Genomic DNA, 144,179 nt, shown 5'->3' on the forward strand with positions numbered 1-144,179 from the left:
CCAATGTTTTCTACTATGTCTTGTGTTTTAGCTGTTTTATGTACCATGGCAGAAATCAATTGGTCTGTGCAACGTCCAACCTGCACCGTATGGACTACTGTTGATATGAGTTAGAAAGTCTACATTGATCCAAACTTCAACGTCCAATACCACTAACGTATCTCGTTTCATTATTTGACGGAGATGGCAGCTGTTCCTACACCAAAATTCAGACACATTATTATAAGTGTCCTCATCAGAGTTCAGGTCGTCATAAAGGTATTTCATGTACACAACGATGACATGATCATTGTAATACGACTGAAAACCGGAAATTTCTTGTGGAATATTTTCAAACATTCCCGCTTCGTCTCGTATAGTTTCGTTGACTTCCGACAGGTGGCAGCGCTGTACGGAGCTGTTAAAATGGCGTCTGTAACGGATGTGCGTTGCAAACAACGGGCAGTGATCGAGTTTCTTTTGGCGTAAAACCAGGGCATCTCAGATATTCATAGGCGCTTGCAGAATGTCTAAGGTGATCTGGCAGTGGACAAAAGCACGGTGAGTCGTTGGGCAAAGCGTGTGTCATCATCGCCGCAAGGTCAAGCAAGACTGTCTGATCTCCCGCGTGCGGGCCGGCCGTGCACAGCTGTGACTCCTGCAATGGCGGAGCGTGCGAACACACTCGTTCGAGATGATCGACGGATCACCATCAAACAACTCAGTGCTGAACTTGACATCTCTGTTGGTAGTGCTGTCACAATTGTTCACCAGTTGGGATATTCAAAGGTTTGTTCCCGCTGGGTCCTCGTTGCCTAACTGAACACCATAAAGAGCAAAGGAGAACAATCTGTGTGGAATTGCTTGCTCGTCATGTGGCTGAGGGTGACAATTTCTTGTCAAAGATTGTTACAGGCGATGAAACATGGGTTCATCACTTCGAACCTGAAATAAAACGGCAATCAATGGAGTGGCGCCACACCCACTCCCCTACCAAGAAAAAGTTTAAAGCCATACCCTCAGCCGGCAAAGTCATGGTTACAGACTTCTGGGACGCTGAAGGGGTTATTCTGTTCGATGTCCTTCCCCATGGTCAAACGATCAACTCAGAAGTGTATTGTGGTACTCTTCAGAAATTGAAGAAACGACTTCAGCGTGTTCGTAGGCACAAAAATCTGAACGAACTTCTCCTTCTTCATGACAACGCAAGACCTCACACAAGTCTTCGTACCCGAGAGGAGCTCACAAAACATCAGTGGACTGTTCTTCCTCATGCACCCAACAGCCCCGATCTCGCACCGTCGGATTTCCATATGTTTGGCCCAATGAAGGACGCAATCCGTGGGAGGCACTACGCGGATGATGAAGAAGTTATTGATGCAGTACGACGTTGGCTCCGACATCGACCAGTGGAATGGTACCGTGCAGGCATACAGGCCCTCATTTCAAGGTGGCGTAAGGCCGTAGCATTGAATGGAGATTACGTTGAAAGATAGTGTTGTGTAGCTAAAAGATTGGGGAAAAACCTGGTGTATTTCAATGCTGAATAAAACAACCCCTGTTTCAGAAAAAAAAAAATGTGTTGCATTACTTATTGAACTGCCCTCGTATAAGAATTCCGCTTCTCTCTCGTTCTTAACATCTAATTCACAGTCTAAGACACGAAAACGACTCAAATTGGTCACAAATGGTTATTCACAGAGGTATCGACGGTAAATGAAGAACTGCAAGCTTCGGCGACCGATGAATGAATGTGTGACTGCTGGAGCACAGTGTCACCGTACACCTGGCAAGAATAGTAAACAGGGGTCATGACGATACCAGCGCATAAAGTATTTGAGGATTTCATTCCATGTACTCAGTTTGACAGTAACTATGCCTTGCAAACAGGCTCGTGGACAATGTCAGCAGATGACAGTATTTGAAAGAAGAAAAGTAGTTGAGTTCAAAGAAGCTGGTTGGAGTAATTGGCCAATCGATCTACATATGAATAGGAAACCACGCAACTATTCAACGATACTGGGAAAAATTAGCGGACCATCGCCAAACACAGAGTTTACAAGTACGGATGACCTAGAGAGACGAAAGTCTGACTTCATGGCGCCCCTTAAGCCGACTACCATCGACCTATGTACAACCAGAAGATGGTTCGTAGTGTGCTGGGTACATTCGGCCTGGGAGAGCGTTGGCTGGAGCAGAATTGTCTTCAGTGATGATTCTGGCTTCTAGCTGAACCCCGATGACCAGCCACGATGTATCTCAAGACGCCCCAGATAAAAGTGGGCTACCAATGTCACTGTCGGCCACCTTAGAGTCCAACAACCAGATATGATATCTGAGGGTGGGATTTCATTTCATAGCAAGGCCACTTCCGTTGTAATCCGCTGCACCCTTACAGCAGAGCAGTACGTTGACGATATCTTTTGCCCTTCATGGCAAGGCATCTTGGACTTGCATTTCAGCAAGATAATGTCCACCCGCACACTGGAAGGTTATCTACTAACTGTCTTCGTGATTGCCATACTCTACCTTGGTCAGAAAGGTCTTCAGATCTCTCTGCTATTGAGAACATTTGGTGCTCTATGGGCGGGAGAAAGAAAACTGGCGTTCTGCGGATCGGAGCGTGGAATGTCAGATCCCTTAGTCGGTCAGGTAGGTTATAAAATTTATAGAGTGAAATGGATAGGTTAAAGTTAGATATAGTGGGAATTAGTGAAGTTCGATTGCAGGAGGAACAAGACTTTTGGTCATGTGAATACAGGGTTATAAATACAAAATCAAATAGGGGTAATGCAGGAGTAGGTTCAATAATGAATAAAAAATAGGAGTGTGGGTAAGCTACTAGAAACAACATAGTGGACGCATTATTGTGGCGAAGATAGACACGGAGCTCTCGCCTACTACAGTAGTACAAGTTTATATGCCAACTACCTCTGCAGATGATGAAGAAAGTGATGAAATATATGATGAGGTAAAAGAAATTATTGAATTAGTGAAGGGAGACGAAAATTTAATAGTCATGGGCGACTGGAATTCGAGAGCAGGAAAAGGAAGAGAAGGAAACGTAATAGATGAATAGGGATTAGGGCTAAGAAATGAAAGAGGAAGCCGTCTGGTAGAATTTTGCACAGAGCATAACTTAATCATAGCTAACACTTGGTTCAAGAATCATGAAAGAAGGCTGTATACATGGAAGAACCCTGAAGATACTGGAAGGTTTCAGATAGATTATATAATGGTAAGAGAGAGATTTAGGAACCAGGTTTTAAATTGGATGACATTTCCAGGGGCAGATGTGGACTCTGACCACAATCTATTGGTTATGAACTGTAGATTAAAACTGAAGAAACTGCAAAAGGGTGGGAATTTAAGGAGATGGGATCTGGATAAACTGAAAGAACCAGAGGTTGTACAGAGTTTCAGGGAGAGCATAAGGGAACAGTTGACAGGAATGGGGTAAAGAAATACAGTAGGGGAAGACTGGGTAGCTTTGAGCGATGAAATAGTGAAGGCACCAGACTATCTAGTAGGTAAAAAGACGAAGGCTAGTAGAAATCCTTGGGTAACAGAAGAGATACTGAATTTCATCGATGAAAGGAGAAAATATAAAAATACAGTACAAAAGCAGGCAAAAAGGAACAGAAACCTCTCAAAAATGAGATCGACAGGAAGTGCGAAATGGCTAAGCAGGGATGGCTTACCCTAGGGGTAAGGTAGATACTGCCTACAGGAAAATTAGAGAAACTTTTGAAGAAAAGGGAACCACTTGCATGAATATCAAGAGCTCAGATGGATACCCAGTTATAAGCAAAGACGGGAAAGCGGAAAGGTGGACGGAGAATATACAGGGTCTATACAGGGCCGATGTTCTTGAGGATAATATTATGGAAATGGAAGAGGATCGAGGTGAAGATGAAATGGGAGATACGATACTGCGTGAAGAGTTTGACAGAGCATTGAAAGACCTAAGTCGAAACAAGGCCACTGGAGTAGACAACATTCCATTAGAACTACAGATAGCCTTGGAAGAGCCACTCCTGACAAAACTCTACCATCTGGTGAGGAAGATGTATGAGACAGGCGAAATTCCCTCAGACTTCAAGAAGATAAAATAATTCCAATCCCACAGAGAGCAGGTGTTGACAGATGTGAAAATTACCGAACTATCAGTTTAATCAGTCACAGCTGCAAAATACTAACGCGAATTCTTCACAGACGAATGGAAAACTGGTAGAAGCCACCGTCGGGGAAGATCTGTTTGGATTCCTGGAACACGTGAGGCAATACTGACCTTACAACTTATCTTAGAAGAAAGATGAAGGAAAGGCAAACCTATGTTTCTAGCGTTTGTATGTTTAGAGAAAGCTTTTGACAATGTTGATTGGAATACTCTCTTTCAAATTCTGAGGGTGGCAGAGGTAAAATACAGGGAGCGAAAGGCTATTTACAATTTGTACAGAAACCAGATGGCAGTTATAAGAGTCGAGGGACATGAAAGGGAAGCAGTGGTTGGGAAGGCAGTGAGACAGAGTTTTAGCCTCTCTCCGATGCTATTCAATCTGTATATTGAACAAGCAGTATAGGAAACAAAAGAAAAATGCGGAGTAGAATTTAAAATCCATTGAGAAGAAATAAATACTTCTATGTTCGCCGATGACATTGTAATTCTGTCAGAGGCAGCAAAGGACTTGGAAGAGCAGTTGAACGGAATGGATAGTGTCTTGCAAGGAGGATGTAAGACGAACATCAACAAAGGCAAAACGAGGATAATGGAATGTAGTCGAATTAAGTCGGGTGATGCTGAGGAAATTAGATTAGGAAATGAGACACCTAAAGGAGTAAAGGAGTTTTGCTATTTGGGGAGCAAAATAACTGATGATGGTCGAAGTAGAGAGGATATAAAATGTAGACTGACAATGGCATGGAAAGCGTTACTGAAGAGGAGAAATTTGTTAACATCGAGTATAGATTTAAGTGTCAGGAAGTCGTTTCTAAAAGTATTTGTATGGAGTGTAGCCATGTATGGAAGTGAAACATATTTTAGACAAGAAGAGAATAGAAGATTCCGAAATGTGGTGCTACAGAAGAATGCTGAAGATTAGATGGGTAGATCATATAACTAATGAGGAGGTATTGGATAGAATTGGGGAGAAGAGGAGTTTGTGGCACAACTTGACTAGAACAAGGGATCGGTTGGTAGGACATGTTCTGAGGCTTGAAGGGATCACCAATTTAGTACTGGAGGACAGCGTGGAGGGTAAAAATCGTAGAGGGAGACAAAGAGATGAATACACTATGCAGATTCAGAAGGATGTAGGCTGCAGTTGGTACTGGCAGACGAAGAAGCTTGCACACGATAGAGTAGCATGGAGAGCTGCATCAAACCAGTCTCAGGACTGAAGACCATAACAACAACAACATGGGCAGGGCCCTACAAATAACTCTGAATTTTGCTCATCTATAGCACCAATTGGACCGAATTTGGCACTACATCCCTCTGGACGACATGCAACAAGTCTGTCAATCAATGTCAGCCGAACAGCTACTTGCATAAGCGCCAGACATAGATAATTTTCTTGCAGACTTGCTCAATTTGTGTAGCTCTTTCTCGTGAATAAACCCTTCAGTTTTTGAAATGGGACTCCTTCAACTGTCTGTACATGAACATCACATCTACTGATATCCGCGCCATTGGTATAATTCCTTCTTGTTGCGTCGTATTTTCTTTAATTTTTTAAAAAGTGTACTTGATATGTCTAACTGTTAAGTGGACATGGACTAGAAATGTCTGAAATTTTCGAAAACAATTCTTGTCACCATCTGAAAGACAATTTTATCGCGTTTCACAAATTTTTTTTTATCTACTTTTCAGTTGTTGATTTGGTCTTAAACGCTCTTTGAACAAATGTCTGCAAACCAGCCACGCTCGTGCGACAGGCAAGGAATTGCACCAGATACTTGCCTTGCCTGCCACAGTCATGGAAACGATAAAGCCAATATGCAGGGACCTTTCAGATACAAAATTACTCAGCAAATGTCTACATGGCCGTACGCAAAACCCTAATGAGGGTTTCAATATCTGCGTGTAGCAACGAGTGCCAAAAACAGTGTTTGTTGGATGGACGGTACTCAAAATGGGTGCGATGGATGCTGTCATGTGTTTCAATGATGGTGTAACCATCAGCATAAAAGTAATGGACATATTAGTCATCCAGCCAGGATATAATAGGATAGCTGCTCTGACTGCCATAGATTGTCAGCGAGTAGTTGAAGCTGTGGAAGCCAGTGTAAGGAAAAGGCCCCTGCAGAAGTCTACAGATGATAAAGAAGCAGCTGGCCAGGAAGATTATGCTGCTGGAATGTTCTGAAAGAGGCATACGGTGCGTCAAAAACACTGTGAATATTCTTTTCTCATTTTCTCGAAACTACGTTTTCAGAACATCAGGTACATATAACTTCGCAATGGTTTCATCCATGTTCACCAAGTTTCCCTCAAGTGAAGAATGGGATAGCATCTTTGTATTGTGCGTAATACATCGCAGAAAGGATCTATGTTTGTCATTCCGTATATAATTTTAGTGGTATATTTTAGACAAAATAATAATGTGGTGTAATAAGGGTTTTCCTATTTCCTCAGATATACTCCAAACTACAAAACGAGAGGCATAATGTGTTCCTGTGAAAGTTGACGGCAGTCTGTCACAGTCTGAAAGCTATTAGACTGCTGATGGACCGAAAATGGTACCTGAATGGGAAGTGTATTATAAATACACCTATTAGGCAAAATACTGTATTTCTTAAACTGTAGGAGATATTTTAATAAATATCCTTATACAGAGTGAGTTAATGTTACTCATTGTTGATGAAGAGTAATGTGCACTGAGAGCGAGCTATGAAAATGCAGCCCGAGCACACCCAGGTCCCCTTAAAGAGAAACTGATGCATTTATTGCGTCGTCAGACACTGCCGCCTTTTCGCAGCTATGACATGAAGTTTCGGACATCGACATCTGAGAAAATAAAATAGTGTCCCTTTAGGCGACAGATAATGTATTTTGTTTCCATATGTTTTATACCAGGATATATCTGGGATTGGTTGATAGGACCCTACCTGAGACAACAACCGGTTTTTCTGGATGCAATTTACAGTAGTTTTGCAGCTATGTGAGAGTAGGGGGGGGAGAGCAGCATCAAATTAATCTTCGGACTGAAAACCATTACAACAACAACAGTATGTCTTGTACGACAGATTTAATGTTTTTAGGAAAAAGACGATAAGGAATAAAATTTTTTTTATGCTTTCCAGAGTATTATCTAACACAAAATCCCATTGTGTTATTTAATCTCAAAAGAAGGAAAATCGATGTAATGTATAAATGTAATAGTAAAACTCGAATCATCAATACGAAAGCTAGTTCGAACACCGTAGTAGTTTGGAAGTGTTGCTTCCTCCATTCTTTTAATTGATTTAGCGAGTCTGTTACAGCTGGCTCTGCAGTTTAACATGGAATACAAGCCATAGACTAACCTCGCATTTATCACATTAACAGAAATCATTGTCGAACTTGAAAGAAGCGGTAAATGTAAAAAAAAAAAAAAAAAAAAAAATGCATCTGCCAAACCTCGGATAGAACCCTGTGGCCTAGACTGATACTTACTTTCTGAACGTTAAAAATTACTTGTTGCATTCCAACGTGAAATATGCATGCATTGTGATAAAGAGTGAAGCTCTCCACTGCACGGTACTGTATTGTAGCACGTCCGCTTTGAAAGGATAACTGAGTGATATGACGGTAGGCGTATGGTGGCAATGGAGAGTGAGCAGGAGATTTTCTGCTTAACAGACTGTAACATAATGCTACAAACCAATGTTGTTGGAATGTAAACTTTTCTAATCTTATCTAACGACAGGTACCTATAGTTACGATTTGCATCAGCTCCGTGGGTAATTTAGTATGACGCCAGCTTCTGCGAAAAGCTCCTGCTGTGATCTGATCAAGCTTGACCTGAAGTTGGTAGCCTAGGACGTCGAAACAGCAGGCAGGACTCGGTGACAAGGAGACTTCCTCCCTCCACTGCCTCCACACCTGCCTCGACAACGCATTGGTGACCTTACAGAGAATCTATGCAGCATCTTACCTTCCGGCTAGTATCCTTCCGCCTGGGAATTCAAGGAAAAGTTCCAGACCGGAAGAGTACCTTTCAAGGCAGCATGTTGGGCCTCTGTTCTCAAACCCAGCCTAGCTTATTTTGAAGTTCGCCTTTTAAAATGATTCTTTTTAGATGAACTTCAATTAAAATATACTGATCGTCACCGGGCCAAATATCTCAAAAAATAAGCGTCAAACGAGAAAACTACAAAGAACGAAACTAGTCTAGCTTGAAGGAGGAAACCAGATGGCCCTATGGTTGGCCTGCTAAATGGCGCTGCCATAGGTCAAACGTATATCAACTGCGTTTTTTAAAATAGGAACCACCAGTTTTATTGCATATTCGTACAGTTCGTAATGAAATATGAATTATTTTGTTGGACCACTGTTTTGGCTTTGTGAGAGATGGCGCAATAGTGCATATAATGCCAGTTTACGTTACCGCTGTTGGTGAATGACGCTTCGTCGCTAAATAGAACGAGTGCAAAAAATCTGTCATCGTCCCGTAATATCTCTTGTGCCAAGTGGCAGAACTGTACACGACGTTCAAAGTCGTCGCTATGCCATTCCTGGTGCATAGAAATATGGTACGGGTGCAATCAATGTTGATGTAGCATTCTCAACACCGACGTTTTTAAGAGTCCCGATTCTCGCGCAATTTGTCTGCTACTGATGTGCGGTTTAGCGGCGACAGCAGCTAAAACACCTACTTGGGCTTCATAATTTGTTGCAGGTCGTAGTTGACGTTACACATGTGGCTGAACACTTCCTGTTACCTTAAATAACGCAACTATCCGGCGAATGGTCCGGACACTTAGATGATATCGTCCAGGATACCGAGCAGCATACATAGCACACGCTCATTGGACATTTTGATCACAATAGCCATACATCGACGCTATATCGACGTTTTCCACAGTTGGTAAACGGTCCATTTTAACACGGGTAATGTATCACGAAGCAAATACCGTCCCCACTGGCGGAATGTTACGTGATACCACGTACTTATTCGTTTGTGACTATTACAGCGCCATGTATCACAAAGCGAAAAAGTGGTCCAACCAAAACATTCATATTTCCTTACGTACTCCACGAATATGTAATAAAAATGGGGGTTCCTATTTAAAAAACGCAGTTGATATCCGTTTGACCTATGGCAGCGCCATCTAGCGGGCCAACCATAGCGCCCTCTGGTTTCCCCCATCAAGCTAAACGAGTTTGGTTCTTTGTAGTTTTTTTTCGTTTGATGCTTATTTTTTGAGATATTTGGCCCAGTCACTATCAATGGACCACCCTGTGTAAAAAGGACACTCGTTCAATTTATAATTTGATTGTATTAACAAAGATGTAAAAAACATGGACGAGGCCAATAAAAATATGTATGAGGCATGTGATGCGTCGCATTGGCAAGTCTTCCATTTTCGCGATGAGGAGATTAATCGAAGGGTACATGAGCCGTGCTGCTGCTCGCGTTGGTGCTGTTTGTAGGTTTCCACCCTCCGTTGCAGGCCAGACTGTATCAGTGTAAGGGTTGTGTTACAAGATTACCATCATATTATTTCACCTGTTTCGTGGTCAAATGCTTGTTTCTTTTAATTAACCTTTGCTTTTATTTGCTAATTTACAGTACGTTTCTAAATTTTTTATATAATTGCCGTTCCTGGCGTGTAAGGCCTTCAGTCATGATTGTGGTCATTTGCTCTGAAAAATTAATTCGATATTACTGTTTCAGCAGTAAGCCTTAAAACCTTATTTTCTGCCATTCGTGGCGTCTGATACCTTCTACTGTGTTTGTGGGCTCTTACTTTTAATGTTTCAATACCTGTAAGATGTAATTGCAGCGAGTTCTTAAACATCTTAATTTGCTGTCTTTCTTGGAGTGTAAGGCCTTCAGTCATCATCACAGTGCCTTGTTTTTTTCTTTTTTAACGTTATCAGTATCAGGATTTTATGGTGATTTGCTAAATTTTAACGCACTGAAAACACTATTATTTACACTGTCGTTTATGCCTTCATTAATAAGGCGTGGTATTTTTTAATTTAAAGTTGAGTCTGGAGCTACTTCTTTAATAATAAAAGTGTGTAACTGTTAAAGGCAACCAATAGTAAATGATTACGGCCTCCCCTTGACAACCAGGTTTCAATATAGAAAATCACTACACTGGGAAACAATTAGTGGAATCACACAAACGGACGTCGAATCTGCTGGAAGTCACATGCGCTGAAGGAATCAATGTTTGCGCGTGACATAACATTTCAATACATGACTAAAAGCGGGATCGAGGGCATCAGCATTCGACGTCGTTATGCTTCGATGCTATTTTATGAAAAGTTGAAATGTACAATTGACTTATATAATATTTTGTTTCAGTGGTTGTCTAACATTTATATCCACGTTGCTAAACGCTATTGCTTTACTGGGATTTCGGTTTACTGATAAAATGGAAATGCCGTGTGACTAGGGCCTCCCATTCGACTGGTGCAAGTCTCTTGAGTTGACGCCACTTCGGCGACTTGCGTGTAAATGGGAATGAAATAACGATAATAAGGGGAACGCAACACCCAGTCCCTGAGCGGAGAAAAATCTCCCGACACATTCGTGAATCGAACTCGGGTCTTTAGGTATGACTTTCGTCGCGCTGACCACTCAGCTACCAGGGGAGGATATTGGGTATGTAAACAACAATGCCATCTCACGTAAACCGTTGTGGACCGTTGTGTAGTAATTACTTCCGTATTCTTTGGAGTACTCGAAGTATCCATACGAATTCGTTCTGCGAGTTATTGAGTGTAAGGAGCTTCAGTTGTGAATTAATTATTGCAGTCTTGCATTTTGTGTTTCGAGCACATCTAGCGAAACATTTTAAAGTTCTTGAGGAGCTTTAGAAGCTCTCAGCAAAGCGAACGCCCAGCTTCGGAGGCCAGCTGCATCGGACCCGCAGTAGGTATGAGCTATTGATTTAACTTTGTATATTTATTGAGTATACACAATCATCTCGAGTGAGAATATCTTAAAAGCTAATAAATGAATGTGTATTAGTGGAGAAGTTCTGGAAAATTGAAGCATGTGGAGGAGTGTGGTGTGATTACGGAATATGAAGTTCTTAACAGTAATAACGTGAAATAGCATTTCGTTTTAATTTTTTATGGGGTTTCAAACGTCAGGTGGTTACTTGTAGAGTTAGACCTCTACACTTAATTTTTTTAAGTTCATATGCTTTCATCATGTATTTTCAAATTAACAGCTTAGTTCAACAGTGACAAGTCTGACAAGTGCTCTTTCAAATTATATGCGTGTGGTTTCACCGATGACGTCCTCTTGACGTCATGACTTTATGTTGCAGAGCGTGTAAGCGGTCTGTTATTAAATGCTATCTGAGTTTGTGTTAGTTACTATTCTAATTTACAAAGTTTGTAAAATATGCTGTTTATTCCAAATATGTCGTGATATACGATGGTGTTGTTTATTGGGGGGAGGGGGTAACTTGAGGCCACAGGTTATAATATCAATGGAGAAACTATTATCGATTATTGTTTCTTTTTTTTCTGACATATATTTAACTGTTTCTTTCTGTATTTTGAAGGATATACGATGGTGAGGTTAGGCAGTACGTTAAGAGCAGAAGATAAATTTATGTGAGTGAAGTGATTGATGATAATTTTTATCATGTTGATTGATGGAATTCTTTAGCTATTTTTGTGATATGGGAGAACTGTGTACGGTGGTGTTAGCCGTGAACCTAAGTACATTGTAGAAGTTGTCCTGAGAGGAACGAGTAGTAATGTTAATCATAATTTTTTAACTTATGGAATCAAATTTTGTGTTTTCGTTATATTTCCGTTGAGTTTATTCTAGAGGATTTTGTGTAAGATATTATTCGACTTTTTCGTTATAATGATCTTAGCTTTATAAACTTTTACTTTTTTTTCTGCCCAGTCAGATTCTGCAGCAGTCACGTTACTTCCATTTTATATGCTCTTCGAAAGAACTGCATTATGCAATCACAGCTATAACGGTACATTTTATGAGAGAATGTATGTTTCGGTCGAGGATCAGACCGTCATCAAGCCTAAAAACGATCTCAGCTGTGAACTTGCGTAATAGGAATAGCAATTCCGGATGTACAGTGTTCCGTCATTGACATTAACTTGTATTGTCCATTATGTCCATTTAACTTCATAGACATTTTTACCAATGTAATGTCTATACAGATATTACCAATGGTCGAGCTATCTACGATTGATAACTGCCAGTGCAATATACGCGAAAGCATAGCTGAGACGGCTTTCGGGACCGATGATGGTCTGATTTTAGACCAAATTCGATGGTCCCTAATGAAACGTACCGTCATATCTGTCTACTACACAATACAGTTGTTAACAATCATTAAGGCTGCACAACGCCTCCGCTACAAAATATTTTTTATTTTTGTTTTCGACCATAATAGTCTATCTTGTTATCGCCTTCTCCAATAATATAATCGGACTGTTAGTAAAAGTTATCTGTGGTTGTTGTGGTAGAGTCGGAGCGGTCTCTATTTACATTAATTTTTACTTTCACAATGAAAACCGTGTAACCGATATTCCTGTTTCGTCGATTACACTTACATATTGCCTATGATCGTTGCAGGGATGTACTGCTAGAATTATCTTCCGTCTGCGAAGAGGAAAACACGTAGGAATCTGGTTACAACTGTGTAGAGTTATACAGGGTTGATTTGGGACCATAATATGAGATTCTTACTTCCCTGTTGCCTGAGGAAATTAAAGCACTATCTCTAATTATTGTTAACTGTTAGATCACTTGGGAGTTTATTAACTGTACGGACGTTTTCAACATTCAAGACTCCGCTACATATTTGTCGGTGCTAAAATATGATTATTTCGTCTTACATAGATTCAAATTACTCAAAATTTTCATTGCAGTTCTTGTTTAACCATTGATATCGACGTTCCAGTACAACGTTGTTCTCTGCAGTTATTGAGGTTGCTGCCTAATGTTGATCGCAGAGTTTGCTAACAAAAATTAGCTTAACTGTGGTGGACCATTGCATAATAATGATTTCCGTATTCTCTGGAGTAGTTGAAGTATCGAAACGAATTAGTTTCTTGAGTTCTTGAGCAAAAGATTCTATAATTTTGATTCAGGCGTTATAGTGTTGGGTTTTGTGTTTCGAGAACAAGTTCTTGCGAAGCTTCAGAAGCTTTGAATGAAGCGAACGCTCTGTTTCAGAAGCGAGGTATATAGACTATCCTCACCAAGAGGCCAGAGCCATTGATTTGTCACGTATTTATTTTCAGTATACATCTGCAATTAGAACATCGAATTAGCTTTTAGATGACTATGTATGTAGTGGAGAAGTATCGGAATACTGTAGCATTACGAAATAGTGTGATGTGACTTCGCAAAATGTTACTAGTAATGGGACTGAATTGGAAAAGGAAAACAGTTCTCGATTTACATTCCAGTACATTTTTTTAATATGTAATGCAACTTCAGAAAGTTGCGAGAATGCTTGCCTTGTAGAGAGAGATATCCTCACTGAGTTTTTGCCAATGTTCAACTGCTGAAATCATGTATACTCAAATTAATAGCTTAGTTTCACAAATAGAATGGTGTCACCTATCACTCTCCTTTTCGATTACACATACATACGGTATGTCCTATCGTTGGTTCATGCTTTTATCTTCTGCCATCGGTGAAAAAGAAAAGTCGTAAACAGGTTCCGGCTGTGTAGTGTCTTACTGAGTCGACATGGATTTGTAGCAAAAATATTATCTTTTCCTGTCACTTCAGGAAGTACAGTTAATATCTTGGAGCACTGTCAAATGTTAAACCTAGTAGCTGTTTATAAGCTATTTTTAAGTTTTCTTCATGTAGAAACCGGTGGGTAAATTTCAACCACAGATATAGTTATTACGTCGTACACGTTACTGTTCAGCTCACATGGCAATGAAGTGTAATTTAGATGTAGGGTTCTCGATGACCGACACAAAGAAGGGACAGTGCTGCCCTGAGAGAATATACTGACTCGGTAATAAGGATAGCCGTAAAAATCGTATTCTCATCATATACCGCAGAAGGTATTGCCATCAGATTGTAGCGTAGTTTATTAATTAGTAACTTAATCCCACCACCAACACACATAAAAAACAAATTCTTGTTCCTGCCCCAGGGGAAGATATTCCGCATATCATGCTGTAATAGATGACAAAATCTGAAGTTGTAATATCTGAAGTAGCTGTATAAAAAATGGTTCAAATGGCTCTGAGCACTATGGGACTTAACTTAGAACTACGTAAACCTAACTAACCTAAGGACATCACACACATCCATGTCCGAGGCAGGATTCGAACCTGTAATCGTAGCGGTCACGCGGTTACAGACTGAAGCGCCTAGAATCGCACGGCCACACCGGCCGGCGAAGCATTACATTTAGTCTAATAGATAAGCCTTCAGCTAGTTGCTATCAAAACAAATTTATTCTCTTCAGAGTAAAAGTACCACTTAATGAACATGCAATTGCTAAACTTCGAATAACTGTTATTGTTTTGATTCATGCTCTACGAATTACTGGCACAAAATTAAATAATTAATTCTCGACTAGTAAAAAATGTATAAGCTCAATCAATTATATAGACTGTACATGTCGTTTTTGATGCAAGCAGCTGCTTTTTTACAAAAGCTAAGGTTACAGACATGTCGTCACGGTTCACGTTTTTCTTGCGATCGAGTTGTGAGACATTGATGCAAAACTTACTCGTTGACACGGTCTGGTCATGTCTAATGTACTGTTTGTTATCGTTACAGCAATGTTCCGCCGCATGAAGAAGTTTTTCTCCCGGTGTTTGGGAGGGGAAAAAGACGAGGGTCTGCGACTGGAGAACAACTTGGTCGCTGTTCGGGGTAATGTAAAGGTGTGCCACGTTATATTGCAGTGACATAGCACGCAAAGCAGTAATGTCTGGGACAAACTGATTGTACATAACGCGGTCAGACTGTCACGATTTACGGTAAATGAATATTTTTTTTACTATAATCATCCCATGTGACACGTCATTGTAAATAACACGTCTTAGATAGGCATCTCTGCACGAGTGATGATTGTGACGATTATATAAAATACCACCTAACTACCTAACTCCGTCCAATCATTCCTCTGAAGTTCCAAAGGTACCGATCGATCGCCTCGTCATCGTCAGACGATCGACGTCACTGTATGGGGGAGCATGTGGTTAGCATACTGCTCTTCTGGATCGTGATCAGATACAAAATACCGGCGGCAATGAATGTCACTGATGGATGGATGGATTTGTTGATCACTGGAGCGAAGTGGGATGTGCTAGTCACTTTACAGTTCACAATCGTCGTCATTCTAAAACTTGAGTATGATGCCCTTAGAAAAAGCCTTTAGCATGTCAGAGTCGTATATTCTCAGACCTGCAGGGAAGCCTCACACTGTGGCTCTCGCTGTGTTCCCTGAAGGGCTCCTTTGCTGCATTATTCTGGCTCTTTCCCCTGGATCTCACTGGCCCTAGATCCTCTCCTCCGTGTTATTACCACAATATATCCGGACTTGTCGCATTAGGTAAGCTAATGATGATAATTGAACCTGAATGCTGTTTAAACAATTCTGACAATTGTATTGAAGCCCATTAAACTTAACACTGACCCCAGACATGGACAGTTTGTTTCTAACCATTTATCATTCCGGTAAATTGGGTCTGATCTTTGTTAACACTGAGCAAATAACTATGTGAGATGCTTGAGAAAGGTAACATCCCTCTCCATTTGAAAAGAATTATGCTGAAAAATATTCTAGGGGCAGAGGCGCACTAAATATGCTGCCAACGCGATCGAATGGTTGAAGACGACATTGCAGACCATCTGGTTGCCCAACCATTTACCTGCTGACCGTGTTTAATATGAGACTGACCAAAGGAAATGTACAGTGTAGTCAGAGAACAGAGAAACAGGAACTGTTAGCAAAACTTGTTACAGTCCCATTTAATTTTCTTTACAGACAAAGAACGAGGAGGAGCTCGTAATAAAAAGACCGTGGCTCAAGAAGTTGCATTGTAGGCCTCTGTCATTCCAGTTCAACTCATAATACGTAGGATAATGGTAGTGAATGTCGGAAGAACAGATTTCTAGCTGATACTACCGATAGTCAGTGAATACTCACTATCACTGCCTATAGGCCAAAAATTCGAAATAAATGTAAGAATTTGAACACATGTATATGTAAAGAACTAGCGCTATCTCTGAATTACCAAGCATGCTCTACGACTAATCAAACTAATAAGTTCTTTTCCTTACAGGAGTCTCAGTTCACCCTGGACTCGTTTTTTGAGGAGATTCTGCAGAAGCGGCTGCAGGAAGAGAAAGAAGTCCGTCCTGCTCCGTTTAGTATAAATGCGAACAGTATCAGGAATAGTAGCATTTGGTTTCAAAGTGAATTTTTCGTTATCTCATTACATGATATCTTACTCTCGAAGATGGTACTAGTTACTGGTCTGCTTCCGGGTGTTAGGTCGAATTGTTGTGTTCATTTTGTGCACAATACTTCAAAGGACGTCCCAGCCATCAACTTCATGTGCTGCGAACTTTGCGGTAATGTACTCTCTGCTTGACTCATATCAGTCAGGAAACGTCTCACGATCTGAAGAAAGTGGCTCGGTCACTTGTTGAAATGTTGACCATAAAGCAGGAACAACAACACGGCATAACCTCAGAAGCACATCATTAACCAATCGTAAACAGAAAGTGTTAAAGATAATGGGATATTAGTTACTTGTTAGTATTAATAGTATCTGAGATGTCAAACGAATTGTGTTAGTTGGATACTAAATTGGATTACTATATTCTTAATTTTGGGTACCTGAACCGTGCTAATTTGTGATAAATGTTACAATTCATTATACTTTTATATGACAGGAACTAGCACAAATTGTGAATCACTTCACACGTTAGATAACATGAAAGTAATAAGATCTATTCCAACAGGAGCGTCAGTTCACACTGGACGCCATTTTCGTGAAGTTGCTGCAGAGACGGCTGCAGGAGGAGGATTAAGGCGGTGCTGTTACGGTGAGTGGTACTTCGATCTGTGTAAAGGACAACAGATATTGGTTTCTAAGTGTATTTCTCATTTCATGATCACATGGTAGCTCCCTTCAGAAGGGGAATCTTCAAGATATTATTCGAGTGTGGAGTTTTACGATTTTTAATATAAGTGAAATGGTGTCAGTTTAGATATATCACCATGGCTACAAAATTCTTTGGTCGACCCATAAACTTTCTCGATACCCATAGTCTGCTGTTCTTTTATACCAATTGTGAACTCTGATCAGATACAAAATCCTTTCGCGGCACACGTATCTTTTAGCTCTAGTATTGGTAGGATATACTAAATCTCAAGAATCAATGGTACATACAATACCGTTGCCTACACTTTCAGATGAGGGAGAGCCTTTCAGAAAACGTTCTCCTATGTCCCTTCCCACCCATAAGAGTTATCAAGTTCTCAGCGCAGTTTCACCTTCAGCCTCCCACGATTATAATTGGTATTTTAATCCCAATTCTTATGCTGCGTGATCGTTTATATTTCTGTCCCGTATTTATCCCTGAAGCTCTCCGAATTTGAACTGAACATTTACACAACTTGTTTTAAGAAACTCTACTATTTTGGTATGGATTGATTTAGCAACAGTCACAATTCTCTCCGTTCCTTAATGAATATAGTTCAGGTGATAATAATACATACGTCTGCGTGAGATATCGACTAACTCACATATATTCTGATCTTTGTAACAACTATCTACCATCATGATGCAATACTTTAGTAGATCATTTCACCACAATCGATAACACTCTGGGAGGAGTAAATAGGCAAACATTGACTGTCGGTAATTTTCATATTTGCGATAATTAGTATTGTAGGGTTCATGAGTTGGCGCGATAGAACCATCCCTTCAATGGATACAGAATATGACCATTTATTAACATGTGGTCCTATGATAATGTAGCACTTTCCTTTGCAGTTGTTATATCAACTCACCATAATAGGGCGACGTTTATAATTTAGAAATTTATATTTGTCTGCAGATCACTCCGGTGTCCTCCGCGCCCACCTAGGAGGTCTGTACATCACATCGCGCAGCTCTTGAGAGCCGCCATGCCGGACGCTGAATGTGTTGACGCGTGGCCACCAACGCGACGTCTGGAGAAGACGGTCTGGCTGCTAAAATGTGCGACCGCGATACCGCGGCCAATACCACCTGAAACCACAGTTACCAATCGATTAAACCTTTGGATTGATGATATAACAAGTCTCGTTATTTGCTTTATTTGCAACAGGCAGCGTTGTGGATATGTAGACGACTCGCATTGGGGTTGACTGTGGTTCATATTCTCTTCCGACCAACAAGATCTACATTTCGGTGGTTCCTCTTAGTAGATTAATGGAAACAAATGGAAGGTTCTTCGGAATAAAAATGCGTTCGAGTCTGTCCCCGATGCGAGCTGCATCTGTCATTACCTCTCCTTCGATGGAAATGGAAGAAACTGTTTCGTGCAACATTAACATTTGCCAACTACGTTTAACAGAAATATCATTGACACTAAGTATAATTCTAAAAAGAGTAGGAAAATCAATGACATTACTGATAACACTCAAAAGACTAGAGTGACTACAAATCACTGCTCCTAATGACAAGTAGTCTCCATAATCCCGACATCTACTATTCAACACAGTGAGCCACAAGTAATATAGCCCTACCCACGCAGGAACTAAAAGGTAATCAACATTAGAAGCTATCAGCATACATTTTTCACTCATTAACGACTGTCTATACTTTAACGTAAAAACTACACTGATCAGCTACAACATTATGACCTTCTACCTAACAGCCGGTATGTCCACTTCTGGCGTGGGTATCAACGTGGACGTGTCGTGGCAGGGTTGCAGTGAAGCCTTGGTGGGTCAGTGGATGGAGCTGGCATCACATCTGCACACAAAAGTTACCTAAATCCTTAAATTCCAGGGAGGGGTGCCATGAGCACTGACGCCACATGCCCAGATGTCTTCGATCGGGTTTAGATGTGTCGAGATAGGAGAGCCAACACATCAACTGGAAATCGGGACTGTGTTCATCGAACCGCTCAACACACTCCATTCCATCACGCTCTTGCCCTTGTGATGTACAACATGCACCGTGCGTTTGTCTGACTAGCAGTCATTCCTCGCCATGTGTCGCCGCTATCGCCTGAACGGATTTGTATCGACAGTAGATCGGCGGCCATAACATTCTGGTTTATCTGTGTATCTGTTTATGAAGTAGTAGGTATGCAAACAAACTCAGATGCTGCTTATAACAGAAGCATGGCGAGTGTCTTTGCGTGGGACACATAAATCAAAGCACGCTTAGTGTAATCAAACTGATGTTGCAATTCACTGAACTGCATTGGCAAACAACAATTGATTAGCATGTGGATGTAACCTCAAACGAGTAAACAAAGAAATTAATGGTGCCTTAAGATCGACTGAGATTTCAGAGAGAGTTCATCACCGCTGCTATTTATACTTTGGCCCTTATGCACTATGATTTGTTACGACGTTAAAATTTACTTTCGGGGCTAATGTTGCAGAGGCAAATGCTGTTGCAGAAGGCACGTTTTTATTTCATTTTTTATTTATTTCACCAAAACTAAAGAAGAGTCGTTTGGGAGATTTATGGGGGTACGACATTTGCCAGATGCGCAGCACATAAGTCTGGATCACCTTGACGCTAGGATTTTGTCACAGTCTAAAACATTACCCAATATTCATTGCTGTACAGTTAACTCGAACCCGAAGAAAATGACACAGTAATGCTGTCTCAAAAATAATGAAATAGTTCAGTAATATTTGGAGAATTTTAACGTACTTCATTAGATAACAATGATAAGTTACTTACTTTAGTTGTTTCTAAGGACTTTTGTGTGAAATTATAACGCAGTCACAAAAGAAGCAAAAGTGATACAAAGAATGTTTGTTGCATAGTAAATATGACGAAATTAGGATTTGTGACTTAAACCGAGTAATGATTTCATTATAACATTGTTAATATGTAGACCATTTTTAGTCAGTTGCAGTTTACATTATGCGTAGACAAAAACTGATTAGAAATATATTGTAAATTATAGACTTCTGAAATGCCTAGTACCTTAAGGCGAAAAAGTTTGGTACACACATGTAAATTCAGTAGTAAAAGAAGGAGTATTTTCTAGTCTCTATGATAAAGCACAATGTAGTTCATAGTAGCTGCTAACAGTAGAAGGAATACATAAAAAATGGAAATGGCGTGTAACAACTCACGACCTACAGCACAAAAGACTAGGATAAGGTGACATAAAATAAAATTAATAGGTAGTTCGGTACTGCACTTGATTGTTTTCAGATATGGCAGCAAAATATGGTGAAACAAATATTTTTCTTTTGAAGATGTCTCGGTGTTATGCAGTACGATAATGGAATAGTAATGAGAATTTTATTCGTCACAGTTTTCGAAATAACTTTCAGAATGTACTTGGTTACACTGTGCTAAAGGTCTGCCAGACCGGAATATCTTTTTTTCCAGAATAATGTGATAGCAAAACCGTCCACTGCTAAATACAAGCATACAAGTTGTGCCACAAACTTCTCTTCTCCCCAATCCTATTCAATACTTCCCCATTAGTTATGTGATCTACCCATCTAATCTTCAGCATTCTTCTGTAGCACCACATTTCGAAAGCTTCTATTCTCTTCTTGTCCAAACTATTTATCGTCCATGTTTCACTTCCATACATGGCTACACTCCATACGAATACTTTCAGAAATGACTTCCTGACACTTAAATCTATACTGGATGTTAACAAATTTCTCTTCTTCAGAAACGCTTTCCTTGCCATTGCCAGCCTACATTTTATATCCTCTCTACTTCTACCATCATCAGTTATTTTGCTCCCCAAATAGCAAAACTCCGTTACTACTTTAAGTGTCTCATTTCCTAATCTAATACCCTCAACATCACCCGACTTAATTCGACTACATTCCATTATCTTCGTTTTGCTTTCGTTGATGTTCATCTTATATCCTCCCTTCAAGACACCATCCATTCCGTTCAACTGCTCTTCCAAGTCCTTTGCTGTCTCTGACAGAATTACAATGTCATCGGCGAACCTCAAAGTTTTTATTTCTTCTCCATGGACTTTAATACCTACTCCGAATTTTTCTTTTGTTTCCTTTACTGCTTGCTCAATATACAGATTGAATAACATCGGGGAGAGGCTACAACCCTGTCTTACTCCCTTCCCAACCACTGCTTCCCTTTCATGTCCCTCGACTCTTATAACTGCCATCTGGTTTCTGTACAAATTGTAAATAGTCTTTCGCTCCCTGTGTTTTACCCCTGCCACCTTTAGAATTTGAAAGAGAGTATTCCAGTCAACATTGTCAAAAGCTTTCTCTAAGTCTACAAATGCTAGAAACGTAGGTTTGCCTTTCCTTAATCTTTCTTCTAAGATAAGTCGTAAGGTCAGTATTGCCTCACGTGTTCCAGTGTTTCTACGGAATCCAAACTGATCTTCCCCGAGGTTGGCTTCTACTAGTTTTTCCATTCGTCTGTAAAGAATTCGTGTTAGTATTTTGCAGCTGTGACTTATTAAGCTGATAGTTCGGTAATTTTCACATCTGTCAACACCTGCTTTCTTTGGGATTGGAATTATTATATTCTTCTTGAAGTCTGAGGGTATTTCGCCTGTTTCATACATCTTGCTCACCAGATGGTAGAGTTTTGTCAGGACTGGCTCTCCCACGGCCGTCAGTAGTTCCAATGGAATATTGTCTACTCCGGGGGCCTTGTTTCGACTCAGGTCTTTCAGTGCTCTGTCAAACTCTTCACGCAGTATCATATCTCCCATTTCATCTTCATCTACATCCTCTTCCATTTCCATAATATTGTCCTCAAGTACATCGCCCTTGTATAGACCCTCTATATACTCCTTCCACCTTTCTGCTTTCCCTTCTTTGCTTAGAACTGGGTTTCCATCTGAGCTCTTGATATTCATACAAGTCGTTCTCTTATCTCCAAAGGACTCTTTAATTTTCCTGTAGGCGGTATCTATCTTACCCCTAGTGAGACAGGCCTCTACATCCTTACATTTGTCCTCTAGCCATCCCTGCTTAGCCATTTTGCACTTCCTGTCGATCTCATTTTTGAGATGTTTGTATTCCTTTTTGCCTGTTTCACTTACTGAATTTTTATATTTTCTCCTTTCATCAATTAATTTCAATATTTCTTCTGTTACCCAAGGATTTCTACTAGCCCTCGTCTTTTTACCTACTTGATCCTCTGCTGCCTTCACTACTTTGTCCCTCAAAGCTACCCATTCTTCTTCTACTGTATTTATTTCCCCCATTCCTGTCAATTGCTCCCTTATGCTCTCCCTGAATCTCTGTCCAACCTCTGGTTCTTTTAGTTTATCCAGGTCCCATCTCCTTAAATTCCCACCTTTTTGCAGTTTCTTCAGTTTTAATCTACAGGTCATAACCAATAGATTGTGGTCAGAGTCCACATCTGCCCCTGGAAATGTCTTACAATTTAAAACCTGGTTCCTAAATCTCTGTCTTACCATTATATAATCTATCTGATACCTTTTAGTATCTCCAGGGTTCTTCCATGTATACAACCTTCTTTCATGATTCTTAAACCAAGTGTTAGTTACGATTATGTTGTGCTCTGTGCAAAATTCGACCAGGCGGCTTCCTCTTTCATTTCTGTCCCCCAGTCCATATTCACCTACTATGTTTCCTTCTCTCCCTTTTCCTACACTCGAATTCCAGTCACCCATGACTATTAAATTTTTGTCTCCCTTCACAATCTGAATAATTTCTTTTATTTCATCATACATTTCTTCAATTTCTTCGTCATCTGCAGAGCTAGTTGGCATATAAACTTGTACTACTGTAGTAGGCGTGGGCTTCGTATCTATCTTGGCCACAATAATGCGTTCACTATGCTGTTTGTAGTAGCTTACCCGCATTCCTATTTTCCTATTCATTATTAAACCTACTCCTGCATTACCCCTATTTGATTTTGTGTTTATAACCCTGTAGTCACCTGACCAGAAGTCTTGTTCCTCCTGCCACCGAACTTCACTAATTCCCACTATATCTAACTTCAACCTATCCATTTCCCTTTTTAAATTTTCTAACCTACCTGCCCAATTAAGGGATCTGACATTCCACGCTCCGATCCGTAGAACGCCAGTTTTCTTTCTCCTGATAACGACATCCTCTTGAGTAGTCCCCGCCCGGAGATCCGAATGGGGGACTATTTTACCTCCGGAATATTTTACCCAAGAGGACGCCATCATCATGTAATCATACAGTAAAGCTGCATGCCCTCGGGAAAAATTACGGCTGTAGTTTCCCCTTGCTTTCAGCCGTTCGCAGTACCAGCACAGCAAGGCCGTTTTGGTTATTGTTACAAGGCCAGATCAGTCAATCATCCAGACTGTTGCCCTTGCAACTACTGAAAAGGCTGCTGCCCCTCTTCAGGAACCACACGTTTGTCTGGCCTCTCAACAGATACCCCTCCGTTGTGGTTGCACCTACGGTACGGCTATCTGTATCGCTGAGGCACGCAAGCCTCCCCACCAATGGCAAGGTCCATGGTTCATGGGGGGGGGGGGATACGTTTACTGTACGCAAATTTCTAGTACCTTTAGAACAGGAATCACACACAGGAATATACGCAGCCGAAGAATGGAGTACTGGTCATAGCTCCTCTTTGAACAGCAACTTCTCGTAGTTAGTTGGCCAACGAAAGGCCCTAAGTGGCTGGAAAAAAGGGCAGGTCAACCGTGTTTTCAACAAACACACATAGTTATTGGCCTATATCACTGACTCCGTTCGGTTCTGGAAATGTGGAACATGTTTTATGATCACGCATTACGACCTTCTTCGAGATCGAGGAAGATTTTCTACAAAAATCATTACGGATTGCACAAACAGACATCCAGAGACATTCAGTTCAATATCATCGTCAATAAGAGATAGAGCAGAAGAGAACGAGACCCAGGTTAATGCTGTTTTCCTTCACTTCGCCCTGTCGCACTCTCGTTTAGTGAACAAAGTACGAGCAAACGTCGGTTCGTCTTGTCGCAAGCGGAGCAGTGGATCCCACAGAAATATTCATCTGACAGAATACTACAGTACATAAAAATTTTAAATTTTAAATCATCCATTCTTCTGCCTCTATGACAGAAAAGTACTTAGTTATGAGGCGTTGATGATTTCATACATTTGTCACAGAAGACAAAAAGAAAAAAAGACGGATTTGTCCAGATCACAATATTTTAGGGAAAGTGGTTTTACACAACAACTAGATAGAGCTTGTAGGCAGCCAATGGGAAGACACTGCGGCGGCGCGGCTCCTTCCGTCCTTTATCTGCAGCTACCAGTGAACTCGCTGCAGCAAATCGGCGGTATGAAAGCCGAGCAAAATCCTACGGTATTTCAATTCGCACCGGGCATCATACTACTTAACTATTCCAAGAATCGGGAAAATGTCTTAATTTTCTAGTGAAAGGTGGAAGTACTGGCAAAACTTTGCAATTTTCTTAACATTGATATTCTATACGTACACTTCTAAGACCGTGCTAATCTTAACACAGTATGCGTAAAACACTTTGATTCACGTTAGCAAGTTTATCTTAACGTATTTCATGAAATCTACTAAGCACTAAGCACGGATTATTCTTAAATGAAAATGCTCGCCATGCTATTAAGTTCTCGGTGTCTAATGCACGCAAGTTTTTAGTCACCAATCTGCTCAATATGCCACGAGGAATTACTGTCTTTTCTCATACAGTAAATTGCTTAAAAATTCGTACATTCTAAAAAGCACATTGCCTTCACCTTAAACCACTTTTGAGGAGCTCTTACTACACACGACCGTACCATTGAAAGGTTGTGCTGCGAGTACTCTAGACTGCTGAAAGCTTTCTGTATCTCCAAGAGAAATGAGGAACGAAGAATACTCTGTTCTGATTGGTCAGTTTTCTTTAAGGCCAATAGAAAAACATTATTCTCTCTTGTTAGTCCGCGCTTTTCATGACCAACCAATCAAAAGATAACATGCTTTCGAACTGTACTTTTTCCTGAAATAAATATTTAGCATTCTGATATTTTGTTTATACTTTAAGTTATTAACTATTTTCATTTGCACTCGAATTAGCTTTCCTTTTACCATGAACTTACATGACATATTATGTTAAAAAATTCCCCATCGTACAACGTCCTTCAGTAGAGCAGTGATCTACATGTTTACTTTAGAACACATTCGCGCATCACTGACACTACTAAAAGCATATACAAAACTGTACAGAGATAAATAAACAAAAGGGCTTCAGGAAATAAACAGAATAATTCGCAAAAACGTGCTCTTGACCTGTTTCTTGAATGTGTCTGTGCACTACTGTTCTCTGGTGGATGAAAATTGGAACTACGTACCCGAATGAACCCGCTTCCAGACCATCTGTCACTGTGCATGCATCAGTCATTCTGCCGATACACAGGTTCTAGGCACAATGATCAGATTCACCAATATCGTTACACACTCTGTGATCTGTTGTAGTTTATTGTGTTTCTGAGCTTGCACTTCTTGGAAATTATGGATGCAGCAACTCATCAAATCCAGGAATTTCCCAACGTCTTCTAGATTTCATTTAGGTTTCACTGCTGGACCCGATACTGTAAGTAACGATCATCTTTAGAAGGCTGCTGTTTTCAAAGGCACATGTAAACATATACAAAATTTTATTCTTTCTTGTATGATAGATGTTTACTGTGTCAGAGCAAAAAAGAAAATTGCTGTCACTGATTCTGTACCGGTTAGCGCAGGTATGACAATGAGATTTCAAGAATTTCACTTTTTATCATAATAGTCAGATATGTTTCCTCTAACATGATATCTGTAGCAAGGTATTTGACATTCAAGACACCTCGCGAACAGAGTTAAAAAACTTTAGGATAATCGCTTAGAGAAATGAGAGTATAGTTATTTCTCAGAGCTACAAATTCACAGGTGTCATGAGTGGTCGTCTTTCAGGTGCACAGACTCTTCTGAATAAATATTTTGAACATGCCTATGTAGTTCACTTTTATGCCGAAACGCAGGATCTGATTTTAACCTACGCAGAGAGGCAAATAGGGACGTTAGAAGATATATCGTTGACTTTAGTGAGATTCTCAGTTTTTCCTACATTCTTCACAGTGTGAGGTTGACGTACTGAGTAAGAAAGTCTGCCATGTTTCCTACTCAATGTTTAATTTTAAATCAACGACTGTGCAAGTTGTGTATGAAAATAGTCACTTGTAGAATGCCTGGAGAAAACTGAGATTCCATCTCGACAAACCACTATAATTATTTCAGCAACAGTGCAACGTCTGAAATGAAGGCACCAGCATTTCAATTTTGGTTGTCTGTATTTACAATCATGCAGCATTGTACAGCCAATTACAAAAATGAATAGTTGAGCCACTGTGTGTATAACAAGGGGTAGAAGACTGCTAAAATTTAATCGAGCCGGCGTATCTGACATGATTTCCACATGCAGGGAGCTGCTGCAGCTTGCACAGAGATATGGACAGGAAAATGAATTACATAACGGCTTTTTCGAAAGATGTGTGAGATAACATTGTCGCTCAAGTTGCTGAAAGCTTTTAATTTACCAGATATGTCGTAGCTGCAAATTTATTTAATTGCGAAAAGTGTGTGTAGTATGCAGGTCACTTTCTGCAAACATTGCTACAGGCGTCTTGCAAAATAAATCCCATCCTTGAAGGCAATAAATTGAGAACAAAAGTTTTGATATCAAACACAAGGAATGAGTTTAGAAATTTCTGGAATCCCTATTCTTAAATGATTTGCAGAAATATTGCAGTCAGACAACGAAACTCCTGAAAGTGACTGTTACCATAACGGCGACATCGTCTGACGCGGACCTGAAGGTTTTCTGCTTCGTGCTGTGAGTCAGCAGCTGCTAAGAGCAGTAGCAGCGCTCTCAATCAAGAAGGACATTCTCAGCAGCATTGTAGAATTCAATGAATTGAAAGAATGCTTCACTGACAGACTCTCTGATTATAATGAGCGGGGAATGGATTATTCGAGACAAAGTCAATCGTAAAGTAAATGTATTTCCGTAGAGTAGTTCTTTTTTACTATTATTAAACCATGGGTGTTACTCATTTGAAACTTTCTAGACAACCTTCCAGTGAACGCCTAGAAAAAACTGCGCGAAACGCCATTGATAAAAGCTTAACGAGTAGCAGATCAAATGGCTGGTTTCAGGACGTTCTAGCAAACTGTAGTAAGAGTTGTAACGTAAAGGGAAAAAATCGATAGATGTAGCCCAGGGGAGCTCTACAGGGCTATTAATGTTTTGCAATACTCTGTATATAAATGACGTAGAGGATAACGTCGTAAGCTGTCCGGGACGGTTGTCAGACGAAGCTGTTGTCTACAGGAAGGTTGCAACAACAGACAACCGTATCGAACTGCGGGAAGACATGCAAACAGTTCACGATTGGTCTACTTCACACTGCAAGTAAATAAATGTAATGTCCTGCACGTGCATAGGTTACGAGTTTGGCAATAAAACATTGGATACAATAACAACCGAAAATACCTCAGAATAGCTGTCATATATGGACTAAAGAGGCAAGACCAATTAAAAAATTGTCATAGAGAAGCAGAAGAGTATCTAAGATATCCTGGAACAATCTGAAGGGAATTACCTCTTCCTCAAGAGAAGTGGTTTTCAAAAGACTCGTTCGGCATTTCTTGAGTATTGTTCATCAGTCGGACCATTATCAGGCAGGATTATTAAAAAGTTATGTATATACCATAACTATCCTCTGCCACACAATATAATGTAGCTGAAGTGCAGATGTAGAGGTTAAAGTTTCCCTCAAATTCCGCTGACAATTTCGTGGTTTGTAAAGTTCTGTCAAACGATGGGATCACGTGGGCTCAGTGCTATGCAAGTATATATCTTCTGTCTATCGTGCCATGGATCTACTTTGATTATTTATATTACAGCTAGGTATGTAGCCGAATCAGGAGCTTATTACCAGCAGTCCGTTACGTTCTTCCTATATTAGGTCGTAATGCTGTTCCGATTAAGGGATCATGGTTACATGGTTGTAATACATTGTAATGCTTCAATAAGGGTACCAGTATTTGATGTGAGTGCATCTTGACTTCCAGACCGCCATTGAACCTATTTGTTGCCGAGACAATACTGCAAACGTATTTCGTGTATTTTATAACGGCTGTAGTAGCCGCAGTTCGAGTATCTTCGGACATGGATGCGTGCTAGTCCGAAGGAACTTTACATCGTAATTGGGGATTACACAAGCACTGCAGTATCGCATTTATCCGCCGGCACTGAGCAGCTGACTTTCAAGGAAAATGCCTCCTCTGAATGGGAATATTCTAGGGTCATTCAATGACAAAAGAGACAAATTGGTCTGGAGAAAAATAAAAAAAACGTTTATTTTTACAAAACAATACCTTTCCTACATTTCAACATAATACCCTAGAACATTTGTGCACTTATTCCAACGGGCTACAAGGTTTTTTATTCCGGCTGCAAAGAACTCTTTTTCTTGATGTTTGAACCAATTTCCGACAAAATTTTTCACGTCCTCGTTGTCCTGCAACCTCTTCCCCCGTAATGCCTCCTTCAGTGCACTAAACAAATGGGAATCACTAGGTGCTAAATGAGGATTGTAAGGCAGTACTTCCCAGCCCATTTTGTCGATGGTTTCACGGGCTAGATGAGCAATATGAGGACTTGCGTTGTCTTGCTGGAGAATCACAATTCTCCTCTCAGATCCACGACGTCTCTCTCTCATGGCTGGCTTCATCTTGTTTAAAAACAAATAGGAGTAATATTGGCTTTACATTCTGCGCTGCTCTTCGAGATAATCACAAGAAACTTGACCTTCAGTATTCCAAAACAATGTCAACATGACTTTTCCTGCAGATGCTTGGCTTTGAATTTTTCTTAACTCGTGAGTTTTTGTGCTTCCACTCGATGCATTGTCTTTTTGATTCTGGCTCATAATCGCGAACTCAAGTTTCATCAAAAGTTAAAAGTTTGCTGAAGAAGTGCTCACCTTTTCTTTCATAACGTTCCATTAGCTCTGTGCACACTCTCAACCTAGTTTCCTAGTGTAGCCGCGTCTACTCCTTTGGGACCCATTTTGCACATGTTTTGCGGTACTTCGGCTTGTTACAGATAATGTTATGAACTGTGTCAGCACTTACGTGAACCTTATCAACTATCATTTCCCGGTCACGAGGGCGGTCGGCACGAATACGGTTATCAATTCGACTTTCAAGTGAGGGAGTGGAAACTGCAACAGGTCGGCCAGACCGGTGTTGGTCTGTCACTGAGTCGAGAAAATTTTTGAACTGCTCTACTCACTTGTAAAAATTTTATCGATTTATACAACGCTCATCATAAACTTAAGACAGTCTACAGTATATATTCTCTTGTTTCTCGCCTTCAGCAAGAAAGAAAACAAATAACAGAACGTTGTTCAACTTATGTGGACGTTTGAAGCGGACTCGCCGTCTTGAGATGTATTTTTGGCGTTATAAACAAAACAATGATTATACATCAGCTGATCAGGACTCATCCTAGTGATACCAACTCATTGCCACGAAAGTATCAAACTTGCCCTACTAACAGTTTTTCCCCAGACCATTTTGTCTCTTTAATTATTGACTGACCCTCGTACATAGTGGACGTACGGGTACAGGATTTAGACGTGTGGCTCACGATCTGTCGTAGTTCGGGCCTGGCCATAAGTTCTGCTCGGATAGTCAAACGATAAGGTGACCGCTCCCGATAAGCCGGAAATCCGGTTTTGAGTTCCGGTCAGGCAGAGGCTTTCACTGTCGTCTTTCTATTATACAGCTGATGGTTGTCTATATTCGCAACTGTGAATAAATATCTTGCGTTTCATAACGGCTGTAGTCTTCGAAGTGCCTGTTCCTTAGGACATGCATGCATGTCCGAGGGAATTTTTCACTGTTATTCGGAATAACATAGCCACTGTAGTATCGTGTTTATCCGCCGACACCGGGCAAGCGAGTTTAAAGTAAAATATGTCCAACGAACGCCATTGTACATAATGGATGTCCGTGGACCGTATGTAGACACATGGCTAACGACATGCGGAATATTGTTTTTGTATGTCCATGCTATTGGCAGGAGGTCTCTGGGAAGACGGCCGTTTACTATTGCGACAAAATAAAACACCTACAGCCGTTCTTATGATTTTATTTTATTTTGTTACAATCAGTTTCAGCGCTTCAATGCGCCATCTTCAGGCTGTTGTTGATGTGGTATAGGTTGATATGATCCTTATATATATCGCATCAGTTGCCAGCATAACTGGATACACAGATAATGAGTCAGCACTCCAACCATCAACTGCCGACTGACTGAGTGACGAAAACTCAGGAACTGTGTCTAATAAATTAGACTAAAAGTAGAGATTAAAAAAATTAAAGTAATTTGTAAGCCTTGCATTTTCGAGTAGCAGTTTATAACTTTCCTTCATGGGAAATGTTTCCGCCAAATCTTCCACTTATCGCTTTTGTTTTTCATATGTCGATCTATTCCATTTTCAGTTTTCTCGTTAACTAGACTTGAAGAATTAGTTTCTTTAATAGGGAAAGGGTTAAGTCTATTTGCTGCCTTTCTTCTTTTTGTTAAGACCTGCAAAATAAAATTATTTTTGGAAACAATAGCAGTTTATGGTACTTTTGTCTTAATACTTGTGGAATAATAAAATGCACAATCTGCAGTCCACAGCATGTTGATGCAATATAACGAACCTTCCTTTAAGCTGATTCATCGGGGAAGGAAAGTTTAGAAACAAATCTCTCGTATATCCACTAACGTAGAGACACCCTCGATACTATCATTAGCTGCATGTACACCAGTGTTTGGCCACTTTCCATCAGAATTTACAGTTAATGCAGACATCCCATATTGCCCTTTCGTGTTCAGTTATTTTCACATTTCTTATGTATGTCTACGCAATAATTGATAAAGATTTTGTACAAGAATATTTCTTTTCTTGTCCAACCACACGACTTGGTTTCTTTGGTGTCCAACGATGATTTAGTTTCACTCTCACTGCCAAAAGTATCTACAAAGTATTTGCAGGATCACTTCTTCCTCATCTTCCAAATATATCCAGAGAGACTTATGTCAGTAAAATACTATCAGTCAAGGTCACCTCTTATATGCACTGAAACACATGGATTATGGTAGACGTGGGGTGTGTTACAATTACAGTACAGTAAATCACAGGAGAGGGTATTGACTTCAGCTATCTTAAATACCGCTTTATGCTTACTGATTATTGCAAAATTTGGCTTCATAACCACAGAGCAAAGGCGATATGCATTTTTACCAGTCAGATGTGTTGATAACATAGAATACTGATAAACTGCGGCTGTCACTACTTCTTATATACATAAAAGATTCAAGATGTATGTCCCATATAGGAATAATGTTTGAGGAACTGTTTTATCCCATTGCAAACCCCTAGCCCAATTACACTGTTGTGAGTGTGTGTGCATGTTGCAGGTACCCCAGACCCTATCCTGAACCTAATACAAGATAAGTGGAAAACAACCCCGCACTTAACGTCTGTGATGGTCTGATAACTTTTTTCAGGCTGCTCCTTGCCCCTTGATAGTTTTGCAACTGTGATCTACTTCTAGCCACGCGTCTCATATATTTATCACAAATGCAAAAAAAATTTGCGTTTACTTCATGCAGTGCATGGACACGAAACGTGCTGCCCATCACGACATCTCTTTTGCGGTTCTGTTTTACTGATATCTGCTAGCAGACGTACGCTGTTATATAGTTACCCTCCTTCAATTTTTCATATTCAGTAACGTAAAGGAACTCGTTTTTGTTTTCCTACATTGTGTCGTAAACACCGCTTGCTTTCTCGTCTGTTGGTCACCGGAATCTGAACTAATATACCAGGTGTAGAGGTAAATTCAATAATTCTTTCCATGAAAATCGTTAGCGAACTCCAAAACAACTCGAAAAGCAGTTTTTTCTTCAGGAGCTGCCATAATTTGTGTCCATGGCAGTAAAAACATTGAAAATCGTTAAAACTTTGAGAATGCATTATTTTAACTGATGTAGGATGAAACTTTAGTAATAACGTCATAGTACGTCTCGGCTTGGAATTCATCATCCCCATTAGCTACAAGCGACAGGTTGCTGTGGTCCGATATATTCGTTGAACTGAGAGCGAACGTGCCAAGGGCCGGATATATCCGTCATGCCCACTTAAAAGACTAAACCTTTTACATCGTACTTATTTCAGTAATTTAATTTATGCAGCAGTTTTTACTGAAACTGAAAATACTCGTGGAGTCCTAAGCTCGTACCAGTTATCATCTTTTTCCATTTTGCATCATTCTACTGACTGGTTTGTGGCGGCTCACCGCGATTTCTTCTCTTGTACCAATCTCTTCCTCTCCGAGAAACATATTCGGCACATATTCTCAATTATTTGTTGTATTAGCACCATGGAATTTGTTTCCTTATGTCTCGAAACGTGTCCTACCATTCTGTACCCTCTTTTTGTCAGCGTTTTCCTTATGTTCCTTTCTTCCTCTATTTTGCGGAGAAAAAGAAACGCACAGTATATCTGTTTAAAAAAGCTGATAAAAATGCACTAACACCCTTTGAAGAGACAGTATTCACCCCTTCCGATCTGATCATGTAAGTATAGAAAATGTGAGGAATGTTTTCAAAGAGATAGTATCGACACCAATTGAGAGATATATACCACATAAAATAAAAAGTGATGGTATTGATCCCCCATGGTACACAAAATGGGTCCGATCGTTGTTGCAGAAGCAACGAAAGAAGCATGCCAAATTTAAAAGAACGCAAAATCCCCAAGATTGGCAAAGTTTTACAGAAGTTCGAAATATGGCGCCTACTTCAATGCGAGATGTTTTAATAATTTCCACAACAAAATTATGTCTCGAAATCTGGCAGAAAACGCAAAGAGATTCAGGTCATACATAAAGAACACCAGTGGCAAGACGCAATTAATACCTTCACTGCACGATAATAACTGTGAAGTCACTGATGATAGTGCCACTAAAGCAGAGTTAATAAATACGGTTTTCCGAAACTCCTTCACCAAAGAAGAAAAAGTGAATATTCCTGACTTACAATCAAGAGCAACTGACAAGATGAGAAACACAAAAGTAGATATCCTCGGTGAAACAAACCAGCTTAAATCACTTAATAAAGGCAAGCTCTTCGGTCCAAATTGTATTCCTCTCAGAGTATGCTGATAAAATAGCACCATATGTAGCAATTACATACAACCACTCGCTCACAGGAAGATCCGTACCTAAAGACTGGAAAATTCCTCAAGTCACACCAATACCCAAAAAGGGAAGTAGGAGTAATCCACTGAATTACAGGCATATATCACTAACGTCGATTTGGAGTAGGATTTTGGAACATACTCTGTATTCGAACATTATGAAGTACCTCGAAGAAAACGATTTATTGACACATAGTCAGCACGGATTCAGAAAATATCGTTCTTGTGAAACACTACTAGCTCTTTCCACTGATGAAGTAATAACAGCTATCGATAGGGGATGTCAATTGGTTCCATACTTTTAGATTTCCAGAAGCCTTTCGACACCGTTCCTCACAAGCGTCTTCTAACCAAACTGCTTGCCTACGGAGTATCGCCTCAGTTGTGCGCCTGAATTCGTGATTTCCAGTCAGAAAGGTCACTGTTCGTAGTAATAGACGGAAAGTCATCGAGTAAAACAGAAGTAATATCCGGCGATCCACAAGGAAGTGCTATAGGCCCTCTATTGTTGCCGATCTATATTAACCGCATAGGAGACAGTTTGAGTAGCCTACTTAGACTGTTTGCTGTTGATGCTGTCATTTACCTCTTGTAAAGTTATCAGATGATCAAAGCGACTTGCAAAATGATTTAGATAAGATATCTGTATGGTGCGAAAAGTGACCCTGAATAAAGGAAAGTGTGAAGTTATTCACATGAGTACTGAAAGGGATCAGCTAAATTTCGATTACGCTGTAAGTCACACGAATCTGAAGGTTGTAAATTCAACTAAATACTTAGGGCCTGCAATTACAAATTACCTAAATTGGATCGATCACCTAGATAATATTGTGGGTAGAGCAAACCAAAGACTGCGATTCATTGGCAGAACACGTGGAAGGTGCAAATGCTTACATCACGCTTGTACGCCATATTCTGGAGTATTGCTGTGCGGTGTGGCATCCGCATCAAGTGGGACTGACGGATGACATCGGAAAAGTACAAAGAAGGGCAGCTCGTTTTGTACTATCGCGAAATAGGGGAGATAGTGACTCAGACATGATACGTGAATTGAGATGAAAATCATTAAAACAAAGGCGTTGATCGTTGCGACGGGATCTCCTCATGAAATTTCAATCACCAGTTTTCTGCACCGATTGCGAAAACATTCTGTGGGCACTAACTTACATAGGGACAAATGATCATGACGATAAAACAAGAGAAATCAGGGCTCGCACAGAAAAATTTAAGTGCTCGTTTTTCCCGAGTGCCGCTCGGGAATGGAATGGTGTAGAGACAGCCTGAAGGTGGTTCACTGAACCCTCTGCCGAGCACTTTATTGTGAGTAGCAGAGTAATCCCGTAGATGTGGATGTAGATGTGAATTTCCTCATTCCTTTTCAGTCCACCTACTTTCCAACATTCTTCTATCGCACACGTCGCGAACACTTGGATTCTCTTCGTTTTCGGTTTCCTCACAGGAAATAATTCAATTCTGTACCATGCGGTGCTACAAACGTACATCCCCATTAGTTTCGTACTCAACCTACGACATACGTTTGTTACCAGTTGATTTCTTTTGTCCAGGAACGCCTCCTTTTCCTGTGCTACTATGCTTTATATGTCCTTCGTGCCTCGTCCAAGATGGGTTGATGGGTCGTTTTGCTTCCAAGATAACAAAGTTCCTTAACTTCGTGTACTTCTTGATCCCAAGTTGTGATGTTTTCTCGCTGTTCTGTTTCTCTTCTGCCTCTAATTATTTTCGTCTCTCTTCGGTTTACTCTCAGTACCTATTCTTTGCTCATAACACTATTCATTTCATACAATAGATCCTGTAATTCATTTCAACCAACGATAGGAATGGCACCAGCAAATCGTATCAGTGGTAACATCTTACTGTGAATTTTGAGCACACTTTGGAAACTTTCTTCCATTTCCGTCATGGGTTCTACGATGTAGGCAGTGAGTAGTATGGGCGAAAGGCAGCATCACCTCCCTTACACCACTTTTAATTGAAGCATTTCGTTATGTCTCCTCCATTCTTATCATAGAACAACTTAAACCTAACTAACCTAAGGACATAACATACACCCATGTTCGAGGCAGGATTCGAGCATGCGACATAAGCGGTCGCGGGGTTCCAGACTGAAGTGCCTAGAACCGCGAGGCCACATAGGCTGGCCATCGCTGTTACACGTCATTGGATTCGTCTCGATAGCCACTATTAGACAGTAAGTACCAAACTATGGCATCCCATGTAAAGAAACAAAGTTGACCTTCTTATCTCTGACGCGACCCCATCTAGCATCAAAAAATCAACGTCATATTATGGCCCCCGTTGTACTATACATCTTTTGTCCCACAATCATCTCAGCTACCATCATACTTTCGGAGTTATTCTACGTGGCAATAATTAGTGACTCATCCTGTATATCGCCAAAAATGAAGACTGGGGATGTGGTGTCACGGAATTGGGGTGTTTTCCTTGGTTATGGTGTGCTTCAAATGTTGCTATTATTAAGCTTTAAACGCTGAAGAATAACACATTTTACAGCATAATGTACTGTCTACAGTAGGGAAAGATATGGAGACCAAGATTGTTTATGTAAGGATGACAAAAAACCATGTCATAAAGCAGCGTCTGTGAGGCAATGATTTGTGGACAACAACGGATAGGCCGGGGAGAAGTCTGCTAAGGCTTGAGGTGATCTTTTAGTATAAGACGTAAGAGGACTGTATCGACGTTTTGTGACTGCACATGGGTATACGATGGCTTAGAATTTCCTTTTAGTGTCATGTAGGGTAACTTGCTCTAAATGTAAAGAGATATATCTTAATGCAGATGAAAGGGAAAAGAAAACAATACTGTAATTTTCGTATACACAGTCAAGGGGATTAATATCTAGGCGTAAAGTTTTAAAGCGATATGAAGTGAAACGAGCACATGAGAACAGTAGTAGGAGTGGCTTCGGTTTACTGGGAGAGTCTTAGGAAAGGGTAGTTCATCTACAAAGAGGGCTGTATATAGAACAGTAGTGCGACAAATTCCTGAATACTGCCCAAGTGTTTGGGATCCCCACTATGGCGGAGTAAAGAAAAGTAGAGGTTTGCAGACAGTATGTGTTTCCTGTTTGCTGCTTCGTCTGCTGCATTTTCACATTTCCTTCTTTATTCAAATGAGTCTAGTATCTACTGTCTTTCTACAATGACTTGTCTTTTTAGGCATTTTATATAATGTCCTAGAAATTGATTGGCCAGCGCCATGTTCCACTTATAACCAATAACTCATTGGAATGCGACTGAAAGTCGACTTAAATCCAGACCTCAAAGTAAATCCAGACCTCAAAGTGCACTATCGCTATCGTTTCTGGTTCCGGTTCCTGCTGAAGAATGGGCAGTTAGTCATGCACAGAAGTTCATGCACCTCTGGCATGTCACGGCGTTCCACCTGTATGGGTCACACCGTATCCGGCACAAATGGTCCTGGTCTGCCCACAACCCACGCTACCGCTCTGCACCAGAAAACAAGAAAACAGTTCTGCAGTTGTTCCGCTAGGCGTCTCTAGCAGTAACACTAACGAGTACAACAATCGCAAAACAGTAAAGTGCAGTGAAAATCAGGTACTCCTATGAAATACAAAAAACTATTTCTAGTATTTCGAGTCCTACTAAAATGATTTTCAAATACACACATTCAAATCTGATAATAATTTAGAAGTGAATGTCTTATTAAGTAGTTTGGAGGCTCCCATTGTGTTACAGGTTGCTCAAAGACATATTTTCAGAGGTGGGAATCAGAAAGGAAAATCTATTACGTATCCTGCACCAGATGCACTACACAGAATTCTTTTGAGAGTAAATAACATATTCATTGAGTTTAAATAACTATGTGGCCTCCTTCGACAGGCGTTTAAGAGAGTAAAAGTACCATTCGACACTGAGCATTAATACGTGGATTTTATAAAATGGTTTGGACGATTTATCTTTGAACCAGGCCTTCCTTCTCCGAAGGGCTTTGTTGGCAATCGAAACACGTAAAAGGATAAACATAGTACAGATAAATGCTGCTCGATGTAGATTGACAATGACTGAAATACGAAAACTAACTGAAAAGCTGAGTGTTAATTTGTTTTGTTTGCAAGAACCATACTGTAGAAAGAATGAGCTCCCACATTTTCGTGCGGATATAGTAACAGGTACTGGCCACGATGAGGGAATGACTGCCACGGTCGTTACAAATGGAAATACAGTGTGACCCAAGGTGGCAACGCTGTTGGACAAGCACAGGGTCACAATAGAAGTGAAGGACTGCAGACTAAGTGGGTTGTAGTAAGCATGCATTACTCTCACCCTATCGTACCTCATATAGGTAAGGTCAGAGCGGTTTCTTTATATAGACAAGTTGCGTGTCTCCTTGTGACAACAGATGCATAATCATTTCTGTGGCACAGTAGGCAACCTGACGAACGAGGGGATGTACTAAAGGAAGCAATACTAGAACTACAGCTCATTGTTTTAAATCTGGAAGACCAGCCGAGTACATTCGAACAATAAGCTGGTGTAGTTACTAACATAGATGTCACTTTAGCAAACCGCATGTCAGCAGCTAAAATTAATAGTTGACAAGTGCTGCAGTACCTAACGTACAGTGGCCATAATACAATTATCGTCGAAGAGGGAATTGATAATAATACAGAAGACAAGCTGAGGAAAGTAGAATTGAGTTAGGCATCACTAAATCTGATTGAGATGGCTTAGTAGTCTACCTCGGAGTATTTAGAATAGAATCTCTTCCGGTTCATGTAGATTTGGGTGCACAGTTACTAACTGAACTCTTGCAAAGAGCACAGGACATTTATATTCCTAGGAAAATGGTAAACAATCAGAGTACGATCCCTTAGAGCCTTGAACTTTCCACTCTGTGGTGAAGGGTACGATCGAGAAGAAGAACGAACATACTCTAGGGCAATCGGAGTGCAGTAGTAGGCTCCATGAATACAGGGCTATTAAGACGCGCTTCAAAACTTTGCTTCAGGAAACTGAAGGAATACACCTGCAATTTGACATCTGCCAAAGACTGAATAAATTGTTGACTGAAAAGGTTAAGGGAACTACCATCATGTCCGCAATTCGTAAGGTGGATAGCTCAATGACGACTGGGCGGAGAGAGTCACCAGAATATCTGCTAACTGCCCCGCCTCCTGACGATAACACAGACGCTGAGATACACGCACAACTTATAAATGCAGTAAATAACGAATATGACAATCAAATGTTGGTGATACAGTCTGATCAAGAAGAAATTGCTGTCGCAATTAAGAAGCTCAAAACTGCAAACGCACCTGGTCTGGATGGCGTATACTCTGAAGCCGAGCCGATGGTAGGTCCACAGATAGTGCTAGATTTAACAGCATTCCTATACGAGGCTTTACGAATAGGTAGGATCCGGGAAATATGGAAACCACTTAAACTAGTAATGAACGAAAAAGGAACGATAAAAAAGCGGCATCACCGAAAAGCTATGGACCTGTTTGCTTATTAAACGTCTCGGCCAAAGTTCAACAACGTCTGCTCTGTGAACGGTTGCAGGCGCGCAGAGAGCTCTTGCGTCTCAACCAGTGTCAATATGGCTTCAGAAAAGTCTATAGATGAAGCGATTAATATATTTCTTCAGAGTGTAGAAAATTCGACAGCGAAGTTTGCAGTCACGCCAATGACTGACACTGCAGGAGAATTCGACAGTCTTTGGTGGCCTGCGACGTTCGTATGCCTTATAGCTCTCAGGGTCCGAAAATATGTGTACAAGGGCTTTTTAATTGCTGTAGCGTCCATGGCTTGCGGAGCAGAGAAAGGTAATCAAAATGGTTACCAAGGCTGTCCTCAAGGCTCCATAAGTGGTCCACTGTTCTGAGATCTTGGTACTGAACCCATATTACATCTACTATACAGGTTATATGTTATTGTAGCTGTTGTTGCATAACCAGATGACATTCTAGTAGTTGTTTCTATACTCCAGGGGGAGACTGGAGGAAAAGATGAAACATGTGCTTATTCGGATGCAGCATTGTTGTAAGAGGAACAAACTAAGTGTAGGTGTTTATAAAACCACATACATGTTTGAGAAAGGATGGCTTTCTTTTGCCAGAAATCGTTCCCTGACGTTTGAAGGAATATTTGTTTAAGGCAGCTCTGTTTATAAATATTTAGGCACTCTTCTAAACGAGAAAAGAAACATTGTAGAACACGTAAAATCTGTTACTCAGAAAGTGGCCATAATTATACACAAGATTGTCCGTGCCGGTTGTGCTGACGATAAATTACCGTTGCGTGTGGTGCGATGATACTACAAAGCTATCTTCAACGCCATAGTCAACTTCGCTGCCAGCGGCTGGGCACCTCGTCTTAGATTAGGCAGCTACAAAACAATATGAGACGCATTCAGCGGAGCGTATTCTGAGGATCACAGGGGCTTTTGTACCGGTCGAAGGTTTACTGGTAATCCTCGGGATATGCCGGATGGATATCGTACTACGTTACAGTCAGCAATCTTTTGGACGGACCGTGAGCAATACGATAATGTGTATGAAATCACAGGAACACATAGTGGCCGAGCGGTTCTAGGCGCTTCAGTCTGGAACCACGCGACCGTTACGGTCGCAGGTTCGAATGCCGCATTGGGCATGGATGTGTGTGATGTCCTTAGGTTAGTTAGTTTTAAGCAGTTTCTAAGTTCAACGGGACTGATGACTTGAGATGTTAGGTCCCATAGTGCACAGAGCCATTTGAACCATTTGGAACCGGAACACAGGTTATTAATAAACGACATTTAAGAGCCCAGAATTTAGATGATTGGTCGTCTGACTGGGACACTAGCAGTACGGCAAGGCGTGTTTATAGCGTATTACCAAGCACTAGGAACAGGCCCAAACTGTGCGACGCTGCGCCTACTCGAGGTATGATGCAGCTGTTAACAGATCGCGATCCATACCTAAACCATGTGCTTCGACTGCGACGTAGCAACACATCAGTCTGTGAATGTGGAGAGGAAGGTTCGGCTGGTCATGTCGTTCTGAGAGTCTCTTCTTTTTCCGAAAGAGAGAGAATGCAGACAGTTAGACTGCGATATGCAAACAATAACAGAAAAGTAAAAAGGAAGGAAGAGAAAGAATGCAAAGGCCACCCACACGGGTATGTGTAGAATCGAGGACTGCCGAGACGCACACATACCACTGTTAGCGATATAGATTAGTGTAGCAAGAATAGGTTTAGAAGTAAGTAAAGTTGGAGTTAATGGAAAAACCTCAAGCTCTTCCGAGGCTGCTAGTAACGTATCTTGTAATATAAGACGGAAGTCATTCACTTGGATCCTCAGTTAACACCCTTTATTTAATGTTGATTATTTAAACTTTATATTATCTTTCAAATACCCGGCTTTATTTCTACATTAGTATCACCGAAGATTGCTGTCAACATGATTTGCTACTACCTACGTAACTTAAAACGTTGTATGTCACCATGATTAACGAATATGTACGACCTGTTAGAGTTTCCAGATAACAGGTTCCGGTTGTGTAGTATCATACTGAGTCGACATGGATTTGTAGCAAAAATATTATCTTTTCCTGTCACTTAAGGAAGTACAGTTAATATCTTGGAGCACTGTCGAATGTTAAACCTATTAGCTGTTTATAAGCTATTTTTAAGTTTTCTTCATGTAGAAACCGGTGGGTAAATTTCAACCACAGATATAGTTATTACGTCGTACACGTTACTGTTTAGCTCATGTGGCAATGAAGTGTAATTTAGATGTAGGGTTCTCGATGACTGACACAAAGAAGGGACAGTGCAGCCCTGAGAGAATATACTGACTCGGTAATATGGATAGCCGTAAAAATCGTATTCTCGTCATATACCGCGGAAGCTATAGCCATCAGATTGTAGCGTAGTTTATTAATTAGGAACTTCATCCTACCAACGACACACATAAAAAACAAATTCTTGTTCCTGCCCCAAGGGAAGATATTCCGCATATCATGCTGTAATAGATGACAAAATCTGAAGTTGCAAAGTCTGAAGTAGCTGTATAAAAAGTGGTTCAAATGGCTCCGAGCACTTTGGGACTTAACATCGGTGGTCATCAGTCCCCTAGAACTTAGAACTACTTAAACCTAACTAACCTAAGGACATCATCCGAGGCAGGTTTCGAACCTGCGATCGTTGCGGTCACGCAGTTACAGACTGAAGCCCCTAGAACCGCACGGCCACAACGGCCGGCGAAGCAGCTGTATATCTGAAACTATTGTAGTTTTGTAATGACTTGCTAATTAAATTTAGTCTAATAGATAAGCCTTTAGCTAGTTGCTATCAAAACAACTTTATTCTCTTCAGAGTAAAGGTACCACGTTTGTTATGATTCATGCTCTACGAATTACTAACACAAAATTAAAGTAACTAACTCTCGACTAGTAACAAATGTATAAGCTCAATCAATTATATAGACTGTGCATGTCGTTTTTGATACAAGCAGCTGCTTTTCTGCAAAAGACATGTCGTCACAGTTCCAGGTTTTTCTTGCGATCAAGTTGTGAGACATTGCTGCAAAACTTACTCGTAGACACGGTCTGGTCATGTCTAATGTACTGTTTGTTATCGTTACAGCAATGTTCCGCCGCATGAAGAAGTTTTCTCCCGGTGTTTGGGAGGGGAGAATGACGAGGGTCTGGTACTGGAGAACAACTTGGTCGCTGTTCAGGGTACTGTAAAGGTGAGCCACGTTATATTGCAGTGACATAGCACGCAAAGCAGTAAAGTCTGAGAGCTAACTGATTGTACGTAACGTGGTCAGTTGATATTACAGACTGTCACGATTTACTGTAAATGAAAATTTTTTTGCTATAAACATCCCATGTGACACGTCATTGTAAATAACACGTCTTAGGTAGGCATCTCTGTACGAGTGATGATTGTGACGATTATATAAAATACCACCTAACTACCTAACTCCGTCCAATCATTCCTCTGAAGTTCCAAAGGTACCGATCGACCGCCTCGTCATCGTCAGACGATAGACGTCACTGTATGGAGGAGCCTGTGGTTAGCATACTGCTCTTCTGGATCGTGATCAGATACAAAATACCGGCGGCAATGAATGTCACAGATGGATGGATGGATTTGTTGATCGCTGGAGCGAAGTGGGATGTGCTAGTCACTCAACAGTTCACAATAGTCGTCATTCTAAAACTTGAGTATGAAGCCCTTAGAAAAAGGCTTTAGCATGTCAGAGTCGTATATTCTCTGACCTGCAGGGTAGCCTCACACTGTGTCTCTCGCTGTGTTCCCTGCAGGGCTCCTTTGCTGCATTATGCTGGCTCTTTCCCCTGGATCCCACTGGCCCTAGATCCTCTCCTCCGTGTTATTACCACAATATATCCGGACTTGTCGCATTAGGTAAGCTAATGTTGATAATCGAACCTGAATGCTGTTTAAACAATTCTGACTATTGTATTGAAGCCCATTAAGCTTAACACTGACCCCAGACATGTACAGTTGATTCTAACCATTTATCATTCCGAGAAATTGGGTGTGGTATTTGTTAACACTGAGCAAATAACTATGTGAGATGCTTGAGAAAGGTAACATCCCTCTCCAGTTGTAAAGAATTATGGTGAAAAATATTCTGGGGCAGAGGCGCACTTAATATGCTGCCAACGCAATCGACTGGTTGAAGACGACATTGCAGGATTTGTAACACATGTACATGTAAAGAACTAGCGCTATCTCTGAATTACCAAGCATGCTCTACGAATAATCAAACTAATAAGTTCTTTTCCTTACAGGAGCGTCAGTTCACCCTGGACTCGTTTTTTGAGGAGATAATGCAGAAGCGGCTGCATTAAGAGAAAGAAGTCGTTTCTGTTTCGGTGAGTGTAAATTACAAAGTAGTAGGAATAGTAGCATTTGGTTTCAAAGTGAATTTCTCGTTTTATCACTACATGAAAACTTAATCTTGAATATGATACTAGAAACTGGTCTGCTTCAGGGTATTAGGCCGAATTGTTGTGTTCATATTGTGCACGTTACTTCGACGGACGTCCCAGCCATCAACTTCATTTGCTGCGAACTTTGCACTAATGTGTTTACGCTGCTTGGACTCAACCCGTCAGGGAACGTCACATGACCTGATGAATATGGGTCGGTCAGTTACTGAAATGTTGACCATAATGCAGGAACAACAACACGGCATAACCTCAGAAGCACATCATTAACCAGTCGTGCCCAGAAAAATGTTAAGGATAATGGGATATTAGATATTTGTTAGTATTAATTGTTGCTGAGACATCACACGACTAGTGTTTCTTGGATACTAAATTGAGTTACTAGATATTAAATACCGATACCTGTACACTACTAAATTAATGACAAATGTAACACTTGGAAAAACTTTTATATGATAGAAACTAGTATTAATTTTGGATTACTGCACATGTTGGGTGACATAAAACTAATAAGTTCTTTTCCAACAGGAGCGTTAGTTCACTCTCGACGCCCTTTTTGAGGAGATTCTGCAGAAGCGGCTGCAGGAAGAGAAAGAAGTCCGTCCTGCTCCGGTTAGTATAAATGCGAACAGTATCAGGAATAGTAGCATTTGGTTTCAAAGTGTATTTTTTGTTTTCTCATTACATGATAACTTACTCTCGAAGATGGTACTAGTTGCTGGTCTGCTTCCGGGTGTTAGGCCGAATTGTTGTGTTCCATTTGTGCACAATACTTCAACGGACGTCCCAGCCATCAACTTCATTTGCTGCGAACTTTGCGGTAATGTACTCTCTGCTTGACTCATATCAGTCAGGAAAGTTCTCACGATCTGAAGAAATTGGCTCGGTCACTTGTTGAAAAGTTGACCACAAAGCAGGAACAACAACACGGCATAACCTCAGAAGCACATCATTAACCATTCGTGCCCAGAAAAATGTTAAAGATAATGGGATATTAGTTACTTGTTAGTATTAATAGTATCTGAGATGTGAAACGAATTGTGTTAGTTGGATACTAAATTGAATTACTATATTCTTAATTTCGATACCTGAACCGTGCTAAATTGTGATAAATGTTACAATTCGTTCTACTTTTATATGACAGGAACTAGCACAAATTGTGAATCACTTCACGTGTTAGATAACATGAAAGTAATAAGATCTTTTCCAACATGAGCGTCAGTTCACACTGGACGCCTTTTTCGTGGAGTTGCTGCAGAGACGGCTGCAGGAGGAGGATTAAGGCGGTGCTGTTACGGTGAGTGGTACTTCGATCTGTGTAATGGACAACAGATTTTGGTTTCTAAGTGTATTTCTCATTTCATGATCACATGGTAGCTCCCTTCAGAAGGGGAATCTTGAAGATATTATTCGAGTATAGAGTTTTACGATTTTTAATATAACTGAAATGGTGTCAGTTTAGATATATCACCATGGCTACAAAATTCTATGGTCGACCCATAAACTTTCTCGGTACTATAGTCTGCTGTTCTTTTATACCAATTGTGAACTCTGATCAGATACAAAATACTTTCGCGGCATACGTATCTTTCAGCTCTAGTATTGGTAGGATATACTTAAACTCATGAATCAATGGTACATACAATACCGTTGCCTACACTTTCAGATGAGGGAGAGCCTTTCAGAAAACGTTCTCCTATGTCCCCTCGCGCCCATAACAGTTATCAAGTTCTCAGCGAAGATTCACCTTCAGCCTCCCAAGATTATACTTGGTATTTTAATCCCATTTCTTGTGCTGCATGATCGTTTATTTTTCTGTCCCGTATTTATCCTTGAAGCCCTCTGAACTTGAACTGAACATTTACACAACTTGTTTTAAGAAACTCTACTATTTTGGTATGGATGGATTTAGCAACAGTCACAATTCTCTCCGTTCCATAATGAATATAGTTCAGGTGAGGATAATACATGCTTCTGCGTGAGATATCGACTAGCTCACAAATATTCTGATCCATGTAACAACTATCTACAATCTGATGCAATAGTTTAGTAGATCATTTCACCACAATAGATAACACTCCAGGAGGAGTAAATAGGCAAACATTCAATGTCGGTAATTTTCATATTTGCGATAATTAGTATTCTAGGGTTCATGAGTTGGCGCGATAGAAACATCCCTTCTATGGATACAGAAATTGACCATTTATTAGCATGTGGTCCTAATTTAGCACTTTCCTTTACAGATGCCATATCAACTCACCATAATAGGGTGACATTTATAATTTTGAAATTTATATTTGTCGCAGATCACTCCGGTGACCTCCTCGCCCAACTTGGAGGTCTGTACATCACACCGCGCAGCTCTTGAGAGCCGTCATGCCAGACGCTGAATGTGTTGACGCGTGGCCACCAACGCGACGTCTGGAGGAGACCGTCTGGCTGCTAAAATGTGCGACCGCGATACCGCGGCCAATACCACCTGAAACCACAGTTACCAATCGAATAAATCTTTGTATTGATGATATAACAAGTCTCGTTATTTGTTTTATTTGCAACAGGCGGCGTTGTGGTAATGTAGATGGCTCGCATTGGGGTTGACTGTGGTTCATATTCTCTTCCGACCAACAAGATCTACATTTCGGTGGTTCCTCTTAGTAGATTAATGGAAACAAATGGAAGGTTCTTCGGAATAAAACTCGTTCGAGTTTGTCCCAGATGCGAGCTGCATCTGTCATTACCTCTCCGTCGATGGAAATGGAAGAAACTGTTTTGTGCAACATTAACATTTGAAATCGATGACATTAATGATAACACTCAAAAGACTAGAGTGACTACAAAATCACTGCTCCTAAGGACAACAAAGTAGTCTCCATAATCCCGACATCTACCATTCAACACAGTGAGCCACAAGTAATATGGCACTACACACGCAGGAACTAAAAGGTAATAAACATTTGAAGCCCTCAGACGGAGCTGGCATCACATCTACACACACAAGTCACCTAAATCCGTAAATTCCGGGGAGGGGTGCCATGAGCTCTGACGCCACATGCGCAGATGTCTTCGATCGGGTTTAGATGTGTCGAGACGGGAGAGCCAACACATCAACTGGAAATCGGGACTGTGTTCATCGAACCACTCAACACACTCCATTCCATCACGCTCTTGCCCTTGTGATATACAACATGCACCGTGCGTTTGTCTGACTAGGAGTCATTCCTCGCCATGTGTCGCTGCTATCACCTGAACGGATTTATATCGACAGGAGTTCGGCGGCCATAACATTCTGGCTTATCTGTGTATCTGTTTATGAAGTAGTAGGTATGTACACAAACTCAGATGCTGCTTATAACAGAAGCATGGCGAGTGCCTTTGCGTGGGACACATAAATCAAAGCACGCTTAGTGTAATCAAACTGATATTGCAATGCACTGGACTGCATTGGCAAACAGCAATTGATTAGCATGTGGATGTAACCTCAAACGAGTAAACAAAGAAATTAATGGTGCCTTATGTTCGACTGAAAATTCAGAGAGAGTTCATCATCACTGCTATTTATACTTTGGCCTTTATGCACTATGATTTGTTATGACGTTGAAATTTACTTTCGGGGCTAATGTTGCAGAGGAAAATGCTGTTGCAGATGGCACGTTTTTATTTCATTTTTTATTTATTGCACCAAAACTAAAGAAGAGTAGTTTGGAAGATTTATAGGGGTACGACATGAGCCAGATGCGCAGCACATAAGTCTGTATCACTTTGACGCTAGGATGTTGTCACAGTCTACAGTATTACGCAATATTCATGGCTGTACAGTTAACTTCAACCCCAAGAAAATGACACAGTAATGCTGTCTACAAAATAATGAAATAATTTAATAATATTTGGGGAATTTTAACGTACTTCGTTAGATAACAATGATGTTTCTAAGGACTTGTGTTAAATAATAACGTAGTCACAAAAGAAGCAAAAGTGATACAGAGAATGTTTGTTGCATAGTAAATTTAACGAAATCAGGATGTGTGACTTAAACCCAGCAATGATTTCATCATAACATTGTTAATATTTGGACTATTTTTAGTCAGTTGCAGCTTACATTATACGTAGATAAAAACTGATTAGAAATATATTGTATATTATAGACTTCTGAAATGCCAAGTACCTTTAGGCGACAAGGTTTGGTACACACATGAAAACTCAGTAATAAAACAAGGAGTATTTTCTAATCTCTATGATAAAGCACAATGTAGTTCATAGTAGCTGCTAACAGTAGATGGAATACATAAAAAATGGAAATGGCAGGTAACAACTCACGGCCTACAGCACAAAAGACTAAGATAAGGTGACATAAAATAAAATTAATAGGTAGTTCGGTACTGCACTTGATAGTTTACAGATATAGAAACAAAATAAGGTGAAACAAATAATTTTTCTTTTTAAGATGTCTCGGTATTATGCAGTACGATAATGGAATAGTAAAGTGAATTGTATTCGTCACAGTTCTCTAAATAACTTTCAGAATGTTCTAGGTTACACTGTGCTTAAGGTCTGCCAGACCGGAATATCTTTTTTTCCAGAATAATGTGATAGCAAAACCGTCTACTGCTGAATACAAGCATACATCGTCTCCAACTCCACACACTTTTATTCTGCCTTGAACAGCACTGTGACTTGTACATTTCAATAACTCTCTTCCTAATAGTTACGAAACGTTAGGTACACACCTCTTGAATTTGTTTATTCTTGTGAATTCGTTCAGTAGATTGCTGGTATGTACCATTTTAACGTATTGTCTAGATATATTGCCACCACAACAAATAAGCTGATGCATTTTAGCTTATTCTTCATTCGATACAATTTAAATTTAATAAGCCCCACTGGATACATGTGTGGGCTAGATGAAATTCAGGTCCGGTAAGAATAAAACTTCACCGATCCCCCCTGTTTGCTAACATAACACGGGAGTAGACGATCCTATCGGGAGGACTCTGATCTGTTACATCAAAAGTGGAAACTGGTGACGTTAATATAACACAGCGCACGAACCCATAGAATTTAGAGGTACTGGACGACCCATTTGTTAAATGGATGGACGAAAATAGGTATCTCATGTTCCGATGATGTAAAAGTTAGATAAATTTGTGAACGGTTGATTTACATTAACTGAAGAATAACGAAACGAAATATAAATGAAATCTGAAGAAAACTCAAGCGAAAGTTTAAATACTATGAGAGTGATACTACGGCCATTTGAAAGTGCAGTGAAGTATCTGAAATAAAACCAAAGTTATGGTTCACTCATAAGTGGGGATTAACACAAGGCAAATCGATAAATCTCCTGAATGTAATTACTAATTAGTGAAAGTTTTTGAACATCTGTGTTGCTGGTGTAATTATTCATATAACGATACTTTACCCTTTTTGCGGTGTTTCAGGTGAATTCGACCCAAAGTTGTTAGATGGCAGCTGTCAGAACTCGTTATATGAGAATGCTCCATTGCTGCTTAAGAACCTTTCTTCGTTGGATTTATGATCTCATATACGGTCTTACTTTCAGAATTGCTACACTTATTTGTATTATTTTACTAGAATCTGAAAAGGTCACATGTAACGAATACTGTTGCACTTTTACTTAACAACACTATGTACGCGTAGTAAGTTATTATTCGTTAACTAGGTCATATATAACTACTTTTCCTGCTAATACTTCCTGTTTCCATCACAATAAATGGAATGTTGAGACGTCTTGATGTCGAAAAAAATGGTTCAAATGGCTCTGAGCATTATGGGACTTAACTGCTAAGGTCATCAGTCCCCTAGAACTTAGAAGTACTTAAACCTATCTAACCTAAGGACATCACACACATCCATGCCCGAGGCAGGATTTGAACCTGCGACCGTAGCGGTCGCGTGGTTCCGACTGTAGCGCCTAGAACCGCTCGGCCACCCCGGCTGGCCTTCTCTCAGAGAAACTGTGAGCATCTCACAAGGAAACTTTTGGCCTCCTAAACCAAACTGTGAAAACAAAGCTACTGCATTTTGTAAAATTCACAACAATCACACAACACATAACACTGCAAAAATCAAAGTAATCGCCAACAATAACTGTACTTAATTAACTTTCTGTAACAGTGACTAGTAGCGTGTGTTCTTTAACCCAGGAAGGGACCAAAATAATACCCTGCAGTATCGTCAGTTGGCATCTAACGAACTACGTGCTTTTCCTGATTGTACTAGTTTCGTACATTTCGTAGAATAGTCCTATAATTAAAACGGGAAATCGACGTTAGCCGTTTTTAAACGAGTTCCACACACGTCTCCCGGTGACAATCCACAAAATTTCCATAAGAAGTCTAAATGACTCTCCACAGTATACACTCTCGTAAGTAACTCAGCCCATGTAAGAGTAGTCCAAGTTGACACTGCTCTGGCTTCATTCTGCTCATGTATAGAACACCTACGACAGGATTCACTACCACAAGATATTCTGTTATCTTAACTCTAAACAGAATCAAACTAATCAACATGGGTGCCTTGGCAGCAGCGCACTCGATAATATCGCCTGCAGGAAATTACAGAATGTAGAGAACATATGCTTGCCTACTACTGTATAACGGGAATGCTTACATCTGGGGTGAATACTTGTGTTGTTATGTCGCTACAGTACCACATCACATCCCTCGAGCGTTTAACCGATGCCATTACTTCACCCGTCCAATAACTGTCAGCCTGCGACGTAAAAACGCATTACGTCTTTATTAAACTGAATAACAGGGTCGGCTGTCACCTCCACATGAAATCATGCCGGCCCTGTGTGCGCCCCTCCCCTCCTAAGACCAAACAGGGGCGAACTCTCGCGGCCGGGGTACGGCACTGTGTCTCAAGAATGGTGAATTATTGGGGAAGACGAGAGCCTTCGTTAACACCCATCCACATTGATAAATAACATCATCGCTAGCCTCAAGATGCAACACAACATTGATTTAAAAATGGCGATTAGGACGTCATATTCAACAGCTCCTAAAAAACCAAAAAATATAAATCATTTCAGAAACTTAAAAATTCAAAATAATAAATATTGGGCCTGAAGGGGAATCTGGGGAGTTATATTCTCAAGTAAAAGCCACAGAGCTCGAAAAATACTGGCGTATACAACACAAAACAACCGGAAGAATACGATGAAGAATAGCATGCAGAGGTCTGCATCGAAAATGCAAAAGTAAAGCATCAAATTTGATAAATTCAACTGGTGTCGAATATATCACTCTATAAATATAAACTAACTTAAAAGCCAGACACCAATACAGAAAACAAAAACAAATATCAGTATAGAAAGCGAAAAAGTAATACCAGTACAGGTAGCAAATATCGCGAAAGTTAACGAGATATGGTAACAACAACGAATACTCCAATACCGATACAGAAAGGTTTAAATTGTTAGATGGACAAAATGCAGTAACATGTGCTCACCAATACAGCTCAACAGAAAATTGCAAAATCCCTGAAAGTACTCGTTTTTCTTTACTGTCGATCTATCAGCGTTCCTTATTTCAGTAATATTACTATTAGTATTCGTTAAGTTATTAATTTCATTACGTTACAGGTTGGCTCACGATTGAAAAAAAATATGTGCCGAAGTTCACATAAGTTGTAACCACTGTGTACTCACGTTACCTAGACAACCAAAGATAACTTTTAAACTTTAGTTGATTAGGAGCGTAAGCGGAGAAGACCGTAAACTCATCTTTCTCTTAAGTAACTAAACTGGTTGATCCAGTAACATGCTCATTCCATCACAATCTGCACCACTATGTATATATCCAATATAGACTACAAACACAGCATAACGTGACAATACAATCGTCCCTAACGAAAACAAACCAACGCTCTGCACACGTGTGACGTCACCCGCCACAACACCAATACGTCACAGTTCAAGCCCGACAGGTGATATCGTAGTTTCAGGTCGAGACAATTACTGTTTTGTCACATCACTTGCATTCTGTCATTCCCAAGTCAGTTTATTTTACTCGTTAAATTAACGCCATAGTACTGCAGTTCTGCACTGCAGTGACTGACAATGATTGTATCGTGCCAACAGAATGTTGTCTACTGAAACAACCATCATCCTCTGCATTTGATACACTTTTCCGTTTCATCCTGTTGGCGGTAGACATCTCCATGCTTGTAATACGGGAGGCATCTGATGAGGAATATATGTCCCTCCGAGACGCTTGCAGTTTTGCCGTTCCCATAGTTTTCGCTTTGGGTGTATGTTGTCGGAAGGCTCTATACCAATAAACTCGTTCCTCTATTCACCGCACAGCGCTAAGCTCTGAGTTTTGTAGCTTTTGTGCAAAATTCTGCCGGCTGGGGTGGCCGAGCGGTTCTATTAGCTACAGTCTGGAACCGCGCTACCGCTATGGTCGCAAGTTCGAATCCTGCCTCGGGCATGGATGTGTGCTCTACGGGACTGATGACCTCAGAAGTTAAGTCCCATAGAGCTCAGAGCCTCTTTTTTTTGCCAAATGCTGCTGTTTTTGAAACGATCCCTGGTGTTGCCAACTTACTAACAAGTGAATAATCCAAGAAGCAATAGCTCAAATTAACTTTTCCAGTCTAACATTAATGCCCACTTTCAATCGCACCAGTTCCTTACTACCACGCAGAGCTTTGAGAGCTTACATGTGGTGAGCCATGGGATACGTTTACTGTGCACAAATTTCTAGTACCTTTAGAACAGAAATCACACACAGGAATATACGCAGCCGAAGAATGGAGTACTGGTCATAGCTCCTCTTTGAACAGCAACTTCTCGTAGTTAGTTGGCCAACGAAAGGCCCTAAGCGGCTGGAAGAAAGGGCAGGTCAACCGCGTTCTCAACAAACACACATAGTTATTGGCCTATATCACTGACTCCCTTCGGTTCTGGAAATGTGGAACATGTTTAATGATCACGCATTACGACCTTCTTCGAGATCGAGGAAGATTTTCTACAAAAATCATTACGGATTGCACAAACAGACATCCAGAGACATTCAGTTCAATATCATCGTCAATAAGAGATAGAGCAGAAGAGAACGAGACCCAGGTTAATGCTGTTTTCCTTCACTTCGCCCTGTCGCACTCTCGTTTAGTGAACAAAGTACGAGCAAGCGTCGGCTCGTCCTGTGGCAAGCGGAGCAGTGGATCCCACAGAAATATTCATCTGACAGAATACTACAGTACATAAAAATTTTAAATTTAAAATCATCCATTCTTCTGCCTCTATGACAGAAAAGTACTTAGTTATGAGGCGTTGATGATTTCATACATTTGTCACAGAAGACAAAAAGAGAAAAAGACGGATTTGTCCAGATCACAATATTTTAGGGAAAGTGGTTTTACACAACAACTAGATAGAGCTTGTAGGCAGCCAGTGGGAAGACACTGCGGCGGCGCGGCTCCTTCAGTCCTTTATCTGCAGCTACCAGTGAACTCACTGCAGCAGATCGGCGGTATTAAAGCCGAGCAGAATCCTACGGTATTTCAATTCGCACCGGGCATCATACTACTTAACTATTCCAAGAATCTGGAAAATGTCTTAATTTTCTAGTGAAAGGTGGAAGTACTGGCAAAACTTTGCTATATTGTTAACATTGGTATTCTATACGTACACTTCTAAGACCGTGCTAATCTTAACACAGTATTCTGATATTTTGTTTATACTTTAAGTTATTAACTATTTTCATTTTCACTCGAATTAGCTTTCCTTTTACCATAAACTGACTTGACATATTATGTTAAATAATTCCCCATCCTACAACGTCCTTCAGTAGAGCAGTGATCTACATGTTTAATTTTGACCACATTCGCGCATCACTGACACTACTAAAAGCATATACAAAACTGTACAGAGATAAATAAACAAAAGGGCTTCAGGAAATAAACAGAATAATTCGCAAAAACGTGCTCTTGACCTGTTTCTTGAATGTGTCTGTGCACTACTGTTCTCTGGTGGATGAAAATTGGAACTACATACCCGAATGAACCCGCTTCCAGACCATCTGTCACTGTGCATGCATCAGTCATTCTGCCGATACACAGGTTCTAGGCACAATGATCAGATTCGCCAATATCGTTACACACTCTGTGATCTGTTGTAGTTTATTGTGTTTCTGAGCTTGCACTTCTTGGAAATTATGGATGCAGCAACTCATCAAATCCAGGAATTTCCCAACAACTTCTAGATTTCATTTAGGTTTCACTGCTGGACCTGATACTGTAAGTAACGATCATCTTTAGAAGGCTGCTGTTTTCAAAGGCACATGAAAACTTATTCAAAATTTAATTATTTCTGGTATGATGGATGTTTACTATGTCAGACCAAAAAAGAAAATTGCTGTCACTGATTCTGTTTCAGTTAGCGCAGGTACGACAGTGAGATTTCCACAGTTTCACTTTTTATCATAATAGTCTGATATTTTTCCTCTAACGTGATATCTATAGCACTGTCTTTGACATTCAAGACACCTCGCGAACAGACTTCAAAAACTTTCGGATAATCGCTTAGAGACATTAGAGTATAGTTACTTCTCAGAGCTACAATTGCAAAGGTGTCATGAGTGGTCGTCTTTCAGGTGCACAGACTCTTCTGATTAAACATTTTGAACATGCCTATGTAGTTCACTTTTATTCCGAAACGCAGGATCTGATTTTAACCTATGCAGAGAGGCAAATAGGGACGTTAGAAGATATTTCGTTGACTTTAGTGAGATTCTTAGTTTTTTCTACATCCTTCACAGTGTGTGATTGACATACTGAGTAAGAAAGTCTGCCATGTTTCCTACTCAACGTGGAATTTTAAATCAAGAACTGTGCAAGTTGTGCATGAAAATAGTGACTTGTAGAATGCCTGGAGAAAACTGAAATTCCATCTCGACAAACCACTATAATTATTTCAGCAACAGTGCAACGTCTAAAATGAAGGCACCAACATTTCAATTTTGGTTGTCAGTATTTACAATCATGCAGCATTGTACAGCCAATTACAAAAATGAATAGTTGAGCCACTGTGTGTACAACAAGAGGGTAGAAGACTGCAAAAATATAATCGAGCTAACGTATCTGACATGATTTCCACATGCAGAGAGATGCTGCAGCTTGCACAGAGATATGGACAGGAAAATAAATTAAATAACGGCTTTTCGAAAGATGTGTGAGATAACACTGTCGCTCAAGTTGCTGAAAGCTTTTAATTTACCAGATATGTCGTAGCTGCAAATTTATTTATTTCCGAAAAGTGTGTGTTGTATGCAGGTCACTTTCTGCAAACATTGCTACAGGCGTCTTGCAAAATAAATCCCATCCTTGTAGGCAATAAACTGAGAACAAAATTTCTGATATCAAACACGAGGAATGAGTTAAGAAATTTCTGGAATCCCTATTCTTAAATGATTTGCAGAAATATTGTAGTCAGACAACGAAACTCCTGAAAGTGACTGTTACCATACCGGCGACATCGTCTGACGCGGACCTGAAGGTTTTCTGCTTCGTGCTATGAGTCAGCAGCTGCTAAGAGCAGTAGCAGCGCTCTCAATCGAGAAGGTCATTGTCAACAGCATTGTAGAATTAAATGAATTGAATGAATGCTTCACTGACAGAATCTCTGATCTTAATGAGCGGAGAATGGATTATTCGAGACAAAGTCAATCGTAAAGTAAATGTATTTCCGTAGAGTAGTTCTTTTTTACTATTATTAAACCATGTGTTTTAGTCATTTGAAACTTTGTAGACAAAATTCCAGTGAACCCGTAGAAAAATCTGCGCGAAACGCCATTGATAAAAGCTTATCGAGTAGCAGATCAAATGGCTGGTTTCAGGACGTTCTAGCAAACAGTAATAGAAGTTGTAACTTAAAGGGAAAAAATCGATAGATGTAGCCCAGGGGAGCCCTACAGGGCTATTAATGTTTGCAATACTCTGTATGTAAATGACGTAGTGGATAACGTCGTAAGCTGTCCGGGGCGGTTGACAGACGAAGCTGTTGTCTACAGGAAGGTTGCAACAACAGACAACCGTATCGAACTGCGGGAAGACATGCAAACAGTTCACGACTGGTCTAGTTGACACTGCAAGTAAATAAATGTAATGTCCTGCACGTGCATAGGTTACGAGTTTGGCAATAAAACATTGGATACAATAACAACCGGAAAATACCTCAGAATAGCTGTCATATATGGACTAAAGAGGCAAGACCAATTAAAAAATTGTCATAGAGAAACAGAGGACTATCTAAGATATCCTGGAACAATCTGAAGGGAATTACCTCATACACAAGGGAAGTGGTTTTCAAAAGACTCGTTCGGCATTTCTTGAGTATTGTTCATTAGTCGGACCATTATCAGGTAGGATTATTAGAAAGTTATGTATATACCATAACTACCCTCTGCCACACAATATAATGTAGCTTAAGTGCAGATGTAGACGTTAAAGTTTCCCTCAAATTCCGCTGACAATTTCGTGGTTTGTAAAGTTCTGTCAAACGATGGGATCACCTGGGCTCAGAGCTATGCAAGTATATATCTTCTGTCTATCGTGCCATGGATCTACTTAGATTATTTCTATTACAGCTAGGTATGTAGCCGAATCAGGAGCTTATTACCAGCAGTCCGTTACGTTCTTCCTATATTAGGTCGTAATGCTGTTCCGATTAAGGGATCACGGTTACATGGTTGTAATACATTGTAACGCTTCAATAAGGAAACGAGTATTTGATGTGAGTACATCTTGACGTCCAGACACCCATTGAACCTATTTGTTGCCGAGAATATACTGCAAATGTATTTCGTGTATTGTATAACGGCTGTAGTCGCCGCAGTTCGAGTATCTTCGGACATGGATGCGTGCTTGTCCAGAGGAACTTTGTATCGCAATTGGGGATTACACAAGCACTGCAGTATCGCATTTTTCCGCCGGCACGGAGCAGCTGACTTTCAAGGAAAATGCCTCCTCTGTATGGGAATATTCGTGGGTCATTCAATGATAAAAGAGACAAATTGGTCTGGAGAAAAAAAAACGTTTATTTTTACAAAACAATACTTTTCCTATATTTAAACATAATACCCTTGAACATTTATGCACTTATTCCAACGGGCTACAAGGTTTTTTATTCCCGCTGCAAAGAACTCTTTATCTTGATGTTTGAACAAATTTCCAACAAAATTTTTCACGTCCTCGTTGTCCTGCAACCTCTTCCCACGTAATGTCTCCTTCAGTGCACTAAACAAATGGGAATCACTAGGTGCTAAATGAGGACTGTAAGGCAGTACTTTCCAGCCCATTTTGTCGATGGTTTCACGGGCTAGATGGGCGATATGAGGACTTGCGTTGTCTTGCTGGAGAATCACACCTCTCCTCTCAGATCCACGACGTCTCTCTCTCATGGCTGGCTTCATCTTGTTTAAAAACAAATAGGAGTAATATTGGCTTTACATTCTACGCTGCTCTTCGAGATAATCACAAGAAACTTGACCTTCAGTATTCCAAAACAATGTCAACATGACTTTTCCTGCAGATGCTTGGCTCTGAATTTTTTCGTAACTCGTGAGTTGGTGTGCTTCCACTCGATGCATTGTCTTTTTGATTCTGGCTCATAATCGCGAACTCAAGTGTCATCAAAAGTTAAAAGTTTGCTGAAGAAGTGCTCACCTTTTCTTTCATAACGTTCCATTAGCTCTGTGCACACTCTCAAACTAGTTTCCTAGTGTAGCCGTGTCTACTCCTTTGGGACCAATTCTGCACATGTTTTGCGGTACTTCGGCTTGTTACAGATAATGTTATGAACTGTGTCAGCACTAACTTGAACCTTATCAACTATCATTTCCCAGTCACAAGGGCGGTCGGCACGAATAATGTCTCAATTCGACTTGCAAGTGAGGGAGTGGAAACTGCAACAGGTCGGCCACACCGGTGTTGGTCTGTCACTGAGTCGAGAAAATTTTTAACTGCTCTACACACTTGTAAAAATTTTATCGATTTATACAACGCTCACCATAAACTTAAGACAGTCTACAATCTATATTCTCTTGTTTCTCGCCTTCAGTAAGAGAGAAAACAAATAATCCTGAGTTAATAACGAGCATCAAAACCGATTCAGAGATTACTGAACACAGGGTTGTCGTAGCGAAACTGAATATTGCAATCCCCAAATTCTCGAAAAATAAGCGAAAAATGTACCTATTCAAGAAAGCAGATAAAAATTCGCTTGACGCCTTCCTGAGAGACAATCTTCACTCATTCCAAATTAATATAAGTGTAGACCACATCTGGCTTAAATTCAAAAAGTAGCATCGGCAGCAATTGAGAGGTTTATACCAAATAAATTAACAAACGATGGAGCTGATCCTCCTTGGTGCCCAAAACGGGTTAGAACACTATTGCACAAACAACGAAAGAAACATGGCAAATTGAAAAAGGCGCAAAATCTCCAAGATTGGTGATCTTTTACAGAAGGTCGAAATTGAGCGTGGACTTCAATGCGAGATGCCAATAACAGTATCCACAACGAAACTTTGTCTCGAAACCTGGCAGAAAATCCAAAGAGATTCTGGTCAGATATGAAGTATGTTAGCGGCAAGAAACAATCAATGCCTTCTCTGCGCGATAGCAAATGGAGATACTGTCGAAGACAGTGCTGCCAAACAGAGTTACTAAACATAGCCTTCCGAAATACCTTCACAAAAGAATACGAAGTAAATATTCCAGAATTCGAATCGAGAACAGCTGCCAACATGAGTAACGTAGATGTAAATATCCTCGGAGTAGTGGATCAACTTAAATCCCTTAATAAAAGCAAGTCTTCTGGCCCAGTCTGTATACCAGTTTTGTTTCTTTCAGAGTAAGCTGATCTATTAGCTCCATTCTTAACAATCATATACAACCATTAGCTCGACGAAAGATCCGTACCCAGAGACTGAAAAGTTGCACAGGTCACATCAATATTCAACAAAGGTAGTAGGTGTAATCCACTAAATTACAGGCCCATTAGGTTAACGTCGATATGCAGCAGGATTTTAGAACATATATTGTGTTCGAACATTATAAATTACTTCGAACTAAACGATTTTGTAACACACAGTCAACATGTGCTTAGGAAACATCGTTCCTGTGATACACTACTAGCTCTTTATTCACATGAAGTGCTGAGTGCTATTAACAAGGGATTTCAGATCGATTCCGTATTTCTGGATTTCCTTAAGGCTTTTGACTCTGTACTACACAAGCGACTTGTAGCGAAATTGCGTGCTTAAGGAATATCGTGTCAGTTCTGTGACTGGATTTGTGATTTCCTGTCAGAGAGGTCACAGTTCGTATTAACTGACGGAACGTCATCGAATAAAACAGAAGTGATTTCTGGCGTTCCCTATGGCAGTATTATAGGCCCTTTGCTGTTCCTTATCTATATAAACGATTTGGGAGACCATCTGAGAAGATGTCTTCGGTTGTTTGCAGATGACGCTGTCGTTTATCGACTAATAAAGTCATCAGAAGACAAAAGCAAACTGAAAAACGATTTAGAAGAAAAAATATCTCAATGGTACGAAAAGTGGCAGTTGGCCCTAAATAACGAAAAGTGTGAGGTCATCCACATGAGTGCTAAATGGAACTCGTTAAACTTCGGTTACACTATAAATCAGTATAATCTAAAAGCCCAGGAATTGCAATTACGAACATCTTAAATTGGAAAGAACACATAGAAAATGTGGGGAAGGCTAACCAAAGACTGTGTTTCATTGGAAAGACACAGCCCTACTAAGGAGACTGCCTACACTACACTTGTCCGTCCTCTCTCAGAATACTGCTCCACAGTGTGGGATCCTTACCAGATACGACTGACGGAGTACATCGAAAATGTTCAAAGGAAGGCAGCACGTTTTGTATTATCGCAAAATGTGGGAGAGAGTGTCACAGAAATGATACAGGGTTTAGGATGGAAATCATTAAACGAAAAGCGTTTTTCGTTCCGACGGAACCTTCTCACGAAATTCCAATCACCAACTTTCTCCTCCGAATGAAAAGTTATTTTGTTGACACATACCTACATCGGGAGGAACGATCACCACAATAAAATAAGGGAAGTCAGAGCTCGTACGGAAAGATATAGGCGTTCATTCTTTCCGCACGCTATACGAGATTGGAATAATTGAGAATTGTGAATGTGGTTTGTTGAACCCTCTGCCAGGCACTTAAATGTGATTGGCAGAGTATCCATGTACATGTAGATGTCAATATAATCCTTCCACCTTACAGGTTTCCCTTCCTTGCCCTCCCATCTGAGCTCTCGATTTCATGCAGCGGGTTTTCTTATATTCAGAGCTCTCTTTGATATTCTTATAGGCGGTATCTACCTTTCCCCTAGTTACACATGTTTCTATGGGCTTGCAATTGTTCTCTGGTCATTCCAACCTATCCATTTTACACTTTCTGTCCGTTTCATACCTTAGACGTCTTTATTCTCTTTTGCTTACTTCATTTTCTGCATTTTTATATTTTTTTGTTTAATCAAATATGTCCAATATCTCCTTTGATATCCAATGTTTTCTACTATGTCTTGTGTTTTTAGCTGTTTTATGTACCATGGCAGAAATCGATTGGCCTGCCCAACGTCCAACCTGCACCCAATGGACTACTGTTGATATGAGTTAGACAGTCTACTTTGATCCAAACTTGAACGTCCAATATCACTAACGTATCTGGTTTCATTATTTGAAGGAGAACGGCAGCTGTTCCTACACCTAAATTCAGACACATTATTATAAGTGTCCTCATCAGAGTTCAGGTCGTCATAAAGGTATTTCATGTACACAACGATGACATGATCATTGTAATACGACTGAAAACCGGCCTAACTGAATGCTTTAAAATAACCATTTTCAGTGAGTCGTAGACGGTAACTAGCACACATTTCTGATTCTAAACGTTTATTATAAGAATTCCGCTTCTCTTTCGTTCTTAACATCTAATATACAGTCTAAGACACGAAAACGACTCAAATTGGTCACAAATTGTTATTCACAGAGGTATCGACGTAAAATGAAGAGCTGCAAACTTCGGCGACCGATGAATGAATGTGTGACTGCTGGAGCACAACGTCACCGCACACCTGGCAAGAATAGTTAACAGGGGTCATGATGATACCAGCGCACAAAGTACTTGAGGATTTCATTCCGTGTACTCAGTTGGACAGTAACTATGCCTTGCAAGCAGGCTCGTGGACAATGTCAGCAGATGACAGTATTTGAAAGAATAAATGTAGTTCAGTTCAAAGAAGCTGTTTGGAGTAATTGGCCAATCGATCGACATATGAATAGGAAACCACGCAACTATTCAACGATGCTGGCAAAAATGAGCGGACCATCGCCGAACACAGAGTTTATAAGTACGGGTGACCTAGAGAGACGAAAGTCTGACTTCATGGCGCCCCTTAAGCCGACTACCATCGACGTATGTACAACCAGAAGATGGTTCGCAGTGTGCTGGGTACATTCAGCCTGGGAGAGCGTTGGCTGGAGCAGAATTGTCTTCAGTGATGATTCTGGCTTCTAGCTGAGCCCCGATGACCAGCCACGATGTATCTCAAGACGCCCCAGATAAAAGTGGGCTACCAATGTCACTGTTGGCCACCATACACTCCGACAACCAGATATGATATCTTGGGGTGGGATTTCATTTCATAGCAAGGCCACTTCCGATGTAATCCGCTGCACCCTTACAGCAGAGCGGTACGTTGACGATATTTTTTGCCCTTCATGGCAAGGCATCTTGGACTTGCATTTCAGCAAGATAATGTCCACCCGCACACTGGAATTTTATCTACTAACTGTCTTCGTGATTGCCATACTCTACCATGGTCAGAAAGGTCTTCAGATCTCTCCGCTATTGAGAACATTTGGTGCTCTATGGGCGGGTGAAAGAAAACTGGCGTTCTACGGATCGGAGCGTGGTATGTCAGATCCCTTAATCGGTCAAGTAGGTTATAAAATTTAGAAAGTGAAATGGATAGGTTAAAGTTAGATATAGTGGGAATTAGTGAAGTTCGGTGGCAGGAGGAACAAGACTTTTGGTCATGTGAATACAGGGTTATAAATACAAAATCAAATAGGGGTAATGCAGGAGTAGGTTCAATAATGAATAAAAAATAGGAGTGCGGGTAAGCTACTACAAACAGCATAGTGAACGCATTATTGTGGCCAATATAGACACGAAGCTCACGTCTACTACAGTAGTACAAGTTTACATGCCAACTAGCTCTGCAGATGATGATGAAAGTGATAAAATATATGATGAGGTAAAAGAAATTATTGAATTAGTGAAGGGAGACGAAAATTTAATAGTCATGGGCGACTGGAATTCGAGAGCAGGAAACGGAAGAGTAGGAAACGTAGTAGGTGAATAGGGATTAGGGCTAAGAAATGAAAGAGGAAGCCGTCTGGTAGAATTTTGCACAAAGCATAACTTAATCATAGCTAACACTTGGTTCAAGAATCATGAAAGAAGGCTGTATACATGGAAGAACCCTGAAGATACTGCAAGGTTTCAGATAGATTATATAATGGTAAGAGAGAGATTTAGGAACCAGGTTTTAAATTGTATGACATTTCCAGGGGCAGATGTGGACTCTGACCACAATCTATTGGTTATGAACTGTAGATTAAAACTGAAGAAACTGCAAAAAGGTGGGAATTTAAGGAGATGGGATGTGGATAAACTGAAAGAACCAGAGGTTGTACAGAGTTTCAGGGAGAGCATAACGGAACAATTGACAGGAATGGGGGAAAGAAATACAGTAGAAGAAGAATGGGGAGCTTTGAGGGATGAAATAGTGAAGGCAGCAGACTATCAAGGAAGTAAAAAGACGAGGGCTAGTGGAAATCCTTGGGTAACAGAAGAGATACTGAATTTAATCGATGAAAGGAGAAGATAAGAAGATGCAGTAAACGAAGCAGGCGAAAAAGAATAGAAACGTCTCAAAAAAGAGATCGACAGGATGTTCGAAATGGCTAAGCAGGGATGGCTAGAGGACAAATGTAAGGATGTAGAGGCTTATCTCCCAAGGGGTAAGATAGATGCTGCCTACAGGAAAATTAGAGAAACTTTTGAAGAAAATGGAACCACTTGCATGAATACCAAGAACTCAGTTGGAAACCCAGTTCTAAGCAAAGAAGGGAAAGCGGAAAGGAGGACGGAGTATATAAAGGGTCTATGCAGGGGTGAAGTTCTTGAGTACAATATTATGGAAATGGAAGAGGATGCAGGTGAAGATGAAATGGGAGATATGATACTGCGTGAAGAGTTTGCAGAGCAATGAAAGACCAAAGTCCAAACAAGGCCCTTGGAGTATACAACATTCCATTAGAACTACTGAAAGCCTTGGAAGCGAGTCCTGACAAAACTCTACCATCTGGTGAGCAATATGTATGAGACAGGCGAAATTCCCTCAGACTTCAAGAAGAATTAATAATTCCAATCCCAAAGAAAGCAGGTGTTGACAGATGTGAAAGTTACCGAACTATCAGTTTAATAAGTCAAAGCTGCAAAATACATGCTCTAATTCTTTACAGACGAATGGAAAAACTAGTAGAAGCCGACCTCAGGGAAGATCAGTTTGGATTCCGTGGAAATACTGGAACACGTGAGGCAATACTGACCTTACGACTTATCTTAGAAGAAAGATTAAGGAAAGGCAAACCTACGTTTCTAGCGTTTGTATATTTAGAGAAAGCTTTTTTCACTGTGGATTGTAATACTCTCTTTCAAATTCTGAAGGTGGCAGCGGTAAAATACAGGGAGCGAAAGGCTATTTACAATTTGTACAGAAACCAGATGGCTGTTATAAGAGTCGAGGGACATGAAAGGGAAGCAGTGGTTCGGAAGGGAGTGAGACAGAGTTGTAGCCTTTCCCCGATGCTATTCAATCTGTATATTGAACAAGCAGTAAAGGAAACAAAGGAAAAATTCGGAGTAGGAGTTAAAATCCATTGAAAAGAAATAAATACTTCGAGGTTCGCCGATGATATTGTAATTCTGTCAGAGGCAGCAAAGGACTTGGAAGAGCAGTTGAACAGAATTGATAGTGTCTTGAAAGGAGGGTGTAAGACGAATATCAACAAAAGCAAAACGAGGATAATGGAATGTGGCCGAATTAAGTCGGGTGATGCTGAGGAAATTAGATTAGGAAATGAGACACTTAAAGTAGTAAAGGAGTCTTGGTAGTTGGAGAGCCAAATAACTGATGATGGTCGAAGTAGAGAGGATATAAAATATAGACTGGCAATGGCATGGAAAGCGTATCTGAATAAGAGAAATTTGTTAACATCGAGTATAGACTTAAGTGTCAGGAAGTCGTTTCTAAAAGTATTTGTATGGAGTGTAGCCATGTATGGAAGTGAAACATATTTTAGACAAGAAGAGAATAGAAGCTTCCGAAATGTGGTGCTACAGAAGAATGCTGAAGATTAAATGGGTAGATCACATAACTAATGAGGAGGTATTGAATAGAATTGGGGATAAGAGGAGTTCGTGGCACAACTTGACAAGAAGAAGGGATCGGTTGGTAGGACATGTTCTGAGGCATGAAGGGATCACCAATTTAGCACTGGAGGGCAGCGTGGAGGGTAAAAATCGTAGAGGGAGACCAAGAGATGAATACACTAAGCAGTTTCAGAAGTATGTAGGCTGCAGTAGGTACTGGGAGACGAAGAAGCTTGCACACGATGGAGTAGCATGGAGAGCTGCATCAGACCAGTCTCAGGACTGAAGACCACAACAATAACAACATAGGCAGGGCCCTATACAACTCTGAATTTTGCTGATCTATTGCACCAACTGGACCGGAGTTGGCACTATATGACCTTGGACGACATTCAACAAGTCTATCAATCAATGCCAGCCGAACAGCTACTTGCATAAGCGCCAGACATAGATAATTTTCTTACAGACTTGCTCAATTTGTGTAGCTCTCTCTCGTGAATAAACCATTCAGTTTTTGAAATGGGACTCCTTCATTTCTCTGTACATGAACACCACATGTACTGATTTCCTCGCCATTGGTATAATTCCTTCTTGTTACGTCGTATTTTCTTTAATTTTTTAAAAAGTGTACTTGATATCTCTAATTGTTAAGTGGTCCTGGACTTGAAATGTCTGAAATTTTCGAAAACACTTCTTGTCACCATCTGAAAGACAATTTTAACCCGTTTAAAAAAATGTATTTTTTTATCTACTTTTCAGTTGTTGATTTCGTCTTAAACGCTCTTTGAACAAATGTCTGCAAACCAGCCACGCTCATGCGACAGGCAAGGAATAGCACCATAAACATTTCTTGCCTGCCACAGTCATGGAAACAATAAAGCCAATATCCAGGGACCTTTCAGATACAAAAATACTCAGCAAATGTCTACATGGCCGTACGCAAAACCCTAATGAGAGTTTCAACATCTGCGTGTGGCAACGAGTGCCAACAACAGTGTTTGTTGGATGGACAGTACTCAAAATGGGTGCGATGGATGCTGTCATGTGTTTCAATGATGGTGTAACCATCAGGCTAAAAGTAATGGACAAATTAGGCATCCAGCCAGCAAATAATAGGATAGCTGCTCTGACTGCCATAGATTGTCAGCGAGTAGTTGAAGCTGTGGAAGCCAGTGTAAGGAAAAGGCCCCTGAAGAAGTCTACAGATGATAAAGAAGCAGCTGGCCAGGATGATTATGCTGCTGGAATGTTCTGAAAGAGGCATACGGTGAGTCAAAATCACTGTGAATATTCTTTTCTCATTTTCTCGAAACTACATTTTTAGAACATGAGGTACATATAACATCTCAATGGTTTCATCCATGTTCACCAAATTTCTCTCAAGTGAAGAATGGGATAGCATCTTTGTATTGTGCCTGTATATAATTTTAGCGGAATTTTTTAGACAAAGTAATAATGTGGTATAATAAGGGTTTTCCTATTTCCTCGGATATACTCCAAACTACAAAACGAGAGGCATAATGTGTTCCTATGAATGTTGATAGCAGTCTGTCACAGTCTGAATGCTATTAGACCGATGATGGACCGAAAATGGTACCTGAATGGATAGTGTATTATAAAAACACCTATTAGGCAAAATACTGTAATTCTTAAACTGTAGGAGATATTTTAATAAATATCCTTATACAGCTTGAGTTAATGTTATTCATTGTAGATGAAGAGTAATGTGCACTGAGAGCGAGCTATGAAAATGCAGCCCGAGCACACCCAGGTCCCCTTAAAGAGAAACTGATGCATTTATTGCGTCGTCAGACACTGCCGCCTTTTGTCAGCTATGACATGAAGTTTCGGACATCGACATCTGAGAAAAAAAAAATAGTGTCCCTTTAGGCGACAGATAATGTATTTTGTTTCCACATGTTTTATACCAGGATATATCTGGGATTGGTTGATTGGACCCTTCCTGAGACAACAACCGGTTTTTCTGGATGCAATTTACAGTAGTTTTGCAGCTATATGAGAGTAGTGGGGGAGAGCAGCATCAAATTAATTTTCAGACTGAAATCAATATCAACAACAACAGTATGTCTTGTACGACAGATTTAATGTTTTTAGGAAAAAGAAGATACGGAATAAAATTTTTATTTAGGCTTTCCAGAGTATTATCTAACACATAATCCTATTGTGTTATTTAACCTAAAAAGAAGGAAATTTTGTTTAGCGTAATTCTTTTCCTTCGCTCTAAGGGGAAAGGAGTGTATACTTAGCTAATCACGCAAATGTATTTAAAAATATTACTGAAGTATACAAGGATAATCGATGTAATGTATAAATGCAATAGTAAAACTCGAATCATCAATACGAAAGCTGGTTCGAACACCGTAGTAATTTGGTCGTGTTGCTTCCTCCATTCTTGTAATTGATTTAGCGAGTCTGTTACAGGTGGCTCTGCAGTTTAACTTGGAATACAAGCCATAGACTAACCTCGCATTTCTCACATTAACAAATCATTGTCGAACTTGAAAGAAGCGGTACGTGTAAAAAAAAAAAGCTTTGGACAAACCTCGGATGGAACCCTGTGGCCTAGATTGATACTTACCCTCTGTACCACCGAACAAATTTGAAATGATAAAATTATTTGTACTTTCATTAGTTACTGAAACAGATCGTCTAACATTGATAACGTTAAAAATTACTTGTTGCTTTCCAACGTGAAATATGCATGCATTGTGATAAGAGTGAAACCCTCCACTGGACGGTACTGTATTGTAGAACGTCCGCTTTGAAAGGATAACTGAGTGATATGACGGTAGGCGTATGGCGGCAATGGAGAGTGAGCAGGAGATTTTCTGCTTAACAGACTGTAACATAATGCTACAAACCAATGTTGTTGAAATGTAGACTTTTCTAATCTTATCTAACGTCAGGTACCTATAGTTACGATTTGCATCAGCTGCGTGGGTAATTTAGTATGACGGCAGCTGCTGCGAAAAGCTCCAGCTGTGATCTGATCTCGCTTGACCTGAAGTTGGTGGCCTAGGACGTCGAAACAGCAGGCAGGACTCGGTGAGAAGGAGACTTCCTCCCTCCACTGCCTCCAAACCTGCCTCGACATCGCATTGGTGACATTACGGAGAGTCTACGGAGCATCTTACCTTCCGGCTAGTATCCTTCCGCCTGGGAATTCAAGGAAAAGTTCCAGAACGCAAGAGTACCTTTCAAAGTAGCATGTTGGGTCTCTGTTCTCAAACCCAGCCTAGCTTATTTTGAAGTTCGCCTTTTAAAATGATTCTTTCCAGGAAAACATCAATTGAAATATGCACGGTGGTTCATTGATCGTGACCGGGCCAAATATCTTACGAAATAAGCGTCAAACGAAAAAACTCCAAAGAACCAAACTTGTCTAGCTTGAAGGGGGAGACCAGATGGCGCTCTGGATGACCCGCTAGATGTCGATGCCATAGGTCAAACGGATATCAACTGCGTTTTTTTATATAGGAACCCCCATTTTTATTACATATTCGTGTAGTACGTAATGAAATATGAATGTTTCAGTTGGACCACTGGGGGTTAGTGCATGTAACAACAGTGTAAGTTGCCTCGCCCTGCCGCTGCTGTCCGGTAAGGTGTGTAGTTTTGACAGCTTTCTTGATTGTAGGCCGTTTGTGTTTCTACTCTGGTGGCAGTGTTTCCTTTCTCGTTCTGGGCGCTCTGAGCACAGTATTCTGGGGACATAGTGCAGTCCGCTGGTTCCGGCTTTGGCGTGTTGTTCCATTCTTGCATTTGGTTACTTGGATGTCAGGTAGATTCAGCAAGATTACCATTAGTCATCCGTTAGACTGCCACTAGTCTGAGTTACCATCTTGTGAAGTGAATGCAACTCTCGGCTGCCTACCTCATCGCACGCGAAAGTGTTTGTTGCCGGACCTTCTCAGAGATCATTTCCTGGAGTATCGTCTGTCACTGGTCCTTGTGTTTTGTTACTGTATTATTTATTACCATACCTTGTAATGCCTACATTAAAACGTTACGTATGTCTAGTTAATAATTCTGGCCGCCTCTGGAATAAATCTAGCAGTGTAAGGGTTGTGTTACAAGATTACCATCATATTACTTCACCTGTTTCGTGGTCAATTGCTTGTTTCTTTAAATTAGCCTTTGCTGTTATTTGCTGTTTTACAGTATGTTTCTAAATTTTTTATATTAATTGCCGTTCAAGGCGTGTAAGGCTTTCAGTCATGATTGTGGTCATTTGCTCTGAAAAATTAATTCGATATTTCTGTTTTAGCAGTAAGCCTTAAAACCTTATTTTCTGCCATTCCTGGCGTCTGATACTTTCTACTGTGTTTGTGGGCTCTTACTTTTAATATTTCAATACATGTAAGTTGTAATTGCAGTGAGTTCTTAAACATTCTTAATTTACTGTCATTCTTGGCGTGTAAGGCCTTCAGTCGTGATCACAGTGGCTTGTTTTTTTTTTTTTTCTTCTTAAACATTATCAGTAACTGCACTTTATGAGGATTTGCTAAATTGCAACGCACTGAAAACACTATTATTTACACTGTCGTTTATTCCTTCATTAATAAAGCGTGGTATTTTTCAATTTATTGTTGAGTCTGGAACTACTTCTTTAATAATAAATGTAACTGTTAAAGGCAACCAATAGTAAATGATTACGGCCTTTCCTTGAAAACCAGGTTTCAATATAGGAAATCACTACACTGGGAAACACGTTAGTGGAATCACACAAACGGGCGTCGAAGTCAGGTGGAAGTCACATGCGCTGAAGGAATCAATTTTTACGCTTGACAGAAACATTTCAACACACGACTACAAGCGGGATCGAGGGCATCAGCATTCGACGTCGTTATGCTTCGATGTTATTCTACGAAATGCTGAAATGTAAAAATGGGTCTGAGCGCTATGCGACTTAACTTATGAGGTCATCAGTCGCCTAGAAATTAGAACTAATTAAACATAACTAACCTAAGGACATCACACACATCCATGCACGAGGCAGGATTCGAACCTGCGAACGTAGCGGCCGTGCGGTTCCAGACTGTAGCGCCTAGAACCACTCGGCCAATCCGGCCGGCTCCACCGAATCGTTTAAAGTTAAAACATGTCTTTCCTAGCTGCTGGTGAAAAATAATTCGGTAGCTGAAATGTACAACTGACTTATATAATATTTTATTTCAGTGGTATTTATATCCACGTTGCTAAACGATATTGCTTTACTGGGATTCCTGTTTACTGATAAAATGGAAATGCCGTGTGGCTAGGGCCTCCCATTCGGCTGGCGCAAGTCTTTTGAATTGACGCCAGTTCGGCGACTTGCGTGTCCATGGGGATGAAATAACGATGATAAGGGCAACGCAACACCCAGTCCTTGAGCGGAGAAAAATCTCCCGACACATTCGTGAATCGAACTCGGGTCTTTAGGTATGACTTTCGTCGCGCTGACCACTCAGCTACCAGGGGAGGATATTGGGTATGTAAACAACAATGCCATCTCACGTAAACCGTTGTGGACCGTTGCGTAGCAATTACATCCGTATTCTTTGGAGTACTCGAAGTATCCATACGAATTCGTTCTGAGAGTTATTGAGCGTAAGGAGCTTCAGTTGTGAATTAAGTATTGCTGTGTTGCATTTTGTGTTTCGAGCACATCTAGCGAAACATTTTAAAGTTCTTGTGGAGCTTTAGAAACTATCAGCAAAGCGAACGCAAAGCTTCAGAGGCGAGGTGCGTTGTGCTGCAAGAGGTATTATACACCATCATTTGCAGTTAGAATATCGTATAAGCTTGTAAATGGCCTAGTATATAGCGGAGAATTACTGGAAAATTGATGCGGGTGCTGGAGTGTGGTATCATCTCAGAACAAGCCGTTATTAACGGTATGCAGTGTGAAATAGGACATTGTTTTACTTTTTTATGCAGTTTCAAAGGTTGGATGTTTACTTGTAGAGGCAGATTTCTGTACTTTGTTTTTGGCGAAGTTCGTGCCCATGCATCATGTATTATCAAATTAATTGCTTAGTTCCACAATGATGACGGTGTAAGCAATCTTTCTCTCTTGTGGATTACTCACACATACTCCCTGCGATGTTGGAGATTAGTGTTGCTGGAATTTTTTTCCGTGTGTGAAGGAAAATTTTTTTTGGAACTCGTGTCAAGTGCACTGCGTCGTAGCGAGCAAAGCTGGTAGCATAACAAAAGAGTTTTTCTCCTCTGTTACTCAAGATATGTGAATCAATATCTTGGAGTAGGAGTCGTGTGAGAAAAGCAATGAGACTGATTTCCAATATACCAACGTTTTATTTCCTTCAAACAACAATAATGTGCCCTGCGAAGTAGTCCCCTTCGGCAGCTATAGGCCGGCGAAGTCGTTGTTCCTCGGTATCGGTTGAGGCGTAGAAAGCCTTCAACTGGTAGGGCCTTTGCCATGTCGGTCACATGCTCTTAAATGTTCTCCAGAGTCCCAGAATGACATCCTTTTTAGACATTCTCCAATTTTGGAAAGAGAAACAAGTCACAATTACCAAGGTTCTTTGAATAGGGGAGGCGGGGACTGTGGAACAACAGGAATGCCTTTTGAAGTCAAAAAATCCGTGGCATGGTGCGTTATCATGATGCAGCATCCAATCTGCAGTGTCTGATCTCACTCGATTCACCTCTTTCCTGAGCTTTTCCAGGACATCGTTGTAACACAGCTGTTTGATGGTTTGTCCTGGATGAACAAATCTATATCGAAAAAAGCAAATCTGTAATAACAGCAAATCAGTTTTGCTTCGGCCTTTGACTTGATGATTCGAGCTCATTTCAGTCGAGGAGATTCCACAGTGTTCCACTCCTCACTCTGCCACTTGGTCTCAGGATCGTACTTTGAAATTCAGGATTCATAACCTGTGATTATACAACTGAACCATTCGTGACCATGGGCAGTCGTCTCAAGAGGACAACGCACACGTTTCTTCCATTCTCCTCCTGCTCAGTTGTGAGTTTTTTTGGCACCGTTTGGCATAAATCTATCGCACGTGCAAAACTCCGATGCAAATTTGATGTCTGCTGAAAATGTTTAACCATGTCATCCATCATCTTTATTTTTACACACCGGTCTGATGTCACAAGAGAACGCATACGTTCGACGTTTTCGTCGATTTTATAAGGTGAAGGTCTACCCTGAACGAGGTTCATCTTCAACGTGTTCTCGGCCTTCCAGAAATGATTTGTGCCACACAGAAACTTGGACTACAGATAAGGAATGTTCCCCATAGGCTTGTTTCAATTCTGAAAAGATCACTCTCGCTGGTGCCCCAAGTTTAACACTTGATGGCGTAACATTGCTCTAAATAAAAAACCGCTCTACACAAGTAGAACAACACAGCGCAGCCAGATCCCTCGGAGTGTTGTCAGTCTCATTACTTTTCTCACGCACCTCCAACTGCTAACTAAGAATTCCATTGGGAATCAATAGGCTATTCGGGCGGTTTCACTATTTAGATACTTCTGGATATCTTTCGATCCCAAATCTTGGTTATTTCATTTTACATAGATTTAAATCGTTTAAAATTTAATTGCTGTTCTTATTTAACTATCGATATCGACGTCCCTATATAATGATGTGCTTTGTAGTTACCGGGGTTGCTACTTAATGTTGATCATAGTGTATGCTAACAACAATGCCATGTCACTTAAACCGCTGTGGACCGTTGGCTGGCAATTACTTCCGTATTCTCTGGAGTACTCTAAGTATTCATACGAATTCGTTCCGCGAGTTATTGAGTGTACGAAGCTTCTGTTGTGAATTAAGTGTTGCAGTGTTGTATTTTGTGTTTCAAGCACATCTAGCGAAACATTTTTAATTTCTTGAGGAGCTTTAGAAGCTCTCAGCGAAGCGAACGCCGGTTTCAGAGGCCAGCTGCATCGTACCCGCAGTAGGTATGAGCTATTGATTTACCTTTGTATATTTATTGAGTATACACAGTCACTCGAGTAAGAATATCTTAAAAGCTAATAAATGAATGTGTATTTAATGGAGAAGTACTGGAATATTGAAGCATTTGGTGGAGTGCAGTGTGATTACAGAATATGAAGTTCTTAACAGTATATAACGTGAAATAGCACTTCGTTTTAATTTTTTAAGGCGTTTCAAACGTCAGGTGGTTACTCGCAGAGTTAGACCTCCATACTTAATTTTTTTTAAGTTCATGTGCTTTCGTTATGTATTCTCAAATTAACAGCTTAGTTTAACAATGACAACCATGTCAAGTGCTCTTTCAGATTCTATCCGTTCTGGTTTCACCCATCACGTCCTCTTGACGTCATTACTTTACGTTGCAGAGCGTGTTATTGGTCTGTTATTAAATACCATCTATGTTTGTGTTAGTTACTGCTGTAATTTACAAAGTTTGTAAAATATGCTGTTTATTCAAAATATCTCGTGATATACGACGGTGTTGTATGTTGGGGGGATGGGGGTAACTTGACGCCACAGGTTATATTATCGATGGAGAAACTTGTAGCGATTTTTGTTTCTTTTTTTCTCACAAATATTTAACCGTTTCTTTCCGTATTTCACATGATTCCCGAGGGTGAGGATAGGTAGTACCTTAAGAGCAAAAGATACATTTTTGTGAGTGAAGTGATTAATGATAATTATTATCATGTTGATTGTTGCAATTCTTTAGCTCTTTTTGTAATATGGGAGAATTGTCTACGGTGACGTTAGCCGTGAAACTAAGTACATTGCTGAAATGGTCGTGAGAGGAACGAATAGTAATGTTAGTTATACTTTCTGACTTATTAATAGTTGGCTGCTTTTTTTCGAATGTAACATCGCTGCGGTGTAGCGTATATGAAATTGATTGTTTTGTAAGGTTCATATTGTTGTTACCAGTGATTCGCGCTTTTGGTGTATAATTCTTTTTGTGCTATGGTACTTTTTGACCTGTTAATGTTCGTTTGAATTGTGATACCAAATTTTTGAATTTATTTTCGTTCTGTTTATTCTGGAGGAATTTTTTTTTGTTATTTTTCGATTAAGTCGTTGTTATGCGGAGTTTTCGTGTGCGTTTTTTTCTTTTTTTGGGGTTTATAATTTTTCGGTTTATTATGGAATAGTTCCAGTGCGTTATTTATCTACTATGTCGTTATGTGGGGATGGGTCTGGTTTTGCTGTCTTTGTTAGGGCTATATAGGTTTAGCGTATATTTTCTTTTTGTTCATTCTGGAAGTATTTGTGTGTGTTATTTTTCTATTATGTTGTTAATATGTGGATGTCTGACTGGTATCCCTGTCTTCATTCCATATGTGTAGATGAAGTGAATTATTGGATTTCAATTTTGTGTTTTCGTTATATTTTCGTTGAGTTCATTCTAGAGAAATTTGTGAAAGATATTATTCGATTTTTTTATTACATTGATTTAGCTTTATTAACCTTTCCTTTTTTGTTTGTTTCTGCCCAGTACTCTCTCATTCCTGCAGCAGTCCCGTTACTTTCATTTTATATGTTCTTCTAAAGAACTGCATTATGCAATCACAGCTACAACGGTTTATTTTATTAGAGAAAATCGATTTCGGTCGAGGATCAGACCGCCACAAAGTCCAAAAACGATCTCAGCTGTTAACTTGCGTAATAGGAATAGCAGTTTCGGATGTACAGTGTTCCGTCATTGATATTAACTTGTCATGTCCATTATGTCCATTTAACTACATAGACTTTCTTCCCAATGTAATGTATCTACAGATAATACCAATGGTAGAGGTATCTACGGTTGATAACTGCTATTGCATTTACGCGAAAGCATAGCTGAGCCGGTTTTCGGAAGCGATTATGGTTTGATTCTGGACCAGATTCGATCAACATCTACATCTACATTTATACTCCGCAAGCCACCCAACGGTGTGTGGCGGAGGGCACTTTACGTGCCAGTGTCATTACCTCCCTTTCCTGTTCTAGTCGCGTATGGTTCGCGGGAAGAACGACTGTCTGAAAGCCTCCGTGCGCGCTCTATTCTCTCTAATTTTACATTCGTGATCTCCGCGGGAGGTATAAGTAGGGGGAAGCAACATATTCGATACCTCATCCAGAAACGCACCCTCTCGAAACCTGTCGAGCAATCTACACCGCGATGCAGAGCGTCTCTCTTGCAGAGTCTGCCACTTGAGTTTATTAAACATCTCCGTAACGCTATCACGGTTACCAAATAACCCTGTGACGAAACGCGCCGCTCTTCTTTGGATCTTCTCTATCCCACACTGATGAGCAATACTCAAGTATAGGTCGAACGAGTGTTTTGTAAGCCACCTCCTTTGTTGATGGACCACATTTTCCAAGCACTCTCCCAATGAACCTCAACCTGGTACCCGCCTTACCAACAATTAATTTTATATGATCATTCCACTTCAAATCGCTCCGCACGCGTACTCCCAGATATTTTACAGAAGTAACTGCTACCAGTGTTTGTTCCGCTATCATATAATCATACAATAAAGGATCCTTCTTTCTATGTATTCGCAATACATTACATTTGTCTATGTTAAGGGACAGTTGCCACTCCCTGCACCAAGTGCCTATCCGCTGCAGATCTTCCTGCATTTCGCTACAATTTTCTAATGCTGCAACTTCTCTATATACTACAGCATCATTCGCGAAAAGCCGTATGGAACTTCCGACACTATCTACTAGGTCATTTATATATATTGTGAAAAGCAATGGTCCCATAACACTCCCCTGTGGCACGCCAGAGGTTACTTTAACGTCTGTAGACGTCTCTCCATTGGTAACAACATGCTGTGTTCTGTTTGCTAAAAACTCTTCAATCCAGCCACACAGCTGGTCTGATATTCCGTAGGCTCTTACTTTGTTTATCAGGCGACAGTGCGGAACTGTATCGAACGCCTTCCGGAAGTCAAGAAAAATAGCATCTACCTGGGAGCCTGTATCTAATATTTTCTGGGTCTCATGAACAAATAAAGCGAGTTGGGTCTCACACGATCGCTGTTTCCGGAATCCATGTTGATTCCTACATAGTAGATTCTGGGTTTCCAAAAACGACATGATACTCGAGCAAAAAACATGTTCTAAAATTCTACAACAGATCGACGTCAGAGGTATAGGTCTATAGTTTTGCGGATCTGCTCGACGACCCTTCTTGAAGACTGGGACTACCTGTGCTCTTTTCCAATCATTTGGAACCCTCCGTTCCTCTAGAGACTTGCGGTACACGGCTGTTAGAAGGGGGGCAAGTTCTTTCGCGTACTCTGTTTAGAATCGAATTGGTATCCCGTCAGGTCCAGTGGACTTTCCTCTATTGAGTGATTCCAGTTGCTTTTCTATTCCTTGGACACTTATTTCGATGTCAGCCATTTTTTCGTTTGTGCGAGGATTTAGTGAAGGAACTGCAGTGCGGTCTTCCTCTGTGAAACAGCTTTGGAAAAAGGTGGTTAATATTTCAGCTTTAAGCGTGTCATCCTCTGTTTCAATGCCATCATTCTCCCAGAGTGTCTGGATTCGGGCCACGTAAGACCAGAACTTCCTAGGATTTTCTGTCAAGTCGGTACATAGAATTTTACTTTCGAATTCACTGAATCCTTCACACATAGCCCTCCTTACGCTAACTTTGACATCGTTCAGCTTCTGTTTGTCTGAGAGGTTTTGGCTGCGTTTAAACTTGCAGTGAAGCTCTCTTTGCTTTCGCAGTGGTTTCCTTCCTATCTTTGTTTAACCACGGTGGGTTTTTCCCGTCCCTCACAGTTTTACTCGGCATGTACCTGTCTTAAACGCATTTTACGATTGCCTTGAACTTTTTCCATAAACACTCAACATTGTCAGTGTCGGAACAGAAATTTTCGTTTTGATCTGTTAGGTAGTCTGAAATCTGCCTTCTATTACTCTTGCTAAACAGATAAACCTTCCTCCCTTTCTTATATTCCTATTTACTTCCATATTCAGGGATGCTGTAACGGCCCTATGATCACTGATTCCCTGTTCTGCGCTTACAGAGTCGAAAAGTTCGGGTCTTTTTGTTATCAATAGGTCGAAGATGTTATCTCCAACAGTCGGTTCTCTGTTTAATTGCTCGAAGTAATTTTCGGATAGTGCACTCAGTATAATGTTACTCGATGCTCTGTCCCTACCACCCATCCTAAACATCTGAGTGTTCCAGTCTACATCTGATCAATTGAAATCTCCACCTAAGACTATAACATGCTTAGAAAATTTATGTGAAATGTATTCCAGATTTTCTCTCAGTTGTTCTGCCACTAATGCTGCTGAGTCGGGAGGTCGGTAAAAGGAGCCAATTATTAACTTATCTCGGTTGTTAAGTGTAACCTCCACCAATAATAATTCACAGGAACTATCCACTTCCACTTCACTACAGGATAAACTACTACTAACAGCGACAAACAAGCCACCACCGGTTGCATGCAATCTATCCTTTCTAAACACCGTCTGTGCCTTTGTAAAAATTTCGGCAGAATTTATTTCTGGCTTCAGCCAGCTTTCCGTACCTATAACGATTCCATCTTCGGTGCTTTCTATCAGCGCTTGAAGTTCCGGTAATTTACCACCGCAACTTCGACAATTTAGACGGTTTACAATTGCAATACTGATTGCTGCTTGATCCCCGCATGTCCTGACTTTGTCCCGCACCCTTTGAGGCTGTTGCCCTTTCTGTACTTGCCCGGGGCCATCTAACCTAAAAAACTGCCCACTCCACGCCACACAACCCCTGTTACACGCGTAGCCGCCTGCTGTGTGTAGTGGACTCCTGACCTATCCAGCGGAACCCGAAAGCCCACCACCCTATGGTCTCCAATGAACCGTACCGTTGTAGCTGTCCATTGCACAATACAGTTGTTAACATTCATTAAAGCTGCACAACGCCTCCGCTACAAAATATTTTTTTTTTTTTGTTTTCGACCGTAATAGTCTGATCATTGTGGGGTTATACTGCTAGAAGTATCTTCCGTCTGCGAAGAAGAACACACGTTGGAAAATGGTTATAACTGTGTAGATTTATACTGAGTTGACTTGGCACCTTAACATGAGAGTATTACTTTCCTGTTGCTTATGGACATTAAAGCACTATCTCGAAGTATTGTTAACTGTTAGATCACTTGGGAGTTTATTAACTGTACGGATGTTTTCAACATTTAGACTCCGCTGTATATTTTTCAATCGTAAAAAATGATTATTTCGTCTTACATAGATTCAAATTACTGAAAATTTTCATTGCAGTGCTTGTTTAATCATTGATATCGACGTTCCAGTACAACGTTGTGCTCTGCAGTTATCGAGGTTCCTGCCTAATGTTGACCACAGGGCTTGCTAACAGAAATCAGCTTAACTGTGGTGGAGCATTGCATAGTAATTACTTCAGCATTCACTGGAGTAGCTGAAGTATCGAAACGACTTCGTTCCTTGAGTTCTTGAGTAAAAGAACTTTTAATTTTGTTTCAGTCGCTATTGTGTTGGATTTTGTATTTCGAGAACAAGTTCTTGGGGAGCTTTAGATGCTTTGAATGAAGCGAACGCCCTGCTTCAGAAGCGAGGTATATAGATTGTAGTCGCCGAGAGGCAAGAGCCATTACTTTAGCTGTCACCTACTTATTTTCAGTATACATCTAGAATTAGAACATCGAATAAGCTTTTAGATGACTATGTATGTAGTGGAGAAGTATCAGAATACTGTAGCATTACGAAATAGTGTGATGTGACTTCGCAAAAATGTTACTAGCAATGGGACTGCTTGTGAAAACACTCTTCGATTTACATTCCAGTACATTGTTTCAATATGTAAGGCAACTTCAGAAACTTCCGAGGATGCTTGACTTATAGAGACAGATATCCTCACTGAGTTTTTGTCAACGTTCAAGTGCTGGAATGATATATTCTCAAATTTTTAGCTTAGTTTCACAATGAGAATGGTGTCATCGATCTCTCTCCTTTTCGATTACACATACAGGCGGTATGGCTTATCGTTGGTTCGTGGTTTTATTTTCTGCCGTCGGTGAAAAAGAAAACTCGTAAACAGGCTCCAGGTGTGTAGGGTCATACTGAGTTGACATGGCAGTGTAGGAAAAACATTATGTTTTCCTGTCACTTAAGGAAGTACAATTAATATCTTGGAGCACTGTCGAATGTTAAAACTATTAGCTGTTTATGAGCTGTTTTTGTGTTTTCTTCATGTAGAAACCACTGGGTAAATTTCAATCACAAACACAGCTATTACGTCGTGCATGTTACTGTTTAGCTCATATGACGATGAGGTGTAGTTTAGATTTAGGGTTTTTCATGTCTGAGACAAAGAAGGAACAGTGCATCCTTGAGAGAATACATTGACTCGGCAATATGGATAGCCGTAAAAATCGTATTCTCGTCATATACCACGGAAGGATGTTTGATTTAAGCCATTAGATTGTAGCGTAGTTTATTAATTAGTAACTTCAACCCACCACCAACATACACACAAAACAAATTTTTGTTCCTGCCCCAGGGGATGATATTTCGCATATCATGCTGTAATAGCTGACAAAATCACAAGTTGTAATAACCGAACAAGGTGTATATCTGAAACTAATGTAGTATAGTAATGACTTGTGAATTAAGTTCAGTCTAGTAGTGAAGCCTTCAGATAGTTGCTATCAAAACAAATTTATTGTCTTCAGAGTAAATGTATCACTTATGACACGCTATTGCTCGCCTTTTGAATAACTTATTATTTTGATTCATCTACTACGAATTACTAACACAGAATTAAAATAACTAATTCTCGACTAGCAACAAATGTATAACCTCAATCAATTATATAGACTGTACATGTCGTTTCTGATACAAGCAGCTGCTTTTTTACGAAAGCTAAGGTTACAGACATGTCGTCACGGCCCCAGGTTTTTCTTGCGATCGAGTTGTGAGACATTGCTGCAAAACTTACTCGTAGACACGGTCTGGTCATGTCTAATGTGCTGCTTGTTATCGTTACAGCAATGTTCCGCCGCATGAAGAAGTTTTTCTCCCGGTGTTTGGGAGGGGAGAAAGACGAGGGTCTGCGACTGGAGAACAACTTGGTCGCTGTTCGGGGTACTGTAAAGGTGAGCCACGTTATATTGCAGTGTCATAGCACGCAAAGCAGTAAAGTCTGAGAGCAAACTGATTGTACATAACATGAACAGCAGATATTGCAAACTGTCACGATTTACTGTAAATGAATATTTGGTTCGCTATAAACATCCCATGTGAGAAGTAATTGTAAATAACACGTCTTAGATAGGCATCTCTGCCCGAGTGATGATTGTGACGATTATATAAAATACCAGCTAACTAACTAACTCCGTCCAATCATTCCTCTGAAGTTCCAAAGGTGACGATCTACCGCCTCGTCATCGTCAGCCGATAGACGTCACTGTATGGAGGAGCATGTGGTTAGCATACTGCTCTTCTGGATCGTGATCAGATACAAAATACCGGCGGCAATGAATGTCACTGATGGATGGATGGATTTGTTGATCACTGGAGCGAAGTGGGATGTGCTAGTCACTTAACAGTTCACAATAGTTGACATTCTAAAACTTGAGTATGATGCCCTTAGAAAAAGCCTTTAGCATGTCAGAGTCGTATATTCTCTGACCTGCAGGGTAGCCTCACACTGTGTCTCGCTGTGTTCTCTGCAGGCCTCCTTTGCTGAATTATGCTGGCTCTTTCCCCTGGATCCCACTGGTCCTAGATCCTCTCCTGCGTGTTATTACCACAATATATCCGGACATGACGCATTAGGTAAGCTAATGATGATAATCGAACCTGAATGCTGTTTAAACAAATCTGACAATTGTATTGAAGCCCATTAAACTTAACACTGATCCCAGACATGGACAGTTGATTCTAACCATTTATCATTCCGGGAAATTGGGTGTGGTCTTTGTTAACACTGAGCAAATAACTATGTGAGAGGTAACATCCCTCTCCAGTTGTAAAGAATTATGATGAAAAATATTCTGGGGCAGAGGCGCACTTAATATGCTGCCAACGCGATCGACTGGTTGAAGACGACCAGTTACCTGCTGACCGTGTTTAATATGAGACTGACCGAAGGAAATGTACAGTGTAGTTAGAGAACAGAGAAACAGGAACTGTTAGCAAAACTTGTTACAGTCCCATTTACTTTCCTTTACAGACAAAGAACAAGGAGGAGCTCGTAATAAAAAGACCGTGGCTCAGGAAGTTACACTGTAGGCCTCTGTCATTCCAGTTCAGCTCATAATACGTAGGATAATGGTAGTGAATGTCGGAAGAACAGATTTCTAGCTGATACTACCGATAGTCAGTGAATACTCACTATCACAGTCTCTAGGCCAAAAATTCGAAATAAATGTAAGAATTTGTAACACACGTATATGTAAAGAACTAGCGCTATCTCTGAATTACCAAGCATGCTCTACGACTAATCAAACTAATAAGTTCTTTTCCTTACAGGAACGTCAGTTCACCCTGGACTCGTTTTTTGAGGAGATACTGCAGAAGCGGCTGCAGGAAGAGAAAGAAGTCCTTTCTGTTTCGGTGAGTGTAAATTACAACAGTAGAAGGAATAGTAGCATTTGATTTCAAATTGAATTTTTCGTTTTCTCACTACATGAAAACTATCGAATATGATACTAGTTACTGGTCTGCTTCCGGGTGTTAGGCCGAATTGTTGTGTTCATTTTGTGGACATTATTTCGACGAATGTCCCACCGATCAACTTCATGTGCTGCGAACTTTGCAGTAATGTGTACTCGATGCTTGAACTCAAACCAGTTATTGAATGTCACACGACCTGAAGAAGACGGGTCGGTCAGTTGCTGAAATTTTGACCATAAAGCAGGAACAACAACACGGAATAACCTCAGAAGCACACCATTAACCAATCGAACACAGACGTGTTAAAGATAATGGGATATTAGTTATTTGTTAGTATTAATAGTATCTGAGATGTGAAACGAATTGTGTTAGTTGGATACTAAATTGAATTACTATATTCTTAATTTCGATACCTGAACCGTGCTAATTTGTGGTAAATGTTACAATTCGTTATACTTTTATATGACAGGAACTAGCACAAATTGTGAATGACTTCACATGTTAGATAACATGAAAGTAATAAGATCTATTCCAACAGGAGCGTCTGTTCACACTGGACGCCTTTTTCGCGGAGTTGCTGCAGAGACGGCTGCAGGAGGAGGAGTAAGGTGGTGCTCTTACAGTGAGTGGTACGGTCTTTGGTCGACCCATAAACTTTCTCGGTATCCATAGTCTGCTGTTCTTTTATACCAATTGTGAACTCTGACCAGGATCAAAATCCTTTCGCGGCATACGTATCTTTTAGCTCTAGTATTGGTAGGATATACTTAAACTCAAGAATCAATGGTACATACAATACCGCTGCCTACACTTCCAGATGAGGGAGAGCCTTTCAGAAAACATTCTCTTATGTCCCCTCCCGCCCATAACAGTTATCAAGTTCTCAGCACAGTTTCACCTTCAGCGTCCCCCGATTATTCTTGGTATTTTAATCCCAGTTCTTATGCTGCATGATCGTTTATTTTTCTGTCACATAGTTATCCATGAAGCTCTCCGAATTTGCACTGAACATTTACACAACTTGTTTTAAGAAGCTCTACTATTTTGGTATGGATGGATTTAGCAACAGTCACAATTCTCTCCGTTCCTTAATGAATATAGTTCAGGTGAGGATAATACATGCGTCTGCGTGAGATATCGACTAACTCACAAATATTCTGTTCCTTGTAACAACTATCTACCATCTGATGCAATAATTTAGTAGATCATTTCACCACAATAGATCACACTCCGGGAGGAGTAAATAGGCAAACAGTCACTGTCGGTAATTTTCATATTTGCGATAATTAGTATTCTAGGGTTCACGAGTTGGCGCGATAGAAACATCCCTTCTATGGATACAGAAATTGACCATTTATTAGCATGTGGTCCTACGATAATTTAGCACTTTCCTTTACAGATGTCATATCAACTCACCATAATAGGCCGACGTTTATAATTTTGAAATTTATATTTGTCGGCAGATCACTCCGGTGTCCTCCGCGCCCACCTAGGAGGTCTGTACATCACACCGCGCAGCTCTTGAGAGCCGACATGCCAGACGCTGAATGTGTTGATGCGTGGCCACCAACGCGACGTGTGGAGAAGACCGTCTGGCTGCTAAAATGTGCGTTTGCGATATCGCGGCCAATACCACCTGAAACCACAGTTACAAATCCAATAAATCTTTGGATTAATGATATAACACGTCTCGTTATTTCTTTTGTTTGCAACAGGCGACGTTGTGATAATGCAGGGGACTCGCATGAGGGTGGTTGCAGTTCTCTTTCGACCATCAAGGTCTAGAGGTCGATGGCTTCTCTTAGTAGATTAAGGCAAACGCAATAATGGTTCCTTAGGAACAAAACTCATTCGATTTTCTCTCCAATGCGAGTCCTGTCTGCCGTTACCTCTCCGTCGATGAAAGTGGAAGTTATACGTGCATAATTCCTACTTCTTATTTTTATTAGAGTTACAAAATGAATATAAGCAATAATAGTAATAAAAACTGTTGTGACAATGGCACTGGAATGGAAAAGTTTGCAATCCAAAGGACGTCTCCTTCAAAATTTGAGTATGAAGCTTAACAGGTAAATCATTGACACTAATTATAACACTCGAAAGACTAGAGTGACTATAAAATGTCTGCTCCTAAGGATAACAAAGTAGTTCCTATAATCCCGATATTTGCTATTCAACTCAATGAGCCACATGTAATATGGCCCTACACACGCAGGAACTAAAACGTAATCAACATTTGACGCCCTCAGCATACATTGTTCAGTCATTAACTACTGTTTCTTCTTGTACATAGAAAACTAGACTGATCAGCCAGAACATTACGACCATCTACCTAATAGCCGGTATGTCCACCTCTGACACTGGTATCAAGGGCGACGTGTCGTGGCACGAATGCAATGAGGCGTTGGTAGGTCTCTGTAGGCACTTGGTACCACATCTGCACTCACAAGTCGCTTAATTCCCGTAAATTCCTGTAAATTGCACTCTGTCCAGCATTAAACTCTAATGTTAGTTCTGCCATACTTGGTCGCCCGTCCTGTTTTACCAGTCTGCCCAGCTTACGACCTCCAACATCTGTAATGAGGGGTGGCCCCGACAAGTCATACAGTTTCCGAAATGGACGTGCGAAGCATCCGGGCCTACACAATCAGCCCTCGGTCAAATTGAGACATATCGCTCGCGGGTCTCCCCCATTCTACACGCGGACGGCACGCTCACCGATACTAGATGCACCGTGAGTTTGTCTGACTAGCAGTCATTCCTCGACATGTGACGCTGCTATCGCCTGGACGGGTTTATATCGATAGTCGGTCGGTGGCCATAACATTCTGGCTGATCAGTGTCTGTGGGTATGAAGTAGTAGGTATGTAAACACACTCAGCAGCTGGTCATAACAGAAGCGTGATGAGTGTCTTTGCAAGTGGGACCCATAAATCAAAGCACACTTAGTGCAATCAAACTGATGCTGCAATTCACTGAACTGCACTGGCAAAATAACAATTGTCTAGCATGTGGATGTAACCTCAAACGAGTAAACAAAAGAATGAGTAGTGCGACGATAATGCTCAGCCTTAAGGGCGACTGAGAATTCAGAGTTCATGAACGCTGCTACTTATACTGTGGCACCTATCCCCTTGATTTGCTATGACGTTAAATTTTTCTTTCAGAAATAATGTCACAGAGGAATATGCTGTTGCAGAAGGCAAGTTTTTGTATAATTTTTTATTTACTTCACCAAAAGCAAAGAAGAGTCGTTTGGAACATTTATGGGGGTACGACATGAGCTATATGTGCAGCTTATACATCTGGATCACCTAGACGTAAGGATTTTGTCACAGACTGGAGCATTCTGCAATGTTCATGGCTGTACAGGCAACTTCAACCTGAAGAAAATGACTCAGCTGTTATGTCCCAAAAATAAAGTAATGAAAATGTTTAAGAATATTTGGGTAATTTAAAGATATTTCGTTAGATAACAATGATAAGTAACTACTTTTACACCTCTCTAAGGACTTTTGTGTGAAATAATAACGCAAACGCAAAATGTTAATATTTGCACCATTTTTCGTCAGTTGCAGCTTAGATTTTCCTTTATTATATAGATAAAATCTGATTACAAATATACTGTATATTATAGACCTCTGTAGGTGCTAGCACGATTAGGCGAAAAAGTTTGGTAAACACACGTAAATTCAGTAGTAAAGGACGGAATATCCTCTTATCTCTATGATAAGACACACTTCGAATTTTGACAGGTGATAACGTCATTTACCGACTTGTAATATCAGCAGATGACCAAAATGATTTAGATAAGATATCTCTCTGGTGCGAAAAGTTGCAACTGACCATGAATAAAGAAAAGAGTGAAGTTATTCACATGAGTATTAAAAGAAATCCGCTTAATTTCGATTACACGATAAGTCACAAAATCTGAAGGCTGTAAATTCAACTAAATACTTAGGGATTACAATTACAAATAATCTAAACTGAAACGATCACATAGATAATGCTGTGGGTAGAGCAAACCAAAAACTGTGATTCACTGGCAGAACACTTAGTAGGAGCAACAGGTTTACTAAAGACACTGCTTACACCACGCTTGTCCGCCGTATTCTGGAGTATTGCTGTGCGGTGTGGGATCCGCATCAGGTGGGACTGACGGATGGCATCGAAAAATTTCAAAGAATGGCGGCTCGTTTTGTACTATCTCGAAATAGGGGAGATAGTGCCACAGACATGATACGTGAATTGGAGTGTCAATAATTAAAACAAAAGCGTTTTTCTTTGCGACGAGATCTTCTCATGAAATTTCAATCAGTAGTTCTCTCCCTCGATTGCGAAAACATTGTGTTGCCACCCATCTACATAGGGAGATATGATCATCATGATAAAATAAGAGAAATCAGGGCTCGCACAGAAAAATTTAAGTATCGTTTTTCCCGCGTGCCGTTCGAGTGTGGAACGGTAGAGAGCTTGAAGGCGATTCGTTGAACCCTCTGCCAGGCTCTATACTGTGAATAACAGAGTAATCACGTAGACGTAGACAATTTAGTTCATGGTAGCTGTTAACAATAGAAGGGATACACAAAAAATCGAAATGGCAGGTAATAACTCCCGACTTACGACACAAAAAACTGGGATAAGGCGATATAATGTAAAATTATGAGGTACTTCAGTACTGCATTTGATAGTTTATGAGTAGATGTGACCGGTATTATACAGTACGATAATGAAATAGCAAAGTGAATTGTATTCGTCACAGTTGTCTAAATAACTTTCAGAATGTTGTTAGTTACACTGTTCTTAGGGTCGGCCACGCCAGAATATCGTTTTTCAGAATAATGCGATAGGAAAACCTTCTACTGCTGAATACAAACAAAATTCGCCACCTACTCCACACACTTTTATTTTACCTTGAACAGCAGAGTGACTTGTACATTTCAATAAGTTTCTCCCACATAGTTACGAAAAAGTTAGGTACACAGCTCCTAATCTTATTTATTCTATGAATTCGTTCAGTAGATTGCTAGGTATGTACCATTTTAACGTATTTCCTTAATATATTACCGCCACAACAAATAAGCTGATGCATTTTAGCTTATTCTTCATTCGATACTCTTGAAATTTAATAAGCCCCACAAGAAACATACCTGGCCCACATGATATTCAGGTCTGGTAGTAATAAAATTTCACCGATACCCCCTGTTTGCTAACATTACATGGGAGTATACTAAACTATCGGGAGAACTCTGATCTGTTACATCAAAAGTGGGAAGTGGTGACGTTAATATAACACAGCACACGAAGACGTCGAATTTAAAGGTACTGGACGCCCCATTTGTTCAATGGATGGACAAACATAGGTATCTCATATTCCGAAGATTTAAAAGTTCTTTAAAATTGTGAACGGTTGATTTACTTTAACTGAAGGATAATGAAACAAAATAAAAATGAAGTCTGAAGATAACTTAAGCGAAAGTTTAAATTCTATGAGAGTGTTACTATGGACATTTGAATGTGCAGTGAAGTATCTGAAATCAAACCAAAGTCATGGTTCACACATAAGTTGGGAACACGGCAACGGGAAAATCGATAAACCTTCTGAATGTAATTACTAATTCGTGAAAGTTTTTTGAACATCTCTGTTCCTGGTGTAGTTATTCATATAACGATTCTTTACCCTTTTTGCGGTGTTTCAGGTGAATTCGACACAAGGCTGTTAGAGGGCAGCTGACAGAACTTGTTATATGACTTATGACAACACTCCAGTGCTGCTTCAGAACCTTTCTTCGTTGGATTTATGAGCTCAGATCCAGTCTTAGTTTCAGGATGGCTACATTTATTTGTATACTTTTACTAGAATCTGAAAAGGTCCCCTGCAAACAGCAGTATTGCACTGTTACTTAACAACACATTGCACGCATAGTAAGTTGTACTTTGTTAACTCTGTCATATATAACTCCTCTTCCAGCAAAAAGTTCCTTTTTCCTTCACAATAAATGGACTGTTGAGAGGTCTTGCTGTCGAGAGTCAAAGTACTTCGAACTATACAATAATTTCCAAATCAGTTGCGGCTTTGAGCACTCCTCTGCGACAGTCGGATACCCTGTCGGTACCTCTCAAAAAACTGCGAGCATCTCACAAGGAAAATTTTGCCCTCCTAAGCCAAACGGCGAATATACAGCTACTGCATTTTGTAAAATTCATAACAATCCCATAACGGGTCTCACGGCAAAAATCAGAATAATCGCCAACAGTAACCATACTTAAATAACTTTCTGTAGCAGTGGCTACTAACGTATATTCTTTAATCCAGCAAGGGAACAAAATAATACTCTGTTGTATCGTCAGCTGACATCTAACGAACTACGTGTATTTCCTGATCGTACTGGTTTCGTACATTTCGTACAGTATAATTAAAACGGGAAATAAACGTTGGTCGTTTTTAAAAGAGTTCCACACAAGTCAACCGATGACAATCCACAAAATTCCCATAAGAAGTCTAAATGACTTTCCACAGTATACACTCTCGTAAGTAACTCAGCCCAGGTAAGAGAAGTCCAAGTCGACAATGCTCTGGCTTCATCCTGCTCATCTGTAGAACACCTACGACAGGATTCACTACTACAAGATATTCTTTTATCTTCGCTCTAAACAGAATCAAACTAATCAACATGGGTGCCTTGGCGGTAGCGCACTCGATAATATCGCCTGCACGAAATTACAGCATGTAGAGAACTTATGCTTGCCTACTACTGTATAACGGGAATGCATACATCTGGGGTGAAAACTTGTGTTGTTATGTCGTTACAGCACCACATCACATCGCTCGAGCGTTTAACCGATGCAATTACTTCACCCGTCCAATAACTGTCAGCCTGCGACGTAAAAACGCATTACGTGATTTCATGTGGAGGTGACAGCCGGTACTGTGTGCGCCCCTCCCCTCCTAAGACCAAACAGGGGCGAACTCTCGCGGCCGGGGGTACGGCACTGTGTCTCAAGTATGGTGAATTATTGGGGAAGACGAGAGCCTTCCATAACACCCGTCCACTTTGATAAATAACATCATCACTAGCCTCAAGATGCAACACAACATTGACTATCAAAACGTCATAATCACCAGATACCATAAAACCAAAGTATAAAAATCAAATTCAGAAACATTAAAATTCTGAATAATAAACATTGACCATTACGAGGATACTGAAGTATACAAAACAAAACAACCGGAAGAATACGATGAAGAATAGCATGCAGAGGTCTGCATCGAAAATGCGAAAGTAAAGCATCAAATTAGATAAATTCAACTGGTATCGAAGGTATTACTCTATAAATATTAACTAACTTAAAAGCCAGACACCAATACAGAAAACAAAAAGAAATATCAGTATAGAAAGCGAAAAAGTAATACCAGTACAGGTAGCAAATATCGCGAAAGCTAACGAAATATGGTAACAACAACGAATACTCCAATACCGATACAGAAAGGTTTAAACTGCGAGATGGACAAAATGCAGTAACATGTGTTCACCATTACAGCTCAATAGAAAATTGCAAAATCCCTAAAATTGCTCGTAAATACTTTTTGTGTGAGTTGTTACGCGCTAAACTGGATCTGGCGACTTCACTCTGTAGGCAACCCAACTCAACTAACTCTGCTACATCTTTGTACATTGCTTTCAATTACTAACATCACGTTCTTCACACTTTACGTTAGAATAACCAGTCTTCATTTACCATAATCTTCTGAAGACATTCGTTTTTCTTTATTGTCGATCTATCAGCGTTCACATAAGTTGTAATCACTGTGTACTCATGTTACCAAGACACCTAAAGATAACGTTTAAACACTTGTTGATTAGGAGCATAAGCGGACAACACCGTAAACTCATCTTTCTCTTAAGTAACGAAACTGGTTGATCCAGTAACATGCTCATTCCATCAAAATTTGCACCACTATGTATATATCCAATATAGACTACAAACACAGCATAAGCTGGTAATACCAACGTCCCTAACGAAAACAAACCAACGCTCCGCACACGTGTGACGTCACCCGCCACAACCTCTATACGTCACAGCCGAGCGGTTCTATTAGCGACAGTCTGGAACCGCGCTACCGCTATGGTCGCAAGTTCGAATCCTGCCTCGGGCTTGGATTTGTGTTCTAGGGGCTGATGACCTCAGAAGTTAACTCCCATAGTGCTCAGAGCCTCTTTTTTTTGCGAAATGCTGCTGTTTTTGAAACGATCCCTGGTGTTGCCAACTTACTACTAAGTGAATAATCCAAGAAGCAATAGCTCAAATTAACTTTTCCAGTCTAACATTAATGCCCACTTTCAATCGCACCAGTTCCTTACTACCACGCAGAGCTTTGAGAGCTTACATGTGGTGAGCCATGGGATACGTTTACTGTGCACAAATTTCTAGTACCTTTAGAACAGAAATCACACACAGGAATATACGCAGCCGAAGAATGGAGTACTGGTCATAGCTCCTCTTTGAACAGCAACTTCTCGTAGTTAGTTGGCCAACGAAAGGCCCTAAGCGGCTAGAAAAAAGGGCAGGTCAACCGCGTTTTCAACAAACACACGTAGTTATTGGCCTATATCACTGACTCCGTTCGGCTCTGGAAATGTGGAACATGTTTTACGATCACGCATTACGACCTTCTTCGAGATCGGGGAAGATTTTCTACAATAATCATTACGGATTGCACAAACAGACATTCAGTTCAATATCATCGTCAGTAAGAGATAGAGCAGAAGGGAACGAGACCCAGGTTAATGCTGTTTTCCTTCACTTCGCCCTGTCGCACTCTCGTTTAGTGAACAAAGTACGAGCAAGCGTCGGTTCGTCTTGTGGCAAGCGGAGCAGTGGATCCCACAGAAACATTCATCTGACAGAATACCACAGTACATAAAAATTTTAAAATTAAAATCATCCATTGTTCTGCCTCTATGAAAGAAATGTACTTAGTTATGAGGCGTTGATGATTTCACACATTTGTCACAGAAGACAAAAAGAAAAAAAAGACGGATTTGTCCAGATCACAATATTTTAGGGAAAGCGGTTTTACACAACAACTAGATAGAGCTTGTAGGCAGCCAGTGGGAAGACACTGCGGCGGCGCGGCTCCTTCCGTCCTTTATCTGCAGCTACCAGTGAACTCACTGCAGCAGATATGTTTCCTCTAACGTGATATCTGTAGCAAGGTCTTTGACATTCAAGACACCTCGCGAACAGAGTTCAAAAACTTTAGGATAATCGCTCAGAGAAATCAGAGTATAGTTATTTCTCAGAGCTACAATTGCACAGGTGTCAGGAGTGGTCGTCATTCAGGTGCGCAGACTCTTCTGAATAAACATTTTGAACATGCCTATGTAGTTCATTTTTATGCCGAAACGCAGGATCTGATTTTAACCTATGCAGAGAGCCAAATAGGGACGTTAGAAGATATTTCGTTGACTTTAGTGAGATTTTTAGTTTTTCCTACATTCTTCACAGTGTGTAATTGACATACTGAGTAAGAAAGTCTGCCATGTTTCCTACTCAAGGTGGAATTTTAAATCAAGAACTATACAAGTTATGTATGAGAATAGTGACTTGTACAATGCCTGGAGAAAACTGAGATTCCATCTCGACAAACCACTATAATTATTTCAGCAACAGTGCAACGTCTGAAAAGAAGGCACCAGCATTTCAATTTTGGTTGTCTGTATTTACAATCACACTGTGCCAACATTGCAGCTTTGTACAGCCAATTACAAAAATGAATAGTTGAGCCACTGTGTGTACAACAAGGGGTAGAAGACTGCAAAAATATTATCGAGGTAACGTATCTGACATGATTTCCACATGCAGAGAGCTGCTGCAGCTTGCACAGAGATGTGGACAGGAAAATGAATTAAATACCGGCTTTTCGAAAGATGTGTGAGATAACATTGACGCTCATGTTGCTGAAAGCTTTTCATTTACCAGATATGTCGTAGCTGCAAATTTATTTAATTCCGAAACGTGTGTGTTGTATGCAGGTCACTTTCTGCAAACATTGCTACAGGCGTCTTGCAAAATAAATCCCATCCTTGAAGGCAATAAACTGAGAACAAAAGTTCTGATATCAAACACGAGGAATGAGTTTAGTAATTTCTGCAATCCCTATTCTTAAATTATTTGCAGAAATATTGTAGTCAGACAACGAAACTCCTGAAAGTGACTGTTACCATACCGGCGACACCGTCTGACGCGGACCTGAAGGTTTTCTGCTTCGTGCTGTGAGTCAGCAGCTGCTAAGAGCAGTAGCAGCGCTCTCAATCGAGAAGGACATTGTCAACAGCATTGTAGAATTCAATGAATTGAATGAATGCTTCACTGACAGAATCTCTGATCTTAATGAGTGGAGAATGGATTATTCGAGACAAAGTCAATCGTAAAGTAAATGTATTTCCGTAGTGTAGTTCTTTTTTACTGTTATTAAATCATGTGTGTTAGTCATTTGAAACTTTGTAGACAACCTTCCAGTGAACCCCTAGAAAAATCTGCGCGAAACGCCATTGATAAAAGCTTAACGAGTAGCAGATCAAATGGCTGGTTTCAGGACGTTCTAGCAAACAGTAATAAGAGTTGTAACTTAAAGGGAAAAAATCGATAGATGTAGTCCAGGGGAGCTCTACAGGGCTATTAATGTTTGCAATACTCTGTATGTAAATGACGTAGAGGGTAACGTCGTAAGCTGTCCGGGGCGGTTGTCAGACGAAGCTGTTGTCTACAGGAAGGTTGCAACAACAGACAACCGTATCTAAACGCGGGAAGACATGCCAACGGTTCACGATTGAAACTTCCTGGCAGATTAAAACTGTGTGCCCGACCGAGACTCGAACCTTTGCCTTTCGCGGGCAACTGCTCTACCATCTGAGCTACCGAAGCACGACTCACGCCCGGTACTCACAGCTTTACTTCTGCCAGTACCTCGTCTCCTACATTCCAAAGTTTCCAGTAGCTCTCCTGCGAAGCTTGCAGTTCTGCAACGTTCGCAGGAGAGCTTCTGTAAAGTTTGGAAGGTAGGAGACGAGGTACTGGCAGAAGTAAAGCTGTGAGTACCGGGCGTGAGTCGTGCTTCGGTAGCTCTGATGGTAGAGCACTTGCCCGTGAAAGGCAAAGGTCCCGAGTTCGAGTCTCGGTCGGACACACAGTCATAATCTGCCAGGAAGTTTCATATCTGCGCACACTCCGCTGCAGAGTGAAAATCTCATTGTAGTTCACGATTGGTCTAGTTGACACAGCAAGCAAATAAATGTAATGTCCTGCACGTGCATAGGTTATGAGTTTGGCAATAAAACATTGGATACAATAACAACCGGAAAATACCTCAGAATAGCTGTCATATATGGACTAAAGCGGCAAGACCAATTCAAAAATTGTCACAGAGAAGCAGAGGAGTATCTAAGATATCCTGGAACAATCTGAAGGGAATTACCTCATCCACAAGAGAAGTGGTTTTTAAAACACTCGTTCGACATTTCTTGAGTATTGTTCATCAGTCGGACCTATATCAGGTAGGATTATTAGAAAGTTATATATATACCATAACTACCCTCTTCCACACAATATATTGTAGCTTAAGTGCAGATGTAGACGTTAAAGTTTCCCTCAAATTCCGCTGACAATTTCGTGGTTCGTAAAGTTCTGTCAAACGATGGGATCACCTGGGCTCAGAGCTATCCAAGTATATATCTTCTATCTGTCGTTCCATGGATCTACTTTGATTATTTCTATTACAGCTATGTATGTAGCCGAATCAGGATCTTATTACCAACAGTCCGTTACGTTCTTCCTATATTAGGTCGTAATGCTGTTCCGATTAAGGAATCATGGTTACATGGTTGTAATACATTGTAATGCTTCAATAAGGAAACGAGTATTTCATGTGAGTATATCTTGACGTCCAGACAGCCATCGAACCTATTTGTTGCCGATAATATACTGCAAATGTATTTCGTGTATTGTATAACGGCTGTAGTTGCTGCAGTTCGAGTATCTTCGGACATGGATGCGTCCTTGTCCGAAGAAACTTTGTATCGTAATTGGGGATTACACAAGCACTTCAGTATCGCATTTATCCGCCGTCACGGAGCAGCTGACTTTCAAGGAAAATGCCTCCTCTGTATGGGAATATTCGAGGGTCATTCAATGATAAAAGAGACAAATTGGTCTGGAGAAATAAAAAAAACGTTATTTTTACAAAACAATACTTTTCCTACATTTCAACATAATACCCTCGAACATTTATGCACTTATTCCAATGGGCTACAAGGTTTTCTATTTGGCTGCAAGGAACTCTTTATCTTGATGTTTGAACCAATTTCGGACAAAATTTTTCACGTCCTCGTTGTCCTGCAACCTCTTCCCACGTAATGCCTCCTTCAGTGCACTAAACAAATGGGAATCACTAGGTGCTAAATGAGGACTGTAAGGCAGTACTTCCCAGCACATTTTGTCGATGGTTTCAAGGGCTAGATGAGCAATATGAGGACTTGCGTTGTCTTGCTGGAGAATCACACCTCTCCTCTCAGATCCAAGACGTCTCTCTCTCATGGCTGGCTTCATCTTGTTTAAAAGCAAATAGGAGTAATATTGGCTGTTCATTCTACGCTGCTCTTCGTGATAATCACAAGAAACGTGACCTTCAGCATTCCAAAACAACGTCAACATGACTTCTCCTGCAGATGCTTGGCTTTGAATTTTTTCTGAACTCGTGAGTTGGTGTGCTTCCACTCGATGCTTTGTCTTTTTGATTCTGGCTCATAATAGTGAACTCAAGTTTCATCAAAAGTTAAAAGTTTGCTGGAGAAGTGCTCACCTTTTCTTTCATAACGTTCCATTAGCTCTGTGCACACTCTCAACCTAGTTTCCTAGTGTAGCCGCGTCTACTCCTTTGGGACCCATTTTGCACATGTTTTGCGGTACTTCGGCTTGTTACAGATAATGTTATGAACTGTGTCAGCACTAACTTGAACCTTATCAACTATCATTTCCCGGTCACAAGGGCGGTCGGCACGAATAATGTCATCAATTCGACTTTCAAGTGAGGGAGTGGAAACTGCAACAGGTCGGCCAGAACGGTGTTGGTCTGTCACTGAGTCGAGAAAAATTTTTGAACTGCTTTACACACTTGTAAAATTTTTATCGATTTATACAACGCTCATCATAAACTTAAGACAGTCTACAGTCTATATTCTCTTGTTTCTCGCCTTCAGCAAGAAAGAAAACGAATAACAGAACGTTGTTCAACATATGTGGACGTTTGAAGCGGACTCACCATCTTGAGATGTATTTTTGGCGTTATAAACAAAACAATTTTTATACATCAGCTGATCAGGACTCATCCTAGTGATACCAACACATAGCCACGAAAGTATCAAACTTGCCCTACTAACAGTTTTTCCCCAGACCATTTTGTCTCTTTAATTACTGACTGACCCTCGTACATAGTGGACGTACGGGTACAGGATTTAGACATGTGGCTCACGATCTATCGTAGTTCGGGCCTGGCCATGAGTTCTGCTCGGATAGTCAAACGATAAGGTGACCGCTCGCGATAAGCCGGAAATCCGGTTTTGAGTTCCGGTCAGGCAGAGGCTTTCACTGTCGTCATTCTATTATACAGCTGATGGTTGTCCATATTCGCAACTGTGAATAAATTTCTTGCATTTCATAACGGCTGTAGTCGTCGAAGTGCCTGTTGCTTAGGACATGCATGCATGTCCGAGGGAATTTTTCACTGTAATTCGGAATAACATAGCCACTGTAGTATCGTGTTTATCCGCCGACACCGGGCAAGCAAGTTTAAAGTAAAATGTGTCCAACGAACGCCATTATACATAATGGATGTCCGAGGACAGGATGTAGACACATGGCTAACGACATGCGGAATATTGTTTTTGTATGTCCATGCTATTGGCAGGAGGTCTCTGGGAAGACGGCCGTTTACTATTGCGACAAAATAAAACACCTACAGCCGTTCTTATGATTTTATTTTATTTTGTTACAATCAGTTTCAGCGCTTCAATGCGCCATCTTCAGGCTGTTGTTGATGTGGTATAGGTTGATATGATCCTTATATATATCGCATCAGTTGCCAGCATAACCGGATACTCAGATAATGAGTCAGCACTCCAACCATCAACTGCCGACTGACTCACTGACGAAAACTCAGGAACTGTGTGTAATAAGTTAGACGAATATGCAGAGATTCAAAAAATTAGAGTAATTTGTAAGCCTTGCTTTTTCGAGTAGCAGTTTATAGTTTTCCCTCATGGGAAATGTTTCCGCCAAATCTTCCACTTTTCGCTTTTGTTTTTCTTATGTCGATGCATTCAATTTTCAGTTTTCTCGTTAACTAGACCTGAAGAATTAGTTTCTTTAACAGGGAAAGGGTTAAGTCTATTTGCTACCATTCTTCTTTTTATTAAGACCTGCAAAATAAAATTAATTTGGAAACAATAGCTGTTTATGGTACTTTTGTCTTAATACTTGTGGAATAATAAAATGCACAATGTCCAGACCACAGCATGTTGATACAATATAACGAACCTTACTTTAAGCTAATTCATCTGGGAAGGAAAGTTTAGAAACAAATCTCTCGTATATCCACTAATGTAGAGACACCCTCGATTCTATCATTAGCTGCATGTACACCAGTGTTTGGCCACTTACCATCAGAATTTACAGTTAATGCAGACATCCCGTATTGCCCTTTCGTGTTCAGTTATTTTCACATTACTTATGTATGTCTATGCAATAACTAATAAAGATTTTGTACAAGAATATTTCATTTCTTGTCCTACCACACGACTTGGTTTCTTTGGTGTCCAACGATGATTTAGATTAACTCTCACTGCCAAAAGTATCTACAAAGTATTTGCAGGATCATTTCTTCCTCGTCTTCCAAATATACCCAGAGAGACTTCTGTCAGTAAAATACTATCAGTCAAGGTCACCTCTTATATGCACTGAAACACATGGATTATGGTAGACGTGGGGTGTGTTACAATTACAGTACAGTAAACCACAGGAGAGGGTATTGACTTCAGCTATCTTAAATACAGCTTTATGCTTACTGATTATTGCAAAATTTGGCTTCATAACCACAGAGCAAAGGCGATATGCATTTTTACCAGTCACATGTGTTGATAACATAGAATACTGATAAACTGCGGCTGTCACTACTTCTTATATACTTAAAAGATTCAAGATGTATGTCCCATATAGGAATAATGTTTTAGGAACTGTTTTATCCCATTGCAAACCCCTAGCCCAATTACACTGTTGTGAGTGTGTGTGCATGTTGCAGGTACCCCAGACCCTATCCTGAACCTAATACAAGATAACTGGAAAACAACCCTGCACTTAACGTCTGTGATGGTCTGATAACTTTTTCAGGCTGCTCCTGGCCACTTGATAGTTTTGCAACTGTGATCTACTTCTAGGCACGCATCTCATATATTTACCACAAATGCAAAAAAATTTTGAGTTTACTTCATGCAATGCATTGTCACGAATCATGCTGACCATCACGACATCTCTTTTGCGGTTCTGTTTTACTAATATCTGCTAGCTGACGTACGCTGTCAAATAGTTACCCTCCTTCAATTTTTCATATTCAGTGACGTAATGGAACTCGTTTTTGATTTCCTACATTGTGTCGAAAACACCGCTTGCTTTCTCGTCTGTTGGTCACCGTAATCTGAACTAATATACCAGGTGTAGAGGTAAATTCAATAATTCTTTCCATGAAAATCGTTAGCGAACTCCAAAACAACTCGAAAAGCAGTTTTTTCTTCAGGAGCTGCCATAATTTGTGTCCATGGCAGTAAAAACATTGAAAATCGTTAAAACTTTGAGAATGCATTATTTTAACTGATGTAGGATGAAACTTTAGTAATAACGTCATAGTACATCTCGGCTTTGAATTCATCATTACCATTAGCTACAAGCGACAGGTTGCTGTGGTCCGATATATTCGTTGAACTGAGAGTGAACGTGCCAAGGGCCGGATATATCCGTCATGCCCACTTAAATGATTAAACCTTTTACATCGTATTGATTTCAGGAATTTAATTTATGCAGCAGTGTTTACTGAAACTGAAAATACTCGTGGAGTCCTAAGCTCGTACCAGTTATCTTCTTTTTCCATTTTCCATCATTCTACTGACTGGTTTGTGGCGGCTCACCGCGATTTCTTCTCTTGTACCAATCTCTTCATCTCAGAGAAACATATTCAGCACATATTCTCAATTATTTGTTGTATTAGCACCATGGAATTTGTTTCCATATGTCTCGGAACGTGTCCTACCACTCTGTCCCCTCTTATTGTCAGCGTTTCCTTACGTTCCTTTCTTCCTCTATTTTGCGGAGAAAAAGAAACGCACAGTATATATGTTTAAAAAAGCTGATAAAAATGCACTAAACCCTTTTGAAGAGACAGTCTTCACCCCTTCCGATCTGATCATGTAAGTATAGAAAATGTGAGGAATGTTTTCAAAGAGATAGTATCGACAGCAATTGAGAGATATATATCACATAAAATAAAAAGTGATGGTATTGATCCCCCATGGTACATAAAATGGGTCAGATCGTTATTGCAGAAGCAACGAAAAAAGCATGCCAAATTTAAAAGAACGCAAAATCACCAAGATTGGCAAAGTTTTACAGAAGTTCGAAATATGGCGCCTACTTCAATGCGAGATGCTTTTAATAATTTCCACAACGAAACTATGTCTCGAAATCTGGCAGAAAACGCAAAGAGATTCTGGTCATACATAAAGAACACCAGTGGCAAGACGCAATCAATACCTTCACTGCGTGATAACAACGGTCAAGTCACTGATGATAGTGCCACTACAGCAGAGTTAATAGATACGGTTTTCCGAAACTCCTTCACCAAAGAAGACGAAGTAAATTTTCCTGACTTCCAATCAAGAGCAACTGACCAGATGAGAAACATAGAAGTAGATATCCTCGGTGAAACAAAGCAGCTTAAATCACTTAATAAAGGCAAGCCCTTCGGTCCAGATTGTATGCCAGTCAGGTTCCTCTCAGAGTATGCTGGTAAAATAGCACCATATGTAGCTATTATATACAGCCACTCGCTCACAGGAAGATCCGTACCTAAAGACTGGAAAATTCCTCAAGTCACACCAATACCCAAAAAGGGAAGTAGGAGTAATCCGCTGAATTACAGGCATATATCACTAACGTCGATTTGGAGTAGGGTTTTGGATCATATACTGTATTCCAACATTATGAAGTACGTCGATGAAAAAGATTTATTGACACATAGCACGGATTCAGAAAATATCGTTCTTGTGAAACACTACTAGCTATTTACACTCATTAAGCAATAAGTGCTATCGATAGGGGATGTCAATTGGTTCCATACTTTTAGATTTCCAGGAGGCTTTCGACACCGTTCCTCACAAGCGTCTTCTAACCAAACTACTTGCCTACGGAGTATCGCCTCAGTTGTGCGCCTGAATTCGTAATTTCCTGTCAGAAAGGTCATTGTTCGTAGTAATAGACAGAAAGTCATCGAGTAAAACAGAAGTAATATCCGGCGTCCCACAAGGAAGTGTTATAGGCCCTCTATTGTTCCTGATCTATATTAACCGCATTGGAGACAATTTGAGTAGCCTACTTAGACTGTTTGCAGTTGATGCTGTCATTTACCTCTTGTATAGTTATCAGATGATCAAAGCGACTTGCAAAATGATTTAGATAAGATATCTGTATGGTGCGAAAAGTGACCCTGAATAAAGAAAAGTGTGAAGTTATTCACATGAGTACTGAAAGAAATCAGCTAAATTTCGATTACGCTGTAAGTCACACGAATCTGAAGGTTGTAAATTCAACTAAATACTTAGGGCCTGCAGTTACAAATAACCTAAATTGGAACAATCACATAGTTAATATTGTGGGTAGAGCAAACCAAAGACTGCGATTCATTGGCAGAACACGTGGAAGGTGCAAAAGGTGTACTGAAGAGAATGCTTACATCACGCTTGTCCGCCATATTCTGGAGTATTGCTGTGCGGTGTGGCATCCGCATCAAGTGGGACCGACGGATGACATCGGAAAAGCACGAAGAAGGGCAGCTCGTTTTGTATTATCGCGAAATAGGGGAGATAGTGTCTCAGACATGATACGTGAATTGAGATGAAAATCACTACAACAAAGGCGTTCATCGTTGCGATGGGATCTCCTCATGAAATTTCAATCACCAGTTTCCTGCACCGATTGCGAAAACATTCTGTTGGCACTAACTTACATAGGGACAAATGATCGTGACGATAAAACAAGAGAAATCAGGGCTCGCACAGATAAATGTAAGTGCTCGTTTTTCCCGAGTGCCGCTCGGGAGTGGAACAGTGTAGAGACAGCCTGAAGGTGGTTCACTGAACCCTCTACCAAGCACTTTATTGTGAATAGCAGAGTAATGCCGTAGATGTAGATGTAGATGTGAATTTCCTCATTCCTTATCAGTCCACCTACTTTCCAACATTCTTCTATCGCACACGTCGCGAACACTTGGATTCTCTTCGTTTTCGGTTTCCTCACAGGAAATAATTCACTTCTGTACCATGCGGTGCTACAAACGTACATCCTCATTAATTTCGTACTCAAATTACGACATACGTTTGTTACCAGTCGATTTCTTTTGTCCGGGGACTCCTCCTTTTCCTATGCTACTCTGCTTTATATGTCCTTCCTGCCTCGTCCAAGATGGGTTGATGGGTCGTTTAGCTTCCAGGATAACAAAGTTCCTTAACTTCGTGTACTTCTTGATCCCAAGTTGTGATGTTTTCTCGCTGTTCTTTTTCTCTTCTACTTCTAATTATTTTCGTCTCTCTTCGGTTTACTCTCAGTACCTATTCTTTACTCATAACACTATTCATTTCATTCAATAGATCCTGTAATTCATTTCAACTAAGGATAGCAATGGCACCAGCGGATCGTATCAGTGTTAGTTACTTACTGTGAATTTTGAGCACACTTTGGAAACTTTCTTCCATTTCCGTCATGGGTTCTACGATGTAGACAGTGAGTAGTATGGGCGAAAGACAGCATCACCTCCCTTACACCTCTTTTAATTGAAGCATTTCGTTATGTCTCCTCCATTCTTACCTTAGAACTACTTAAACCTAACTAACCTAAGGACATCACACACACCCATGCGCGAGGCAGGATTCGAACCTGCGACATAAGTGGTCGCGCGGTTCCAGACTGATGTGCCTAGAACCGCGAGGCCACATCGGCCGGCCATCGCTGTTACACGTCATTAGATTCGTCTCGATAGCCACTATCAGATAATAAGTACCAAACTATGCCATCCCATGTAAAGAAACAAAGTTGACCTTCTTATCTCTGACGCGACCCCATCTAGCATCAAAAAATCAACGTCATATTATGGCCCCCGTTGTCCTATACATCTTTTGTCCCACAGTCATCTCAGCTACCATCATACTTTCGGAGTTCTTCTAGGTGGCAATAAGTAGTGACTCACCCTGCATATCGCCAAAAATTAAGAACTAAGGATGTGGTATCACGGAATTGGGGTGTTTTCCTTGGTTATAGTGTGCTCCAATTGTTGCGATTATTAAGCTTTAAACGCTGAAGAATAACACATTTTACAGCATAATGTACTGTCTACAGTAGGGAAACATATGGAGACCATGATTGTTTATGTAAGGATGACAAAACACCATGTCATAAAGCAGCGTCTGTGAGGCAATGATTTGTGGACAACAACGGATAGGGTGGGGAGAAGTCTGCTAAGGCTTGAAGTGACCTTTTAGTATGAAAGGTAAGAGGACTGTATCGTCGTTTTGTAACTGTACATTGGTATACGATGGCTTAGAATTTCCTTTTAGTGTGATGTAGGGTAACTTGCTCTAAATGTAAAGAGATATATCTTAATGCAGATGAAAGGGAAAAAAAAAACAATACTGTAATTTTCGTATACACAGTCAAGGGGATTAACTTCTAGGCGTAAAGTTGTAAAGCGATATGAAGTGAAACGAGCACATGAGAACAGTAGCAGGAGTGGCTTCGGCTTACTGGGAGAGTCTTAGGAAAGTGTGGTTCATCTACAAAGAGGACTGTATATAGAACAGTAGTGCGACAAACTCCTGAATACTGCCCGAGTGTTTTGGATCCCCACTACGGCGGAGTAAAGAAAAATTGAGGTTTGCAGACAGTATGTGTTTCCTGTTTGCTGCTTCGACTGCTGCATTTTCACATTTCCTTCTTTCATCAAATGAGTCCAGTATCTCCTGTCTTTCTACAATGACTTGTCTTTTTAGGCATTTTATATAACGTCCTAGAAATTGATTGGCCAGCGCCATGTTCCACTTATAACCAATAACTCATTGGGATGCGATTGAAAGTCGACTTAAATCCAGACCTCAAAGTAAGTCCCGACCTCAAAGTGCACTATCGCTATCGTTTGTGGTTTCGATTCCTGCTGAAGAATGGGCAGTTAGTCATACACAGAAGTTCACGCACCTCTGGCATGTCACGGCGTTCCGCCTGTATGGGTCACACCCTACCCGGCGCAAAAAGTCCTGGTGTGCCTACAACCCACGCAACCGCTCTGCACCAGAAAACAAGAAATCAGTTCTGCAGTTGTTCCACTAGGCGTCTCTAGCAGTAACACTAACGAGTACAACAATCGAAAACAGTAAAGTGCAGTGAAAATCAGGTACTCCTATGAAATACAAAAAAGTATTTCTAATATTTCGTGTCCTACTAAAATGATTTTCAATTACACACATACAAAGCTGATAATAATTTAGAAGTGAATGTCTTATTAAGTAGTTTGGAGGCTCCCAGTGTGTTACAGGTTGCTCTAAGACATATTTTCAGAGGTGGGCATCAGAAAGGAAAATCTATTACGTATCCTACACCAGATGCACTACACAGAATTCTTTTGAGAGTAAATAACAAATGCTTTGAGTTTAAATAATTATGTGGGCTCCTTCGACAGGCGTTTAAGAGAGTAAAAGTACCATTCGACACTGAGCATTAATACGTGGATTTTATATAAGGGTTTGGACGCTTTATCTTTGAACCAGTCCTTCCTTCTCCGAAGGGCTTTGTTGGCAATCGAAACACACATAGTACAGACAAATGCTGCTCGATGTACTAAAGGAAGCAATACAGGAACTACAGCTCATTGTTTTAAATCTGGAAGACCAGCCGAGTACATTCGAACAATAAGCTGGCGTAGTTACTAACATAGATGTCACTTTAGCAAACCGCATGTCAGCAGCTAAAATTAATAGTGGACAAGTGCTCCAGTACCTAACGTACAGTGGCCGTAATACAATTGTCGTCGAAGAGGGAAATGACAATAATACAGAAGACAAGCTGAGGAAAGCAGAATTGTGTTAGGCATCACTAAATCTGATTGAGATGGCTTAGTTGCCTCCCTCGGAGTATTTAGAATGGAATCGCTTCCGGTTCATGTGGATTCGGGTCCTCAATTACTAACTGCACTCTTTCAAAGAGCACAGGACATTTATATTCCTAGGAAAAAGGTAAACAATCAGACTAAGATCCCTTAGAACCATGAGCTTTCCACTCAGAGGTGAAGGGTACGATCGAGAAGAAGAACGAACATACTCTAGGGCAATCGGAGTGTAGTAGTAGGCTCGATGAATACAGGGCTATTAAGACGCGCTTCAAAACTTTGCTTCAGGAAACTGAAGGAATACACCTGAAATTTGACATCTGCCAAAGACTGAATAAATTGTTGACTGAAAAGGTTAAGTGATCTACTATCATGTCAGCAATTCGTAAGGTGGATAGCTCAATGACGACTGGACGGAGAGAGTCACCAGAATATCTGCTAACTGCCCGGCCTCCTGACGATAACACAGACGCTGAGATACACGCACAACTTATGAATGCAGTAAATAACGAATATGACAATCAGATGTTGGTGATACGGTCTGGTCAAGAAGAAAGCTCGAAACTCCAAACGCACCTGGTCTGGATGGCGTATACTCTGAAGCCGTGCCGATGGTAGGTCCACAGATAGTGCTAGATTTAACAGCATTCCTATACGAGGCTTTACAAATAGGTAGGATCCGGGAAATATGGAAACCAGCTAAACCAGTAATGAACGAAAAAGGAATGATAAAAAAGCGGCATCACCGAAAAGCTATGGACCTGTTTGCTTATTAAACGTCTCGGCCAAAGTTCAGCAACGTCTGCTCTGTGAACGGTTGCAGGCGCGCACAGAGCTCTTGCTTCTCAACCAGTGTTAATATGGCTTCAGAAAAGTCTATAGATGAAGCGATTAATAGATTTCTTCAGAGTGTAGAAAATTCGACAGCTAAGTTTGCAGTCACGCCAGTGACTAACACTGCAGGAGAATTCGACAGTCTTTGGTAGCCTGCGACGTTCGTATGCCTTATAGCTCTCAGGGTCCGAAAATGTGTGTACAAGGGCTTTTTTAATTACTGTAGCGTCCATGGCTTGCGGAGCAGAGAAAGGTAATCAAACAAAAACAGAAAAGTAAAAAGGATAGAAGAGAAAGAATGCAAAGGCCACCCACACGGGTATGCGTACAATCGAGGACTGCCGAGACACACACATACCACTGTTAGCGATATAGAATAGTGTAGCAAGAATAGGTTTAGAAGTAAGTAAAGTTGGAGTTAATCGAAAAACCTCAAGCTCTTCCGAGGCTGCTAGTAACGTATCTTGTAATATAAGATGGAAGTCATTCACTTGGATCTTCAGTTAATACCCTTTATTTTATGTTGATTATTTAAACTGATTATTATTATTGAAATGTCCAGCTTTATTTCTACATTAGTATCACCGAAGATTGCTGTCAACATGATTTGCTACTACCTACGTAACTTAAAACGTTGTATGTCACCATGATTAACGAATATGTACGACCTGTTAGAGTTTCCAGATAACAGGTCTAAAAATCTTTGCGATAAATTCAATTAAATTAAACTGGAATTTAAGTTGTCCTGCTTGACACTATAACGTGGATTAAATATGTAGCTCTTCTAGAAAGGAGACTGCGAGCAGAACAGAAGAGTGACCAGTTCTTGAGTATTGCTCGAGTGTTTGGGAAACTCAGCTGGTCGCATTAAACGAAATCATCGAAGAAGTCCAGAGCCTTGCTGCTAGATTTGTTGTCGGTAGATTCGATCAACTGGCAAGTGTTACAGAGATGTTTTGTAAACGCAATGGGAATTCCTAAGGGAAGACGACGTTCTTTTCACCAAACACTTACGAGACAATTTAGGGAACAGACATTTACAACTGACTGAGAACGATTCTACTGCCACAAATGTGCATTACGCGTACGGACCGCGAAGACAAAATAAATTAGGGCTCGTACAGAGGCACATTGATAGTCTTTTTTCCCCAGCTCGGTTTGCGAATGGAATATTACATGAAATATCTGGTAATGGTGCATGGTACGGCAAACCATAAGGTGGCTTGTGGTGTTCCGTATGAACGAAAATGCATAGGCAAAATTGTTGCTGTTGCGGTCTACAGTCCGAAAACTCGATTAATGTGGGTTTCCACGGTACTCTATCTTGGGCAAGCGTCTGCATCTTCGAACAAACACTGCAACTTACATACTTGGTTACCGTATTCATCTGTTGGTTTCCTTCACTAATTTTTACTCAACCTTTCAGAATATGTCCTGACAAGCTCTTAATCCTTTTAGTCAAGTTATGACACATATTTCTTTTCTCCCAATTTATGTTCAGTACTTCCTCATTAGTTACGTGATCTACCCATTTAATTTTCAGCGTTATGCTACAGTGACACATTTCAAAGGCGCTATTCCCTTCTTGTATGAACTGTTTATGTCCACGGTTCATTTTCGTACATGGCTACATTCCAGACAAAAACTATCAGAAGAGACTTTCAGCATTTAAATCTACAATCGGTATTAACAAATTTCTCTTCTTCAGACACCTTTTTATTAACATTGCCGGTATATATTTCATATCCTTTCTTCTTTGGTCATAATCTGTAATATCAGTGCCATAATAGTAAAAGTCATCTGCTACTTTAAGTAACACAGTTCCTACTTCCCTCAGAATGCCCTAAATTAATTCTCCTGCATTCCATTACACTTGTGTTGCTTTTCTTGATGTTCATCTTACATCCAACTTCTAACAGATTGCCCATCCATTCAATTGCTTTTCCAAGACCTTTCCCGTCTCCAAGAAAATTTCACTGTTAGTAGCAAACCTCGAACTTTTTCTCCATGAACTGTAAGTCCTTCAACAAATTTCTCCTTGATTTCATTCACAGTCACCTTAACGTACGGATTGAATAACACCAGGGATATGCTACAACGCTGTCTACTCCCTTTCTCTGCCACTGTTACCTTTCATACCCATCTGCTGCCATTTGGATTCTGTGCAAGCTGTTTTAAGCCCTGGGTCCCTCTACTTTATCTCCACTACCTTCAGAATTTCAAAGAGTATATGACAGCCAACACTGACAAAAGCATTTTTTAAGTATACAGGAGCTATAAACAAAAGTTGGCCTTCCTTAACCTGTATTCTAAGGTAAGTCATAACGTAAGTATTACCTCGCGTGTTCCTAGACTTCTGAGGAAACCAATTTGAATATTTCCCGAGGTCGACATCTACTAGTTTCTCCATTCTTCTCTAAATAATTTGTGTCAATATTTTGCAAGCGTGTGTTATTAAGCCGATTATACGGTAACATTCACACCTTTCAGCACCTGCAGCCTTTGGGATTGGAATTATTAAATTGTTCTTGAAGTGTGAAGTTATTTTCTCTGTCTCATACTTCTTGCATAGGAGATGGAGTAGTTAAGTCATGGCTGACTCTCCGGAGGATGTTAGAAGCACACACGGAATGTCGTCAACTCCATGGTCCGTGTGTCGACTTAGATCTTCCAGTGCTGTGTCAAATTCTTCTCGCCATATCCGACAGACGCAGCAACAGGGAAGTAACTGATTAATAGTTTAGTCTGGGCTTCTGCGTTAAATTTTAATATCTAATAGGCACAGTTCTCGCGTTTTCGTTTGCATCACAAAGTAAACCGATTTTGTGACGTATTAAAAGTTCCTAATCAGGGACAAATTATTTAGTTTCACCTGAGTGCTTCGGTAGTTAGGTTTCTGAATGTCTGAGTATTACTAGACACAGTTCGTGCGTTTTCGTCAGGGTCTACAGTAGATTTGCGGAGCACCTGCCGATAGTCCGTTTATCTGCATCGTTTACTATTCCACGGATTTTGGTATGGACAGGGACTGCGATTGTTGCGTGGGGCTGCGAGCCGAGTTGGTGATACTTCGCTCTCAGCTTAAGGCTGTGATGGCTTCGGTTACAGAGCTTGAGTCTGCAGTGGATGGCCACCTCTGTTGTGGGCCGGCCGTGGGGATCCAACGGACGTCCAGCACGGTCCTCACCGGTGACCAACCCACTTACTGCTCGCACTGAGGCTGACACCTCACCTGTGGTCGAGTGGGAGGTCGCCCCAGGACGTAGCAGGCGGAGAAAGACTTCCCAGGCGGCCGCACGTAAGGCCTCCCCAGTCTGTCTGATAAACGGGCTCCAGGTGCTGTCTGTGGCTTACACTGTCGTTGAGCCTGATGCTGTCGCCTGTCCTGTATCACAGGAAATCTCTCATCCTGCAAGATCCGGGCAATCGCAGAGGGTGGGATTATTGGTAGTTGTTAGCTCGAACGTTAGGCGCCTTATGGGGCCGCTCAGGGACTTGGCCGACAAGGAGGATAAGAAAACCAATGTGCACTCCGTGTGCATACCGGGTGGAGTCATTCCAGATGTGGAAAGGGTCCTCGCAGATGCCACGATGAGCACAGGGTGCAGCCAACTGCAGGTGGTTGCTCACATCGGTACCAATGATGTGTGTCACTTTGGATGAAAAAAGAGTCTCTCTGGTTTCGAGCGGCTAACAGAAGTGGTAAAGGCTGACAGTCTTGCTTGCAAGATGAAAGCAGAGGTGACCGTTTGCAGCATAGTCGACAGAAGCGATTGCGGACTTCTGGTACAGAGCCGAGTGGAGGGTCTGAGTCAGAGGCTCCGACGGTTCCGCGACCGTGTAGGCTGCAGATTCCACGACTTGCGCCAAAGGGTGGTTGGGTTTCGGGTTCTGCTAAAGAGGTCAGGTGTCCTCTATAAGCAGGAGGCGGCCACCCAGGTAGCAAATGCTATGTGGCATGGACTGGGCGGTTTTTTAGGTTAGAGGGTCTCGGGAAAACAAGAAGGTCTTCAGGCACAAAGGGTGCACGCTGAACACAGGAAGAACATAGATGCAGGAACCATTGGTATAACAGTTGTAAATTGTTGTGGCTGTGTTGGGGAAGTAACAGAGCTCCAAGCGCTAATAGATAGCACTGGTGCTCAAATCGTTATAGGCACTGAAAGCTGGCTAAGGCCGGATACAAGCTCCGCAAAATTTTTGCGAAGAACCTAATGGTGTTCCGAAAAAATAGGCTAAACACGGTTCCGGTGGCGTGTTTGTTGCTGTCAGAAGTATTTTATTTTGTCGCGAAATTGAAGTAGATACTTCCTGTGAGCTAGTTTGGGAAGAGGTCATCGTTGGCAACCGGAATAAAATAATACCTGCATCCTTTTAGCGACCTCCCCATTCAGATTATACAGTTGCTGAAAGGTTCAAAGAAAACTTGAATTTTATTTCAAACACTTACCAGACTCATACGATAATAGTTGGTGATGACTTTAATTTACCCTCAATATGTTTGTGGAAAATACGAGTTTTATTCCAGAGGTACGCATAAATTATCATCCGAAATTGTCCTAAACTCATTTTCTGAAAATTATTTCGAGCAGTTAGTTCATGAGACCACGTGAATAGTTGTGAAAACACACTTGACCTCTTAGCAACAAATAATCCTGAGTTAATAAGGAGCATCAAAACCGATTCAGGGATTACTGAACACAGGGTTGTCGTAGCGAAACTGAATATTGTAATCCCCAAATTCTCGAAAAATAAGCGAAAAATATACCTATTCAAGAAAGCAGGTAAAAATTCACTTGACGCCTTCCTGAGAGACAATCTCCACTCATTCAAATTAATAATATAAGTGTAGACCAGATCTGGCTTAAATTCAAAAAATAGCATCGGCAGCATTTGAGAGGTTTATACCAAATAAGTTAACAAACGATGGAGCTGATCCTCCTTGGTACCCAAAACGGGTTAGAACACTATTGCAGAAACAACGAAAGAAACATGGCAAATTTAAAAAGGCGCAACATCTCCAAGATTGGTGATCTTTTACAGAAGCTCGACATTTAGCGTGGACTTCAATGCGAGATGCCAATCACAGTTTCCACAACGAAACTTTGTCTCGAAACCTGGCAGAAAATCCAAAGAGATTCTGGTCAGATGTGAAGTATGTTAGCGGCAAGAAACAATCAACGCCTTCTCTGCGCGATAGCTAATGGAGATACTGCCGAAGACAGTGCTGCCAAACAGAGTTACTAAACACAGCCTTCCGAAATACCTTCACAAAAGAATACGAAGTAAATATTCCAGAATTCGAGTCGAGAACAGCTGCCAACATGAGTAACGTAGAAGTAAATATCCTCGGAGTAGTGGAGCAACTTAAATCACTTAATAAAAGCAAGTCTTCTGACCCAGCCTGTATACCAGTTATGTTCCTTTCGGAGTATGCTGATCTATTAGCTCCATACCTAACAATCATATAAAACCGTTAGATCGACGAAAGATCCGTACCCAAAGACCGGAATGTTGCACAGGTCACATCAATAATCAAGAAAGGTAGTAGGAGTAATCCACTAAATTACAGGCTCATTAGGTTAACGTCGATATGCAGCAGGATTTTAGAACATATATTGTGTTCGAACATTATGAATTACTTCGAAGGAAACGATTTAGTAACACACAGTCAACATGTGCTTAGGAAACATCGTTCCTGTGAAACACTACTAGCTCTTTATTCGCATGAGTGCTGAGTGCCATTGACAAGGGATTTCAGATCGATTCCGTATTCCTGGATTTCCTTAAGGCTTTTGACACTGTACCACACAAGCGACTCGTAGTGAAATTGCGTGCTTATGGAATATCGTGTCAGTTATGTGACTGGATTTGTGATTTCCTGTCAGAGAGGTCACAGTTCGTAGCAACTGACGGAAAGTCATCGAGTAAAACAGAAGTGATTTCTGGCGTTCCCCATGGTAGTATTATAGGCCCTTTGCTGTTCCTTATCTATATAAACGGTTTGGGAGACCATCTGAGAAGATGTCTTCGGTTGTTTGCAGATGACGCTGTCGTTTATCGACTAATAAAGTCATCAGAAGACAAAAGCAAACTGCAAAACGATTTAGAAGAAAAAATATCTCAATGGTACGAAAAGTGGCAGTTGACCCTAAATAACGAAAAGTGTGAGGTCATCCACATGAGTGCTAAAAGGAACTCGTTAATCTTCGGTTACACTATAAATCAGTATAATCTAGAAGCCTAGGAATTACAATTACGAACATCATAAATTGGAAAGAACACATAGAAAATGTGGTGAATTCTAACCAAAGACTGCGTTTCATTGGAAAGACACAGCCCTATTAAGGAGAATGCCTGCACTACGCTTGTCCGTCCTATTTCAGAATACTGCTACACGGTGTGGGATCCTTACCAGATACAACTGACGGAGTACATCGAAAATGTTCAAAGGAAGGCAGCACGTTTTGCATTATCGCAAAATGTGAGAGAGAGTGTCACAGAAATGATACAGGGTTTAGGCTGGAAATCATTAAGAGAAAAGCGTCTTTCGTTCCGACGGAACCTTCTCACGAAATTCCAATCACCAACTTTCTCCTCCGAATGCAAAAATATTTTGTTGACACAGACCTACATCGGGAGGAACGATCACCACAATAAAATAAGGGAAATCAGAGCTCGTACGGAAAGATATAGGTGTTCATTCTTTCCGCGCGCTATACGAGATTGGAATAATAGAGAATTGTGAATGTGGTTCGTTGAACCCTCTGCCAGGCACTTAAATGTGATTGGCAGAGTATGCATGTGCATTTAGATGTCTATATACTCCTTCCACCTTTCAGGTTTCCCTTCCTTGCCTTCCCATCTGAGCTCTCGATTTCATGCAGTTGGTTTTCTTATATTCAAAGCTCTCTTTGATTTTCTTATAGGCGGTATCTTCCTTTACCCTAGTTACACATGTCTCTATGGGCTTGCATTTGTTCTCTAGTCATTCCAATCTATCCATTTTACACTTCCTGTCAGTCCCATTCCTTAGACGTCTTTATTCCCTTTTGCTTACTTCATTTTCTGCATTTTTATATTTTTTGTTTAATCAAATATGTCCAATATCTCCTTTGATATCCAATGTTTTCTACTATGTCTTGTGTTTTTAGCTGTTTTATGTACCATGGCAGAGATCGATTGGCCTGGCCAACGTCCAACCTGCACCCAATGGACTACTGTTGATATGAGTTAGAAAGTCTACTTTGATCCAAAATTCAACGTCCAATACCACTAACGTATCTGGTTTCATTATTTGACGGAGAACGGCAGCTGTTCCTACACCAAAATTCAGACACATTATTATAAGTGTCCTCATCAGAGTTCAGGTCGTCATAAAGGAATTTCATGAACACAACGATGACATGATCATTGTAATACGACTGAAAACGAGCCTAATTGAATGCTTTAAAATAACCATTTTCAGTGAGTCGTAGACGGTAACTAGCACACATTTCTGATTCTAAACGTTTATTATAAGAATTCCGCTTCTCTTTCGTTCTTAACATCTAATATACAGTCTAAGACACGAAATCGACTGAAATTGGTCACAAATGGTTATTCACAGAAGTATCGACGGAAAATGAAGAACTGCAAGCTTCGGCGACCGATGAATGAATGTGTGACTGCTGGAGCACAATGTCACCGCACACCTGGCAAGAATAGTTAACAGGGGTCATGATGATACCAGCGCATAAAGTATTTGAGGATTTCATTCCATGTACTCAGTTTGACAGTAACTATGCCTTGCAAACAGGCTCGTGGACAATGTCAGCAGATGACAGTATTTGAAAGAAGAAATGTAGTTGAGTTCAAAGAAGCTGGTTGGAGTAATTGGCCAATCGATCGACATATGAATAGGAAACCACGCAACTATTCAACGATGCTGGCAAAAATGAGCGGACCATCGCCGAACACAGAGTTTATAAGTACGGGTGACCTAGAGAGGCGACTACCATCGACCTATGTACAACCAGAAGATGGTTCGCAGTGTGCTGGGTACATTCGGCCTGGTAGAGCGTTGGCTGGAGCAGAGTTGTCTTCAGTGTTGATTCTGGCTTCTAGCTGAGGCCCGATGACCACCCACGATGTATCTCAAGACGCCCCAGATAAAAGTGGGCCACCAATGTGACTGTTGGCCATCATACAGTCCGACAACCAGATATGATATCTTGGATTGGCATTTCATTTCATAGCAAGGCCGCTTCCGTTGTAACCCGCTGCACCCTTACAGCAGAGCGGTACGGTGCCGATATTTTTTGCCCTTCATGCCAAGGCATCTTGGACTTGCATTTCAGCAAGATAATGTCCGCCCGCACACTGGAAGGTTATCTACTAACGGTCTTCGTGATTGCCATACTCTACCTTGGTCAGGAAGGTCTTCAGATCTCTCCGCTATTGAGAACATTCGGTGCTCTATGGGCAGGAGAAAGAAAACTGGCGTACTACGGATCAGAGCGTGGAGTGTCAGATCCCTTAATCGGTCAGGTAGGTTGTAAAATTTACAAAGTGAAATGGATAGGTTAAATTTAAATATGGTGGGAATTAGTGAAGTTCGGTGGCAGGAGGAACAAGACTTTTGGTCATGTGAATACAGGGTTATAAATACAAAATCAAATAGGGGTAATGCAGGAGTTGGTTCAATAATGAATAAAAAATAGGAGTGCGGGTAAGCTACTACAAGCAGCATAGTGAACGCATTATTGTGGCCAAGATAGACACGAAGCTCACGCCTACTACAGTAGTACAAGTTTATATGCCAACCAGCTCTGCAGATGATGAAGAAAGTGATGAAATATATGATGTCTTAAAAGAAATTGTTCAATTAGTTAAGGGAGACGAAAATTTAATAGTCATGGGCGACTGGAATTCGAGAACAGGAAAAGGAAGAGAAGGAAACGTAGTAGGTGAATAGGGATTAGGGCTAAGAAATGAAAGAGGAAGCCATCTGGTAGAATTTTGCACAGAGCATAACTTAATCATAGCTAACACTTGGTTCAAGAATCATGAAAGAAGGCTGTATACATGGAAGAACCCTGAAGATACTGGAAGGTTTCAGATAGATTATATAATGTAAGAGAGAGATTTAGGAACCAGGTTTTAAATTGTATGACATTTCCAGGGGCAGATGTGGACTCTGACCACAATCTATTGGTTATGAACTGTAGATTAAATCTGAAGAAACTGCAAAAAGGTGGAAATTTAAGGAGATGGGATCTGGATAAACTGAAGGAACTAGAGGTTGTACAGAGATTCAGGGAGAGCATAAGGGAACAATTGACAGGAATGGGGGAAAGAAATACAGTAGGAGAAGAATGGGTAGCTTTGAGCGATGAGATAGTGAAGGCAGCAGACTATCAAGTAGGTAAATAGACGAAGGCTCGGAGAAATCCTTGGGTAACAGAAGAGATACTGAATTTAATCGATGAAAGGAGAAAACATAAAAATGCAGTAAATGAAGCAGGCAAAAAGGAATAGAAACCTCTCAAAAATGAGATCGACGGGAAGCGCGAAATGGCTAAGCAGGGATGGCTAGAGGGCAAATGTAAGGATGTAGAGGCTTATCTCCCTAGGGGTAAGATAAATACTGCCTACAGCAAAATTAGAGAAACTTTTGAAGAAACGGGAACCACTTGCATGAATATCAAGAGTTCAGATGGAAGCCCAGTTATAAGCAAAGAAGGGAAAGCGGGAAGGTGGACGGAGTATATAGAGGGTCTATACAGGGGAGCTGTCCTTGAGGACATTTTTATGGAAATGGAAGTGGATACAGGTGAAGATGAAATGGGAGATACGATACTGCGTGAAGAGTTTGACAGAGCACTGAAAGACCTAAGTCGAAACAAGGCTCCTGGAGTAGACAACATTCCATTAGAACTACTGATAGCCTTGGAAGAGCCAGTCCTGACAAAACTCTACCATCTGGTGAGGAAGATGTATGAGACAGGCGAAACTCCCTCAGACTTCTAGAAGAATATAATAATTCCAATCCCAAAGAAAGCAGGTGTTGACAGATGTGAAAATTACCGAACTATCAGTTTAATAAGTCACAGCTGCCAAATACTAACGCGAATTCTTTACAGACGAATGGAAAACAGGTAGAAGCCACCCTCGGGGAAGATCAGTTTGGATTCCGTAGAAATACTGGAACACGTGAGGCAATACTGACCTTACAACTTATCTTAGAAGAAAGATGAAGGAAAGGCAAATCTACGTTTCTAGCGTTTGTATATTTAGAGAAAGCTTCTGACAATGTTGATTGGAATACTATCTTTCAAATTCTGAGGGTGGCAGAGGTAAAATACAGGGAGCGAAAGGCTATTTACAATTTGTACAGAAACCAGATGGCAGTTATAAGAGTCGAGGGACATGAAAGGGAAGCAGTGGTTGGGAAGGGAGTGAGACAGAGTTGTAGCCTCTCCCCGATGCTATTCAATCTGTATATTGAACAAGCAGTATAGGAAACAAAAGAAAAATGCGGAGTAGGAATTAAAATCCATTGAGAAGAAATAAATACTTCGATGTTCGACGATGACATTGTAATTCTGTCAGAGGCAGCAAAGGACTTGGAAGAGCAGTTGAACGGAATGAATAGTGTCTTGAAAGGAGGGTGTAAGACGAACATCAACAAAAGCAAAACGAGGATAATGGAATGTAGTCGAATTAAGTCGGGTGATGCTGAGGAAATTAGATTAGGAAATGAGACACTTAAAGTAGTAGAGGAGTTTTGCTATTTGGAGAGCAAAATAACTGATGATGGTCGAAGTAGAGAGGATATAAAATGTAGACTGACAATGGCATGGAAAGCGTTTCTGAAAAAGAGAAATTTGTTAACATCGAGTAATGATTTATGTGTCAGGAAGTCGTTTCTAAAAGTGTTTGTATGGAGTGTAGCCATGTATGGAAGTGAAACATATTTTAGACAAGAAGAGAATAGAAGCTTCCGTAATGTGGTGCTACAGAAGAATCCTGAAGATTAGATGGGTAGATCACATAACTAATGAGGAGGTATTGAATAGAATTGGGGAGAAGAGGGGTTTGTGGCACAACCTGACTAAAAGAAGGGATCGGTTGGTTCTGAAGCATGAAGGGATCACCAATTTAGTACTGGAGGGCAGCGTAGAGGGTAAAAATCGTAGAGGGAGACCAAGAGATGAATACACTAAGCAGATTCAGAAGGATGTAGGCTGCAGTAGGTACTGGGAGACGAAGAAGCTTGCACACGATAGAGTAGCATGGAGAGCTGCATCAAACCAGTCTCAGGAATGAAGACCACAACAACAACAACATGGGCAGGGCCCTACGAACAACTCTGAATTTTGCTCATTTATAGCACCAATTGGACCGAATTTGGCACTATATCCCTGTGGCGACATGCAACAAGCCTATCAATCAATTCCAGACGAACAGCTACTTGCATAAGCGCCAGACATAGATAATTAACTTACAGACTTGCTCAATTTGTGTAGCTCTTTCTCGTGAATAAACCATTCAGTTTTTGAAATGGGACTCCTTCATTTGTCTGTACATGAACATCACATCTACTGATATCCGCGCCATTGGTATAATTCCTTCTTGTTGCGTCGTATTTTCTTTAACTTTTTAAAAAGTGTACTTGATACGTCTAATTGTTAAGTGGACATGGACTTGAAATGTCTGAAATTTTCGAAAACAATTCTAGTCACCATATGAAAGACAATTTTATCCCGTTTCAAAGAATGTATTTTTTATTTACTTTTCAGTTGTTGATTTGGTCTTAAACGCTCTTTGAGCAAATGTCTGCAAACCAGCCACGCTCATGCGACTGGCAAGGAATAGCACCATATACATTTCTTGCCTGCCACAGTCAATGAAACAATAAAGCCAATATGCAGGGACCTTTCAGATACAAAATTACTCAGCAAATGTCTACATGGCCGTACGCAAAACCCTAATGAGGGTTTCAACATCTGCGTGTCGCAACGAGTGCCAAAAACAGTGTTTGTTGGATGGACAGTACTCAAAATGGGTGCGATGGATGCTGTCATGTGTTTCAATGATGGTGTAACCATTAGGATAAAAGTAATGGACAAATTAGGCATCCAGCCAGGAAATAATAGGATATCTGCTCTGACTGCCATAGATCGTGAGCGAGTAGTTGAAGCTGTGGAAGCCAGTGTAAGGAAAAGGCCCCTGAAGAAGTCTACAGATGATAAAGAAGTAGCTGGCCAAGAAGATTATGCTGCTGGAATGTTCTGAAAGAGGCATACGGTGCGTCAAAAACACTGTGAATATTCTCTTCTCATTTTCTCGAATCTACGTTTTCAGAACATTAGGTACATATAACTTCTCTATGATTTCATCCATGTTCACCAAAATTCCCTCAAGTGAAGAATGGGATAGCATCTTTGTATTGTGCGTAATACATCGCAGAAATGATCTATGTTTGCCATTCTGTATATAATTTTAGCGGTATATTTTAGACAAAATAATAATGTGGTGTAATAAGGCTTTTCCTAATTCCTCAGATATACCCCAAACTACAAAACGAGAGGCATAATGTGTTCCTATGAATGTTGACAGCGGTCTGTCACAGTCTGAATGCTATTAGACGGACGAATGACCAGAAAATGGTACCTGAATGGGAAGTGGATTACAAAAACACCTATTAGGCAAAATACTGTAATTCTTAAACTGTAGGAGATATTTTAATAAATATCCTAATACAGCTTGCGTTAATGTTATTCATTGTAGATGAAGAGTAATGTGCACTGAGAGCGAGCTATGAAAATGCAGCCCATGCACGTCCACGTCCCCTTAGAGAGAAACTGATGCATTTATTGCGTCGTCAGACACTGCCGCCTTTTGGCAACTATGACATAAAGTTTCGGACATCGACATCTGAGAAAAAAAAAATTGTGTCCCTTTAGGCGACAGATATTGTATTTTGTTTCCACATGTTTTATACCAGGATATATCTGGGATTGGTTGATAGGACCCTACCTGAGACAACAACCGGTTTTTCTGGATGCAATTAACAGTAGATTTGCAGGTATGTGTGAGTAGGGGGGGGGGGGGGGGGGAGAGCATCATCAAATTAATCTTCGGACTGAAAACCATAACAACAAGAACAGTATGTCTTGTATGACAGATTTAATGTTTTTAGAAAAAAGAAGATAAGGAATAAAATTTATATTTATACTTTCCAGAGTATTATCTAACACATAATCCCATTGTGTTATTTAATCTAAAAAGAAGGGAATTTTGTTTAGCGTAATTTTTTACCTTACTCTGAGGGGAAAGGAGTGTATACTCAGCTAATCACTCAAATGTATTTAAAAATATTACTGAAGTATACAAGGATAATCGATGTAATGTATAAATGTAATAGTAAAACTCGAATCATCAATACGAAAGCTGGTTCGAACACCGTAGTAGTTTGGTAGTGTTGCTTCCTCCATTCTTGTAATTGATTTAGCGAGTCTGTTACAGGTGGCTCTGCAGTATAACATGGAATACAAGCAATAGACTAACCTCGCATTTATCACATTAACAGAAATCATTGTCTAACTTGAAAGAACTGGTAATTGTAAAAAAAAAAAAATGCTTCTGAAAAAACCTCGGTTACAACCCTGTGGCCTAGACCGATACTTACTTTCTGAACCACCGAACAAATCTGAAATGATAAAACTATTTATAATTTCATTAGTTTTTGAAACAGATCGTCTAACATTGATAACGTTAAAAATTACTTGTTGCTTTCCAACGTGAATATGCATTCATAGTGATAAGAGTGAAGCTCTCCACTGCACAGCACCGTATTGTAGAACGTCCGCTTTGAAAGGATAACTGAGTGATATGACGGTAGGCGTATGGTGGCAATGGAGAGTGAGCAGGAGATTTTCTGCTTATCAGACTGTAACATAATGCTACAAACCAATGTTGTTGAAATGTAGACTTTTCTAATCTTGTCTAACGACAGGTACTTATAGTTACGATTTGCATCATCTCCGTGGGTAATTTTGTATGACGCCAGCTGCTGCGAAAAGCACCAGCTGTGATCTGATCTGGCTTGACCTGAAGTTGGTAGCCTAGGACGTCGAAACATCAGGCAGGACTCGGTGACAAGGAGACTTCCTCCCTCCACTGCCTCCACACCTGCCTCGACATCGCATTGGTGACCTTACAGAGAATCTATGCAGCATCTTACCTTCCGGCTAGTATCCTTCCGCCTGGGAATTCAAGGAAAAGTTCCAGAACGGAAGAGTACCTTTCAAGGCAGCATGTTGGGCCTCTGTTCTCAAGCCCCGCCTAGCTTATTTTGAAGTTCGCCTTTTAAAATGATTCTTTTTAGGAGAACTTCAATTAAAATATACATGGTGGTCCACTGATCGTGACCGGGCCAAATATCTTATGAAATAAGTGTCAAACGAAAAAACTACAAAGAACGAAACTTGAAGGGGGAATCCGGATGGCCCTATGGTTGGCCTGCTAAATGGCTCTGCCATAGGTCAAACGGATATCAACTGCGTTTTTTAAATTAGGAACCACCAGTTTTTTTACATATTCGTGTAGTACGTAATGAAATATGAATTTTTTTGTAGGACCCCTGTTTACGCTTTGTGATAGATGGCGCTGTAATAGTCACAAACATATGGCTCACAATTCTAGGCAAATAGTTGGTAACAGGTAAGTTATTTAAATTAAAATATAGAATGTAGGGACGTTTGGACAATTTATTTCGGTTGTTCCAATGTAATACATGTACCCTTGTGAACTTATCATTTCTGAGAACGCATGCTGTCACAGCGTGATTACCTGTAAATACCACAGTAATGCAATAAATGCTCAAAATGATGTCCGTCAACCTCAATGCATTTGGCAATACGTGTAACGACATTCCTCTCAACAGCGAGTAGCTCGCCTTCCGTAATGTTCGCACATGCATGGACAATGCGCTGACGCATGTTGTCATGTGTTGTCGGTGGATCACGATAGCAAATATCCTTCAACTTTTCCCACAGAAAGAAATCCGGGGACGTCAGATCCGGTGAACGTGCGCGCCATGGTATGGTGCTTCGACAACGAATCCACCTGTCATGAAATACGCTATTCAATACCGTTTCAATCGCACGCGAGATTGTGTCGGACATCCATCATGTTGGAAGTACATCGCCATTCTGTCATGCTGTGAAACATCTTGCAGTAACATGGGTAGATCATTACGTAGGAAATCAGCATACATTGCACCATTCAGATTGCCATCGATGAAATGGGGGCCAATTATCCTTCCTCCCATAAAGCCACACCATACATTAACCCGCCAAGGTCGCTGATGTTCCACTTGTCGCAGCCATCGTGGATTTTCCGTTGCCCAATAGTGCATATAATGCCGGTTTACGTTACCGCTGTTGGTTAATGACGCTTCATCGCTAAATAGAACGAGTACAAAAATTCTGTCATCGTCCCGTAATTTCTCTCGTGCCCAGTGGCAGAACTGTACACGACGTTCAAAGTCGTCGCTATGCAATTCCTGGTGCATAGAAATATGGTACGGGCGCAATCAATGTTGATGTAGCATTCTCAACACCGACGTTCTTGAGAGTCCCGATTCTCGCGCAATTTGTCTGCTACTAATGTGCGGTTAGGCGGCGACACAGCTAAAACACCTACTTGGGCTTCATAATTTATTGCAGGTCGTAGTTGACGTTACACATGTGGCTGAACACTTCCTGTTACCTTAAATAACGCAACTATCTGGCGAATGGTCCGGACACTTGGATGATGTCGTCCAGGATACCAAACAGCATACATAGCACACACTCATTGGACATTTTGATCACAATAGCCATACATCGACGCTGTATCGACGTTTTCCACAGTTGGTAAACGGTCCATTTTAACACGGGTAATCTATCACGAAGCAAATACCGTCCGCACTGGCGGAATGTTACGTGATACCACGTACTTATTCGTTTGTGACTATTACAGCGCCATCTATCACAAAGCGAAAAAAGTGGTCCAACTAAAACATTCATACTTCTTTACGTACTTCACGAATATGTATTAAAAATGGAGTCCCTATTTAAAAAACGCAGTTGATATCCGTTTGACCTATGGCAGCGCCATCTAGCCGGCCAACCATAGCGCCCTCTGGTTTCCCCCTTCAAGCTAAACGAGTTTCGTTCTTTGTAGTTTTTTTCGTTTGATGCTTATTTTCTGACTTATTTGGCCCAGACACTATCAATGGACCACCCTGTATAAAAAAGGATGCTCGTTCAATTTATAATTTGATTGTATTGACAAAGTAGTAAAAAACATGGACGAGGCCAATAAAAATATGTATGAGACATGTGATCCGTCCCATTGGAAAGTCTTCCATTTTCGCGATGAGGAGATTAATCGAAGGGTATATGAGCCGTGCTGGTGCTCGCGTTGGTGCTGTTTGTAAGTTTCCACCCTCCGTTGCAGGCCAGACTGTATCAGTGTAAGGGTTGTGTTACAAGATTACCATCATATTATTTCACCTGTTTCGTGGTTAATTGCTTGTTTCTTTTAATTAACCTTTGCTTTTATTTGCTGTTTTACAGTACGTTTCTAAATTTTTTATATAATTGCCGTTCATGGCGTGTAAGGCCTTCAGTCATGATTCTGGTCATTTGCTCTGAAAAATTAATTCGATATTACTGTTTCAGCAGTAAGCCTTAAAACCTTATTTTCTGCCATTCGTGGCGTCTGATACCTTCTACTGTGTTTGTGGGCTCTTACTTTTAATATTTCAATACCTGTAAGTTGTAATTGCAGCGAGTTCTTAAACATTCTTAATTTACTGTATTTCTTGGAGTGTAAGGCCTTCAGTCATCATCACAGTGCCTTGTTTTTTTTCTTTTTAAACGTTATCAGTATCAGGATTGTATGGTGATTTGCTAAATTGTAACGCACTGAAAACACTATTATTTACACTGTCGTTTATGCCTTCATTAATAAAGCGTGGTATTTTTTAATTTATTGTTGAGTCTGGAACTACTTCTTTAGTAATAAATGTGTGTAACTGTTAAAGGCAACCAATAGTTAATGATTACGGCCTTCCCTCGACAACCAGGTTTCAATATAGAAAATCACTACAGTAGGAAACAATTAGTGGAATCACTCAAACGGACGTCGAACCTGGTGAAAGTCACAGGCGCTGAAGGAATCAATTTTTACGCGTGACATATCATTTCAATACATGACTAAAAGCGGGATCGAGGGCATCAGCATTCGACGTCGTTATGCTTCGATGCTATTTTATGAAAAGTTGAAATGTAGAATTGACTTATATAATATTTTGTTTCAGTGGTTGTCTAACATTTATATCCACGTTGCTAAACGATATTGCTTTACTGGGATTTCGGTTTACTGTTAAAATGGAAATGCCGTGTGGCTAGGGCCTCCCATTCGCCTGGTGCAAGTCTCTTGAGTTGACGCCACTTCGGCGACTTGAGTGTCCAAGGGGATGAAATAACGAAGATAAGGGCAACGCAACACCCAGTCCCTGAGCGGAGAAAATCTCCCGACACATTCGTGAATCGAACTCGGGCCTTTAGGTATGACTTTCGTCGCGCTGACCACTCAGCTACCAGGGGAGAATCTCGGGTATGTAAACAACAATGCCATCTCACGTAAACCGTTGTGGACCGTTGCGTAGCAATTACTTCCATATTCTTTGGAGTACTCTAAGTATCCATACGAATTCGTTCTGCGAGTAATTGAGTGTAAGGAGCTTCATTTGTGAATTAAGTATTGCAGTCTTGCATTTTGTGTTTCGAGCACATCTAGCGAAACATTTTAAAGTTCTTGAGGAGCTATAGAAGCTCTCAGCAAAGCGAACGCCCAGCGTCAGAGGCGAGCTGCGCTGTGCTACAAGAGGTATGAGCCGTTGATTTAACTACCACCTATTTATTTGTCATACAAAATCATTTGCGGTTAGAATATCGTATAAACTTGTTAATGGCTGAGTATATAGCGGAGAATTACTGGAAAATTGATGCGGGTGCTGGAGTGTGGTATCATCTCAGAACATGCCGTTATTAACGGTTTGCAGTGTGAAATAGAGCATTGTTTTACTGTTTTATGCAGTTTCAAAGGTTGGACATTTGCTTGTAGAGGCAGATATCTGTACTTTGTTTTTGGCGAAGTTCGTGCCCATGCATCATGTATTATCAAACTAATTGCTTAGTTCCACAATGATGACGGTGTAAGCAATCTTTCTCTCTTGTGAATTACGCACACGTACTCCCTGCGATGCTGGAGATTAGTGTTGCTGGAATTTTTTTCCGTGTGTGAAGAAAAATTTATTTTGGAACTCCTGGCAAGTGCATTGCATCGTATCGAGGGAAGCTGGCAGCTTAACAAAAGAGTTTTTCTCTTCTGTTACGCAAGATATGTGAATCAATATCTTGGAGTAGGAGGCGTGTGAGAAAAACAGTGAGACTGATTTCTAATATACCAAGGTTTTATTTCTTTCAAACGACAATAAAGTCTCCTGCAAATTAGTTCCCATCGGCAGCTATAGGCCGGCGAAGTCGTTGTTCCTCGGTATCGGTAGAAGCGTGGAAAGCCTTCAACTGGTAGGGCATTTCCCACGTCGGTCATATGCTCTTAAATATTCTCCAGAGTCCCAAAATGAAATCCTTTTAAGACATTTTCCGAAATTGGAAAAAAAACAAGTCACAGTTACCACGATTCTGTGATAGGTGGGGGGGGGGGGGGGGGGGGGTCTGTGGAACAACGGGAATGCCTTTTGAAGTCAAAAAATCCGTGATGGAAGTGGCCATGTGGCATGGGGCGTTATCATGATGCGCCGTCCAATCTGCAATGTTTGATCTTACTCGATTCACCTCTTTCAAAAATGGCTCTGAGCACTATGTGACTTATCTTCTGAGGTCATCAGTCGCCTAGAACGTAGAACTAATTAAACCTGACTAACCTAAGGACGTCACACACATCCATGCCCGAGGCAGGATTCGGACCTGGTTCCAGACTGTAGCGCCTAGAACCGCAAGGCCACTCAGGCCGGCGATTCACCTCTTTCCTGAGCTTTTCCAGTTCATCGTTGTTACACTGCTGTTTGACGGTTCGTCCTGGATGAACAAATCTATATGGACAAAAGCAAACCTGTCATAACAGCAAATCGGTTTTGCTTCCGCCTTTGACTTCATTATTCGAGCTCATTTCAGTCGAGGAGATTCCACAGTGTTCCCCTCCTCACTCTGCCACTTGGTCTCAGGATCGTACTTTGAAATTCAGGATTCATAACCTGTGATTCTACAACTGTACCATTCGTGGCCATGGGCAATTCTCGCAAGAGGACAACGCACACGTTTCTTCCATTCTCCTCCTGCTCAGTTGTGAGGTTTTATGGCACCGTTTGGCATAAATCTTTCGCACGTGCAAAACTCCGATGCAAATTTGATGCATGCTGAAAATGTTTAACCATGTCATCCTTCACCTTTATTTTTACACACCGGTCTGATGTTACAAGAGAACGCATACGTTCGACGTTTTCTTCGATTTTATAAGGTGAAGGTCTACCCTGAACGAGGTCCATCTTCAACGAGTTCTTGGCCTTCCAGAAATGATTTGTGCCACACAGAAACTTGGACTACTGATAAGGAATGTTCCCCATAGGGTTGTTTCAATTCTGAAAAGATCACTCTCGCTGGTGCCCCAAGTTTAACACTTGATGGCATAACATTGCTCTAAATTACACTTTTCCACTTTTACAACACGCAACAAAAACACAACTTCCTCGATGGCGCTTTCAAAAACCATGTGACAGCGTACTCAGCAACTAGAAGAGATTGCAAACCGTTCTTTACAGTAGTGGAACAACACAGCGCGGCCAGATCCCTCAGAGTATTGTCAGTCTCATTACTCTTCTCACGCACCTCGATCAGCTAAATAAGAATTCCAATGGGAATCTATAGGCTAGTCGGGCGGTTTCATTATTTACATACTTCTGGATATCTTTCGATCCCAAAACATGGTTATTTCGCCTTACATAGTTTTAAATTGTTTAAAATCTAAATGCTGTTCTTATTTAACCATGGATATCGACGTCTCTATATAGTGATGTGCTCTGTAGTTACCGGGGTTGCTACTTAATGTTCATCACAGTATATGCTAACAACAATGCCATGTCTCTTGAACCATTGTGGACCGTTGCCTAGCAATTACTTCCGTATTCTCTAGAGTACTCGAAGTATTCATACGAATTCGTTCTGCGAGTTATTGAGTGTACGAAGCTTCTGTTGTGAATTAAGTATTGCAGTGTTGTATTTTGTGTTTCGAGCACATCTATCGAAACATTTTAAAGTTCTTGAGGAGCTTTAGAAGCTCTCAGCGAAGCGAACGCCGGCTTCAGAGGCCAGCTGCATCGTACCCGCAGTAGGTATGAGCTATTGATTTACCTTTGTATATTTATTGGGTATACACAGTCATCTCGAGTAAGAATATCTTAAAAACTAATAAATGAATGTGTATTAGTGGAGAAGTGCTGGAAAACTGAAGCATGTGGAGGAGTGTGGTGTGATTACGGAATATGAAGTTCTTAACAGTAATAACGTGAAATAGCATTTCGTTTTAATTTTTTATGGGGTTTCAAACGTCAGGTGGTTACTTGTAGAGTTAGACCTCTACACTTAATTTTTTGTAAGTTCATGTGCTTTCATCGCGTATGCTCAAATTAACAGCTTAGTTCAACAGTGACAACTTTGTCAAGTGCTCTTTCAGATTCTATCCGTGTGGTTTCACCCATGACGTCCTCTTGACGTCATGACTTTACGTTGCAGAGCGTGTAAGCGGTCTGTTATTAAATGCTATCTGTGTTTGTGTTAGTTACTAATGTAATTTATAAAGTTTGTAAAATATGCTGTTTATTGCAAATGTGTCGTGATATACGATGGTGTTGTTTATTGGGGGGAGGGGGTAACTTGAGGCCACAGGTTATATTATCAATGGAGAAACTATTAGCGACTAATGTTTCTTTTTTTCTGACATATATTTAACTGTTTTTTTTTTTCTGTATTTCGCACGATATACGATGGTGAGGTTAGGCAGTGCCTTAAGAGCAGAAGATAAATTTTTGTGAGTGAAGTGATTAATTATAATTTTTATCATGTTGATTGTTCAATTCTTTAGCTATTTTTGTAATATGGGAGAATTGTCTACGGTGCTGTTAGCCGTGAACCTAAGTACATTGTAGAAGTTGTCCTGAGAGGAACGAGTAGTAATGTTAGTCATAATTTTTTAACTTATTAATAGTTGGCTGCTTTTTTTCGAATGTGACGCCGCTGAAGGGGAGCGTATATGAAATCGATTGTTTTGTAGGGTTCTTATTGTTGTTGCCAGTGTCTCGCGCTTTTGATGTATGATTCGTTTTGTTCTATGGTACTTTTTGACCTGTTAACGTTCGTTTGTAGTGTGATACCAAATTTTTGAATTTATTTTCGTTCTGTTTATTCTTGAGGAATTTGTGTGTGTTATTTTCCGATAAAGTCGTAGTTATATGGAGTTTTCTTGTGCTTCTTTTCTTTTTTTTGTTTTATTGGGGGGTTTACAATTTTTTGGTTTATTATGGAATAGTTCCAGTGTGTTATTTATCGATTATGTCGTTTTATGTGGATGTGTGTGGTATTGCTGTCTTTGTTAGGGCTATATAGGTGCAGCGTACATTTTCTTTTGGTTCATTCTGGAAGAGTTTGTGCATGTTATTTTTCTATTATGTCGTTATTTTGTGGATGTGTAATTTTTGTCCTTGTCTTCGTTTAGTCTGTGTAGATTAAGCGAATTATTGGAATCAAATTTTGTGTCTTCGATATATTTCCGTTGAGTTTATTCTAGAGAAATTTGTGTAAGATATTATTCGATTTTTTCGTTATATTGATCTTAGCTTTATAAACTTTTACATTTTGTTTCTGCCCTGTCAGTTTCTGCAGCAGTGACGTTACTTTCATTTTATATGCTCTTCGAAAGAACTGCATTATGCAATCACAGCTATAACGGTACATTTTATGAGAGAATGTATGTTTCGGTCGAGGATCAGACCATCATCAAGCCTAAAACCGATCTCAACTACGAACTTGCGTAATAGGAATAGCAATTCCGGATGTACAGTGTTCCGTCATTGACATTAACTTGTCATGTCCATTACGTCCATTTAACTTCATAGACATTTTTACCAATGTAATGTCTATACAGATAATACCAATGGTCGAGCTATCTACGTTTGATAACTGCTATTGCAATATACGCGAAAGCATAGCTGAGACGGTTTTCGGGACCGATGATGGGCCGATTTTAGACCAAATTCGATGGTCCCTAATGAAACGTACCGTCGTAGCTGTCTATTGCACAATACAGTTGTTAACATTCATTAAAGCTGCACAACGCATCCACTACTATTTTTTTTTATTTTTGTTTTCGACCGTAATAGTCTATCTTGTTATCGCCTTCTCCAATAATATAATCGGACTGTTAGTAAAATTTATCTGTGGTTGTTGTGGTAGACTCGGAGCGGTCTCTAGATACATTAATTTTTACTTTCACAATGAAAACAGTGTAACCGACCTTCCTGTTTCGTCGATTACACTTACATATTGCCTATGATCGCTGCAGGGTTATACTGCCAGACTCATCTTCCGTCTGCGAAGAAGAAAACACGTTAGAAACTGGTTACAACTGTGTAGAGTTATACAGAGTTGACTTGGCACCATAATATGAGATTCTTACTTCCCTGTTGCTTAAGGAAATTAAAGCACTATCTCTGAGTTATGTCAACTGTTAGATCACTTGGGAGTTTATTAACTGTACGGACGTTTTCAACAATCAAGACTCCGCTGCATATTTGTCAGTGCTATAACATGATCATTTCGTCTTACATAGATTCAAATTACTGAAAATTTTCATTGCAGTTCTTGTTTAACCATTGATATCGACGTTCCAGTTCAACGTTGTTCTCTGCAGTTATCGAGGTTGCTGCCTAATGTTGATCGCAGGGTTTGCTAACAAAAATCAGCTTAAATGTGGTGGACCATTGCATAATAATGACTTCCCTATTCTCTGGAGTAGTTGAAGTATCGAAACGAATTAGTTTATTCAGTTCTTGAGTAAAAGATTCTATAATTTTGATTCAGGCGTTATAGTGTTGGATTTTGCGTTTCGAGAGCAAGTTCTTGGGGAGTATTAGAAGCTTTGAATGATGCGAACGTTCTGTTTCAGAAGCAAGGTATATAGACTATACCCACCAAGAGGCAACAGCCATTCCAGTACATTTTTTCGATATGTAATGCAACTTCAGAAAGTTCCGAAAATGCTTGACTTGTAGAGAGAGATATCCTCACTGAGTTTTTGCCAATGTTCAATTGCTGGAATCATGTGTTCTCAAATTTATAGCTTAGTTTCACAAATAGAATGGTGTCACCTATCACTCTCCTTTTCGATTACACATACATACGGTATGTCCTACCGTTGGTTCATGCTTTTATCTTCTGCCGTCGGTGAAAAAGAAAAGTCGTAAACAGGTTCCGGCTGTGTAGTGTCATACTGAGTCGACATGGATTTGTAGCAAAAATATTATCTTTTCCTGTCACTTAAGGAAGCACAGTTAATATCTTGGAGCACTGTCGAATGTTACACCTATTAGCTGTTTATAAGCTGTTTTTAATTTTTCTTCATGTAGAAACCGGTGGGTAAATTTCAACCACAAATATAGTTAATACGTCGTACACGTTACTGTTTAGCTCACATGGCAATGACGTGTAATTTAGATGTAGGGTTCTCGATGACTGACACAAAGAAGGGACAGTGCAGCCCTGAGAGAATATACTCTATCGGTAATATGGATAGCAGTAAAAATCGTATTCTTGTAATATACTGCGGAAGGTATAGCCATCAGATCGTAACGTAGTTTATTATTTAGTAACTTCATCCTACCACCAACACACATAAAAAACAAATTCTTGTTCCTGCCCCAGGGGAAGATATTCCGCATATCATGCTGTAATAGATGACAAAATCTGAAGTTATAATATCTGAAGTAGCTGTATAAAAAATGGTTCAAATGGCTCCGAGCACTATGGGACTTAACATCGGTGGTCATCAGTCCCCCAGAACTTAGAACTACTTAAACCTAACTAACCTAAGGACATCACACACATCCATGTCCGAGGCAGGATTCGAACCTGCGATCGTAGCGGTCACGCGGTTACAGACTGAAGCGCCTAGAACCTCGCGGCCTCACCGGCCGACGATGCAGCTGTATATCTGAAACTATTGTATAATTATAATGACTTGCTAATTAAATTTAGTCTAATAGATAAACCTTCAGCTAGTTGCTATCAAAACAAATTTATTCTCTTCAGAGTAAAAGTACCACGTAATGAACCCGCAATTGTTAAACTTCGAATAAATGTTACTGTTATGATTCATGCTCTACGAATTACTGACACAAAATTAAAGTAACTAATTCTCGACTAGTAACAAATGTATATGCTCAATCAATTATATAGACTGTGCATGTCGTTTCTGATACAAGCAGCTGCTTTTTTACAAAAGCCAAGGTTACAGACATGTCGTCACGGTTACAGGTTTTTCTTGCGATCGAGTTGTGAGACATTGCTGCAAAACTTACTCGTAGACACGGTCCGGTCATGTCTAATGTGCTGTTTGTTATCGTTACAGCAATGTTCCGCCGCATGAAGAAGTTTTTCTCCCGGTGTTTGGGAGGGGAGAAAGACGAGGGTCTGCGACTGGAGAACAACTTGGTCGCTGTTCGGGGTACTGTAAAGGTGAGCCACGTTATATTGCAGTGACATTGCACGCAAAGCAGTAAAGTCTGAGAGCTAACTGATTGTACATAACGTGGTCAGAGTGTCACGATTTACTGTAAATGAATATTTTTTTGCTATTAACATCCCATGTGACACGTCATTGTAAATAACACGTCGTAGTTAGGCATCTCTGCACGAGTGATGATTGTGACGATTATATAAAATACCACCTAACTACCTAACTCCGTCCAATCATCCCTCTGAAGTTCCAAAGGTACCGATCGACCGCCTCGTCATCGTCAGACGATAGACGTCACTGTATGGAGGAGCATGTGGTTAGCATACTGCTCTTCTGGATCGTGATCAGATACAAAATACCGGCGGCAATGAATGTCACTGATGGATGGATGGATTTGTTGATCACTGGAGCGAAGTGGGATGTGCAAGTCACTCAACAGTTCACAATAGTCGTCATTCTAAAACTTGAGTATGATGCCCATAGAAAAAGCCTTTAGCAAGTCAGAGTCGTATATTCTCTGACCTGCAGGGAAGCCTCACACTGTGTCTCTCGCTGTGTTCCCTGCAGGGCTCCTTTGCTGCATTATGCTGGCTCTTTCCCCTGGATTCCACTGGCCCTAGATCCTCTCCTCCGCGTTATTACCACAATAGATCCGGACTTGTCGCATTAGGTAAGCTAATGTTGATAATCGAACCTGAATGCTGTTTAAACAATTCTGACAATTGTATTGAAGCCGATTAAACTTAACACTGACCCCAGACATGGACAGTTGATTCTAACCATTTATCATTCCGGTAAATTGGGTGTGGTCTTTGTTAACACCGAGCAAATAACTATGTGAGATGCTTGAGAAAGGCAACATCACACTCCATTTGAAAAAAATTATGGTGAAAAATATTCTAGGGGCAGAGGCGCACTAAATATGCTGCCAACGCGATCGACTGGTTGAAGACGACATTGCAGACCATCTGGTTGCCCAACCAGTTACCTGCTGACCGTGTTTAATATGAGACTGACCAAAGGAAATGTACAGTGTAGTCAGAGAACAGAGAAACAAGAACTGTTAGCAAAACTTGTTACAGTCCCATTTACATTTCTTCACAGACAAAGAACGAGGAGGAGCTCGTAATAAAAAGACCGTGGCTCAAGAAGTTACATTGTAGGCCTCTGTCATTCCAGTTCAACTCATAATACGTAGGATAATGGTAGTGAATGTCGGAAGAACAGATTTCTAGCTGATACTACAGATAGTCAGTGAATACTCACTATCACTGCCTATAGGCCAAAAATTCGAAATAAATGTAAGAATTTGTAACACATGTATATGTAAAGAACTAGCGCAATCTCTGAATTACCAAGCATGCTCTACGACTAATCAAACAAATAAGTTCTTTTCCTTACAGGAGTGTCAGTTCACCCTGGACTCGTTTTTTGAGGAGATACTGCAGAAGCGGCTGCAGGAAGAGAAAGAAGCCTTTTCTGTTTCGGTGAGTGTAAATTACAACAGTAGTAGGAATAGTAGCATTTGGTTTCAAAGTGAATTTTTCGTTTTCTCATTACATGATAACTTACTCTCGAAGATGGTACTAGTTACTGGTCTGCATCCGGGTGTTAGGCCGAATTGTTGTGTTCATTTTGTGCACAATACTTCAACGGACGTCCCAGCCATCAACATCATGTGCTGCGAACTTTGCGGTAATGTACTCCCTGCTTGACTCATATCAGTCAGGAAACGTCTCAGGATCTGAAGGAAATGGCTCGGTCACTTGTTGAAATGTTAACTGTAAAGCAGGAACAACAACACGGCATAACCTGAGAAGCACATCATTAACCAGTCGTACACAGAAAATATTAAAGATAATGGGATATTAGTTACTTGTTGGTATTAATAGTATCTGAGATGTGAAACGAATTGTGTTAGTTGGATACTAAATTGGATTACTATATTCTTAATTTCGGTACCTGAACCGTGCTAATTTGTGATAAATGTTACAATTCGTTATACTTTTATATGACAGGAACTAGCACAAATTGTGAATCACTTCACATGTTAGATAACATGAAAGTAATAAGATCTTTTCCAACAGGAGCGTCAGTTCACACTGGACGCCTTTTTCGTGGAGTTGCTGCAGAGACGGCTGCAGGAGGAGGATTAAGGGGGTGCTGTTACGGTGAGTGGTACTTCGATCTGTGTAAAGGACAACAGATTTTGGTTTCTAACTGTATTTCTCGTTTCATGATCACATGGTAGCTCCCCTCAGAAGGGGAATCCTCAAGATATTATTCGAGTATAGAGTTTTACGATTTTTAATATAACTGAAATGGTGTCAGTTTAGATATATCACCATGGCTACAAAATTCTTTGGTCGACCCATAAACTTTCTCGGTACCCATAGTCTGCTGTTCTTTTATACCAATTGTGAACTCTGATCAGATACAAATTCCTTTCGCGGCATACGTATCTTTTAGCTCTAGTATTGGCAGGATATACGTAAACTCAAGAATCAGTGGTACATCTAATACCGTTGCCCACACTTTCAGATGAGGGAGAGCCTTTCAGAAAACGTTCTCCTATGTCCCCTCCCGCCCATAACAGTTATCAAGTTCTCAGCGCAGTTTCACCTTCAGCCTCCCACGATTATACTTGGTATTTTAATCCCATTTCTTATGCTGCATGATCGTTCATTTTTGTGTCCCGTATTTATCCTTGAAGCTCTCCGAATTTGAACTGAACATTTACACAACTTGTTTTAAGAAGCTCTACTATTTTGGTATGGATGGATTTAGCAACAGTCACAATTCTCTCCGTTCCTTGTTGAATATAGTTCAGGTGAGGATAATACATGCGTCTGCGTGAGATATCGACTAACTCACAAATATTCTGATCCTTGTAACAACTATCTACCATCATGATGCAATTATTTAGTAGATCATTTCACCACAATAGATAACACTCCGGGAGGAGTAAATAGGCAAACATTCACTGTCGGTAATTTTCATATTTGCGACAATTAGTATTTTAGGGTTCATGAGTTGGCGCGATATAAACATCCCTTCTATGGATACAGAAAATGACCATTTATTAACATGTGGACCTACGATAATTTAGCACTTTCCTTTGCAGATGTTACATCAACTCACCATAATAGGTCGGCGTTTATAATTTTGAAATATATATTTGTCGGCAGATCACTCCGGTGTCCTCCGCGCCCACCTAGGAGGTCTGTACATCACACCGCGCAGCTCTTGAGAGCCGCCATGTCAGACGCTGAATGTGTTGACGCGTGGCCACCAACGCGACGTCTGGAGAAGAACGTCTGGCTGCTAAAATGTGCGACCGCGATACCGCGGCCAATACCACCTGAAACCACAGTTACCAATCGAATATACCTTTGGATTGATGATATAACAAGTCTCGTTATTTGTTTTATTGGCAACAGGCGGCGTTGTGGTAATGTAGACGACTCGCACTGGGGTTGACTGTGGTTCATATTCTCTTCCGACCAACAAGATCTACATTTCGGTGGTTCCTCTTAGTAGATTAATGGAAACAAATGGAAGGTTCTTCGGAATAAAACTCGTTCGAGTCTGTCCCTGATGCGAGCTGCATCTGTCATTACCTCTCCGTCGATGGAAATGGAAGAAACTGTTTTGTGCAACATTAACATTTGCCAACTACGTTTAACAGAAATATCATTGACACTAAGTATAATTCTAAAAAGAGTAGGAAAATCAATGACATTAATAGTAACACTCAAAAGACTGGAGTGACTACAAAATCACTGCTCATAAGGACAACAAAGTAGTCTCCATAATCCCGACATCTACTATTCAACACAGTGAGCCACAAGTAATATGGCACTACACACGTAGGAACTGAAAGGTAATCAACATTTGAAGCCCTCAGCATACATTTTCCACTCATTAACGACTGTCTATACTTTAACGTAGAAACTACACTCATCACCTACAACATTACGACCATCTACCTAACAGACGGTTTGTCCACCTCTGGCACGGGTATCAACGTGGACGTGTCGTGGCAGGGATGCAGTGAAGCCTTGGTAGGTCAGTGGACGGAGCTGGCATCACATCTGCACACACAAGTCACCTAAATCCGTAAATTCCGGGGAGGGGTGCCATGAGCTCTGACGCCACATGCCCAGATGTCTTCGATCGGGTTTAGATGTGTCGAGATAGGAGAGCCAACACATCAACTGGAAATCGGGACTGTGTTCATCAAACCTCTCAGCACACTCCATTCCATCACGCTCTTGCCCTTGTGATATACAACATGCATCGTGCGTTTTTCTGACTAGCAGTCATTCCACTCCATGTGTCGCTGCTATCGCCTGAACGGATTTATATCGACAGTAGATCGGCGGCCATAACATACTGGTTTATCTGTGTATCTGTTTATGAAGTAGTAGGTATGTAAACAAACTCAGATGCTGCTTATAACAGAAGCATGGCGAGTGTCTTTGCGTGGGACACATAAATCAAAGCACGCTTAGTGTAATCAAACTGATGTTGCTATTCACTGACCTGCATTGGCAGACAACAATTGATTAGCATGTGGATGTAACCTCAAACGAGTAAACAAAGAAATTAATGGTGCCTCAAGATCGACTGAGAATTCAGAGAGAGTTCATCACCGTTGCTATTTATACTTTGGCCCTTATGCAGTATGATTTGTTATGACGTTAAAATTTACTTTCGGGGCTAATGTTGCAGAGGAAAATGCTGTTGCAGCAGGCATGTTTTTATTTCATTTTTTATTTATTTCACCAAAACTAAAGAAGAGTCGTTTGGGAGATCTATGGGGTTATGACATGAGCCAGATACGTAGCACGTAAGTCTGGATCACCTTCACACTAGGATTTCGTCACAGTCTAAAGTATTACCCAATATTCATGGCTGTACAGTTAACTTGAACCCGAAGAAAATGACACAGTGATGTTGTCTCAAAAATAATGAAATAGTTTAATAATATTTGGAGAATTTGAACGTACTTCGTTAGATAACAATGATAAGTTACTTACTTTACATGTTTCTAAGGACTTTTGTGTGAAATAATAACGCAGTCACAAAAGAAGCAAAAGTGATACAGAGAATGTTTGTTGCATAGTAAATGTGATGAAATCAGGATGTGTGACTTAAACCCAGTAATGATTCCATCATAACATTGTTAATATTTGGACCATTTTTAGTCAGTTGCAGTTTACATTATGTGTAGATAAAAACTGATTAGAAATATATTGTATATTATAGACTTCTGAAATGCCTATATCCTTTAGGCGAAAAAGTTTGGTACCCACATGCAAATTCAGTAGTAAAAGAAGGAGTATTTCCTAGTCTCTATGATAAAGCACAATGTAGTTCGTAGTAGCTGCTAACAGTAAAAGGAATACATAAAAAATGGAAATGGCAGGTAACAACTCACGGCCTACAGCACAAAAGACTGTTATAGGGTGACATAAAATAAAATTAATAGGTAGTTCGATACTGCACTTGATGGTTTTCAGATATGGAAGCAAAATACGGCGAAACAAATAATTTTTCTCTTTAAGACGTCTCGGTGTTATGCAGTACGATAATGGAATAGTAATGTGAATTGTATTCGTCAAAGTTTTCTAAATAACTTTCAGAATGTTCTTGGTTACACTGTGCTTAAGGTCTGCCAGACCGGAATATCTTTTTTTCCAGAATAATGTGATAGCAAAACCGTCTACTGCTAAATAAAAGCATACATCGTCTCCAACTCCACACACTTTTATTCTACCTTGAACAGCACTGTGACTTGTACATTTCAATAACTCTCTTCCAAATAGTTACGAAAAAGTTAGGTACAAACCTCCTGAATTTGTTTATTCTTGTGATTTCGTTCAGTAGATTGATGGTATGTACCATTTTAACGTATTTTCTAAATATATTGCCACCACAACAAATAAGCTGATGCATTTTAGCTTATTCTTCATTCGATACAATTTAAACTTAATAAGCACCACTAGAAACATATGTGGGCTACATGATATTCAGGTCCGGTAGGAACAAAACTTCACCGGTCCCCCATGTTTGCTAACATTACATGGGAGTAGACGAACCTATCGGGAGGACTCTGATCTGTTACATCAAAAGTGGAAACTGGTGACGTTAATATAACACAGCGCACGAAGCCGTAGAATTTAAAGGTACTGGACGGCACATTTGTTAAATGGATGCTCGAACATAGGTATCTCATATTCCGAAGATGTAAAAGTTAGCTAAATTTGTGAACGGTTGATTTACATTAACAGAAGGATAATGAAACGAAATAAAAATGAAATCTGAAGAAAACTTAAGAGAAAGTTTAAATTCTATGAGAGTGTTACTACGGCCATTTGAATGTGCAGTGAAGTATGGTTCACTCGTAAGTGGGGATAAACACAAGGCAAATCGATAAATCTCCTGGTTGTAATTACTAATTCGTGAAAGTTTTTGAACATCTCTGTTGCTGGTGTAGTTATTCATATAACGATGCTTTACCCTTTTTGTGGTGTTTCAGGTGAATTCGACACAAAGTTGTTAGATGGCAGCTGTCAGAACTCGTTATATGAGAACGCTCCAGTGCTGCTTGAGAACCTTTCTTTGTTGGATTTATGAGCTCAGATTCGGTCTTAGTTTCAGAATGGCTACACTTATTTGTATTATTTTACTAGAATCTTAAAAGATCCCATGTAACGAATACTGTTGCAGTTTTACTTAACAACACTATGTACGCGTAGTAAATTTTTATTCGTTAACTAGGTCATATATAACTACTTTTCCTGCAAATGGAATGTTGAGACATCTTGATGTCGAAAAAAAATGGTTCAAATGGCTCTGAGCACCATGGGACTTAACTGCTAAGGTCATCAGTCCCCTGGAACTTAGAACTACTTAACCCTATCTAACCTAAGGACATCACACACATCCATGCCCGAGGCAGGATTTGAACTTGCGACCGTAGCGGTCGCGCGGTTCCAACTGTAGCGCCTAGAACCGCTCGGCTACCCCGGCCGGCCTTGCTGTCGAGTGTGAAAGTATGTCGAACTATACAATAATTTCCAAATCAGTTGCAGCTTGGAGCACTCCCCCTCTGCGATTGTCGGATACTCTGTAGCTATCTCTCAGAGAAACTGTGAGCGTCTCACAAGGAAGCTTTTGGCCTCCTAAACCAAATTGTGAAACAAAGCTACTGCATTTTGTAAAATTCACAACAATCACATAACACATAACACTGCAAAAATCAAAGTAATCGCCAACAGTAATTGTACTTAATTAACTTTCTGTAATAGTGACTAGTAGCATGTGTTCTTTAACCCAGGAAGGGACCAAAATAATACCCTGATGTATCGTCAGTTGGCATCTAACGAACTACGTGTTTTTCCTGATCGTACTAGTTTCGTACAATTCGTAGAATAGTCATATAATTAAAACGGGAAATAAACGTTGGTCGTTTTTAAAAGAGTTCCACACACGTCTCCCGGTGACAATCCACAAAATTCCAATAAGAAGTCTAAATGACTTTCCACAGTATACACTCTCGTAAGTAACTCAGCCCATGTAAGAATAGTCCAAGTTGACAATGCTCTGGCTTCATTCTGCTCATGTATAGAACACCTACGACAGGATTCACTAGTACAAGATATTCTGTTATCTTAACTCTAAACAGAATCAAACTAATCAACATGGGTGCCTTGGCAGTAGCGCACTCGATAATATCGCCTGCAGGAAATTACAGAATGTAGAGAACTTATGCTTGCCTACTACTGTATAACGGGAATGCTTACATCTGGGGTGTAAACTTGTGTTGTTATGTCGCTACAGTACCACATCACATCGCTCGAGCGTTTAACCGATGCAATTACTTCACCCGTCCAATAACTGTCAGCCTGCGACGTAAAAACGCATTACGTCTTTATTAAACTGAATAACTGCTGTGGCCTGCGTGATTTCATGTGGAGGTGACAGCCGGCACTGTGTGCGCCCCTCCCCTCCTAAGACCAAACAGGGGCGAACTCTCGGGGCCGGGGGTAGGGCACTGTGTCTCAAGTATGGTGAATTATTGGGGAAGACAAGAGCCTTCAATAACACCCGTCCACTTTGATAAATAACATCATCACCAGCCTCAGGATGCAACACAACTTTGATTTAAAAATGGCGATTAGGACGTCATATTCAACAGTTCCTATAAAACCAAAATATAAAAATCAATTCAGAAAATTAAAAATTCGAAATAATAAATATTGGGCCTGAAGGGGACTCTGGGGAGTTATATTCTCAAGTAAAAGCCACATAGGCCCAAAAATACTGGCGTATACAAAACAAAACAACCGGAAGAATACGATGAAGAATAGCATGCAGAGGTCTGCGTCGAAAATGCATAAGTAAAGCATCAAATTAGATAAATTCAACTGGTATCTAAGATATCACTCTATAAATATAAACTAACTTAAAAGCCAGACACCAATACAGAAAACAAACAGAAATATCAGTATAGAAAGCGAAAAAGTAGTACCAGTATAGGTAGCAAATATCGCGAAAGTTAACGAAATATGGTAACAACAACGAATACTCCAATACCGATACAGAAAGGTTTAAATTGCAAGATGGACAAAATGCAGTAAAATGTGTTCACCTATACAGCTCAACAGAAAATTGCAAAATCCCTGAAATTACTCGTAAATACTTTTGTGTGAGTTGTTACGTGCTAAGCTGGATCTGGCGACTTCATTCTGTAGGCAACCCAACTCAACTAGTTCTGCTACATCTTTGTACATTGCTTTCAATTACTAACATCACGTTCTTCACACTTTACGTTAGAATAACCAGTCTTCATTTACCATAACCTTCTGAAGACATTCGTTTTTCTTTATTGACGATCTATCAGCGTTCCTTATTTCAGTAATATTACTATTAGTATTCGCTAAGTTATTAATTTCATTACATTACAGGTTGGCTCACCTTTGAAAAAAATATGTGCCGAAGTTCACATAAGTTGTAATCACTGTGTACTCACGTTACCAAGACAACCAAAGATAACGTTTAAACTCTAGTTGATTAGGAGCGTTAGCGGAGAACACCGTAAACTCAACTTTCTCTTAAGTAACTAAACTGGTTGATCCAGTAACATGCTCATTCCATCAAAATTTGCACCACTATGTACATATCCAATATAGACTACAAACACAGCATAACGTGACAATACAAACGTCCCTAACGAAAACAAACCAACGCTTAGCACACGTGTGACGTCACCCGCCACAACACCAATACATCACAGTTCAAGCCCAACAGGTGATATCGTAGTTTCGGGTCGAGACAATTACTGTTTTGTCACATCAGTTGCGTTCTGTCTTTCCCAAGTCAGTTTATTTTAGTCGTTAAATTAACGCCATAGTACTGCAGTTCTGCACTGCAGTGACTGACGATGATTGTATCGTGCCGTCGGAATGTTGTCTACTGAAACAACCATCAGCCTCTGCAGTTGATACACTTTTCCGTTTCATCCTGTTGGCGGTGGACATCTCCATGCTTGTAATACGGGAGGCATCTGATAAGGAATATATGTCCCTCCGAGACGCATGCAGTTTTGCCGTTCCCATAGTTTTCGCTTTGGGTGTATGTAGTCGGAAGGCTCTATACCAATAAACTCGTTCCTCTATTCACCGCACAGCGCTAAGCTCTGAATTTTGTAGCTTTTGTGCAAAATTCTGCCGGCTGGGGTGGCCGCGCGGTTCTATTAGCTACAGTCTGGAACCGCGCTACCGCTATGGCCGCAAGTTCGAATCCTTGGCTCTGAGCACTATGGGACTCAACTGCTGTGGTCATCAGTCCCCTAGAACTTAGAACTACTTAAACCTAACTAACCTAAGGACATCACACACATCCATGCCCGAGGCAGGATTCGAACCTGCGACCGTAGCGGTCGTGCGGTTCCAGACTGTAGCGCCTTTAACCACTCGGCCACTCCGGCCGGCGTTCGAATTCTTCCTGGGGCATGGATGTGTGTTCTAGGGGACTGATGACCTCAGAAGTTAAGTCCCATAGTGCTCAGAGCCTCTGTTTTTTGCAAAATCCTGCTGTTTTCGAAACGATCCCTGGTGTTGCCAACTTACTAACAAGTGAATAATCCAAGAAGCAATAGCTCAAATTAACTTTTCCAGTCTAACATTGATGCCCACTTTCAATCGCACCAGTTCCTTACTACCACGCAGAGCTATGAGAATTTACATGTGGTGAGCCATGGGATACGTTTACTGTACGCAAATTTCTAGTATCTTTAGAACAGAAATCACACACAGGAATATACGCAGCCGAAGAATGGAGTACTGGTCATAGCTCCTCTTTGAACAGCAACTTCTCGTAGTTAGTTGGCCAACGAAAGGCCCTAAGCGCCTGGAAAAAAGGGCAGGTTAACCGCGTTTTCAACAATCACACATAGTTATTGGCCTATATCACTGACTCCGTTCGGTTCTGGAAATGTGGAACATGTTTTATGATCACGCATTACGACCTTCTTCGAGATTGAGGAAGATTTTCTACAAAAATCATTACGGATTGCACAAACAGACATCCAGAGACATTCAGTTCAATATCATCGTTAATAAGAGATAGAGCAGAAGAGAACGAGACCCAGGTTAATGCTGCTCTCCTTCATTTCGCCCTGTCGCACTCTCGTTTAGTGAACAAAATATGAGCAAGCGTCGGTTCGTCTTGTGGTAAGCGGAGCAGTGGATCCCACAGAAATATTCATCTGACAGAATACTACAGTACATAAAAATTCTAAATTTAAAATCATCCATTCTTCTGCCTCTATGTCAGAAAAGTACTTAGTTATGAGGCGTTGATGATATCAGACGTTTATCACAGAAGACAAATAGAATAAAAGACGGATTTGTCCAGATCACAATATTTTAGGGAAAGCGGTTTTACACAACAACTAGATAGAGCTTGTAGGCAGCCAATGGGAAGACACTGCGGCGGCGCGGCTCCTTCCGTCCTTTATCTGCAGCTACCAGTGAACTCGCTGCAGCAGATCGGCGGTATGAAAGCCGAGCAGAATCCTACGGTATTTCGATTCGCAACGGGCATCATACAACGTAACTATTTCAAGAATCGGGAAAAGGTCTTAATTTCGAGTGAAAGGTGGAAGTACTGGCAAAACTTTGCTCTATTCTTAACACTGATATTGAAAACGTACACTTCTAAGACCGTGCTAATCTTAACACAGTATGCGTAAAATACTTTCATTCACGTTAGCAAGTTTATCTTAACGTATTTCCCGAAATCTACTAAGCACTAAGCACGGATTGTTCTTAAATGAAAATGCTCGCCATGCTATTAAGTTTTCGGTGTCTAATGCACGCAAGTTTTTAGTCACCAATCTGCTCAATATGCCACGAGGAATTACTGTCTTTTCTCGTACAGTAAACTGCTTAAAAATCCGTACATTCTAAAAAGCACATTGCCTTCACCTTAAAGCACTTTTGAGGAGTGTAGCACAACGATAAACGGCAAATTATAACTTCCTTCGGAGCTCTTACTACACACGACCGTAACATTGAAAGGTTGTGCTCCGAGTACTCTAGACTGCTGAAAGCTATCTCTATCTCCAAGAGAAATGAGGAACGAAGAATACTCTGTTCTGATTGGTCAGTTTTCTTTAAGGCCAATAGAAAAACATTATGCTCCCTTGCTAGTCCGCGCTTTTCATGACCAACCAATCAACAAATAACATGCGTTCGAACTGTACTTTTTCCCGAAATAAATATTTAGCATTCTCATATTTTGTTTATACTTTAAGTTATTAACTATTTTCATTTGCACTCGAATTAGCTTTCCTTTTACCATAAACTGACTTGACATATTATGTTAAAAAATTCCCCATCGTACAACGTCCTTCAGTCGAGCATTGATCTACATGTTTACTGTAGACCACATTCACGCATCACTGACACTACTAAAAGCATATACAAAACTGTACAGAGATAAATAAACAAAAGGGCTTCATGAAATAAACAGAATAATTCGCAAAAACGTGCTCTTGACCTGTTTCTTGAATGTGTCTGTGCACTACTGTTCTCTGGTGGATGAAAATTGGAACTACGTACCCGAATGAACCCGCTTCCAGACCATCTGTCACTGTGCATGCATCAGTCATTCTCCCGATACACAGGTTCTAGGCACAATGATCAGATTCGCCAATATCGTTACACACTCTGTGATTTGTTGTAGTTTATTGTGTTTCTGAGCTTGCACTTCTTGGAAATTATGGATGCAGAAACTCATCAAATCCAGGAATTTCCCAACGTCTTCTAGATTTCATTTAGGTTTCACTGCTGGACCCGATACTGTAAGTAACGATCATCTTTAGAAGGCTGCTGTTTTCAAAGGCACATGTAAACATATACAAAATTTTATTCTTTCTTGTATGATGGATGTTTACTATGTCAGAGCAAAAAAGAAAATTGCTGTCACTGATTCTGTACCGGTTAGCGCAGGTACGACAATGAGATTTCAAGAATTTCACTTTTTATCATAATAGTCAGATATGTTTCCTCTAACGTGATATCTGTAGCAAGGTCTTTGACATTCAAGACACCTCGCGAACAGAGTTCAAAAACTTTAGGATAATCGCTTAGAGAAATGAGAGTATAGTTATTTCTCAGAGCTACAATTGCACAGGTGTCATGAGTGGTCGTCTTTCAGGTGCACAGACTCTTCTGAACAAACATTTTGAACATGCCTATGTAGTTCACTTTTATGCCGAAATGCAGGATCTGATTTTAACTTATGCCGAGAGCCAAATAGGGACGTTAGAAGATATTTCGTTGACTTTAGTGAGATTCTTAGTTTTTCCTACATTCTTCACAGTGTGTTATTGACGTACTGAGTAAAAAAGTCTGCCATGTGTCCTACTCAATGTTTAATTTTAAATCAAGGACTGTGCAAGTTGTGTATGAAAATAGTGACTTGTAGAATGTCTGGAGAAAACTGAGATTCCATCTCGACAAACCACTATAATTATTTCAGCAACAGTGCAACGTCTGAAATGAAGGCACCAGCATTTCAATTTTGGTTGTCTGTATTTACAATCATGCAGCATTGTACAGCCAATTACAAAAATGAATAGTTGAGCCACTGTGTGTACAACAAGGGGTAGAAGACTGCAAAAATATTATCGAGCTAACGTACCTCACATGATTTCCAGATGCAGGGAGCTGCTGCAGCTTGCACAGAGATATGGACAGGAAAATGAATTAAATAACGGCTTTTTCGAAAGATGTGTGAGGTAACATTGTCGCTCAAGTTGCTGAAAGCTTTTAATTTACCAGATATGTCGTAGCTGCAAATTTATTTAATTGCGAAAAGTGTGTGTTGTATGCTGGTCACTTTCTGCAAACATTGCTACAGGCGTCTTGCAAAATAAACCCCATCCTTGAAGGCAATAAATTGAGAACAAAAGTTCTGATATCAAACACAAGGAATGAGTTTAGAAATTTCTGGAATCCCTATTCTTAAATGATTTGCAGAAATATTGCAGTCAGACAACGAAACTCCTGAAAGTGACTGTTACCATAACGGCGACATCGTCTGACGCGGACCTGAAGGTTTTCTGCTTCGTGCTGTGAGTCAGCAGCTGCTAAGAGCAGTAGCAGCGCTCTCAATCGAGAAGGACATTCTCAGCAGCATTGTGGAATTCAATGAATTGAATGAATGCTTCACTGACAGACTCTCTGATCTTAATGTGCGGGGAATGGATTATTCGAGACAAAGTGAATCGTAAAGTAAATGTATTTCCGTAGAGTAGTTCTTTTTTACTATTATTAAACCATGTGTGTTACTCATTTGAAACTTTGTAGACAACCTTCCAGTGAACGCCTAGAAAAAACTGAGCGAAACGCCATTGATAAAAGCTTATCGAGTAGCAGATCAAATGGCTGGTTTCAGGACGTTCTAGCAAACTGTAATAAGAGTTGTAGCGTAAAGGGAAAAAATCGATAGGTGTAGCCCAGGGGAGCTCTACAGGGCTATTAATGTTTTGCAATACTCTGTATGTAAATGACGTAGAGGATAACGTCGTAAGCTGTCCGGGACGGTTGTCAGACGAAGCTGTTGTCTACAGGAAGGTTGCAACAACAGACAACCGTATCGAACTGCGGAAAGACATGCAAACAGTTCACGATTGGTCTACTTCACACTGCAAGTAAATAAATGTAATGTCCTGCACGTGCATGGGTTATGAGTTTGGCAATAAAACATTGGATACAATAACAACCGAAAATACCTCAGAACAGCTGTCATATATGGACTAAAGAGGCAAGACCAATTAAAAAATTGTCATAGAGAAGCAGAAGAGTATCTAAGATATCCTGGATCAATCTGAAGGGAATTACCTCTTCCACAAGAGAAGTGGTTTTCGAAAGACTCGTTCGGCATTTCTTGAGTATTGTTCATCAGTCGGACCATTATCAGGCAGGATCATTAAAAAGTTATGTATATACCATAACTACCCTCTGCCACACAATATAATGTAGCTGAAGTGCAGATGTAGAGGTTAAAGTTTCCCTCAAATTCCGCTGACAATTTCGTGGTTTGTAAAGTTCTGTCAAACGATGGGATCACCTGGGCTCAGAGCTATGCAAGTATATATCTTCTGTCTATCGTGCCATGGATCTGCTTTGATTATTTCTATTACAGCTATGTATGTAGCCGAATCAGGAGCTTATTACCAGCAGTCCGTTACGTTCTTCCTATATTAGGTCGTAATGCTGTTCCGATTAAGGGATCATGGTTACATGGTTGTAATACATTGTAATGCTTCAATAAGGGTACCAGTATTTGATGTGAGTGCATCTTGACTTCCAGACCGCCATTGAATCTATTTTTTGCCGAGAATATACTGCAAACGTATTTCGTGTATTTTATAACGGCTGTAGTCGCCGCAGTTCGAGTATCTTCGGACATGGATGCGTGCTAGTCCGAAGGAACTTTACATCGTAATTGGGGATTACACAAGCACTGCAGTATCACATTTATCCGCCGGTACGAAACAGCTGACTTTCAAGGAAAATGCCTCCTCTGTATGGGAATATTCGAGGGTCCTTCAATGACAAAAGAGACAAATTGGTCTGGAGAAAAATAAAAAAAAAAACGTTTATTTTTACAAAACAATACCTTTCCTACATTTCAACATAATACCCTTGAACATTTGTGCACTTATTCCAACGGGCTACAAGGTTTTTTATTCCGGCTGCAAAGAACTCTTTTTCTTCATGTTTGAACCAATTTCCGACAAAATTTTTCACGTCCTCGTTGTCCTGCAACCTCTTCCCCCGTAATGCCTCCTTCAGAAATGGGAATCACTAGGTGCTAAATGAGGATTGTAAGGCAGTACTTCCCAGCCCATTTTGTCGATGGTTTCACGGGCTAGATGAGCAATATGAGGACTTGCGTTGTCTTGCTGGAGAATCACACCTCTCCTCTCAGATCCACGACGTCTCTCTCTCATGGCTGGCTTCATCTTGTTTAAAAACAAATAGGAGTAATATTGGCTTTACATTCTACGCTGCTCTTCGAGATAATCACAAGAAACTTGACCTTCAGTATTCCAAAACAATGTCAACATGACTTTTCCTGCAGATGCTTGGCTTTGAATTTTTTCTTAACTCGTGAGTTTTTGTGCTTCCACTCGATGCATTGTCTTTTTGATTCTGGCTCATAATCGCGAACTCAAGTTTCATCAAAAGTTGAAAGTTTGCTGAAGAAGTGCTCACCTTTTCTTTCATAACGTACCATTAGCTCTGTGCACACTCTCAACCTAGTTTCCTAGTGTAGCAGCGTCTACTCCTTTGGGACCCATTTTGCACATGTTTTGCGGTACTTCGGCTTGTTACAGATAATGTTATGAACTGTGTCAGCACTAACTTGAACCTTATCAACTATCATTTCCCGGTCACGAGGGCGGTCGGCACGAATAATGTCATCAATTCGACTTTCAAGTGAGGGAGTGGAAACTGCAACAGGTCGGCCAGACCGGTGTTGGTCTGTCACTGAGTCGAGAAAATTTTTGAACTGCTCTACTCACTTGTAAAAATTTTATCGATTTATACAACGCTCATCATAAACTTAAGACAGTCTACAATATATATTCTCTTGTTTCTCGCCTTCAGCAAGAAAGAAAACAAATAACAGAACGTTGTTCAACTTATGTGGACGTTTGAAGCGGACCCGCCATCTTGAGATGTATTTTTGGCGTTATAAACAAAACAATGTTTATA

Source organism: Schistocerca americana, chromosome 6 (genome assembly GCF_021461395.2).
Source record: "Schistocerca americana isolate TAMUIC-IGC-003095 chromosome 6, iqSchAmer2.1, whole genome shotgun sequence".
Classification (NCBI taxonomy): domain Eukaryota; kingdom Metazoa; phylum Arthropoda; class Insecta; order Orthoptera; family Acrididae; genus Schistocerca; species Schistocerca americana.